This window comes from Seriola aureovittata, chromosome 8 (genome assembly GCF_021018895.1).
Source record: "Seriola aureovittata isolate HTS-2021-v1 ecotype China chromosome 8, ASM2101889v1, whole genome shotgun sequence".
Taxonomy (NCBI): Eukaryota; Metazoa; Chordata; class Actinopteri; order Carangiformes; family Carangidae; genus Seriola; species Seriola aureovittata.
Window position 1 is genome coordinate 9,553,279 of NC_079371.1, and position 144,179 is coordinate 9,697,457.

General features: G+C 37.5%; 4 protein-coding genes across 4 annotated transcripts in view; 1 reads left to right on the plus strand and 3 right to left on the minus strand.

Annotated features, from left to right (window-relative positions):
• Positions 1 to 1,357: 1,357 nt before the first annotated feature.
• ppid (peptidylprolyl isomerase D) lies at positions 1,358 to 8,508 on the plus strand. The gene is made up of 10 exons (XM_056382122.1): positions 1,358 to 1,541; positions 2,651 to 2,791; positions 3,280 to 3,386; positions 3,698 to 3,886; positions 4,149 to 4,271; positions 4,831 to 4,937; positions 5,974 to 6,115; positions 6,626 to 6,712; positions 7,073 to 7,115; positions 7,857 to 8,508. Exons 1-10 carry the CDS (start codon positions 1,457 to 1,459, stop codon positions 7,943 to 7,945), a joined length of 1,113 nt encoding a protein of 370 aa, XP_056238097.1. The 5' UTR covers positions 1,358 to 1,456; the 3' UTR covers positions 7,946 to 8,508.
• A 248-nt stretch (positions 8,509 to 8,756) lies between these two features.
• Positions 8,757 to 32,871, minus strand: etfdh (electron transfer flavoprotein dehydrogenase). Its single transcript, XM_056382121.1, has 13 exons — positions 32,668 to 32,871; positions 31,765 to 31,923; positions 30,792 to 31,021; positions 30,366 to 30,447; positions 29,659 to 29,777; positions 29,018 to 29,095; positions 27,894 to 28,040; positions 27,312 to 27,452; positions 26,607 to 26,750; positions 25,382 to 25,550; positions 24,193 to 24,375; positions 23,511 to 23,732; positions 8,757 to 9,088 (listed from the first exon to the last, which is right to left on the minus strand). Exons 1-13 carry the CDS (start codon positions 32,696 to 32,698, stop codon positions 8,925 to 8,927), a joined length of 1,869 nt encoding a protein of 622 aa, XP_056238096.1. The 5' UTR covers positions 32,699 to 32,871; the 3' UTR covers positions 8,757 to 8,924.
• Positions 32,872 to 33,193: 322 nt separating this feature from the next.
• On the minus strand, positions 33,194 to 99,727 carry rxfp1 (relaxin family peptide receptor 1). The gene is made up of 18 exons (XM_056383694.1): positions 99,378 to 99,727; positions 90,127 to 90,264; positions 66,886 to 66,969; positions 58,583 to 58,688; positions 55,866 to 55,937; positions 54,790 to 54,861; positions 53,145 to 53,216; positions 52,809 to 52,880; positions 52,545 to 52,613; positions 52,327 to 52,398; positions 52,062 to 52,133; positions 49,431 to 49,502; positions 48,357 to 48,428; positions 47,746 to 47,817; positions 46,492 to 46,721; positions 41,000 to 41,410; positions 40,568 to 40,786; positions 33,194 to 39,144 (listed from the first exon to the last, which is right to left on the minus strand). Exons 1-18 carry the CDS (start codon positions 99,418 to 99,420, stop codon positions 38,726 to 38,728), a joined length of 2,367 nt encoding a protein of 788 aa, XP_056239669.1. The 5' UTR covers positions 99,421 to 99,727; the 3' UTR covers positions 33,194 to 38,725.
• A 38,342-nt stretch (positions 99,728 to 138,069) lies between these two features.
• The window catches only part of tmem144b (transmembrane protein 144b), a 6,345-nt gene continuing 235 nt past the window's right edge, over positions 138,070 to 144,179 (minus strand). The window contains exons 2-12 of the mRNA XM_056383559.1: positions 144,116 to 144,179; positions 143,836 to 143,958; positions 142,924 to 143,023; positions 142,608 to 142,688; positions 142,385 to 142,463; positions 142,091 to 142,170; positions 141,470 to 141,588; positions 140,932 to 141,051; positions 139,874 to 139,971; positions 138,848 to 138,901; positions 138,070 to 138,623 (exon numbers count right to left, since the gene is read on the minus strand). The exon at positions 144,116 to 144,179 is cut by the window's right edge and continues 104 nt beyond it. Coding sequence (XP_056239534.1) covers positions 138,540 to 138,623; positions 138,848 to 138,901; positions 139,874 to 139,971; positions 140,932 to 141,051; positions 141,470 to 141,588; positions 142,091 to 142,170; positions 142,385 to 142,463; positions 142,608 to 142,688; positions 142,924 to 143,023; positions 143,836 to 143,958; positions 144,116 to 144,179 — 1,002 coding nt within the window. The 3' untranslated portion in view covers positions 138,070 to 138,539. The remainder of the gene's footprint in view (positions 138,624 to 138,847; positions 138,902 to 139,873; positions 139,972 to 140,931; positions 141,052 to 141,469; positions 141,589 to 142,090; positions 142,171 to 142,384; positions 142,464 to 142,607; positions 142,689 to 142,923; positions 143,024 to 143,835; positions 143,959 to 144,115) is intronic.

Genomic DNA, 144,179 nt, shown 5'->3' on the forward strand with positions numbered 1-144,179 from the left:
TGAGGTTTCTGTTTTCAAAAAATAAATTGACCATGTTTTATGAGACTAAACAGGGTCTCATAGGGTACTGAACTGTCTTTAAAACCAGGTAGGTGCAGAATTGTTTTTTTTTTTTTTTTTAAAAAAAGAGCAATTAGTGAGTGTACTGTGCATGATTCTAAATGAAAGTAAACTTGATAAATTTTATTCCGGATTATGCGAACTGCAAATATTCTATTCCCTCGCTTGGAGAAAAAACAATTTTTCCAGGTCGGGCAGCACTACAACTATGGTTGCTGTAATTCACAATGGAAGTCTAAACTAGTGTACAGCTTCGACAAAAAAATAGTTGAATAAGTCTTTGTAAACATTCTGAGAATGTCTCGAACAGCAAGAACCAAGTTGGTATTAGTCACAGAAGGTCCCTCCACTCTAACAGTGTCACAGACATGGACTTTTGATTCCTATATCAGAGACACCTGGTAATCCATCCCCACGGCCAAAGCAATCATATCCACTTATATATGGTGTAGATAAATGTACAGATTGTTTATCACAAGAGAAACTACGCATTTTCATAAATGAGCCACACCGACATCAATTTCGAGGGATCAATTTGCTGGTAATACCATCAATACAATATGGCTGCAGTCAATCTGACAGCCACCCTGAGGCGATGTTGTGGTTGAATTTTGTTGAGACAATGTGTGTGTGTGTGTTCTGTGTCAGCAAAGTTCAGTGGGGTCCAAAAGTTCACTTTAGACCACTAACACTTTCACAACATTTTGATATTGTTTATAATGAGATGTTTGTCCCTTTAATATCTCTGGAATACAAATATTGGGCCATTGGACAATGCTGCAAATCAAGCACAACTGCTGGTAATATTCGTTTTTTATATGTTTAAAACAATGTGATGAAGTGCCCTGATTTGCTGGATTAACCAAAAAAAAAATACGTATCCTTTCTGGCTATTTAATCTGGCAATTTCTCAATTGATTTCTCAGACAATTTATCACACAATATACTGTAGTGTGCTATAAATTTACATATACTGTGAGAATTGTGTCGACACTGTTCACTCCTACTTAAACTGGTAAATGTGTGTTGTGAAAAGAAAAATCACCCTAATTTAATTGAATTATCCTGTGATGACGTTCCTCAATGTAGATCTTATTTTGAAAATCATGACCGGAAGTTTGATTTAAGTCTCAGATTTATGATTACCCGCTAGAAAAGACGTAATTAGTGAAACGTGCTCTGTCTATTTCCTGTTTTTTGTGTCAACTAAACTATATGAATATTTATTTATTCATTCCCCCATTATTCATATGTGCATTATGATCTGCAGGGTTTTATTTTGAAGATTTCTGACCGGAGGTTATTGAGTCCATTCTTCTTCGCTTAACCCGCTCCAGTGCACCGGCCGGGGTTTTAGCTAGCTGAAACAAGTGTCTTATATCGCCTTGTCCTTAAAATGTCTCACCCAACACCGTCTGACAAGCCTTCCAACCCTGAGAACCCCCGTGTCTTCTTCGATGTAGAAATCGACGGAGAAAAAGGTCGGAACGTTTTCTATTTAATGTCGGCTAACAGTTCTCTGTGGTCAGTTTAACCGTTAGCCTTGTTAGCTTAGCGCCACCCTGGCTCGTTCCAGTGACTATTAGAAACGGATTAATTTACCAATACCTAGAAAAGTTACAATTTAGAAATTGGTTAGTTTGTGAAATATAGATGTTTGTATTTGGTAGAGCTTACTAATCTTTATTACGAGCAGGCCCATTTAGAGAGCTTGTCTCTTGAGTGCATGAACCACGTGTGGTTGTTTTGTCTTGTAAGACTTGTAAATGTAGCCAATTTTTAACTTTAACTTTGCTATACCACTGTAATCTAGTTGCTAAGTGCTTATAATATGTGTGGATTCCTTTGGTTAATTACTGATTATTTAACTTACTGTAGCTATGCCATTTAAATATTACTAAAAGATACTATATTTTACTGTAGCTTGGGAAGGCCTGTTCTGCAGATTATATTTGGCATCGTTAGGTTATTTGTAATGCCTCTTGAATACCTTAATATCCTGCTACACTTTCAAATCTGTAATGTAGGAAAGATATCAATAATGTAACAATCATAATTTGTTCTATGTGAAGGTGCAAGTTGAGTATAAATTAAAGGAAAAACTTGAATATATGCGAAGAAACATAACAAATGCAGATGCTTCCACACAGGTGCACTGCATGGTACAAATAAGCAGTCAATATCCAATCATGCTCTGAGGAAGGTATAGAAATGCTGAACACGCCCAGTTGATTCTGATTCAACTGGACACCCATGGGAGCTTGTTGGACAGTGCTCTCTCTACCACCATCATCAAAACACCAAATGAGGGGATATCCTTTGGAAGAAAGGTGTTCACCCCTCCAGTAGAGTTCCAGAGACTAGTATACTCAATGCCAAGGTGCATTAAAGATGTTCTGGCAGCACATGGTGGACCAACACCTTACAAAGACACTTTATGTTGGTTTCTCCATTAATTGTTAACTCATCTGTCTATGATAACTTAATCCAGATTATTTCCAGGTAGACTATAATGTACGTGATTTAGTTAGTCAGAGTCTGTGGCTAAACTTGTACAGTAACATTGCACTGAATGGTTTTCTGTCCACAGCTGGCCGAATAGTCTTGGAGCTGTTTGCTGATATCACTCCCAAGACTGCTGAGAACTTTCGGGCACTCTGCACTGGAGAGAAAGGCACTGGCAAATCAACCGGGAAACCGCTGCACTTCAAAGGATGCCCATTCCACAGAAGTAAAGAGCCTTCATATCTGCATATAATGTGACATTTGAGTTTGGAGGGACACCTTGAAGTTTTAGTTCACGCACATGAACTAACACCTGTGTAGAAGTGGCTGAAAGGACATCTAGTGCGCTGAGCTGTGTAGCTTCTTGGATCCTGAAGTCCTTTTTTAAAAAAAACATTGACAGATAAAACTATATGCATGGCAACATTTTACAAGGGGTGAGTGAGAAAATATTTAGGTGATGTGACCCTTTAATTTTAGGTCAAGGTTTCCTCATTAAATTTGTGACCCCAAAAGGCAGATAAGGATAGTTTCAGTTGTCATGACTCATGAGGAAGTATATTATATAAAATGAAAAGTAAGTGGATTTAAATAGACTAATTGAGCTTTTGTTTTCATATACTCCCTATATGAGTATAGGGAGCCTGAAGCACTGCAGACATTTAGTCCGTTTGATCTATAAAAATAATTTGGCTGTAAATTTGTTTTTGGCAGTCATCAAGAAATTCATGATCCAAGGAGGTGACTTCTCCAACCATAATGGCACCGGTGGAGAGAGCATCTACGGGGAGAAGTTTGAGGATGAAAACTTCCACTACATGGTAAAACTACTATCACTTTAATCCCCATTGTACGACTCCACTACAGGAGATTTTAAAGAGGTTCTGGGGTTTCTTCAATCATCATATAACCTATCGCTGTTTGTACTCTAAGCAGTTATTTTTCTCTAAATTAATCACTTGAAAAATAAAAGTCATACCTGAATTCTTGTTGACTAATTTTGCTTAAGAGTATACTAGAATTTTTGTTTTTGTCCTCTTCTTTTGGACTTGTGTTGAAATTTTCTTCACCAAGTGTTTATGATACGACTGTGTTTTCTATCGTGTAATGATGTATTTTCTTCTCCATGTAGCATGACAAAGTGGGTCTACTAAGCATGGCCAATGCTGGGCCAAACACCAACGGCTCACAATTTTTCATCACTACTGTCCCCACGCCACACTTAGATGGAAAGCATGTGGTCTTTGGACAAGTCTTGAAAGGGATTGGGATCATAAAAATGTTGGAGTCGATTGACACTCAAGATGATGCCCCTGTAAAGGTAATTATTTCCAGCGAAAAAAAAAGCTGTCGCCTAGCGGCACTTTTTACGGCCATGGTGATGATACTTTCAGTTGTTGTCTTCTTTATTTTATATTTTTCATATACAGACCAAAACATCTTTGCACAGTACATTAAAAATCTGCGGTCAACTGGATTGAATCATATTTATATGTAAGAGTAATGAAATGGCTCTGAGAACTTTCTGCTCTTTAAATTAAAATTTTTCTGTCTAAAATTTCTGCTCATATCTGTCTTTGCAGCCATGTATCGTAGCAGACTGTGGTGAGCATAAGGACGGGGACAGTTGGGGTGTTGCACCAAGCGATGGATCAGGGGACACCCATCCAGACTTCCCTGAGGACTCTGACATCGACTTTAAAGATGTAAGTATCAGTGAGGTCTTTGATCTTCAAGGACACAGGTGAACTTTGGCAGATAGCATCAGACTGTTCTGCAGGCCTGAGTTAAAGGGCCACGCTGGCATTTGGGGAAATGTGAAAATGTTTGTCAGATGAGAGGATCAATATAAATTTCAATATCAACATCCAGGACATGTTTAGCATAGAAAACACTGGAAGCAGAGGAAAACGGTTACTAAATAAACTCAAGGGCTTGGCCTCAAAATGAGAGATGATGGATCCCTACAAACATTTTTGGTGTGGTCACTTTCGATTTTATCTTGAAATTAAGTGGTTTAGACTGTCTGGCTAAATGTTTTGTTTACAAACTGTCTGAACGATTGAGTTTCTTGCCCTGTTGATGAAGCGATGTGTTTGTGTTCTCAGAACTCAGGCTGCACCCTGAACACACTGTTGTCATGACCAATAAAAATCATAGCCAACCCCACAACAAAAAGACTGAAATGTTTTTTTTATTTTTCATGACATCAGCCATGTTTTCAAAGTAAAGAATTTAAGTCTCCAGTTGTACTTTCACTTTCAGGTCGATAAAGTTCTGTCTGTCGCTGAGGACGTCAAGAACATTGGAAACAACCTTTTTAAGAATCAAAACTGGAAAGCTGCTGTCAACAAATACAGCAAAGCCCTCAGGTAATGTATACTGGCACTGTGTGTGGTTTACTTTCAGTCAAAATCAAAAATGAACAAGTAATGAACACATTTACAAGACAAGGATATCTTAATTATTATTAGAAATCCCATGAAAAGACCAAAACCAACAACACACTTGTCGATCTTCTCCAGCCTGTTTGTTGCTCCAAACCAGTTTGCTCCTATTGAAGACATGAATGAGTTACGCTTGCATAGTTTCATTTCTAAAAAAAAAAGAGAAAAAAAGGCAAAATTATTCCCTAAAAGAGTTAAGCAGAATTTAGTTAATCTTACTCAAATAGTAATAAGTGCATTTGTTGGCGGCTGTTTCCATCTATGGATTAAAATGCACTAGTGAGTATTTCTGGCAGCAGGATGGTATATGTGGGATTGACTCAAAATGAACTAGAGTTTCCATGTTCATTGAATGTCACCCAGTGCAACAGTGTGGCTCATTTATGTGTTTTTAATATTTTTTTAGACAATGATGGAGGTCTATGGTACAGAGGAATAAGATATATGAAGCTGCACAGACGAGACTTGTTAGTGGCTCAAATCACTGTTCTTTTTATGGGATTTGCCTTATCTTTTTAAAACTGAAATGGGAAACCACACTTGTTTTCACTGCTCGTTCTATTAGATGAAGTGTGTCTCTCAGGAAGAAGATGCATTTAAATATGGTCACCCTTTGAAAATTAAGTTCATAGAGAAGGAAGAAACTGGAGGAAGAGGGTGCAGAAATCATATTGTGACAGATTGCTGTTCAGCGAGAATGTTTGTGAATAGGGAATGACAACAAACTGCCGGTCATATACAGTATAACCATTAAATGTTGCAGATGACCTTCAGCGCCTTTAAAATACTTTGCTGCCTTTTAAAAAAAGGTAGCAGTAGTATATTCAGGCACCTTCCTTTCATCATCCCACTGCAGTTTCACCTGTTTGACAGTTGAGATTTAACAGTGCTCAACAACATTTTTTCTATTGACATCAGTCATTGCTGTCACCAACGAGGAGCCTGATTTTTACTTCTGCAGGTACTTGGAGGTGAGTGGAGATCAGCTGGAGGAGGATGCGCAGCTGAAACTGGAACCCACAGCCCTCAGCTGCTTCCTCAACACAGCAGCTTGCAAGCTGAAGATGCAGCTGTGGCAAGATGCCCTGGACAGCTGCAGTGAGGTAACATGGGCCAGAGCATATGATTAACATAACACGCTCATTAGTTTACAGCTCATGTGCCACTCAGGCTCCCCATGCTTAGAATCAATGCCTTCCTAATAGTAGATGAGAAGATCAATACCACTAAATATGAAGCTAGGCAGCAGCTGTAGCTTAGCATAAAGACAAGGAAAAGGGGGGAACAGCTAGCCCTTCCCTGACTCTGTCCAAAGGTAACAAAATTTTCCCACCAGCACCCTTTTAACTTTTTAAAAAACACTAATTGAGCAGTGACTTCCTGGAGTCTTGTCATCGCTGTCACTCCAGACATGACGTCAACTTCCCAGAAATCTCATTTATGTGCAAGTGCACTTAAATAAATCCTTGGTTGGACCCATCTTACCTAATCAGTGATTGAGGGAATCTAATAGCAAAAATAAATTCTTCAAATGATATTGCAAAATTGATAAAATTAACATACAAGGAAGAGGGACTTTATGTTCTGATGTGTATTTCATTTGTGTCTTACAGGCTCTAGAGCTGGACCAAGCGAACACTAAAGCGCTTTTCCGGAGGGCCCAGGCCTGGCAGGGCTTAAAGGAATACAGCAAAGCCATGGTAACATCCATAACAGCTCCTCCGTCTCTTAAGTGGCTTTTGAGAAATTATAATTTCAAAGACTGAGAGCCTTTTGTATTAGACACAGTTCAAAATGTACATATGTTATTGTCTGTATAGATAGACAATGTCCTCAGTTCATACAGCGTTAGAAGCACAGGACTCTTGTTTGTACCATATGTATGTTTGATTCAATAGTATCATTGGAAAACAAACAACCATTGTGTGCTGACAGAAAGCAGTAACTCCTCTTATTTAGTTCACCCTTAAATTTCTTGTTTAGACGAGACTGAATCCAGGTGCATTGAATCTGACGGCAGCTTGACGTAGACATTGTTTTCTGTGCTTCTCATTCGACAGACTGATCTGAAGAAAGCTCAGGAGAAAGCTCCAGAAGACAAAGGTGAGGAATTTTATCTTCAGCATTTTCTGTTTGTTCTGCCTTTTGTTGCAGAGCCTTACTGTGATTTGTTATCATGCCAAGAATGTAGCAAATACTGTATTTTCCCCCTCCTAGCTCATTTACACATTTTTGTTAATTTTACATTTCATGCATATTCACACATTAGTTACGTGGGCTTTAGTACAGAGAGCCAAGTGTAACCATAGTTCACATTTTGAAAGGAGACAATTTGACCATAACATTAAGAATGTGGTATATATCTAGGTTATAGAAAAGTCAAATACATGAGACATTTATTTATGAATAGTATAATATTATTGTCTAATTGTGTGCTTTTATTATACCTGCACTTGTTGTTTTAGGGAACAATTTAGGAGTATTACATCTTCCAATATGTAAAAGCTTAAGTGCACTGGGTGAAATAAAGCTCTCTGAAAATCTAGAGCACTGCTCTTTTGATATTTTAAGCTGCAGTTTATTGGCTGCTGGCAAGGAGATAAGCGCTATCAGTGCGCTTCATGCTCTCCCTGTGCCTTCAGGAGTAAGCTGTCTTTAAAGTGAAATTGACAGTGTGCAGAAAGACAGACAAAATGTGCCAAAGTGGACACACACGGGCTGAAAAACAATGTTGGAAACCTCAGCGTTCAAGGGGAAATATTTTTCCATTTTTTTTCCAGTTTTGATTCATTTGTTGAGTTTGGTGTTTGATAAACTAAGTGAATCCGATTTCTCTCTTGACAGCTATCAGCAACGAGATGAAGAGAGTTCAGTTTAAAATCCAGGAGGAGAAGGAGAAAGAGAAGAAAATCTATGCCAAAATGTTTGCTTGAAAATTTCACCTAATGATGCAATGAATTGTTCATATCGTTAATCAATATTTGAAGTCATCTCTACAGGGGAAGCTGCACTTAACACAGATAAAGTCTGTAACCAGGTACAGTGTTTTCAGTTGACAGGTTCTTTCATGTTTTCCACCCGGCACATTTTTCACTGTCTGTATTCTTACAAGGGAATAACTATTGTACGTTTTAAGCTGTCTTCATTTCGACAAGCGTGTTCACTGTAATGAATAGTTTGAACATTAGATTGATGTGTGGCTGACTCCACTGCTCTGAAAAAATAGGTTTACACTTGGCATTGTTCTGTAGTTTTGAAGCAGTTCAGCGTGTTGTATCATGTCCTAGAAGACATTTTGATACAGTGCCCTTTGCGACATACAGTACATCCATTTGTTTTTATTTATGTTTTTTACAGAGGTCAATAAATCAGAAAGGACAGCAGTCAAGTGTTCTTTATTCATTACTGTGATATATTATCAATGATATTATGTACAGTACTACGTGGATCAAAATGTACCTGCAATAATGCTAAAATAAACCTTAATTTAAGAAGAGCTTGTTTGGTGGTTCCATTATAGATTTTGATGCAACTATTACAGTTGGTCAAGTACTATTTTAAAAAAAAAAAAAAAAAAAAAAAAAAAAAAAAGCCACTTTACATTTAAAATGCCCATAATGTGGATATTAGTGATACTGCAAAACTACAAAAGTGCTGATTTTGACTTTCATTATGGTCCCGTATCTCAATGGTTTCCATAATCCCTGTAAGAATTTCTATGACAACACAGTTCTCTTTTCAATATCCTTTTTAGAGTTTTTATTTTTTAATATTCTCAAAAACAGCTACATGGTTATTTCAGTTCAATACTTAGGCACATTTGCCTGCTGGCAAGTACTGTCATCCTGAATGTCATTGTACTTTACAGTCATCTTTCAAGACAAAAATGGTTTTTAAAAAAAATCATGCGGTTCACATTCCATTGTAGGCTGGTCCGCCGCCACCCTCAGGAACAACCCAGTTGATGTTTTGGCTCGGGTCCTTGATATCACACGTCTTACAGTGGACACAGTTCTGAGCGTTTATCTGCAATCTCATACCATCTCCTGTTTCCATGGGAACGTACTCGTACACACCTAGGACAGTTGTTGGAGAGAGAAAGTAAACTTGTTAGAAAACAGACCAAGGAAAACAACAAACTTTACTATTATGGATGGAACAAATAATCAATGCAGCAATGCATCATCAAATGCTCTTGTATGTTGCCTTATCCAAAAACTGGTTTAGCACCAATAGCTAAGGGGCACAAGTGAGTCACTACATCACATTAACTCATTAGGTAGACACTAGAAACCAAAGCAACTTACAGGTGAGGGACATCACTAAAGCTTCAGTGCAGTAGTAGACCTAGGCGTAAGTACTATTCAATAAGTAAAACTACACATAACTTGCCAGCTGCATGAACAATATTGTTTATTAAAAAACATGCATGAACACCTCATGATGTAATATAATAGTAATGCCTCACTACACTGACTTTTTATGCCATAGTATACTATGACTTTTTTTTTTACTTTTTATGCCTTACTATACTATGACTTTTTTTAAAAATTTTTATGCCTTACTATACTATGACATTTTTTTGGCATTTTTATACCTTACTATACTATGACTTTTTTTTTATTTTTATGCCTTACTATACTATGACCTTTTTCTGAAATTTTATACCATAGTATACTATGACATTTTTTATGCCTTACTATACTATGACATTTTATACCATAGTATACTATGATGTTTTTATGACGTTTTATATCATACTATACTATGATGATTTTTGGCATTTTTATACCTTACTATACTATGACTTTTTATAACTTACTATACTATGACTTTTTTTTTAATTTTTATGCCTTACTATATATACTATGACCTTTTTCTGAAAATTTTATACCTTACTATACTATGACATTTTTTTTTGCATTTTTATACCTTACTATACTATGACATTTTTATGCCTTACTATACTATGAAATTGTTTTGCATTTTTATGCCTTACTATACTATGACTTTTTTATTTTATTTTTATGCCTTACTATACTATGGCATTTTTATACCTTACTATACTATGGCATTTTTATACCTTACTATACTATGACTTTTTTTTTAATTTTTATGCCTTACTATACTATGACATTTTTATACCTTATTATACTATGACTTTTTGAATTTTTATGCCTTACTATACTATGACTTTTTTTTGAATTTTTATGCCTTACTATATATACTATGACCTTTTTCTGAAATTTTTATACCTTACTATACTATGACATTTTTATGCCTTACTATACTATGACTTTTTTTTGAATTTTTATACCATAGTATACTATGACATTTTTTTGCATTTTTATGCCTTACTATACTATGACGTTTTTTGGTATTTTTATGCCTTACTATACTATGACTCTTTTTTGACATTTTATGCCATAGTATACTATGACATTTTTTTTTGCATTTTTATACCTTACTATACTACGACATTTTTATGCCTTACTATACTATGAAATTGTTTTGCATTTTTATGCCTTACTATACTATGACCTTTTTCTGAAATTTTTATACCTTACTATACTATGACTTTTTTTTGAATTTTTATGCCTTACTATACTATGACATTTTATACCATAGTATACTATGACGTTTTTTGGTATTTTTATGCCTTACTATACTATGACTCTTTTTTGACATTTTATGCCATAGTATACTATGACATTTTTATGCCTTACTATACTATGAAATTGTTTTGCATTTTTATGCCTTACTATACTATGACCTTTTTCTGAAATTTTATACCATAGTATACTATGACATTTTTTTGCATTTTTATGCCTTGCTATACAATGTTTTTATGACGTTTTATACCATACTATACTATATATTGATTTTTTAATTTCTTTTTTTTACACTTTATGCCATAGTATACGATGACATTTTTTGGCATTTTTATGCCTTACTATACTATGAAATTGTTTTGCATTTTTATGCCTTACTATACTATGACCTTTTTCTGAAATTTTATACCATAGTATACTATGCTGTTTTTTGGTATTTTAATGCCTTACTATACTATGATGTTTTTATGCCTTACTATACTGTGACATTTTTTTTTTTTTTTTTTTTTTTTTTTAACTTTTTATGCCTTACCATAGTATACTATGACGTTTTTTGGTATTTTTATGTCTTACTATACTATGACTTTTTATTTTATTTTTATGCCTTACTATACTATGACATTTTTTGGGCATTTTCATACCTTACTATACTATGACTTTTTTTGGTATTTTATGCCTTACTATACTATGACATTTTATACCATAGTATACTATGACGTTTTTTGGTATTTTTATTCCTTACTATACTATGACTCTTTTTATGACGTTTTATGCCATACTATACTACATATTGATGGGTTTTTTTTTTTACATTTTATGCCATAGTATACAATGACGTTTTTTGGCATTTTTATGGCTTACTATGCTATGATGTTTTTTGGCATTTTTATGCCTTACTATACTATGACATTTTTTTGCATTTTTATGCCTTACTATATATACTATGACTTTTTTCTGAAATTTTATACCATAGTATACTATGAAATTTTTTTGCATTTTTATGCCTTACTATACTATGACATTTTTTTTTGCATTTTTATACCTTACTATACTATGACATTTTTCGGAAATTTTATACCATAGTATAGTATGACGTTTTTTGGTGTTTTTATGCTTTGCTATACTATGATGTTTTTTTGCCTTGCTATACTATGACGTTTCATGCCTTACTTTACTATGACTTTTTTAAAAATTTTTATGCCATAGTATACTATGATGCTTTTTTGCATTTTAATGCCTTACTCTACTATGACTTTGTTTGGCATTTTCATGCTATACTATGATGGTTTTATGACGTTTTATGCCATACTATACTATATATTGATGTTTTTTTTGTTTTTTGTTTTTTTTTGCATTTTATGCCATAGTATACAATGACGTTTTTTGGCATTTTTATGGCTTACTATGCTATGATGTTTTTTGGCATTTCTATGCCTTACTATACTATGACTTTTTTTTCTTTTTACATTTTATGCCATAGTAAACTATGAGGTCTTTTTTTTTTTTACATTTTATGGATACTATACTATGATGTTTTTTTTGGCATTTTCATGCCTTACTATACTATGAAATTTATTGGCATTTTTATACCTTACTTTACTATGTTATTTTTTGGCATTTTTATACCTTACTATACTATGATGTTTTTATGACGTTTTATATCATACTATACTATGATGATTTTTGGCATTTTTATGCCTTACTATACTATGATGTTTTTTGGTATTTTTATGCCATAGTAAACTATGAGGTCTTTTTTTTTACATTTTATGGCTTACTATACTATGACGTTTTTTTTGGGGCATTTTTATACCTTACTTTACTATGTTATTTTTTGGCATTTTTATACCTTACTATACTATGATGTTTTTATGACGTTTTATATCATACTATACTATGATGATTTTTGACATTTTTTTGCCTTGCTATACTATGATGTTTTTTGGTATTTTTATGCCTTACTATACTATGATGTTTTTATGACGTTTTATGCTATAGTGTACTAAGATATTTTTATGCCTTACTACACTGTGACGTTTTGTGCCTTGGAGGGTTGTCACCAGAACCGATACTTCGGTACCAAGTCGATGCCACGTGGCGAAAAATGGGAAGGTACCCGTTTTTTCGTGGTATCAGAGCTACTGAGAAGTACCAACACATGACGAGATTGATAGTCACCCTCTTAGGAAGTAACATAAGATTGACATCCTATTGAGGGAGGCAGTTAAATGAGTGTTTGTCACGCCCCTCTCGTGCATCATGATATACATTTACATTTGAGCAGTTTCTCCGGCACATGCTCTGCCTCTGCCAAAGGGAGGATGAGGAACGTCCACTACTAGGCTGCAGTCTAGCCGCAATAACAAATGGAAGATGGCAACAAGTTCAGGCACACAACCTGGTCCAGCTGCAGCACCTCAGCTCGTCGAAAGAAAAAGCCTCAAGAGATGCATGTGGAAATATTTTGCTTTCATGATGGATGTTGAGGGGTTGATTCTAGACCCTAAAAAGCCCGTTTGTTAATGGTGCCTTCGCACTTTCCAAACCACAGCTGAAATGCTGTGCAATAAAAAGTTTACTGCTTATACTTTAGCAAAGTATTGTTTACTTTAAATACTTGAAGGCTACATGCCACTGTTCTTTTTTGATGTGTTTAATTTTATTATATCTATTAAATGTCCATTTTTTTTTATGTCCCAGAGTATTAAAATGCTCTGCAAATAAAAGTTGACTGACTGTATATTTTAGCATAATATTGTTTACTCTAATACTTGAAGGCTACATGCCACTGTTCTTTTTTTGCTTTGTCACATTATTTTTGTCTCAGGTCACGATAGTTGAAAATTTGTGCAATAAAAAGTTGATTGTTTATATTTTAGCACATTATTGTTTATTTTAAATTCTTGAAGGCTACATGCCACTTTTCATATTTTTCAATAAAGGAGTGAAAGAGAGTGTACATGGAATTTATTGTGTTTTTTTTCGTTTTTACCGTGGTATCGAAACAGGTATCAAGAATCGTGGCATTTCACTGGTATTGGTATCGACTACTAAATTATCTGGTATCATGACATCCCTAATGCCTTGCTATACTATGATGTTTTATGCCTTACTATACTATGATATTTTATGTCTTGATATACTATGCTGTTTTTATGACGTTTTATGCCTTTGTATACTATGATTTTATTTTTACATTTTTATGCCATTGTATACTATGACATTTTTTGGCATTTTTATGCCTTGTAGGGTTGTCACCAGAACCGATACTTCGGTACCAAGTCAGTGCCATGTGGCAAAAAACAGGAAAGTACCCTTTTTTTTCGTGGTATCGGAGGTACCGAAAAGTACCGACAAGTGACCAGATTGACATCCTATTGAGCGAGGCAGTTAAATGAGTGTTTTCTCACGCCTGCTCGTGCATCAGGTCTCATTGCGCACAAGCAGGATGTCATTAACTGTATGAGCAACTTATCTGTGCAAAAGGGTCTTACCTCAAAAGTGACAGTAATCTACCAAAAACTTGTGTAAAAGAACATTAACACTAATTACTGCATCACTGGCAACATCTGAGCAGTTTCTCTGGCACATACTCTGCCTCTGCCAAAGGGAGGCTGAGGAACATCCACTACTAGGCTGCAGTCTAGCTGCAATAACAAATGGAAGATGGCGACAAGTTAAGGCACACAACCTGGTCCAGCTGCAGCACCTCGGCTCATCGAAAGAAAAAGCCACAAGAGTCGGAAATATTTAGCTTTCAAGGCGGATGATGAGGGTTTGATTATAGACCCTAAAAAGCCCATTTGTAAATGGTGCCTTTGCATTTTCCAAACCACAGCTCAAATGCTCTGCAATAAAAAGTTTAGTGCTTATATTTTAGCAAAGTATTGTTTACTTTAATACTTGAAGGCTACATGCCACTGTTCTTTTTTGCTTTGTGAAAAGTTGTTTCATTTTACTATATATATTATTTCCACATTATTTTTGTCTCAGGGCACTATTGTTCAAAAGCTGTGCAATAAAAGTTGACTGTTTATATTTTAGCACATTATTGTTTATTTTAAATTCTTGAAGGCTACATGCCACTTTTCGTATTTTTCAATAAAGGAGTGAAAGAGAGAGTACATGGAATTTATTGTGTTTTTTTTTGTTTGTTTAGTTTTTACCGTGGTATCAAAACAGGTATCGAGAATCGTGGCATTTCACTGGTATAGGTATCGACTAATAAATTTCTGATATCGTGACATCCCTAATGCCTTGCTATACTGTGATGGTTTTTTGGCATTTTTATAACTTAATATACTATGATATTTTATGCCTTGCTATACTATGATGTTTTTTTTTGACATTTTATGCCATACTATACAATAACATTTTTTGGCATTTAATGCCTTACTATACTATGACGTTTTACACCTTACTATACTATGATGTTTTTTGGCATACTATACTATAATGTTTTTTTTTTGACATTTTATGCCATAGTATACTATAATGTTTTTTTTTTGTTTTTTTGTGTTTTTTTTTTAACATTTTATGCCATAGTATACTATGACGTTTTTTTTGCATTTTTAATCCATACTATACTATGACCTTTTATGCCTTGCTATACTGTGATGTTTTTTGGCATTTTTATGCCTTACTATACTATGACGTTTTTTGGCATTTTTATGCCATAGTATACTATGACGTTTTTTGGCATTTTTAAGGCTTACTATACTATGACGTTTTTTGGCATTTTTATGCCTTACTACACTATGACGTTTTTTGGCATTTTTATGCCATAGTATACTATGACGTTTTTTGGCATTTTTAAGGCTTACTATACTATGATGTTTTTTGGCATTTTTATGCCTTACTATACTATGACGTTTTTTGGCATTTTTATGCCAAAGTATACTATGACGTTTTTTGGCATTTTCATGCCTTACTGTACTATGATGTTTTATGCCATACTATACTATGATGTTTTTTGGCATTCTTATGCCTTACTATACTACCATGTTTTATGCCTTGCTATACTATGATGTTTTTTTTTTGACATTTTATGCCATAGTATACTATGACGTTTTTGGCATTTTTATGCCTTACTATACTATGACGTTTTATGCCTTACTATACTATGATGTTTTTATGATGTTTAATGCCATACTATACTATAATGTTTTTTTTTTTTTTTTTTTACATTTTATGCCATAGTATACTATGACGTTTTTTTGCATTTTTATTCCGTACTATACTATGACCTTTTATGCCTTGCTATACTGTGATGTTTTTTTTTTTTACATTTTATGCCATAGTATACTATGACGTTTTTTGGCATTTTTATGGCTTACTATACTATGACGTTTTTTGGCATTTTCATGCCTTACTGTACTATGAGGTTTTATGCCATACTATATTATGATGTTTTTTGGCATTCTTATGCCTTACTATACTACCATGTTTTATGCCTTGCTATACTATGATGTTTTATGCCTTACTATACTATGATGTTTTTATGACGTTTTATGCAATACTATATAATAATGTTTTCATGGCATTTTTATACCTTACTATACTATGACATTTTTTGGCATTTTTATACCTTACTATACTATGACTTTTTTTTTTTTAATTTTTATGCCATATTATACTATGACGTTTTATGCCTTGCTATGCTATGATGTTTTTATGACGTTTTATGCCATACTATATTTTGATGTTTTTTTTTTTTTTTTTTTTTTTTACATTTTATGCCATATTATACTATGACCTTTTTTTGGCATTTTTATGCCTTACTGTACTATGATGTTTTTATGACGTTTTATGGCATTTTTATGGCTTACTATACTATGATGTTTTTATGATGTTTTATGCCATACTATTCTATAATGTTTTTTTTTTTTTTACATTTTATGCCTTACTATTCTATGACCTTTTTTTGTCTTGCTATACTATGATGTTTTAATGATGTTTTATGCCATAGTATACTATGACGTTTTTTGGCATTTTTAAGGCTTACTATACTATGACGTTTTTTGGCATTTTTATGGCTTACTATACTATAACGTTTTTTTGGCATTTTCATGCCTTACTGTACTATGATGTTTTTATGATGTTTTATGCCATAGTATACTATGACGTTTTTTTTGCATTTTTATGCCTTACTATACCATGACATTTTATACCATAGTATACTATGACGTTTTTTGGTATTTTTATGCCTTACTATACTATGACTCTTTTTTGACATTTTATGCCATAGTATACTATGACGTTTTTTTTGCATTTTTATTCCGTACTATACTATGACCTTTTATGCCTTGCTATACTGTGATGTTTTTTGGCATTTTTATGCCTTACTATACTATGACGTTTTTTGGCATTTTTATGGCATAGTATACTATGACGTTTTTTGGCATTTTTATGCCTTACTATACTATGACGTTTTATGCCTTGCTATGCTATGATGTTTTTATGACGTTTTATGCCATACTATATTTTGATGTTTTTTTTTGTTTTTTTTTACATTTTATGCCATATTATACTATGACCTTTTTTTTGGCATTTTTATGCCTTACTATACTATGACGTTTTATGCCTTGCTATACTATGACTTTTTTTTTTTTAACATTTTATGCCATAGTATACTATGACGTTTTTTTGCATTTTTATTCCGTACTATACTATGACCTTTTATGCCTTGCTATACTGTGATGTTTTTTGGCATTTTTATGCCTTACTATACTATGACGTTTTTTGGCATTTTTATGGCTTACTATACTATAACGTTTTTTTGGCATTTTCATGCCTTACTGTACTATGATGTTTTTATGATGTTTTATGCCATAGTATACTATGACGTTTTTTTTGCATTTTTATGCCTTACTATACTATGACATTTTATACCATAGTATACTATGACGTTTTTTGGTATTTTTATGCCTTACTATACTATGACTCTTTTTTGACATTTTATGCCATAGTATACTATGACGTTTTTTGGCATTTTTATTCCGTACTATACTATGACCTTTTATGCCTTGCTATACTGTGATGTTTTTTGGCATTTTTATGCCTTACTATACTATGACGTTTTTTGGCATTTTTATGCCATAGTATACTATGACGTTTTTTGGCATTTTTATGCCTTACTATACTATGACGTTTTATGCCTTGCTATGCTATGATGTTTTTATGACGTTTTATGCCATACTATATTTTGATGTTTTTTTTTGTTTTTTTTTTACATTTTATGCCATATTATACTATGACCTTTTTTGGCATTTTTATGCCTTACTATACTATGACGTTTTATGCCTTGCTATACTATGACTTTTTTTTTTTTAACATTTTATGCCATAGTATACTATGACGTTTTTTTGCATTTTTATTCCGTACTATACTATGACCTTTTATGCCTTGCTATACTGTGATGTTTTTTGGCATTTTTATGCCTTACTATACTATGACGTTTTATGCCTTGCTATACTATGATGTTTTAATGATGTTTTATGCCATAGTATACTATGACGGTTTTTGGCATTTTCATGCCTTACTGTACTATGATGTTTTTATGACGTTTTTTGGCATTTTTATGGCTTACTATACTATGATGTTTTTATGATGTTTTATGCCATACTATTCTATAATGTTTTTTTTTTTTTTTACATTTTATGCCTTACTATTCTATGACCTTTTTTTGTCTTGCTATACTATGATGTTTTAATGATGTTTTATGCCATAGTATACTATGACGTTTTTTGGCATTTTTAAGGCTTACTATACTATAACGTTTTTTGGCATTTTTATGGCTTACTATACTATAACGTTTTTTTGGCATTTTCATGCCTTACTGTACTATGATGTTTTTATGATGTTTTATGCCATAGTATACTATGACGTTTTTTTTGCATTTTTATGCCTTACTATACTATGGCATTTTATACCATAGTATACTATGACGTTTTTTGGTATTTTTATGCCTTACTATACTATGACTCTTTTTTGACATTTTATGCCATAGTATACTATGACGTTTTTTTTGCATTTTTATTCCGTACTATACTATGACCTTTTATGCCTTGCTATACTGTGATGTTTTTTGGCATTTTTATGCCTTACTATACTATGACGTTTTTTGGCATTTTTATGCCATAGTATACTATGACGTTTTTTGGCATTTTTATGCCTTACTATACTATGACGTTTTTTGGCATTTTTATGCCTTACTATACTATGACGTTTTATGCCTTGCTATGCTATGATGTTTTTATGACGTTTTATGCCATACTATATTTTGATGTTTTTTCTTGTTTTTTTTTACATTTTATGCCATATTATACTATGACCTTTTTTTGGCATTTTTATGCCTTACTATACTATGACGTTTTATGCCTTGCTATACTATGACTTTTTTTTTTTAAACATTTTATGCCATAGTATACTATGACGTTTTTTTGCATTTTTATTCCGTACTATACTATGACCTTTTATGCCTTGCTATACTGTGATGTTTTTTGGCATTTTTATGCCTTACTATACTATGACGTTTTTTTGGCATTTTTATGCCATAGTATACTATGACGTTTTTTGGCATTTTTAAGGCTTACTATACTATGACGTTTTTTGGCATTTTTATGCCATAGTATACTATGACGTTTTTTGGCATTTTCATGCCTTACTGTACTATGATGTTTTATGCCATACTATACTATGATGTTTTTTGGCATTCTTATGCCTTACTATACTACCATGTTTTATGCCTTGCTATACTATGATGTTTTATGCCTTACTATACTATGATGTTTTTTTTTTTGACATTTTATGCCATAGTATACTATGACGTTTTTGGCATTTTTATGACTTACTATACTATGATGTTTTTATGATGTTTTATGCCATACTATACTATAATGTTTTTTTTTGTTTTTTTTTTACATTTTATGCCATATTATACTATGACCTTTTTTTGGCATTTTTATGCCTTACTGTACTATGATGTTTTATGCCATACTATACTATGATGTTTTTTGGCATTCTTATGCCTTACTATACTACCATGTTTTATGCCTTGCTATACTATGATGTTTTATGCCTTACTATACTATGATGTTTTTTTTTTTGACATTTTATGCCATAGTATACTATGACGTTTTTGGCATTTTTATGGCTTACTATACTATGATGTTTTTATGACGTTTTATGCCATACTATACTATAATGTTTTTTTTGGGGTTTTTTTTACATTTTATGCCTTACTATTCTATGACCTTTTTTTTGTCATTTTTATGCCTTACTGTACTATGATGTTTTATGCCATACTATACTATGATGTTTTTTGGCATTCTTATGCCTTACTATACTACCATGTTTTATGCCTTGCTATACTATGATGTTTTATGCCTTACTATACTATGATGTTTTTTTTTTTGACATTTTATGCCATAGTATACTATGACGTTTTTGGCATTTTTATGGCTTACTATACTATGATGTTTTTATGACGTTTTATGCCATACTATACTATAATGTTTTTTTTGGGGTTTTTTTTACATTTTATGCCTTACTATTCTATGACCTTTTTTTTGTCTTGCTATACTATGATGTTTTAATGATGTTTTATGCCATAGTATACTATGACGTTTTTTGGCATTTTTATGGCTTACTATACTATGACGTTTTATGCCATACTATACCATGATGTTTTTTGGCATTCTTATGCCTTACTATACTACCATGTTTTATGCCTTGCTATACTATGATGTTTCATGCCTTACTATACTATGATGTTTTTATGACGTTTTATGCAATACTATATAATAATGTTTTCATGGCATTTTTATACCTTACTATACTATGACATTTTTTGGCATTTTTATACCTTACTATACTATGACTTTTTTTTTTTTTAATTTTTATGCCATATTATACTATGACGTTTTTTGGCATTTTTATGCCTTACTATACTATGACGTTTTATGCCTTACTATACTTTGATGTTTTTTTTTTTTTTTTTTTACATTTTATGCCATATTATACTATGACCTTTTTTTTGGCATTTTTATGCCTTACTATACTATGACGTTTTATGCCTTGCTATACTATGATGTTTTTTTGGCATTTTCATGCCTTACTCAACAAGGTTTTTTTTTTGGCATTTTTATGCCTTACTATACTATGACGTTTTATGCCTTGCTATACTATGACATTTCATGCCTTACTATACTATGATGTTTTTATGACGTTTTATGCAATACTATATAATAATGTTTTCATGGCATTTTTATACCTTACTATACTACTACATTTTTTGGCATTTTTATACCTTACTATACTATGACTTTTTTTTTTAATTTTTATGCCATATTATACTATGACGTTTTTTGGCATTTTTATGCCTTGCTATGCTATGTTTTTATGACGTTTTATGCCATACTATATTTTGATGTTTTTTTTTTTTTTACATTTTATGCCATATTATACTATGACCTTTTTTTTGGCATTTTTATGACTTACTATACTTTGACGTTTTATGCCTTGCTATACTATGATGTTTTTATGACGTTTTATGCCATACTATACTATGATGTTTTTTTTGACATTTTATGCCATAGTATACTATGACTTTTTTTTTTTTTTTTTTTTTAACATTTTATGCCATAGTATACTATGACGTTTCTTGGCATTTTTATGGCTTACTATACTGTGATGTTTTTTTTTGACGTTTTATGTCTTGCTATACTATGATGTTTTTTGGCATTTTCATGCCTTACTATACTTTGATGTTTTTTGGCATTTTTATGCCTTACTATACTATGACTTTTTCTTTTTATGCTATATTATACTATGACATTTTTTTGGCATTTTTATGCCTTACTGTATTATGACTTTTTTTGTCTTGCTATACTATGATGTTTTTATGATGTTTTATGCCATAATATACTATGATGTTTTTTAAAATATATATATTTCATGCCATAGTATACTATGATGTTTTTTTGGCATTTTTATGCCTTACTATACTATGACGTTTTTTGGCATTTTCATGCCTTATTGTTTTATGATGTTTTATGACATACTATACTATGATGTTTTTTGGCATTCTTATGCCTTACTATACTATGACATTTTATGCCTTGCTATACTATGACGTTTCATGCCTTACTATACTCTGATGTTTTTATGACGTTTTATGCCATTCTATATAATAATGTTTTCATGGCATTTTTATTCCTTATTGTACTATGATGGGTAAGTTCTATCCTCCAACGCTTAGAGGATGCAACAGGTTCCAGCTGATATGACGCCTGCTGCTTCTTGCCACTATCACCATTTACAAATTCCTGTCACAGACTGTTGATTAAGCCACACAAGCCCACAACTTAAAAGCTGAAGTCTGAACAGAGTTTGTACTCTTTCAATTACTATCACGCTTTATTTAATCCCCACCACTCATTGTCATGGCTCGTCTCCGTGAAGAGCACAACTGTCTCACTGCATTTGGCATCTGTCCAGGTTAGCATTACCACTGACCACACATCACTAAGTTTCAACATTTCTAGAGAATTCAAAGAGTACCAGTGTCTGAGACAGATTAAGGAGTTTAACTTTTCAATCAACCGCTTCACTAGAAATGAGATAAACCAAACCAAAGTCAACACACAGTCTCTTATCCTATTGATAAAAATGCACATTTGATGCATGAAAAATATTTTAAACCAAACAAGTTTTCAGTCAAAGTTTTCTTGGTATTTTAAGAACTGAGTAAAAAAAATTCCAGCTGAGTAAATTCAGGGTATAGGTGACATAATGTTTTCTGTTCCTCACTTACTGAATCTGTCACAATGGAACACACTTCTCTAAACAATTACACTGGATTTAATTAGCCTGTCCTTCAGAAACATCAATCTCACAACAGTGAAGCATTTTTTCATCAAAATTGAGCAAGTTCACACAAGGATGTGTGGAGTTATTTACTCGGTTATTGTAGTTGGTCATTTGTGAAACATTTTAAAATCAAACTGTGGTTAACTTTGTTTGGGGAGAGAACACAGAAACATCTGTTGGAAATCTTTGATGATTTTAGCACAGACACTGACATCTGATAGCCAGCAGTTATTAATTCTTTGATCAAATAAAAATGCAAAATATTCACTGATACCAGCCTCTCACATGTGAGGATTTTTACAGTATATTGAAAACAGTTTGGTTTTAGACTGCTGGTTGGATGAAATAAGCAATACTTAGCTCTGGGAAACAGACATTTTTTCCTTTTTTATAGACCGGGCAGCTAATTGGAAAAATAATCGACAATAAAAAGTCATTATTGTTGATTGCAGTCCTACTTCACTGGTGTGAACACCAGAATGTGTTTTAGCAACTAGCACAGACAACACCATTAAGTGTATTTCATATAACCGGTACTAAGGCTTTCTTTTCCATTACCAATAAATCTGATAATTTTCTTGACTAATTGTTTGGTCTATTGGATAGCAGACAATAGTGAAAAACACCTTGCTGTTCCTATAATCCAAGTTGACATTCAAATGGCTTGGTTCTGTCTGACAATCTAAAGATAGACAGTTCACTATCACAGAAAACAAAAAATGCAGGAAATCTTCAAATTTGAGATGAATTGTTTTGCATTTTGCCTTGTAAAAAATTGCTGCAGATTAATTTTCTGTCCAGTTCAAAAAAGTTTACATTTAATTTCACTCTCCTGAAATTTTGAAAATTGCAGGATATAAACTCTCTCTCCCCTAAATATACCACCCCAGTTCATATGACCCATGTTTACAAGCCCAGGTGTGAAACCATATGCCACAAAACAGAAAAAAGAATAACTTATCTACACTCTGACAGATAGTATGGGTGAGACATTCAGAGGTCATGATGGTGTTACCTGCAGGGCAGAAGCGCTGTTCAGGCCCATCATATATGGCCAAGTTCCTGGCGACTGGAACGCTGTCATCCTTCAGAGTCAGATGCGGGGGCTGGTCTCCCTCATGATTTGTGCCACTCAGCGCCACAGAGGAGAGCAGGTCAAAGCTTATCTTGCCGTCAGGCTTGGGATACTCGATCGGTGTACAATCTTTAGCCGGTTTCAGCTGGTTTGCATCAAGGCCTGAGACAGATAGAGTACAGCCGGATACGAAATGTTGATTTTCTCTGCCGAGATAAGACTGCCTCATACCTTGCCTAAAGAGAACCCACTGGCACTCTGCTGATCTGCAGCAGCACAGTGAAACACAGATAATACTGCTCTTCACATGTAAAATGCTTTCCACATTCAGCCAGGGTTATGGACAAAACACTGATTACACCCAATGCTATATTCACAACTGCATAGCTATTTTTTGTTACAAATCAACATTGCAAGAAGGTGAAATAACAGAGGTTTTATAATGGCACATCACCATTTAGAGAGCCTTCGCTGTTCTGTTATTCTTTGTGTCTAAAATTGAACTTTTTGTCTATTGTTTCCCTCTGCTCTTGTTAGGTCTTGATAGAGCAGATACTGTAGATGCATAAAAATGTTCAAGTTGGCACCAAACCGTAAAAGGATTCTGCTCCATGATACTCACCACAGTGTTTAAGTGTCCATGGCTCTTTTCCTCTGAAGACCCAGTAGAAAATCCCAGTATAGACCATGCCACCGTACAGGCCAAAGTAATTGTGGAACGAAGGCCTGATGTTTCTCACTGCATACAGCTCTTTCCAAATCCACGAGTTCTTCAAGCTGTCAGCGTACTCAGGTACATGGAGTCCTGGCATGAAAAAAATTATTTAATTTCTGCTCTGCTGTTGTCATGTTTATTATTCTGCACAATTGTGGCACAATGCCTCATGTAATCCCAACCTCGCTAAATAAAAATGTATAAAAGAAAGACTGGGTTTCAACACATTTTCAGGAGCATAGAGGTTTAAAACTTTTGCTGGAAGAAACAATTCCTTTAAAAACATTTTACAGTCAGTTCTGTGGACTTTGCTCATCAACAAGGACATAGTTCCTGGTAAAACACTATACCATTACTTTTTTAAATGTAATTCTTCAATGTTTTGAGCACTACAAATTTAATTGCAATCATCTCCATCAAATTGGATCAGTGAACTAACTCTTTAAGAATGTAATATCTGTTTTTCTTTGACTTTTCCAAACCAGACAATTTGTATTAAAATAGTACATTATTTTGTTACTATGCTATAGAGGATTAACAGTTATGGAAAAACTTCATGAAAAAATTACTGTAACCATTAAGTAATTAAGTCACCAGTCTACAAAGATAGATCATACTCTGTTCACAAAGTACCAGTCAATACCCAATACTCTATCCATACACCATAATCCCTATTTGTTACGTTCAACCTTTGACTGAACTGAGCAAGACTGAACGATTCTGGAAACTGTTCCCTATCAGTTTTATTGACACAGCAGTTTTTTGATGGATGCATCTATAGTCTGAGTGCAAAGTATTTGTCCCTAATGGACAAGTTTTCTCATGTAACTTTAAAAACACATATTAAAAGAGTTTATTGACTGACCCTCCATAGCCGACAAATACTGCTACCTGAAAGCTCTGTAGCACTGTTTATGATTATGTAACTTGTGATTGTGTTAAAATCTTTTTCCATTGGGTGTTCAGTGACATTTCTGAATTTAACTGAGCAAGCTTGAATGAGCTCTCGCCCTTAATAGTGTAACTAAAATAAAATTAAACGTAAACAGCTACCACTGCCACAATCATGACTATTAGTGGGTCTTAAATTCCGTACCTGTCGTCTCTGAGTCCAGGCTCTCTGCTGTGACTTTGGGGAAAATTGCCTCAGCAGCCAGCATGCCACTTTTCATAGCCGTGTGAGTGCCTTTGATCTTTGGGACGTTCATGAAACCAGGGCTGCAGCCAATCAGCAGCCCTCCAGGGAAAGTCAGCTTTGGGAGAGACTGGAGAGGAATAAGAGAGAGTTTGAGCCCATTTACAACTTTCTTGTGTTCTACTTTCTCAGGCCTTAAACTTCTAACTGGATTTTAAGAATGTGGCAGCTGCTCAATGTGCCCTATCCTGAACGAATACACTCACAGAAGGCTGTATTAAGAACACTGTACCAATACTCTCAAAAACCTTGCTCTCAAAACGGTCTCAGTTCTTCGTGGTATGGGTTCCACAAGATGTTGGAAACTTTCCTTTGAGATTCTGCTCCATGTTGGCATGATTGCATCACATAATTTTTGCAGATCTGCACTCCATGTTTCTTGTTTTTTGCACCATACTGAGTAAAAACTCGAGAGACTGTTAAGTGTGAAACTTCTAGGAGATCACCAGTGTCAGAAATGCTCAAACCAGCCCATCTGGGTCTAACAGTCATGCCATGATCAATGTCACTGAGATCAAAATTTTTTCCCCCATTCTGATATGTGAACATTAACTGAAGCTCCTCAACTGTATCTACATGATGTGAAGTATTGCACTGCAGCCACAAGATTGGCTGATTGGATAACTGCAGGTATAAGCAGGTGCACTGGTGTTCCTAATAAAGAGCTTGGTGAGTGTGTCATCAGTATGTCCATAAGTTCACTATTTCTAGATATGATCAACTATAAAACCACATGTGAAAACATAGGGATATACATAGGGATATCAGTGTTTATCAGTTGGTATATATATATACACATACACGTGTGTGTGCATAGTAAAAATACCAAACACACTAATGTAACAATAGTAGTGAAAACATTTAAATCAAAAGAGTTTGCGGCTATACTTTAATATGAAAGTAGGAATAAATTTAAGCAACTGACTAGTTTCATGCCCTGCAGTCTTCCCTGTAGTAAACAAAAATAAACTGCAAGTACATCTTTGTTATTTCACCAGTGGCATAGCTGCACTCACTCAATCTTGTGACATTTACATTTGGTCAGTTTTATGGTGTTGTGTATTTTCTATAAGTTTGACAAACACACTCTATGCCATACAATTGTCCTCCTTCACATTGATAATACCTGTAATCCTCCCTCATTCAGGGCCCTGGCTCCATATGCAATCCTGTGGCCCCCCTCCAGAGTGGGTGCTACAAAGGGGTGGTGTTTCCAGCGCTGGAATTCTCTGAAGGGGCTCAGGTAAGGGTTGGTGTAGTCTAGTCCTACCTGGAGCAGGAAAAGATTTGCTGGTTTAATGTTTATTGTTTCAAACAACAACAAGTATAACAGACCAAGTGAACAAATACTTGGAAAGGCAAATATTTTTTTAAGTCACTGTAGCAAAGGAATTAATTCAAATACATTTATTTTTTTCATTTCTTCTCATGTTGTAGTGTTAAATTAAAACTAGTTACGAAGCTTAGAATGTGCAGTGTGTAAAAAAAACTGAAACACCTCATTTAAATATTTATTCAGACTCTCCGTTATGACATAACAAATTCAGCTTTTATCTTACTCTGTATCCAGTCTATGGTTTAGCGAGACAAAAAAAAAATTAATCTGGCCTGAATGCAAACTGCAATTTCTGGTGAAAACTGCATACTGCTCATCACCTGGATAATACTATACGTATGGTTAAATGATGGTGGCGACATAATGACGGATGGATGTTTTGGAGGCTTAAATAAATACACAAAAACACACCAAGCTCAGAGTGCATGTGCATAAAAACTGGGATCCAGCTGTCACATTTAGTAATATCACTTGAATGTATACAAAGTCACCCACCACAAAACCCAAGGCCACGAGCGGTTCTCCTTCATTCAGGTGATACAGGAAGGATCCTCCATATGTATTCCTGTTCAGGGGCCAACCCACAGAATGCTCCACTCTGCCTGGCCTCCACTTCTTCTCATCAATCGTCCACAGCTAAAATGAACAAAGAGGGGACAAAAGTTATTAATGGGCAGAAGATTTATTTAATTACACTCATTTATACCTTTTTCAGATCCACAATGACCATGTTTGCTATGTGTTATAGTAGATGTTGGTGGCAACTTTCATCCCATTAGCCATAAATCTTTTTTTTCCTGATCTCAAAGCTAAGAATGTGGAGAACAAGGTGTTGCATTTCTGCTTCCTACAGTGACTGAAAGTAAATTGTGACTTTACAGCAGATGGATTATACAGTGCTTAATCTCTAGTGCAGAAAGAACATTATGCAACCACTTTTTATCAGATTCTTCTGGACGGATATTACTCTTTAAGAACGATCAGATAAACCAAATTAAGGAGAAACACAATGTAGGGCATGAACAGAGTGAGTTTCTTTCCAGCATTAACTTGATGTGGGTTGTACATGTTATTTACCTCCTTCAGGCCGATGGCATAGGTCTGGGGTTCACAGTTCTCGCGCAGGTTGAACTGCTTGTAAAGCTGCTTGGCCAAGTGGCCATGACAGCCCTCTCCAAACAACGTGACTTTAGCATGGAGCTCCATTCCCCTCTCAAAAACATCCTAAAGCAAGAGAGGAACAGACACATAAAAATATTTCATGAGTGAGAAGTAACTGAATATAATATAGAGAATAATGCGTTCAATTGCTATATATACAGATATAGATAGATAGAACAACAAAACATTGTATAATCAGACAAAAAAGAAAAAAAAAAAATCAAATACCCTCTTACATCAGGCTCAGACTACACTATACTTTTGTCGGCCAGGAACTGATTTCCAGGAACATAAACATAAACATGATATTGCCCGCTTGTGTCTTGAGGACACCTAAAAAGAAGAAGGGGTGCTGTTGCCATAGTTACACAAACCCTGCAATCCTGTTTCACAGTTCCACTTTCTTCTTTCGCCTCTTTTCACTTTGCCTGACACACTAGTCTTTCTGTCGGGACGTCCTGAGGTGTCACAGTTGTGGCATCAGTTGTCATCTAACATGATATACTATACAAGGTAAAATGATCAACTGTCTCGTTCAACACCTATTTTTGGTCCCAACACCCTACGTCTGTTGGGGTGTGTTAAGGTTATTATTGGGTGTATATCGTGTAGTCTGAAATTGGCATTAAACCCATAGGAGAAGAAAAGAGTTTTCTAAATGGCCATAATGATGCTCTGAAAATATTCATGCATACAGTCGCTTCAGATTAGTATTAAGTAATAAGACTCATTCACTTTCTGCACATATTATTGTGCAGTACATTTAATTTCAAATTGATAAATTAATGCAAGATTTCAGTTTTTGATTTTTAATAATTTGCAAAAATTTCAAAAAAATATGTTTTCACTTTCACTGGGGCACATTTATCCATTCAAAGTTAAATTTACAGCACAATAAAGTGTGCCAAAATTCAGAGGTCTGAATAATTTCCAAAGCGATGTTATATTGTAAAGAATGGCCTGCATTTCTAACTTTCATGAAGCCATGAGGAGGGCTGAAGATCTCAGTGTTATTAAAGGAACGTTTTACTGTACAGTACCTTTGGTGAGCCATCCTTGGCCACGCCTACATCATTTGTGGCAATTCCTTTTACACTTCCGTCTTCGTGAAACAAAACCTTGACAAAAGTAAAACAGATAAAAATTTGAAGCTGAGAGGGGACTATAAACATGTTTAATTACAATGACGGAACAGGAATGAACAGGGGCACTGTACTTCTGATTATTGTATTATATCCACATTCCCACTGATAAAAGATTAACCTATAATCGGCCTACAGCAGCCAGTAATAATGGATCCAATGCATTGATTAGGCTGTAAAAATGAAAAATGTATCGGTACATTATGGTCTCTCTCTTTTTTTTTTTTAATCATTCTTTGAATCATAAAAATTAAAAAATGTTAAGTTTGCTCTCGATTTTAGCACCTAAATCAGGCCAAACAGTACAACTTTAATTAAATACAACTTCAATAACAACAGTAAAAAGTGCCAAAAAAATGATCTCACCTGGCTTTGTAAAAATCAGGCTAGTGGTGGCTGAGATACAGTGGTTCATGGACTAATGATCTACACAGCCACAGTCAACCTAACCAACTATAATACATTTTGAGAGAGATAAAGGAGGGGGGAACAAAAGAAAAAATATGCAGTACATCAGTGAAATCCAAAGGAGGTCTCACCTCAGCTGCAGCATAACCAGGGTACAGCTCTACTCCAAGCTCCTCAGCTTGCTCCCCCAGCCAGCGTACAAAGTTCCCCAGCCTCACTATGTAGTTACCATGGTTCCTCATTGGCAGACCTGCAGACAGCAGGAAAAATCATGCAGAAATAAAATAATTTCAATAATGTTATGGTGTTATAAGTTATAACAAGCTGACCCACAGGTTGAGAGTTGAGTTTATGTATGCAGCAGTTCTCGCTTATAAAATAAAACATATGCATACATCTGTTGCAAATCTGAAGTGCAAATATGAACAAATTTAAAGAATCAACTGTGATTGTTGACCATATAGATTACAGGTATGTTCCACATTGATTATCATTGAAAAAGTCAAGTGAAATTTGACAGTGTGACAACCCTTAGAGCGATGCATCTTTCTCTCATATCAGTTCAGATAAACAATATGTCTGTTCAATCTATGCACCACTCGATTCGCACTGAAATGCAGACACATCCTATCTTTTAGTTTTAAATCCCTTGTTTATGTGTTTGAAGCCACTTTACTCCCAATAGTAAACAACACATACTAATAGTTACAAATGCAACTCTGATCCCTGACTGAAACCATGAAACGGTTAAACACCCTCTCTGTGTGTCACACCAATAGCGTGGCTTAGATAGCATTAGATACCATTTTTATTCCAATACAATATCAGAGGATTTTACCTGGCAACATGGGGACAGGGATTCTGTGTTTCTCTGTTAAAATGCTGAACACATCTTCAGTCACTGGAGTGTTCAGAGGTGCCTGAATTAGGAACACAATGTGTGTTGTTAAGAGTTTGACTTCATAAGGATTTACATTCTAATATTAACTCAAATGCATGCATATTCCTACACATAGCCAGTGTAGGTGTATGCAAATGATGATGGATAAACTGTACTACATACCAGTATGTACAGTATATGTGGATATGTTATATAGCCTTGGTGATGTACAGTACAGTCACAAAATACAATATATAACACAACATACTATAACAACATGGATATATGTGCTGTAGCAATCCCTTATGCTTTAAAGGAAGAACAGCTTTGTTGACAGTCTATACACCAAACTCCCAAAGAAGAAATATTGAATAAAACACTCACCCCTCGTTCCTTCCAATCAGGAAAGAGCTCACTGAGTGCAGTGGGCTCCAGACAGGCACCTGACAGTGTGTGTGCTCCAATCTGAGAGGCCTTCTCCACAAGGCACACTCGCAGCTCCTTCTCATGTTCGTTAGCAAGCTGCTTCAGACGAATGGCTGCCGTAAGACCAGCAGGGCCTCCACCTACTATCACCACATCTGCCTCATCTGCAAACCTCTCCATTTCAATTCCTGGAAAAGATAAGAAAGAAATATTAAGGCAGAACTGCATCACCCATGAAAGACAGAGGCAGTGCATACAGACACAATTTGCAATATTTCAGGAGGATAGCTGCAGTCCTGTGTGGAACACTTGGCACAGTTTAAACCAAAACTGAATGGATTAGACAGCGGAGCTGCCCAAAGTAATAACTGAATATTTTATCCAAATAAACTGAATTTCAAATTTGAATTTAAAAAAGGCAAAGAAAACACTTTCTTGGATGTATTCACACTGCTGACTCATAATGTGGAACTTATATGGTCCTCACAAGTCGAACGAAGATAAGCATTAGAGCCATTCACTAAACAGCAAAGGAAGAACTAACTGAACTTTAAATCTAGAATAATGCTATAGACTGTATCAGATTTCACAGGACAAAAACTTTCCCTGATGTTCATGGGTTGTAGAGATTCGACCAGTCTGACCTTCTGTCTAACCATCCTTCCACACTGACTTTTCTCTTCCTAGTCTGTTATAAGTTGCACTGTAAACTTTACTATGTAGGGAAAAAGTAAACAAAAAGAGAATTAATATTCCTGTATAAACACATCAGAAACCTGGATAAGATTGAACTGACAAAAAAAGATCACTCCCCTCAAGAGTGCCAGTGCATGTCTGACTTTGATCATCCAAATGATGAGAACCATCTTGACTGTGGGTCCTTACAATAACATGTAATTTTAAAGTAATTCTACACAGTGTAGTGTCTTACCTTCCCATCTTGGATCTTTATCCCGGGGGTGGATGGTGTAGTGTGTTGTGACGCGGGGAGCTGTTCCTGAAGAACAAGTTCTTCTGTGTAGAGTTGTGTACAGCTGAGGAGCAGCATGCTCTGTCTGTACTGTTTTCCATGCCCTGATACACCTGTGGGCTGCAAAAGGAAGAACAGGTCCAAGTCAATACCAGTTCAGACTGGTGGGAATGTGGCAGTACACTCTCTTTAGTGTGCTCACTGGTTTAGTTGAGCCTGACCTGGATTTTAAATGATAAAACATTTATGAAATACAATAAAATGACAACAAATAGAAACTGACCAATTTAGACATAATATACTAATGGGACTTCTGGACATGGCTCCTCAACACACACATGACAGAGACAAACAAAAGTTTATTTTAGTACCTAATGTAGTGAACATGTCAAGCAGCTGTCAGACTGATCAGATGCGGCTGTAGCTCAATGCTAGCTAGCATTTTTTTTTATGTGACTACTGCTAAGCTAAATTCAAAGTCCAAGCTGCAAATTGACATCCTCTTTACATCACAAATATTTACAAAACAATGACAAGGTGGTAACAACATCAGTATTTTGCTGAAAAGGCATAAATGGCTCATATAATTCATGACAAGGACACTGTTCAAGTGACCCATATATTAGTTGAACTTTCACCTACTTTTTAGCATGATGCTAACACAAATGAGCATGCTAGTTTGGACTAGTGCTAAAACAGAAAGCCAAACAACAAAATTTAAACACGAGGAAAAAATATTCAGTACTTAACCCTTTGTAAAATGCTAAAGTAAGATGACAACACTGCTGGTAAAGTAAATTAGCAGCCGAGTCCAGCACAGACAAACTCACAATACCTTATCTAACTAGCTATTAGCTCACGTACCTTGACTTGAGTATCTGCTAGCTGGAAACATTATGTGTCAGCTAGAGTAAGCTCACTAGCGGTCCTTGGTTTTTCTTTTTAAATCAGCCCAAGTGAAGCTGGGGTGCCCTCACTTCGTTGCCAGTGCAGAGCTTGTGTAATCAGCCCACACTGCAAACAAATGTTGAGCCTTACAAAATACGTCTCATAACACAGACACATGAGAGCGTCACAAAGCTGCGCTGCTGCGGCGGCGTTCAGGTAACTGCGCAAGTGTAGATCTCCACACCTCACTCTACAGCACTGCTTTGGTAAATCCGGGAAGGTAAAGCTTAGGACTCAGCCATTGTGTTAAAGGAGATTACATACATGCATACATCTGGGATTTTCTAAAATTGTAAGCTTTCACTGAATGTAGAACTTTATGAGCTTACTAGAAATTATAGTTGACCTACCTCTGTGTTTACCAGTGGTGGAGTGTACTTAGTACAATTTTGAGGTGATAAGAAAAGTCAACAAACAGATAAGTAATTACATAACAATACAATACAATACATAAGTAATTTTATTATAGGGCACAGGTCAATACAACAAATGAACTCATATATTTTCCCATCAATATTAAATGTAAGTGTACATGTTGCTTGTATATCTCAAGCAAAGTGCTGGCTTCTCCGTGTTTTCAGCATGTATGGGAAGGTAATGTAAACACAAACTATCACATAATGTACTCAAAAATCATAGTAATAACATCTAATTTATTCTCCTCCGTGTCTGCTATACATTCACACATTTACAATGTCTGAAAAAATACATTTCCACAGGAATCAGTCCTTCACTGAACAAAGTATGCACAGACGAGCTTATGATTATTATACAAATGTCCTCACTGTATAGACCACAGTGTTAAAAATGTGTCGTTTGGTGCAGCTGTTGGTGAGGTGAGGGTGAGTCCATTTTCAGACCCACAGACCAGCTGGGGAATTTCTAAACTGGATTTATAAAAGACAATTTAAAATTGCTGCCTGTGAAGCTGCAACCCATGTATACCTTATACCAGGTTATACGTGCCCAAATTTCATACATTCTTTGCTGAACATACGGAATTTATCTCAGACATTACATTCAATATTTCACTAGAATCATTTTTGGTGTCAGAGACAACACAAAATGGACTAAAGACAAAATACAGAATAAAAAATGCATCATTTCCCTCACTAACAGACTGGATAATCCTAAAACTTAGAAAGTTACCATGAAATAAAAAAAAAAAGGTCTTTGCTGCAAGTATGCTGCATGTACAGTATTGTTAGAATTATGAGATTAAACAAGTGTACTGCATGAAATGTATTTTGATGTATTAGATGTTGAAAATGAAAAGGTACAAAAAGCAATTGATTCACCCACCAAAGTTTATCAGTAGAACTGCCCAGTGACCAACTGTACAAAAAAGGTTGGTCATAAAATGTTCAAAATACACAATTACATGAATTCTGAAGATTCAAAGCGTTTAGCTGCAAATTAAACATTAAGAACTACGGCAGACTTGCAAAGATGGTTATGAAGTTGCAGAGACACATGGAAGATGTGGTCCTTTTCACTGCTCTGCTGAAGGGTTGGACTATTGTTTGATGTAGTTTAGAGCAAACATGAGCACCACAATGAGCTACAAAAAGTCAATTTTTATTATTATTACTTTTTATTTTTCTGATGTTCTGCCTAAATTAGTAGTTCCCATTTTGACATTAACAGTGAAAATCTACAATTTTTAGAAATACATAGAAACATCTTTGGTGATAAATGGTCCTTGCCTTGGTGTTTTGGAATGTGCCCCCCATAAGATCATTTTGCATTAGTTTGATAAGTACCCTTTAATGTCACTGAACTTCATCTGCCATGCCAGCATGTGATGATTTACAGCTACAAATATTATGAGACCAGAATTTAGGCTGGTACATTATTGTCAACAGAGATGGGAATGTATGTGTGTTGAACACTTGCACCACTTGCAGGCAATGAGTGTTACACCTTCAGCAATATTATTTTTAGTAACTATGTTTTTGTGTGTGATGTTATACGTTTCACACTGTGCTAAATAAAATAAAAACATGAAGACAAAAATGTCAACCTGCTGGTGGCGCTAGAGGAAAAGTCATGGAATTACCAAAGTCAGTAGGCATCATCCTCTGGGCACCATGAATGTTTGCACAGAATTTCATGGCAATTCAAAGTAGTCCGGACCAAAGTGGTGAACTGACTTTCATTATCATTCCTAGAGCTATGCTGCTACTGTGGCTAAAAACTAACAATAAAGAAATGCAGCTGTTATACTTACTGGCTGCAAATGGTGCAAATGTCAAAAACTGCAGCAGTTACTGTTTTTATGCGGTTGGACGGGAGCTGCTGTGACTGCATCAGTGACATCGTGCATCCTTGTTCTGTAATTTATGCACTGATGTGATCTCAGCCTCTCTGTTCTATGTCTGTTAGTAAATGGTGGCTGCTTCTGCTTGTATTTACTAACCCAGTTCTACCTCTCTCCCACAAGCAGAGTTTGCACCTGCTGAAACCACGAACCACCCTGTTCCAAGAGGATTTTTCACACAATTCAGGCAATTCTTCATCAGTAATTGCAACAACTATGCCAAAAGAAATTGGGTCTATAGGCAGAATCATTCCTGCAAAGTGAGGGCAGGAAACTGTATGAAAAATGCATCACAAACTCTATTTCGTTGTTGCATGAATAAAACTTTTGAAATAAAAACCTTGGCACATACTTGGAATAATCATCTTTGTTGCCTCAAAGCAAACAAGGACATGTTTATATGCTTCTCACATTCTCTTCAGTCCAACAGGCCCTCAACACTGCCACCAGGAAAAGTCTCTATATGTGTGTCTGACATACAATCAAACACTCATATCAATCATTCATTCCACTACATTCCATCAACTTGGATCCAAGATGTAGGAGTGTATTCTTGCAGTGCCCCCAGTGCTAACAACTCCCCAGAATACTAAAATAATGTGAATTCTGGTGGGATCATTTTCACTTCAAAGCCTGAAAATGTTTTCACTCGCTGCATTGGTTTGTTACAAATATGAAATACAGTATTCACCATTTGCATTTACACTCAACCCCCATCAGGAATTAGTAAGCTTAATGGTTTTTACACATACTATGTACAGTAAACATGTTTAATAGTGAAACAGCAAATGATCTTGGTTGATTAAATTACAACATTACCAACAGATTTCCTTGTTTCTAGAGACTCTTAGAACTGAGCTGATTAGTAGAAATGTTATGAATAATTTAATCAGAGAGTCATTTCATTTGATTACAGTGGGACGGTCACGAAAACACAAAGACAGACAGAACTCCCACAGAGTTTGTCCATCCACAAACTGGGGCAATGTCACATCTCTCACCCAATGTTTAACCAATTACATAACTGCTTCTGTCTTAATTGGTTGATGATTTTTGGTTCACTTGGAAATTGTTACATCAATTATATTTCTCAGATAAGATGGATTACATCCTAGAGTCAGATCTTAAGTTACAGACAGGGAAAACAGTGTGGAGAAGATAATCACGCTGCTACACAAGAGCCATACTGTGTCTACTCAGAGCGGTCTCATTGCTGAGCACTGCCATTGCAAACGGTGACAGCTGCTACCAGAACAAGAGGTGGCAGCAGGGACAGTGTAAATATTTGGTGTAGGTAGATAATTGTCAATTATGGTGTTCGGCTTTGTTTTGAGATTCTCCCTTTAGTTTCAAGTTTGGAGGGTACCAGTATTGTATGAAATATACTTATTTTCCTCAACCCATCAGTATTCTGTGTGTTTATTATATCTAGAGCGTTTTGAAAGGGAAACTTTCTGCAAAAGAACCAAACTCTGCTTGAATCACTTGTCTATTTTTAACACAAAAACCCACCCATATAAATGTAGACATAAACACCTCTGTGAAGTGTTAGCAGTTGGAAAATACACATCTCCACTGTGTTTTAGAGGCACCAGAACCAAAAGTTTTAGGTCAGTAATTTAGTTGCGAAACATTAAGCCGGGCAGACACTTCATAAATTGGTCACCACAGACTATTTTCATAAATCAGGTCGAATTTCTGCCAAATTGGTTGTCGTTTGATGTGCGGTTTGAGGGGGTCACAATCCCTGATTAATTGCCTCAAAGATCAATAAATAGGACAAGCTTGGATGAAATTTCATATCACTGGAATAGTATTCTACATGTTGTAGCTAAAAGTCTAAAAAAAGAGACTGCTTTAATATAAAATGAAATTGGCTTCAGAGCAGACTCCATATTACCTTCTGCAGCTCCATATTTTTCATGTTTTCTTCTTACTTTCTCATTAATAGGTGAAGTAATGCTGCCATTGCTGCTCTTGTGGATGTGGTCGTACTGTTTAAAAAAAAAAAAAACTTTACTGGATTTGGAAATGGACAAACCAGCTGGTGCTTCTGTGCTTCAGTGTGAGAAACATGCTGTGGTTGGCCACCTGATCTGTATCAGATCTGTATCTGACTCTAGTGTTAGTATAAATGTTGCAAGTTCATGACGTGCAGGAAGGCCAATTAAAATGTATAGTGTGAACTAACAAAACAAACAAAACCAATAAAAATGGCTGTGCAGCTTTAGTATCAGGAAAATGCTAACCTCAAACAGTTAACAGGGGGCTGAGTAAACTGTGGCTGGGGGGCATTTTAGAGTCATCTTCACTTCATCTTTAGGCAAGAAAATCCCAATTTGGTTTTATGGGAGTCATTTTGTATAGAGTTAATGGATACAGACACAGCTGGTGATTTTCTATGCTTTTGCAATTATCAAAAAAACAAAACAAAAATGTATTCAATCGTTTCTTAATATATTTCTAACCTTCTCTGGTGATTCAAAAAACCTGCTTGATGCGCAATTTGAAATTGCGAACTTAAAAACGAGTATTCGACACGTGAATTTTTGAAAAAAAAATATGCACTTGTCTGAGATGTTTCTTCAGACCTTTTGACAAAGCAACATTTTGCAAAATTGAAATGCACTTTTTTCACATTTAAGTAGTGCTGCCTGCTGTATCCTGCCACAGGAAGCCAGATCCAACCGAGAGGCAGACTGCTGGAAATCTGTCATCATGTTTAATTGGAATAATATCGCAAAAGGAAAAAACAGGTTTATTCGCATCACATCACTCAATGGAAACAGACTGTTCGCAATTCTGTTTTGTCGATTTTTCTAAAAAAATTGCTTCTATGTTGCACAAAACTGCAATGGGTTACTTTCTTGTCCACAAATTTGAGCATCCCATCATTTTAACAAAGATAACACTGATTATTTTTTTGAGTAAACTCCATTTGCTGAGGAAGACTGCGAGATGCAAGCTGAAAGTTCTGGCAAAAGCTGGTAAGTGAATCTTGAGATTTTTTTTGTGTCAAACTACTGTCTGCAAGGTCAAAAACACTCACAAATGATTTTGTTAGAATTCAACAACAACACGTTTAATGAATCTTAGCCACCAGAGAAATGGTTGTTGGGAGCTGTAGCCGTAGTCTCTTCTCATTGTTAGAAATGACAAACTGACCAAATATTACTTGCAAATGTGGTAGTAGATTAATATTCAGCTCAGAGCTTGGACAAAATGCTCCACTATCATGTTTTAGCTTTGATGAAAGAAGCCCTGTGTGAGAAATAAAACTCAGCAATAAAAGCTAGTGGAACAAAAGCTCAACCAGAAGTGGGGCAGGACTTCTGTTCTGTATTGATAGAGATTTTCTTTGGAGCCAGAAGGTGGTCTTCATTAGGGGAACTGCTCTGCTGTAGAAAGGCTTTCTGCACTGACTTCACCAATATGCTGTTATGGCTGCTGCTTGGGCAACACAGGCACACACTGGGATTTCCAAAAAAAATAAACGAATGAATACTAATGATTTTCAACAACAAAGGAGAAATCTGTCCACAAATCAAGGAGTATCCCTTTAAAGAGTGTATTTTCAAACAGGTTGAACGCTCTTAATTACGCAGATAAATGAACCTGAATCACATTTAATTGGTGTTAGACACCTAGGTGAGTTCATTTGATTGTATGTGTGTCTGAGTGTGTGTGTGTGTGTGTGTGTGGCACTGTTTGTTTCTGTGAGAGCACAGACAGTGCTGTACATTGCTTCTGTTGTAGCTGTGTGCAAACAGTAATGTCACTGTAACCCTCGTTGGTATTTTCCACAGGGGTGAGCTTGGCTAGCGTGCTTGTCATTTCCAGAGGGTGCCCCGGGGTGAGGCCGTGGCTGTTCTCCTGCAGGGGCCACATTTCCTGCCAGGTGAGCGACGGATGATGAGCTGGGTGACCGCTGAGCAGGGGCCTCCTCTGCCTGTAGTTAGCCCACACCTGCAGAATTGTCTCTTTGAAAGGCCGTGTGGTCAGCGTGTATAGGATGGGGTTAAGAGCGCTGTTGATGGGGAGAATGAATATGACCACCCAGGAGCAGATGGTACCTGCCGGTGGAGAGAGAAAAGACAGAGAGAACGAAATAAAACAACAGAACTAATATACAGTCTTTGTTTAGAGAAGTGTAACATGGTTATATGAGTATTTCAACATGACAACCTTTAAAAAAAAAGAAAGAAAAAAAAGCCATTTATATAATAAATGAAAATCCCCTTTGTGTCTACAGGGGGCAGAATTAGGGAGCTATTAGGGATTCTGTACAACACTCAATGGTGATCAGAGTATACAGTATAGACTTCAACAAGGCGGCTACAGTTAAATACTCTTTCTAGACTATCTGAGGTCTACTGAAAAACATTTTAATGCTTGCTTCCTGCACTTAGCAGAGCTCTTACAGAGACTACTGTAAGAATAAATGATACACAGTCAATAAAAGGGTTCAAGGAATACTCCACAGAAAATATAGCTTTTGAGTTCTTTCCTCTATGTTTTCAGCTCTGATTCACAGCAGATATAGTGTCAGATAGAGTCCAATGGCAGCTCAAGGCTGCAAACATCCTTAGAAACCAATCATGACCCACTTCTATGTATATCATTAAAATTCTCACAATCTTCCAAACAATCACAGTTTCTTCTGAACAAGTTTGCTCTCCTTCATTGCCATCCTAGCATTTCTTCAAAGCTTCAAAGCTCTGCCAGAAGTCTCCAGTTTAACAATTTATTAGTAAAGCAATAATTGTTTGAAACATACTGAGGATATGAACAATAATGAAGGAATGGATTATGCTATATGAAAGTAGATTCAGACATTTCTATAGACAATTTTTGCTGTGACTGCATGGCTATTGGAACAGTAATAATGATTTGGTTTATTGTATAGCAGTCTCAAAACCAGTGTTGCAAAGTTCTTTACACTAAAATAACCAATACTAACAAAGATACAGGAATAAACTAAACAATGCAAAAACCAGTAAAACTGAAAGTAAACCTAAGATAATTTAAGATGCACAGTCCATAAAACATAATGAGTTATCACAAATAAAAAGAAAGTTTTTAAAATGGGTTTTAAAGGAAGATGATGATTTTGTGACCTCTTAGCTCAGTGGCTCTGCAAAGGCATGATCTACATGTAGACATAAGAACTGGCAGCAGCTTTTTGTCTGAGAACGGCAGGTTGCACCAGATGGAGCCTGGCCACAGTGAATGATAAAAGTAAAATCAATAAAATCTTAAAATCAGCACTTAAACAAATAGGTAACCAGTGTGGTGAAGCTAAAGGCTAAATAATATGACCTCTTTTCCTGCTTTCTACTTTACCCCTGTTTACCCCCAACTTCTGCATCTTTCAATCAACTGCTGTGAATCCATGCTGACTACTGCTGCAGGCTTACAGAGGGAGTGCAGTTGATACTCTAAATGTAAACTTTCAGTGGAGTATTCCTTTAAACGGTTATAGCACTTCCACTTTACCGGGAATCTCCAACTGCAGCAGTGACAGGATCTTGAGGATGAAAATGGGGATCCAGCAGAGGGAGTCAGTGATGACGATAGAGAAGAACCTTTTGGCGATGGTCACCTCTTTCTTGATATGGTTGCTGTATTTTGTGGTCTGAGTGCCGGTTCTCTGGATGTTATAGAACATGCTTGCATAGGATAGGACAATGATGAGGAATGCCACCAGGTTCAGACCTACAGAGAGATATTTGGTTAGTTTCTGGATTGCCAAACAACTGCAAAAGTGTGTATTTGCACTGTGGATGTCCACATGCAAAGAAATACAAATGCACTCGCTAAATAATGAGACTGAGCATTTGCAATAAGCTTTAAAAGTAACTGAATAAAAAAAGAAAAAAGAAACACAACAAAAAAGCTCAGTTCACTATTGAAAGTACAAATCCCCACCCAGGAAAATAACGATGGAGTAAACATGAGCACATAGCGTCTCTGGCTGCTCCGAGTGCAGCGGGAAGCAAACACCATTGGTCCCGTAGAAGTTGCGAAATAGCCCCTTGCAGGCCAGCGGCAGGAAGGCAATAATAAAGCCAAACACCCAAATCCCAAGAAGGATGGTGACAGTTCGTCGCCAGCCAGGTGTCAAGTACTGGAAAGGGTAGACGATGCAGATGTATTTCTCCAGAGTGAGATAGGTGAGGAGCAGGACGGATACCTCAGTGGACAGCATGGCCAAAGAGCCGATGACCTGACACTGACTGCTGTCCATCCAGGCCTGAGCGTGCCGGTTGTACTCGCCGCGAAACTTCAGGTCATACGCACCAATCATGAAGAGGTAGATGCCCATCAGCCCATCTGCACCTGCAAGTAAGGAGGGATGCATTACACAGCTAATTTACAGGATTCATAGACGTCTGCGCAGTAAGGGTAAATGCCTGACTTCACAGCTGCATTCAGACCCAGTGTGCTATAAAAGGTTTAAACAAACTTGGGAGTGTTTTCTCCTTGAGATTGGCTCATTCAGAGACGTGAGCACAGAAACTCATTTGAACACCACAAACTGCCTGATAAAGCAATCTTTTTAAAGCAGTCCTCATTCAAAGGAACCGCAGTGTGATTTCTTGGAAGTGAGCACAGAATCAAACCAAGTAGAGACTCAACATGAAAAGCCTTCCGTGTATGATGTGGAGATCGATGATGACAAGCAGACAGACAGCAGCCACTCAACCTAGGAAATCATGCATACTAAAAAGAAACAAGGAAAAATGATTCATCTGCTCCTTCATGTGTTCTGTATTATGATCAATAGAAAAAGCAAATACAGCAAAGAGTGCACAGACCATCATGCTTTGTCGTCAAGAAAGAATAACGGAAACAAACATTGCATAAGATACAACTAGAATTACTGCCAGGTGGTTGTATGCCTCTGTCACATGTACATCCATGTTTGTCCAGAGTCATTTAATATACAGTATGCAGTGAAGACTTTGAAGGAATTGAATAAAAGGTAAAGTGTAGCATATGATTTTTTAGGTCAGACCAAGAAAATATTTTGTGAGTTATCAGTTCCGAGTGAACGTTTGTGTCAAATTTGAAGAAATTCCCTCATGGTTTTCCTGAGACATTGTGTTCACAATAATGGGATGGATGGATAGACGCAGCGGTTGTTGTCGGCAAAGTGGCATGAAAATAATTCTGTATGAAGTTGCCTTTTTTACAAGTTGAATATATAGAATATAGATGTATGCAAACTGCATAGCATTTATTCTGAGATCAACATCGATATCTTTGTCACACTGCAGTGTTTGAAAACAGTGGGTGGCACTTGATCTCAATCCTGCAAAACAGCTAAACCATAATCATAATACGAAGCCTTGCTGGTAATATACAGTACTGCACAAGTAGTAATATAAGCATTAAGCTTTAACTGCTAGTCATTCCTGATTACACAACAGGGGTCAGTTCTATGAATGATGGATACGTACAGAAAGATTGCATGTGCAGCTTTGCAGACAAATGTGGTGTGTATCTATAAAAGTAGACACAGGAGCTAGATTGACTGTTTAATAGTATCAATCTGCCTGCCAGCATCTCTAAAACTCATGAAGTAATACATATCTTGTTCTTTTAAAGGGGCAATTTGTAAGTTCGCTCTGCTGCCGAACGTGGTTTCTTGCTGGGAGCGGGTGGTGCGGACAGTCGCTTGCCAAGAGGTTCAGTCATCAATATGTTTCCAATACAGTAGGTTAAAATACACCCTCTGAGCAGTGTTACTTTTTCAGGGCAGACTGGACGCTACAGTGACTCACTATCAGACAGTGATGAGACGGGCTGGCCAGGCCGGAGATATCTGGTTAGCACATTAACTTCAGTAGAAGAAAAGAGGTGATAACATAACTTAATGATTTGTAATGACAAGGAACAATAATTATATACAGTAGGGCTTTATATTGGAGTTGTAGGGGAGAGACTGCATATGCATTTTTCTGCTTTAATGCTTAGACTGTTGTTCTTTTAATCAACATCTGGACCCACGCTCTACCTCAAGTAAAAGTTTTCATACTCAAAACTCAACAGAACAAAAAAACAACAGCAAAATGATAAATAAATCCCAACCCCACATGTTGTTTTCTCTATGCCTGCCTCCTGGCTGGAGGCATTATATTTTCAGGTTGCCCCAATCTTTTTCAAATTTGGCAAAAATGTTCACTTGAACTTGGGAATAAACTTTTTTTAGCTTAACTTTTCAAAATAAAAATTTGCTGGTCAAAGGTAAAGGTCAGTGTCCCATTTTTGTGAATGCGATAATATCAGGAACGCTTGGAGGGAATTCATTACATTTGGCACATAAGTCCAGTTAGATTCAAGGATGGACTGATAGAATTTGGTGGTCAAAGATCATTGTGACCTCACAAAACAAGTTTTTTGAGCATAACTTAAGAATTCATGCGCTACACTTAATACCTTTCATTAATTTCCTTTACTTCACTACATACAGTATATTATGAGTCCTGACAGACATGGATCTGAGGTGCGACTTTACTGGTGGTAATTCTACTTTCTCCGCCCTCTGCAAATTCATCACAATGTTTTGCTGAAGAACAAATTTAATTCACAGCATATATCTTCTGAAGCATTTAACTGCTGCTTTATCAGTAACTGCTTGATGTTTAGTTCTTTGATAATATAGTAAGTTCATTAAAATCCTCAAACCCTCCTGACAGTCATTCCTATCATATGTAAACATTTTACACAGCATATGTCATCATTAAAGACTCCCTGTATGTTTTCATGTTGGTATATATCATGTGAAAACTGTGACACCTGAAATGAAGCTTTGTTCTCAGACAACATGTACAGGTGAAACATAACTCTAAATGCCACTCTGCCATAATATTTTTTCAAGTTTAGTAGGTCTTTTAATTCTCATTTATTTACTTGTATATTAGATATACATGTAATGATACTGCATAAATTGTATGTGAATTACACATCAACACATAAAAGATTAAAGCTGACTGCTGACTGATTCATCTAGGCTCACAGTCCTCTCTAATACAGGGCAGAGAGGACACGGGGTTTTAATGGTTACTGAGAAAAGAACCGATAAAAAAGTGATAAAAAGTTAAAGATGTGAGGAAAGAAATTGTTAGAGACAGAGAAGCAGAGAATAACGGGGGATAAATATGAGAAATGATACTGGAAACTCAAGGTAACCCTAAGTGATAAAAACATATTGAATGACCACATTCTTTCAATTTAACTCCTGTTCAAGCTCTAAACTGCAATATTCGTGATTCCAACTCGGTCTGTCTATCTAACTACTTTGTTAATGACTCGTATGTCTTTCCAGGCTCCGTTCCACCCCTTTAATAACAGGTTTAAAAGCCACATGCAAACACCACCTGCTTTCATGAGGGGATCTAATCCGTTATTGTTGTTATAAAGAAGCAAAGAATGAAGAATATCTTGGTTATTTTGCTTGTGTTAATTACCCTAAGCTCTGTTTTTGTCTGTGCCACAGAAGATAGTCCACACTGACATTCTAGTAATAAACTTTTAAAGGTTGATGTATTAAGCAAGTGAGCCCTAAAGATAAAATGCATAATGAAAAATGAGATGATGAGTAACAACTGACACCCTCCACCTGGCTTTCATTGTGGATCTAGCAGGAATAAGAGCATAGCATATAAATATATAGAATTTCCTTTGCATATTCCGATATGTCATCATAAGCGTATGGTGATGTGTTATTGAGAGCATGTTTTGTGCTTTCATGTTGCAGTTACTATAGTCAAATTAAATCCTCTCTTTGTAATCATAAGCGTAAACTTTTACCTTCACCTTCAATGACTTCCTACACTAATTGAGTTTGTCTGCTTTATATTCTCTCAATCATGAATTAATTTTCCTCCTGTAACTTATAATATCATCATGGGACCCACAGTGTATGTCAATGAGAAGCCAACATGCCACATGCGAGAATGTGAAAGCAAATGCATTACATGTTTGTTTTTTCAGCCACAGTGGCTCCATCTCATATCAAACCTTTACCTGTTCAGCATCAGTGCCTAAATAATTTCCTGTCTTTCCATGAGAATACACACATCATATTTATCAACTGTCCTTTTTAACCTGACAAACTCCAGAGCCTCTTTCATGCTCCTCTATTTACTCACAGCCAATGAAGTCTATTTGCTGTAGACGGAAGGAGCTTTTCAACCAACTCTCATAGCTCTTTCTGACTGACATCTTATATCGAAGTGGTAGATAAAGTTTTCATATCCAAACACCATGCTGATATATTTACGCTATAAGCTTATACATTAGTATGGAGGAGCTTTTGAAACATGGTTTTGCGCATATGGCACAAAAATATGATAAATGGAAGAAGCTACATTCCTAAAGTATATATAAACTTCAGGTATATACTGTATTTTCTTAGTTTGAGTTTAGTTTACTTTTCTTATTTTGTTGGCCCACACTAGTACAGATCATAAAGACTATGTTCAGGTTTAAGTAACTAATAGCCTTCACACAGTTAGATAAATTCACTTGTTGACCCTGTAATGTTCATCTTTTTCTCCTTGTACATCAAGCTTTCAATAAATACTTCTGCCTGAGACATCTGAAATATGAAATGTATGAAATGTTCTGGTAACCCTCTTTTCTTCAGCTCACACTGAATATAAGTCAAAGTGATATAAAGATGTTGTAAGTTTTATCTGAAGGATATTTTCTATTATGTTGGTAGATGAGTCATTGAAAACGCAACTATCTAATCAACCATCGACCTCACTGGAATATAATCTTTGAGCAGTTACTGTAATTTGTGTCAATTTTGTTTTGTGAACAATTTCTTGTAGGATGTGAATCCTTGTATTCAGATGGCAGATATTACATTTTGGAAAGAGAAGTTGTTAGTTTTACATTTAGTATTTATGAGGGTGTCTAAAAGTGTGTGTAATGTGAAACCAGTCTTGATGAAACACACTGATAAGCACACTGGGCACTAGTTTCAAATTTCCTACTGAGTTATGAGGCTTGTTTACTTCTCAATTGTGGAAATTAAGTATTTTGCATAATTTGTCATTTCCACTTCTGCAGTTGTATCTGGCATAATTCAAGAGATCATAATCAGTCCTATAAACACAATGAAGTGGTAAATATAAATGTGGGTAAACTGTGAACCAGTGTTCATTAGGCAACCAGCCATCGATTCCTAATCTTTTTAAATTTTTTGGGAAAATGTGTTATTGGGCAGTAAATACTAAACCCTCTACCCCTGTGTGACTTGCAGAAATGAGATAATACTTGCTATGCACACACTATAAGTAACGTGCTTTGACGGTAAGGTAGTTTTACAAATGAAAAGCTAGTTACACTGACATTATGTGTGTTTCCCTTCCACCCACCTCCTCCCTTTAAAGGCAGTAACTTACAGCAGAGGGAAATGATGCACATAGCGTGTAGTTTGTTCTCCGAGCGGATGTACGAGCGCATGCAGATGACAAAGATGTTGCCGAAGCAGGTGGTGGCAGACACCACCCAGACAAAGACCCTCAGCACGATGTTGGCCAGCAGATCCTCAAAGGATGAGATGCCGTCAGTGTTCGGCTTGCAGCTGCGCACATGTGGAGCATAGCCGCAGTACTGGAACTTCTTGAAGTAGCTGTGACAGTAGTGGTAGCAAAAGAGAAGGGAGTCTATGAGTTTTTGTGTTTTTACAGCCCAGCGGTTAGTCCACACACAATGTAGGATTTATAAAGTGAGAGAGTTGCAAAGCACAAACAGTTAGAGAAAAACAAAGACACAGAAGAAAAGTTCTGGTGTTTCCGAGGCAGGATTTGATTTGGATTTGAACTTTGGGGAGCATCAGGTCTTTAGGGGAAATTAAAGATCAAAACTGTTTATTGCACCAGGTTGTAAACATGTTTATTTCTGCTGTAAAGGCATTTTAACATGGAGTCTATGAGAATTGACTCGCTTTTGAAACCAGCCTCAAGTGGCCATTTGATGAACTGCAGTTTTTGCTGCTTCCTTCATATTTGTCCATGTTGGTTTAATTTCTCAGCCTCGGAGGTTGCCGCTGAAGTTATCCACACATTTCAATGTCAACAGTTTTAATGGAGCTGCTTTTTACCAAAGAAATAGTCCCTGTGAAATAAATCATATTTGCGTAGTATCTGGAGTAACGAGGACCCTGTTTCTCTAAAGAAATGTTGCTTTTGAAAATTTTAAATGTTAAAAATATTTTATTGTTGTAAGCAAAACAAATGAAATTCAGTTAATCTCTAATGCGTTGAGGCAGAGGCAGATATGTCAAAACCTGGAAGAATAACTGCTGAACGGGTGAACAGTATTTCCATTTATTTAAATCTTATTGGAACTTGAACTAAGTGCCTTAGAATAGAAAGCCTTGAAGAGCTTCTCTGATTGTATCCAAGACTGAGAAGGAATTTCTTTTCCCTCTGTTGCTTCCTATCCAGGAACGGCATGGGTGTATCTCCAGCTGCACATAGTAAATGGATTACACTAAGCCTGACTTACTCATCTCCCAGCTGGAAGAGAAGCCTGACAGTCCTGATAAGACTGGCTTGGGACTCACCATTATAAATACGTGTGAAAGCCCAATGGTATACATGAGAGTCCAGACCAAATGGTGAGCATTAACAGTATAAACATTGAGCACTTACATGTGAGTCAGGTATTTCAGAGGTTCAAACATCCGCCGTTGTATGTTTCCGATTTCTATCCCCTCTATGCTCCTGGAGAACATAAAGACATACTGATTTTGCCTTTTGTTTCAGATGATGCACACAGAGACACATTACAGTAAGATTTATAATTGCACATTATTACAAGAGTATTCAAAAGCGCACAAACTGTCTTCACCAAAGGTTTTCTTCATCAAACAGCCTTTCAACAGACGAACACTTTTACAAATCCAAATACATTTTCTTTCATTCTTTCAGAAAAGAAAAGAGTCTTTCAGATTCTGACTTTTGTGTGAACTCCTGCTTGTGCCTCAAAAGAAACAGCACATTTACCACATCATAACCAAATAACACGGAAGCTATGATCAGTGCTGACAGAGTAATGGCCTCCTTCTAGCTTGTCAAGGCCATTTTTCATTTTCATTATCATCATACACACTGTATGTTTGCTCCTCTTCGGGACCTTTAAACATGACAGGAGAGCTCTCCAAATGCCTCCTAGCACAAATGAGACCTAGTTTTTAAACATGCAACACTGTGGTTTTTAATTTAATTAATGTGTCATTCAGTATGAAGAAAGACATACTTACAACGACTTCAGTTTATGCAACTTGTCAAAGTGGTCGACTTGGAGCTCCTCGATGGGATTGTATGATATATTCCTAGAAAATAAAGATAGAAAACCAAGTAGTGAAAATCAAGAACCTAGTAAAACAACTTTCAACACTGCACGTCTTTATAAATAGATGTAACATTGGAGAGATTTCTGTCAATACACATATTTTTATGCATGTGGCCTGGTTCTCTCAATTAGTTTAACCTTCCTGTCACATACCGCCTCCTGTATGTTATGAAGCTGTGTCCTTGCATTATTCTTCTTTAAAGAACACCCTGTTATGGGGGCGCCTCGGTGACTCACCTGGTAGAGCGTGTCTCACTTCACTATTTGAATAAAGGCAAAAATGCCCCAAAAAATAACTTTAAAAAAAAGAACATCCCGTTATCCTCCCACCTAAGTGTTTGTTTACTGTTAGAGACTGAATGCCTGCTACTCAAAGTTCAAATCCTTAAGATCTTAATGAAATCACAACTCCATTTTAAATACTGTTTATGGTTGGCATTATTTCTGTAATCACCATCCAATATATTTACAATCGGTAATTATCTAAACTTTTTTTTATTGGAAATGGCTGAGTCCACTAGGGTTAGGGTCAGGGTTCACATTGAAAGTGTTCAACCGTGGACACACAGGATGACTTTTATTGTGAGGCAGCCAAAGGGAATGTAATATAATTAGTCAACAAGGTTAGCGCTGAGATCAAAAGTGTACCTACAAAACAGGACAGGGTTGATCTTTGCTGTGCCTTGCTGGTGTGTGACTAAAAACTCAAGGTTTATAACTTTGAAGGATATTTATTGATATATAAATCATCAAAAGTGCCTTTCCAGCTTAATGCACAAGGCAGTTTAAACAAAGTTCATCCAAAATCTAGGGGAGTGTGTTGGATGCTGTGCAGTAAGAATAGCTCGTTTTTTTCAAAATGGTTAAATCTATTGTCATTCCATGATAGCATCAAAAGATACACCCTATTAAACATTCATAGAATAAACATGTGCGAACACAGAACCATATATCTCAGTGTATTAGTGTAAACAGAACTCACAGTTGTAGCAAATCCCCCAGTAAAACAAAAAGATTGGGAGGAATCGCCACCAGTCTGTTGTTGGATAGATCCCTGCATGCCAACACATATCCACATCGGTTCCCCAAAAAGATGAAAGAACAAACAAATATTGATGTACAACGCTCAGTATCTGACAAATGCACAAATCCCCCTTATGTGACCTGTGCAATGCACACTGAAGTAAGCCCTGCAATTAGTACTTCCTATATGTTTATAATGCAATTCACTTCTTTGGTGCACCCATGGTTTTCATTAGTCCCAATAGCCTGAGCATAAACTTAATTCATACAGCTGCTGGTTTTATGTGTAAAGGAAGAAAGCTATGGTGATAATGATCATAGCTCCAGCAAAGTGTCAATTTCAACAGTCGATAAAAAATGAGAGTGAGAGTCTGAGCTCTAATGAAATATGCTGTGGGTTCACGGCATCAAGGTCTACTGAGGATACATGCAGTCCATCCCCTCGGAGACAAAGGGTAAAAGGGATACGGATCACTTCACTGTGCGAGCCCCATTCCCCTTCTGCTCTTTGTGATCATCCTCCTCTCCTGAGTGAAGGTGCTTAAATGTTGAAAAACACAACAATCAGAAGCTACAGTTTTGAAAAAGAGATCCTTTAACCCTTAATATTTGAGCCGTGACTTTGCTTCAATTCAAGCTTCTTGGGGTAAAGTCAGTAATGGAGCCACTTCATCTGTATCGACCACAGATTAATATGATGCTCAGTTCTGTTCACTTCTGTCCATATCTCTCTAATGACTTTCCTCTCCTTGTTTCCTTCCAATTATATCCTGGTTTAGAGACAACCACTGCAGCGGTATGGTAATTCAATATTGTCATTTACCAACTATACTGTTTACATAATAATATATTTGTCATATTTCATGATATATATCAAAAAAATGTTCTTAATAATTTATATATTGAATTCAACCATATTTCCCAGCCCTAGACAGAAGAGAAAATGAGTAGGAAATACAAACATATGGTCTTAGTGTTACATGTGTTTGTACAAAGTGTTATTTCCATTGAGTCAATTTCTCAATACTCAATAAGAAATTACAGAATATTGCAGCCTTGTCCTTTAATAAAGTTGCAATATTTTTTCCTACAATTATTTGTAGGAAAAAAGTTTGTAAATTACAAAACATGATGAGCTTCTTGAGAACTGAAGCATTCACAGTCTAGGTGAAATATGTGAACCATTAAGATACTGACTGGTGCTAAAAAAGGATCTTAAAAGAAAAATCCACTGAGCCAAAGAGGTTAAATATAGTATATAGATTCCGGAGGCCTGAACAGAAGAGACACACAAGGCATTTAACAGCTACAAAAGTGTTTGGTAAGACTTCGAGGAGCTCTTTCGGCCAACAGTAAAGGACATGAAACTAAAAGAAGTACAGACTGGTTATTAAGACCACAGCAAGAGTGTGCTATACTCAAGAGTATATGAAAGACATCAAAGGTAAAAAGTAAAGATCTGTAGGTATCTCCTGCAGTTCCTTAAGTGTCAGTAATATGAAAAATACTGATCCACACTTCTACGCTAACAATATTATGACATTATACGATAAAGATAAAAACAAAAAGCACAAAATAACAATGATGGAAATTTTTTCTTTCGGCATTTCAAACAATGGTTTGGGAATAGTGATTAATATTGTACAGGTCTAGTTGGGAGCTATCAATGATTCAGGCTTTTCGTCATCTTCTTCCTCATCCTGACAGAATTCATAAGAGAAGTACTCAATATCAATCAGCATTAATAAAAAAACTGCCACAGTTCATGAACTCATTGTGCTATTGTACCTCAAATATGCAGACTGTGATTAAAATCTTGAAAATTAACACAGGAAAAAGTTTTGGACCTGTCAATTATTTTTTATGAGGTGCTTGTGTTCAACTGGAAATTTTTAATGATGATGATGCCACGAGTGGAAAAGTAAAAAAAATGGAATTTATCCTCTGAAGACCAGACAATCATATCAGATGTAGCAAATCTGAACCATAGTTTTTGAGAAACTTTATCACAGACCAGAGTTGTTCGAGGGAACATTTTGACCTGACTGTGAACAAAAGGTAAGGAGGTCACCAAAATATCGATCACCCTCTCTTTGAAATATGGACATGAGTTCTGTAAAAAAGGTTGCTCTGTAAAAAAGTGTTGGAAGAACAGAACAACTAGCTCACACATCAACAAACCAACAGACCCAAATGACCATCCCCAGGCTCAAAAGAACAACGAATGCTCTCCATTTACAAAATTACATGTATTTGTCCACTGAAGCTTTCGTCCTAAATGTGGATCATTACACACATGTCCTTAAATATCCTGTCAATTGTTGCTTGCAGCTACAGTAGAAGACTTTACTTCTTTATCAGGAAGTAACTCCATCTTAAGGTTCACATACTTTTTCAAGCAAAGACTGTGAATGTTACAATTAAAGCTGAAATCAGGATGTGCAAACTTTCTCACAACAGTGCATTTAATGTATTTTTCTATGGTGTTTGTTGCATCACATCAGCTTCTTATATATAATATATATACTGTATAGATATTTACACATTTTCGCCTACAGTTTATTTGCTCAATCAAACAAAATGGACTTACAATTCTCCAAGTTTCTGGAGGACTGAGAAAGATTGTTCATGTATATGGCTGATCCTGTTTCGCTGTAAAACCCTGGAGAAATACAACAAAAAAAATCATATTACTACTTTTTGATACTTTTTGACCTTCTTAATCCTATTTAACAAACTGCCGCTACTGATTCCACGCACAGACTTGTAGCAGCAAATCAGATTTTGAGAAACTGAAGAACATTTCAAAAAGCAGAAAGTTTGCCTTTACACAGATTATGATAAGTTATACTTACAGAACTGTCAGCATACTGCACGAGCAGAATGAGACATTTCCAATCGCTTCTATGTGATTTCCCTCTAAATCCCTGCAAGAACATGTTATAAAATGTAAGCACACAGACCAAATTTACAGTCACACACCCACACACAGAGAGACGGACAGAATAAAATAATAAAGAATAAATTCATCAAAAAACATGTCAATTTTATGACAGTTTCACATCCTACTTACAGCCAGTTCAATCTTGGCATTTCCTGACAGATGTCATCCAGCTTTGTCAAAGAGTTGTTCAGCAGAACTCTGCCAACCGCAGGGAGAGACAAGAGAGGGACACAACTGTGATGTAGGAAGGTGGAGTGCGTTTTCATTCAGTGTTCAAGGGAGCAACATTCATTCAGTCTAAACAGATCGACAAAGGCTGTTAATTGCAGGGTTTTTGATGATTTGAGAGGAGATCACAGCAAAGCAAAATAGATGTAGGAAATAACAACTTACAGTAAAACAAGGGAGTTCAGTCCTGAAAAGGTCATGGAGGATATTTGATGGATATTGTTATTTTCTAGGATCCTACAACAACAACGACAACAACAACAAAAAAACATACAGTTTCAGCCTCATTAGCATTGATTCAGAGGAAACAGCATCAATAGGTGATGCACAACCTGTATTGAATAATAATAAGAACGATAAAAGACAATTTATCAGTTGGAATTATTTCTCATTACTTCTCACCACACTGGACCTCTCTGCCTATGGCAAAACAAAAACTATGCATGAAATATTTGATATTCTTTTGCTGCAGAACTTTCCTTCAGTAGAAAATAAACATACAGCCACTCCAGCTTGTGTAAGTCCTGGAACACCCCCGGCATCAGGACAGATATCTTGTTGTAGCTCAGGTATCTAAGAGAGGAAAGACAAGTTTGGAAGATCACCTGAAGATGATGCTCTCTGAAAACTTCCTGTTGAATTTAACACATACGGTAGCTAATGACTGCAGTTTTAACGGAGCATTTTGTAATTCCTACTTATCTCTCTGATCTTTACTGATTACTATATAAAGTTCACCCTCTTATAATAATGTATGTGTGTCTAATCAAGCTTTCATTATGTCACTAACAAGGTTTGCCAGAAGTATGACGACACTGAAAAATTACATCTGTCTGTGATTGCTTAACTTTTAACTCCTAAACCACAGCCTTCATTTCTTTGGGCACACGTTCAATTAAATTTTTCTGCCTGGCTGCAGGGATTTGATTGTATTCGGCCACAAGAGCATTTATGACGGCACTGATGCTGGGAGATAAAGCCTGGCTCACAGGCTGCATTTCAAGTTATTCCAAAGGTGTTGAATGGGTCAGAGGTAGCACTGAATGACTAATGTGTTAATTTTCATATCTCAAAAGAGATTTGAAAGAGTGCAACTTTTAATCACAAATTAAAAATCAACAGAGAGACAGTTTCAAAGTATGTCCACATACTTTTGATGAGATGTTGTAACGTAACTGTCTATCTCTGAGTTCTTCATCTGCTACGTTTTTATTGTTGAATTAGCTGCAATTTAGTCAGAGCTACAGTAACATGGAGATGTATTTACAATATAGCTGTATCTACACACAGTTGCCAGTTCATAGGTACACTTGGCTAAAGCTAATACAGTCTAATAATATACTAATACTGACAGGGGTTTCTATTATTTTGTCCATTCTTTTTATACAATGGGCATAGGTAAAATAACAGAAACACCTCTCTGTATAACGCAATACAGCTCGACAGCTCAACAGTTCAACAGCACCACAAACTCTCTAAAACAATTTCAGCACAAACTGAGCATTATAACCTTTATGATTTATTGCAGGACTGTTGTATTAGACTGTTTTAGTCAACTGAGTGTATAAATCCTTCAGTAATCACTACAATCTTTTAAAAATAATTTGAAGACAAGACCTATTGGAGTAGTACAGAGGGAGGGTCAGTTTTTTCTTTGGTAAATACTTAAGTTGTTCCACAGCCTTAGCACTCTGGCCTCTCTCTTTACTTTCTTTTCGTTTTAATGCACTATACACAACATTTCAGTTAGAGACACAAATTGACTATTTATAACAAATAGTTACACAGTTAGATATAAATAAAAGACTCTCAGAGAGGCTCAAGATTCTGCAGAGAGAGCTAATGCTCTTTAATAATCACATTAAATTGGAATCAAATCAACAAAATCAAAAATTATAGTAGTCAAGGTGGAGGTTACATTTGGCGTATCAGCAGACTAATTGTTAAAGTGTTAGCTTATCATGGCCGTGGTACATGAATGTGTTTGGACAACTGAGCCGATCACTGAGTTGTGAATGAGCCTGTGATTTTGAAGCATGAATGAAGCAGCTGATTCATTTGCATCATTTTATGTACATAGAGCTACAGCCACACAACTGTTTGCTTTATTACTGAAAGGTATGTGAATGAAAATGAACAAACTCACAGTCTTGTTAGGTTATGCAGTCCCCTGAATGCGTCAGGACTCACATCTCGAATTCTGTTGTGCTGAAGGTATCTACGTAAAAAAAAGAAGCACAAAACAGTTTGTGAATCTTTTGAATTACCAAAGAGCGAGGAGAGAAAAATTCTATAACCCCTTATCCTGTTGATTTAATGAAAAAACAAAACACACACACACACACACACACACACACACACACACACACACACACACACACACACACACACACTGGCAAAACTTGGCTGTTTACATGAAAACAGAAGATATTGTTCCAGCTGAGAGAAATTAGGTTCTGATATCTGTTTAATGCCAGGCATCAACTTTGGTATCACACACTGTGTGCTCGACAGACCTCGGCTGAAAGCTGTGTTTTGTCTCTTTGTGTATTTTACACACCTGGTAATTAATTTGGATGTTTGTTTATGCATATTTCAGGGAGGTTTTCAGTCCAATTGAACTGTCAGAGCAGCGACTGAAGGCTGACACTATGACGCAGCCAAATGGTTCCTGGCAGAGGATCAGACCTTCTGCCCTGCCGACACAGTCAGGGGCACTGTGTGAGACTGATAAACAATGTAAGTCGGGAATGAAAGGATCTGTATGCAGAACAAATCAATCACTTCTGTCAGCGTTCCCAGATGTCCTCTTAGCTTATACATATTAGCTTTGTAGTCGTGAAAGTCGTTTGTTGTACTTGTCACTAAGAGGCTGCTGTTTTTCTCTGTTCTTTGGTATCAGGAAGGAATTATGCTTTATTGAATGAATAGCTTAGACCCTAATACGCCATATGCATCACACATTATTGTATGTGTTGCTTAGACTGAAATCAATTCAATTCAATTCAATTCAAATCAATTCAATTCAATTCAATTCAATTCAATTCAATTCCAGTTTTACAGCCGTGAATCATAACAGAATAAAGGACAAATCACTGAAACAGAACAACCAGGAAATACAATAATAAAAATGGCTTAATATCATAATGTAAAATAAAATAAAATAAAATAGTGGGCTATATATTTGAATAACATGCAATCCATAATTTATGGGAAACTCACAGTTTCTGTAGGCTCTGGTATTTAAAGAACGTGTTTGCTCTCAGTTTCTGAAGCCGATTCCTTTGTAGAGACCTGAGGGAGAAGAAAGAAAGAAGAAGAAGCTCAAAATCAGAATAAATTATCAAGCGTGCACCAAGAACAATGCTCATCATGATTCAGTATATTCAGTATTTAAACATCTGACTCGTTGATCTGACATGATGGGTTAACGTGGGTTTAAGAGAGGTGTTCAGGCCTGGGGATAACAAGACCTATTGAACATTACAAACATTCAAATGATAAAAAATAACACCAATACAGCCATATACTCTGCCACTCTTCCAGTAGTGAATATTATTTATAAACTATAAAAACATTTTAAAAAAGACAAATAACAGACAATGAATTGTATTCTATTTTCAGATCTCATTGTATTTTTCACTGGGGCTCTCGTTTTCTGTCGGTTCAAAGGTTTAAAATATCAACAACCCATACTTTTTTTTTTTAAGGTTATTCTTGGGCATTAATGCCTTTAATGGGAGAGGCACAGAGAGATGGACAGGAAAGTTGGTGTGAGCCTATATTGAATGCACTCTACCAGATGACCCGCCGGGGCACCCCCAACAATCTATACTTTTTCATCTGTGATTACATTTCAATAGACCATAGTGGCACAAGACAAACTCCTTTAGGTCTTATTTCAGTTTTTATGTAAAGGCGTAAAAGGTAAAAATACTTAATAAAAACACAGCAATGAACTAAAATCAAATTAGTCTATTACCAGGACATTAAATCCATAAACATAAACTGTGGCTTGTAAATTTTGTTATCATCTCGATTCAGATGTTGACTCCAAAGCTTTTAATGGATTAACAGGTGATTAAAAGCTCATCCACTCACTCTCACACTGTCATGTCAAGCTGTAGGAAGTGGTCAGTTTTGGGACTACGCAAGATTATCTTACTGTTGACACTGTCTCTTTGGGCTCGCTGTTCTCAAACACAAACACTCTATGACACTGTATTTCTCGGCCCACTAACACTGAAGACACACTCTGGAGCATTCCTGCAAACAAACAAGCTTTCTTACTAAAAACCCACTGGAGCTCATGAACATTTTTCTTTTCTGATCCTAAGTCTTTCTTACTTTTTTGTTTGTGGTATGCTTGTAGTACTATCCACGCTGGAGTCATAACTGCACCAACCTGCCTGTTCATGAGGAGCTGCATGCTGAGAGATTTGATCATTACATAGGAGATGCAATGATTAGTTGATTGATAGACCATCGGCAGCTATTTTGATAGTTAGATTATGATTTTAGTCGTATTTTCAAGGCAAAAAAGCCAAATATGTGAAGATGCTATGCTCCTCCTCGTCGTCTCACATGATTGAAAACTGAATATCTTCAGCTTTTGGACAATTGGCTGGACAAAACAAGCTATTTGTGATCTGTCAGAAATTTAAACAGCCATTTTCACTATTTTCTGACATGTTAGACACAAAACAATTAATTGATTGATCAAGAAAAGCAATTGGCAGATTAAGAAATAATGAAAATAACAGTTGCAGTTGCCTAATAAGCATCATCAACTCACCTAACCCTGGCACTGCCATATAAGGCTACCTGTTGCCATTCACATTTTTGTGAATAAAACCATGTGGAGTCGCTGCATGGTTTCATTCACAAAAATTTTATTCAAGTGTAAAAAGATTTTCACGCTACAAGCGTGAGAATCCTGCTTTTGGAAATCAGCAGACAAAAACAGTTTGCGGTGTCAGTAGTCATAATAGGAGGATCTGAAACAATTTTAATAGTAGAGCTACCAACGATGTGCCGTCAGAGCAGCACAAACACCTGCTTTATTTACCTGCCTGGAGTCCTCTGATAGCAAACGGGGACAGCGGGCCAGTTGTAGAGCAGATTAAGAGATGTCTGGGAACAGGTAGTCATAACTAAACACCCACTAAATGTTTGTTATTATTTTTAGTTGTATTTTTAAATTGATGTAATACAGTAAACCAACTCATTAATTTCACTTTGGTTGTTCTAAACACCCACTTGTTCTAAACCTTTCCTCAAGAAAATCCTCTAATGGAAAAATAAAGTTTATACCATTTCAGCCCCACCACAAACAGGAGAAAAGCACAATGGTTACAGTACCATGAACAGTAATAGCTACTATAGCTGAACTGGCCATGCTTCACTAACAACAAATTGAAAAACATATCAAAACAAAACAAAAAAACCCCACAGCACTAAGTGTTTGTAGCAGAAACAATATTTCTCCTAACCCCAAACCTCCCAAAATAAAATATGTATATGTAATGTAACTTGCTGGTTTTGGATGGACAATGTGTCTGATCACATGACTTCCTTCCTTCATCTACAGACCAGTCCTGTAATAATATGTTTTGTGTTCTGAAAAAATAAAAATGACTAATAAGAAAATATATATATAAATACATATAACAAAATGTGTGATGCTGGCTCCTACAAGACGTTCAACGACATATGCTGCTCACCAGCTCAGTGTGAAGGGGTTGCATCATCATCACCAAAGAGTCATCTTTAGTTCTGGCAGCATGTAATGACAGTTACTCACAGTGGTTGGGTGGGGTTTTGGAGAGGGGGGGATGTTTGCTACAACACTTATTGCATGCTGTGACAGTCGCAGCCAGGTATGGAGGGCTCCTGGGGCTTTAAATTATTGAAAAAATAAATGGTTATTTTCTACTCACATCATGGTGACATTCATCGCCACCACTGGGATATCTTGAAGCTGTGTGCTGTCACAGTCCAGCTCCAGGTCTCGGCACTGGCAGAGCTCAGGAACGACACCCAGCACTGGAGAGATGGAGGGGAGAGGGAGTGGACATCAGAGGATACATCAATCAACTGGTCATCCTACCAAGTGCCAAAGTGACAAGACTGGAGCTGTTTGTACGAATGGAAACCTTGTCCTGTTGGCGGGCAATATAAGCAGAGATGAAAATGAAAGCAGAATTGATTTGGAAAACAAACACAGATTGGCAATAGTTAAAAACAGGCCCTGGCTTTTCAATACTGCTTATTGAACATTCCTGGGTTAATCTACCTTTGATTACCTTTGATTAAATCCTAGTTTGATATGCGAGCTATGATGAAAAGGTGCACATAAGATTGTTTAATTGGGCTTTCCTGGCTCCAATAAAAGCAAATTATAGTTGAGGACACATCAGACTTAGCCACAAGGGGAAGTTAATGAAAGGCCCCCCCCCCCCCTCGTCAGACTAACACATTTTCATTTACGGAGATAATTGCACATTTGTGACAAGTCATATTAACTCCCATTTCAACCGACTGAATGCTTTCACAGTCATTATTGATTGAAGCAAGTAAGGAACAAAAAAACATATGATTAGACTGAATACTCTCCGCAGGTCCACCAGTTTTCAGCAGGATTGATTCAAGTATCTTTCAGTATTTATAAAGGTAGTGGCCATATAAAGCACAATTCATTACTGACCCTGTTTATTTGCCCACTGTCAAATACTACACATTTTTTCATTTCTACAATGGAATTACTGAAACCACCTCCTGACCTGTAAGAGGATAATCAGAAAGTGAACTGCAGAGTTGTTGGCAGTCATAAAGTATGTCACCGTGTGGCAGTGACAATAGCAGATAAACAAAAAAGGCAGTAAAAAAGAAGCCGACTTTACTTTTACTTCTGTTGTGATTTGCAGGTGCACCACACCTCTAAAGCTGATGCTGATGACGCACAAAAAAATCGATTTGAACTTCAGTATTATGTTTTGTTCACATTGGAGATGAAGAGAAGAGAAGAGAACAGGTCAAAAAACAAAAACAACTTCCCTAATCACATCTCTGTGTAGCTTACCATCATGACACTTCCCATTAAACAGCTCCATTGTTATGATTCAAGGACGGGATCCTTTGAACTAACTGAAAAGTCTTTTAATTTCGGGGGCTTTGAGCTCAACAAGAATTAGACACAAAGTCAAACAACATCTGTGTGTCTATGCTGCTGGTCTGAATACTGCCCTGCTAGAGTAAATCTGAATGAGTGTATGAAGATAAAATATGACATTTAGTAGACTTTACTTTTATTTTATGGGAAAACCCTGAAGAAATAAATCTCACTGGCAGTTATGCAGTAATGCAGAGCAACACAAAAGCTCCAACATCAACATTCAGATAACCATAATATATGAGTCCCTGGAAATAGTAATGAAAAGGTGGGTGTCCCTGTAAATAAATAATGTTGCGGTTGTCAGTTTGATGCCATTTGAAATGCAGCAAATAACTCCCAATTAAACTAAATCACAGCAATACATTTAATTGCCAGAAGGAAATTTTTGCATTTTATAATTATTACTTTCAGGCTTATGTGTTGGCTTTCATGCAGTTATCAAGCGTTGCACTGACATCTCATTGCACAAAAATACCAAAAACATGGGGAAAGTATTTCATGGTCTAGAAAATAGCAACATGCCTTTTGTAGAACTCTGTATTGCCATGAAAATATAGCTGTGTAGTATGTATGTGACATACTTATGGAGCCTAAGGCTTTGAGGCTGATAAACATGGAGAACTGTTGCTATGATTCCCACATCGACCAGTTTAGTTATAGACAATCCTAAAAAGTGACTGTAACAATGGTGTTTTAAAAGATTGCTTTGTTGTAAATGGTGATCATTGTGACTGCGCTCTGAACACACAAGGTTTATTTCTATTAAGTGACCGACTGGGCCTTCTTTTGATTTTAAATGAAGTAAACACTGGCTATGGCGGTAGAATCCTGTATGCTCAACAACAGGCTGCAGTCACATCAATATGGCCAGTAGGCGATTTGAGAGGGTATCAGGGGGGAAGCCATCCCCCTTGTTAACCCCCCCCCCCCCCCCCCCCCTTCTCCATCCCCTAGTAGCAGAGAGGGTGCTGGAGCAGAGAGCATGATGATATCCCAGAGTTTAATTTAAAAAAAAAGAAAAGCAAGTTAAGGTGAAAAACAGCCACATCCATGGCTCCAAAAAACAAACACATTGCAGAGGAGTTGATCAAGGCTGAGGTGGTTGCATCATTGATAACAAAACGTGCACAACAACAGTCGCTCCATAAGAAAGTACATCGCTTCAGAACCTCAGACTTTCACAACACAGCTGAGAAAACAGTAGAAACCCTGACTGCTGAGATGGTGAGGGATCAGTTTCTAACCACTGACAGGATGTTTAGGACTGTTTATAAAACTGCAAAATCTGGAGGGAATACACTGACTTAGAAACAGACAGTCCAAGTCCTGAACGGACTGGACGTGGGAAGGACTTTCCATTCAGAAAAAATATTCTGCAAATATTGGCCAGCACATAGCAACAGAAATGAGAAAGCAAGTAATTGCAAGGGTTCTAAAATTAAAAGTCGTTCATTCTGGTTGATGAGTCATCAACCGTCACCAAAAAATCAGTACAAATTATTTATGAAGAGCATGTAGAGGCAACAGTGAACAGCCACTGACATTATTTTTGGATATAGTACAGCTCCCTGCCACCATTGCAGAGAAAATTCATACAGTGTTGCTCAATAACATATCTCACCATGACTTTACTGAAGACAAAGGAGCAGCTTGTGTGTTTTGAATGTGATGGTGTCTCAGTCATGCTTGGAAGCAGTCAACTAGTTTCCTGACATTTTCATCTGACACTGTATGAACCACTGTGTAGCGCTGAGAGCAGGAAGGAATTTAGATGGTAAAAAATTCCAAGAGGTCATGTGGGAAAAAAAGCCCTGCTTGTAGTGTACTGTAAGAGAGAGAATAAAGCCCTGCATAAAACTTGAAGGTGTATTTATTTATTCAGCAGTCCCTGATCACGCCAGCATGATCAAACCAATGGTCAAAATAGCACTTAGACTACTAAGAGCTAAAGATTTGTAAGGTTTTATAGCCTCCTGTGTTATTTTTCTGACAGCTTTATGCACTACACAAAAGGATCCAGAGTTTGAGACCATGCATGTGCAGTACGAACAGTAGAAAACATCAACCCTGACTCCAGAGGGCTTTAATACACAGTTGTAAAAAGATGAGTGTAGTAGGGCGAGAAGGAAGATGACTGGACAAAATGTAATTGTAGAACTAGAAATGTCACAGTTATGGTTATGGTGTCCTGTAACAACGGCCGTTGGGAGGTGTACATAGGTGTGTTTATTGTTGGTAGGGGGTGTTCCCACTGGGCCATGCCTGTTGTTAAAAAACAACAAATCACCCTCTGTTTACAGCCCAGAATGAGACTGGTTGCCACATCAAATCTCACACAACGGAAAAGACTTCTTAAAAAATACTGGTCTGTTTGGAAAGTGAGCATCAGAGAAGAGGAAAATGACAGACCCAAAAATAGACACCTGAGGATATTTCTTTATTTTCAATCTGTAAGTTATTGAATACAGAAAAGCGACCGCTGAAGAAAAGATTTTCTCAGGATGAGGATAGAGGATATTTGGCTTTAAATTCAAACAAAAGAACTCAAGGTTGATATTAAATAGAGTGCAGAGGTCTACGCTGAGGTCCACAACTGCAGTTTAACTTATTGCCATTTTCAGTGTAAAGAGACAGGAAATGGAGGAAATCATTATTTAGAAACCCTCCATGAATAGATAAATTATTGTTGTGGAGGGATTTGCATGCCTCTGTGACCCTGAGAGCTGCGTGGGAAAAACTCTTCTCCCAGAATGCCACATGGACTCAGTGCAACTGAAAGACCACCATCAAGCTTTGATACTGGTTTCCTTGGAAAAGGCAGGAGAAGACCCTTTTCTTGAAATCGGAACTACAGACGAGCCCGTCCTGCCATTCCTGTGGATGTTACTCTGACATGTACCACCTACCTGAACACTGTTGCAGACCAGGTACACTCCCTAATCGAAACGGTATTCCCTGATGGCAGTGGCCTCGTTCAGGAGGATAATACTTCCTGCCACACATGGTTCAGGAATGGTTTGAGGAAGACAACAACGAATTCAAGGTGTTGAGTTGGCTGTACAAACAAGTCCGATCCATGGAGGCCCCACCTCGCAACTTACAGGACCTAAAGGATCTGCGGCAGACGTCCCTGCGCAGGATACCACAGCACACCTTCAGAGGTCTTGAAGAGCTGATTTGGTGGCAAAACGGTGACCTACACAATGTTAGGCAGGCGGTCATAATGTTATTGCTGATCCGTGTATGTAGAGTATTTCACGTTTTAAGTGTTTTTACCAAGAAAGACCTCCTAGACAGTTGTCCAGGATCTATGCTAAGTGTTGTTAATTGCTGAAAATATGGTGGTCAAATACCATTAAAATGGGTCTGAGCAGCGTGCTGCCAAATTACCAACCAGAGATCACTAAAAATCTGAACACACTTGCTACTCTCTTACGTTTCCTGACTGAATTAGGATGCATCTCCTCTGCTTACAATGCAGGAAATAATTGGGTTTTATGATCTAACCTATGGATCTAACCCAAGCAGCTAATTCCTGTTGGGTTTAATTAGTCGCACCACACAGCACTTTGACAGTCAGACTACTTGCAAAGCAATATACTTACAGGGGATGAGCTCACATGGTAGGTACTTTTTCCCAAGCCTGTGTCATAATCAATTTCATACTGGCACTTTGAAACTGAACAACTTCCATATTCTACTACTACTACCTTCATCTGTCAGAAGGTTAGAACAAACGACATGGAGCTGCTGCTATGTGAAGTCACGAACTGCAAGGATCAATGTAGATGTATGATGCGTTACAAGTAGGGGCAGCAAGGCAAAGAAATGCCTTGATGGACTGATCCCTGGCTTTGTTGCTGGCTAGTGGGAGGTATTTCCAGGGACTTGTGAGGATATTCACAAATCCTTATTTGACACTGCTCATGGTCCTGGAACAGTACTAAGTCGGATCAGATGGCAAGGGAAGCGGAGGACATACATTATATTTGGGTTTTGTTCATTAGCAAGGGGTCGGAGGCATAGTGGGTTTGAAACTGCTTTAGCATCTGCAGTGATGTGGGTGTTGTACTGGACTGTCACAGTGAAGAGGGAGCTAACAATGATGACAAAGCTCTTCGTAATGACAAAGTGATTGATCTGCACTTTTCAGTTTGTTACCATAAAAAAGACCACTTGAAACTGAGTTCACTTTCTGTTTAGGGTGAACCTCCATCTTTAAAGGTCTAGTCAAGGGACTTGGTCACTTACACTTTTACACAGTCCAGTTTTCCATTTGTTTTAGTGATCATTTGCGATGACTGCAAATAATGTTAATAACTTTAATAACCTGCATCGTTGTATTGATAAGATAGCGTTAACAGATAGAGTTATTGACATTTTTTCACCATAGAAACATCAGGTTATTATTGCACCCTGATTTGTACTATGCCAAGAAAGGGATTAAGAGACAAAAGCGGAGGTGGAACAGAAGAAGAAATAAGCAAGCAGCATAAGGTATAATAGTAACGCTTTATACAATGCAAATATAAGAAATGAGATTGATAGAAATAAGTAAATGTATTGAATCTACCTAGAAATCATTCCTACAGCATTACTATAATATAATGTGGACAATTCAAAGTCCACATCAAACATAATTTCAATCCCACTGCTCCTTAGTATTCTACAACTGCTTTCATGGAAACTAGAGTGAATGTGAAGTGTAAGCAATTATACTTTGCTTTGAATAATGTAGGACTTTCTGATGACACAGGATTCTTGAAAAGCTTGTGGAGGCTTCATGAAAACATAAAGAGAACGCAATATCAAAGGAGAAAATATTGTTTCCCAAGCCAAAGTGTCTTTAGCTGTCATGTTACCCTCCTCCAGATGAATGCAATCCTCTGATCCTTCTTCTTAGACTAGCACATCAGGAAAAACCCGCTGTAATTATTTTTGGAAATACAAAACTTAAACGTATTTTTTTTTTGTTATTGTTCACATTAGGAACATGGCATGGATTCTCAATGAACAGAGCTTGGATGTCAGCGGTCAAATCTACTTCCACATGAGCGGAAGAGTCAAGAGCGGAACATTTTAAACTTTACTGTGAGGAGATAAATTAGCAAAAGTTGATGGAATAACTAAAAACAAAACCTGACACATTTGATTTCCTCTGACTTGTTTTGACTTTCATGTCTGTGATTTTCTAATTTAGTACAGATGGCAAATCAAAAGTATAATTATGTCAACAATCAGGCTGTGGAACAGATCAAGTCTGACAAACCAATAGCCAGATGAATTTACAGCTGTCCAAATAAAATGCCTTTGATTAAGAGTAGCTGACAAACATCTGAGTGAAAGTAAATTAATCATAATGGTAGTACTAATATTTTATTAAATTTGCAGGATACATTTAATGAGAAGAGACCTGGTCAAGTTAATGAGAAATTAAATTGATTTTTTTACATGCAGTAGTAAGAAAGGTAAAGAAAGTAAACTCACTCTTAATTTGTAGTGTAGATACATGTTGGGATGGTTATGACATATAAATTTGGCATTACTACTGTTAAAAATTGATTTCTTCAGTTTACTTAGTACAAACTGTCTCAGTCTTTTCTTTTTTGGAAACAATAATGGGCTTGTTGTTCATGAAGGCACGATTTATTATACTTAAGTACTTCTGTGCTTTTAAAGCTGCAGAATTGAGCTTGTTTCTGCCTCTTTTTTGCTCTGTTGTGCAAAGGACTATGGTTGCACAGCACGTAAACATCAGTATGACATCATGATGGAAGGTTTTATTATTTTCTCTCTCTCTCTGTAATATCACTGTTTTCTTTGCAAGGCACACGCTATTTCTCCTCTGTCTTGGTTATACAGTTGCTGCTGTTAGTGTCTGATGGTTTATATGATGATTGACTGGGCTGTAATTTCTAAAGAGTGGGTCCTAATGGATAACACTTCCTATGACTTTTGAGTTTTTATTTGCAGAGGGAAGTAACTTGCATAGAACAGGAAGTGAAGAGATTGTGATTCTTGGCTCCTCAGTCAGTGATTAATAATCTTTACGCTGCACGGCTGTAGCTTCTGGGATTGCTCAACAATCAAATGCATACTCTGCTGGCTGCCAGTCTTGATCTACATTCATTTCGATAGCAAGAAAAATATTATGAATACCCACAGTGAATGATTAGTATTCAAGAAACTAAAAATATAGTTGGCTTTATTACTTTTTTGTGGCTTTTTCATATTTCACTAGGAGGCCCTAGAACACATGCTAGAAAATCAAGACCTCACCCCACCTCCACAGAGGGCATCCCAACCAACCAGTCATAGCCACTTGGACAGGATCCCTCACTGGCTTCCCATCCGCAACTCATTATGCAGTCGGCTGAACTTCAGCTGCAGATGGTAATTTAAACCAGGTTGGTGTGTGGAGTGTTTTCACACATTTTACACAGTTCTGCACCCTAGTTTCTTTTAATAGAGACATTCTGAAATGCAGCAGTGATTCAACCTTAGCCTTATTCACGAAGAGCTGTCTATTTGCCGGCCTACAGGACAACAGAGAAAAAAGGAGAAAATCCTGGAAAATGATGTCACTGCCGATGCAATAACAGCCTGCTCTGTTTGAAATGGCCTTAAGATAACTTCTGTTGTGATTTGGTGCTATATGAATAAAAATTGACTTGATAAGTTATTTTCAGTAGGAAGTAGTAAAGATTTAGACATTGTTTTATTTATAGGACTTTAGGTTAGGATATGATTCTCCACAGGTCACATACAAGCCATTACTGTAAACAGTGGTTCATTGTTTATTTCTGCGACATGTGAGTCTGTGCTGTGTGAGGATATTCGGGCTTAAATACGTCCTGGCAAAGGACAGCTTCAGATTTGGGTTGGTATCACACTGGTAAACCTGTTAAGTTCTGCAGTTGCCCATCATCATTCTCCTTGATGCATCAAGCTGCTTCAGACATCTGAAGTCTCTTGAGAACCATTCCCTTCAGCTCATACATAAGAGCAACAACCAGGCCAAAGAACATCTTTAAAAGTACAGTTTAGAAACAAAATAACAGTACTTACAGCACACATTGGACTTTGTCCTGGTGTTATGGCTTGGCATGCCAAAATATTTGTCAAAAAGATGGGGCCATCCATTATTGTCTCCTGGAGAAGAAAATAAGACGGAGAAAGACAGAGATTACACAAGATTTGTACTTGACAACCAGACATCTCTTATTAGGTATAATTTGAGGTAGCTCAAATGTTCCTTTCTGTCGGACAATGGTGCAGGACACATTTCCTCATGCTCCATGCTATTTCAGCATACACAGATCTCAGCGACATGTTGTTGTAGGCGAGACCAAGGTCATTCCTGTTGATTTCTGATGGCTACAATTATTTAATAAAAAATGCCAGGCATTGGCCTGGTAGATAATATAAGCAGTTGCGAATGGCTTTATTTATTTGAATCACAATATAATCTTATAAGGCACAGAATTTGTTTTGCTTTGAAATCTGTATCTAATGTCCATGTAAATATGTACAGGATCAAAACTGTATCAATGTGAAATAGCAACCAAATACAATAAGTTCATCTTTGCACTTGTATCTGCAATAATAAGAAAAAAAATTGCAAGTGAAAGTGGCCACTGTGTTTGCTGTACCAGTAGCTTTGCAGAGGTATGAAATCAGAGGCTGACAATATCCATCTTCAATTACTTGCTCACCGCTCTCCCTCTCCACTTTACGAGTTAACCATGGACAAGGTCATATCATAGCGAAAAATGTTTGTGCTGGCATTACAATAACTGTTGGTGTATCATTTAATGTGTAACCTAGAACATCTTAGTTAATTGCTTGCCTGCCCGCTGTGACTCTGGAAACATTAACTCATCATTTGCTGTGACACCCTCTTGTGCAAAAGTAAGTGCCAGGTCAACTGGAACAAACACAAATGGAAAATAATAACAGTGTTGCTCACAAGCGTAAGTGATGTACACAGCTGCCAAGTCATTGTTAGAGAATGGAGCAAAATGACCTTCATTTTCCAACAAGGACAAATAACAAGAAGACTTTCTGGAAAACAGAGGACCGCACTGATAGAACCACTACCAGAAAGAGTTAGTTTGCTACCATTAACATCGCATTAAGAGCTGCATCTAATACGTAAAGTCATTATTAATCTGCTAGTTATTTTCTCAATTAATCTATTCATAATTTGGTTTATAAAATGTCAGAAAATGGATAAAAATTGAGGAGTTCTGGAAGCAGATGACCAAGCCTGCACTGTTTATATACCGCGACTTTTGAGTTTAAAGGGCCAGAATAGGAGGAGAAAAAAGGGGAGATATTGGGTGAGATCCTGGATGGAAACTGTATAGCCTAGAGGGGGAATTGGAAGTGAGTGAACTTTGTGACAGAAAGCTAACTGCAGGTAAAGCAGTTTATATTTCTTTAAGTCTCCATTGGTTAACACACAACTGACGTCATCAGTCGCCAAATATCAAACACGTTAAAAAAAAATCTTCTCTGACTCTGCAGTGGTGGGATGTATTAGAGACGGGCAGGAGTCAGAGTACAGGGAACTGGTGCCTAACTTTGTGGACTGGAGCAGTAGGATTCATCTTTTCCTAAATGTCGACAAAACCAAATGAGATGCCAGTAGACCTTAGGACACAGAGAACTGCGACCAAGCCCATTATCATGATGAATGAGGAGGTTGAAGTTGTGGAGCAATTCAAGTACTTGGGTGTCTACTTGAATGAAAGACTGGACTGGAGGACTGACACTGACACTGTGCACAAGAAGGGGATGAGAAGTCTCTGCTTTCTGAGGAAGCTCAGATCTTCAATGCATGTAACAAGATCTTGGAGATCTTCTACCAGTTTGCGTTAGCGAGTGCCATCTACTGTGTTGTCGTCTGCTGGGGGAGCAGAGATGCCAGCAGGATTAATAAACTAATCCCCGCTGCTTCTGATGTATATATTGCATATATTTCTAATATTTTTATTCAGAGGAACAAAGGCCATGCTTTAACTAGAAATTCCTTGCTATAGGCACCACCTGCTTTTAGGGGAAATTGATTAATCAAATTAACCAAATGAATCAAATGAATCAGTCTTTAATCAGAAGTAATTAAACTCTCAGTTCAGAAATCTCCTGTTTCTGTCTATGAGGACACAGTAATGAGGTCAGAATGATGAATGAAATATATCTTTGAGGATAAAATGAAAAAAAATAGTGAAAAAAAATGTGTGCTTTGGGATTATCAGAGAAGGTACATGGCAATGAATAACTTCTCAAGGACCAATAATATTAATAGTTTAGAAATCTATCAGCTTTTATCACAGACAACAGAAGTTCACTTAGTTAGGTTAACTTAATTTAGTATTGATTTGAAAACTGAGGCTGATTTCAGCTGAAATTGAAAATATGCATGAATGAAAGGAATAAAATAAAAAAAGATGTAGGAATGCAAGTCTAGATGAGGTAAAATGACTGGCGATGAGGCTTGGTGAATAGAACAACAGACAAAGAGGAAAAACTGAAGACGAACCAAAAGTAAAACAAAGGTAGATAATAACCAATCATAGCTTCTGACACGTTGGACACATCATGCAGTGGAAAAGATCACAAACAGCTTTCAGCTTCATTGTGAAACTGCCACGTGCAAAAATTGTATATTTATTTACTTTATATTCAGTGGTGAGTTGTTTAAAAATGGCTATTATCAGCAGTCAGTGGGGTTCATTAGGATGGGACTTATTCTCAGCTAGCAATAATACATGGTTGTTTAGGTTTCAGTTTGTTCTGCTGTCCAGCACGGTTCAGTGTTTGCTATATATTGGTGTCTATAGCACACAGTTAATATTCTTAACCTGAATAAAAAATGGTGACCCAGTTGAAGAGCACATTTTTTACTTTCATGTACAGTCCTACAAACATAATTTGCCATTCACATCAGTGTCTATAGCAGCATAGTCACAGGATTGGTTGCATGGTTCTATCTAAAGACAGATTTGCACTGAAGTAGAATTACCTGAATTCCTCAGCTGATTTTGGGATTTACCCCCTGAATCTGTGCCATGTGCTGCATTTGTGTGAAATAAACTAAGTCTGTTTCTGTGAAATTTACTGACTTACTAATTGGAACTTGGTCCTTCTCCAAATGGGTCTCCATGCTGAATAGCTGGAGGAGCTTCTTGAAATTTCAGCCAAAAATCCTATTGAAGCTCTTAAATATTTGCACTGGACCAATTTATCAAATGTCCTGTCATTTCCCTTGATATTTGTATTTAACATTGGACAAAGAGCCAACAAAGGAAAGGATTAACATCACTGACCTCCTTGATTATTACAAATCACAGTCGGACCCAAGGCTGTAGTAGCCCATGTGATTAGGGCAAAAAGCAGGCTGAGTTACACTGAGCAACATTTTGATGCATGGATCCCTGCATTGTTTGTACACACAAGGATGTACATTGGGGTGGCTATGGCTCAGGAGGTATAATGGGTTGTCTATCATCTATCAGAAGGGTTGCTAAGCACCTTTAACATTAGCACACATCAGGTCCAATGTTCTGTCTCCTCTGGTTGTGCGAACCATAAACGGATGGTACCCAGAGGATGAATTGAATTAAATTTGATCCTTTGATAACAGCAAAACTAATGGCATTCCCATTAGCCTCAGCTGCACTTTTGTATTTAGTGCTAATTAGCACTGGTATTTGAATTTTTCTCAAAGCACAGATGTGCCTAAGCGCAGCCTTCCAGAGCCACTAGTGTGGCTGTAGACTGGCTGTTTTTACACTGATAAAACCTGCTTCTACCGACAGAATTACCCTTTGTCCTGTAAAACCCCTTCTCTTGTGATTTACTTTCTTCAAAGATGAAGTCCTTTTTTCACATGGTGTCTCGAGATTTACATATATTTATATTTTGGACGTTGAAAACAGGTAGAGATCACTGAAACTGTTTGGTGCTACAGTGAATATTGTATACGAACACTTTGCTGAGGTTGATCAAAGCTGCAGTTAGAGTGTTGGGGCAGTGAAACCTTGCCCTCCCTCTCTCATTTAGATTTATGTTTAGCATTTTACCATTCAGTGGGTAGCAGTACTTCAAAGGTAGCGGCAGATCTCACACATTCGCTGCAGTATGGCTGCGAAATACAAATCTCACAAAGTGCCGTTGCTGTGATTTCATTAGTTGCGATAAAAGCAGCTATGAAAAAAAAAAAAGACAGCACTCCCAACACTAATCGATAAGATTCCCCTGAATGTGAGTGTGTATGGACATGGGACACACACGTTTCAAACACTGAGCAACATGACAGATATTGAGAACACTTTCTAGTTAACCACGCAGAATGAAAACTATAAACGCCTAAACTTCATTTGCAGATACAGGTCTATTATCTGCTAAGAGACACTGTCCAAAACCGTGAAAAAATTATAAGGCAACAGTTATATATAATGCTGTCAATGACTGCATCGTTGATGTCGGTCTACATGCTGGGACTGTACTCTGCCTTTTTCTGTGGATTTCTCTGTTGTCACTCCTTATCACTATTAGAAACATCACGTTACGCGGTGGTTGAAAATTAAGTAATGGTGATTTGGTTGTATATAGTTCCGTTTTTCTATTGCTAAGCTAAGACAGCATTTTGTTTACCATGTGAAATCTACATTAGCACACAGAAGAGCAAAACCAGAGACTGTGGCAGCTACTTAACACATTCCTCTGTGTTGTCTGCATCAAATTAAGTAAACTGAATCAAAATTAGGCAAAATGTGGTCTGTACACATTTCTTTAATCCTTAATCAATATGTGCCAATAGATTCTCCTGTCAACATGAATACAAAGTGATGAACCCACAGATTACATGAAGCCAGAAATAAGTCAAATACTAATTTCAAAAGTGCCTATTGAAATTTGGACAAAGAATCAAAAGAGACTCTAACAGAGATATATCCAAAAGCCAAGAGAGACAAGGGTTGAATTAAATTCCTCTCCATTGTATAGCATGTAATTATTTATGAGTACCACAAAATAAAAGTATGCACACAAATACACAAAAACATCTACTGGAGCTGTGCAGAGAAAATGTTAAGCCAAAAAACATTCAGTAGGGAACTTCTGATGACTGGACATGTGCACTCTCTTCTAAAACTGACCACTTACAATCCCTCACGGTGTTGAAATTCAACCTAATCTGATGGTTTAAAGACACTTTGACAAAACACGGAGCTGCTGACGGTCAAACATGGGCTGATGCAGGAATCAAACACGAGACCTTCTGATTCTGCTTACAGGGGTTTTGGGCCTCTTTGGATCTGTAGGCCTTTGGGCCTTTTCGCATTTTCTTATCAAAGGAATCGGTCAAATATACAATTTATTTATTGCTGACAAAATTGGTTGTTTAATCAAGCAACAATTTGATATATTTGTGGCGACCTATTGCCTCTCATCTCTTGTCATCTTGTGTCCAGCCCTACAATGTATTTAATGAAGAAAACAAAACATTTTATATAAGTGATGTGTCATTAATATCAATTATCAAGTAAAAATTCCAAAAAGTTGCAGATGCCCACATCTCAAATGTGAGAGCTTGCTGCTTTTAAAGGTTTTATACCCTGTTAAATGGAATACGTTTGAATTTTAGACATAAATTGTGAGGGACATTCTTTCATTATTTTCTGATATTCCATTGACTAAACAATTAATCATTTAATTGAAAAAAATACTCCAGTTTAATTGAAACAACTGTCTGTTGCTGTCCCAATGGTTTTTATCACTGACTATATTTTGTCTACTCTACAATGGATCAATTATAGAATAATAGATTATGCCCTGGTGGGTGATTATCACGGGCCAGATTTGGCCTTTTGGTTAATTTTATTCAAGAATTCTTTATGCTAAGCTACTTTGCTGTTAGGGGTAGTTTCATATTTTGTGCAAAAATGGGAGAGTGGCATTGATCCTTACGTTTTTTCACAAAAATGTAAATCTATTCCTTTAAAAAAGATGAAACATTACCTGTAAAAACAAAAATCACCTTTTTCCCTCACAGACAGTCAATTCTCCTTCTATTTAAAAGCTATGAACAACTTTCCCACAATGATTTATAATTCTCTGTGTAAGTAAAGAAGTTCTCAACAAGCAGTGTGGCCCTGTGGATGGGTATCCGACTTGAAATTAAATTAAATTGCCACTGGAGCTGAAGCTCTGCACTCCACACTATGTAGATGTGACACCAGCGTAATCAGTAGCTTGTCTGTCGGCTAAAAAACACTAATTCAAAAGAGTAAAGGCAGACAGCATGCGGTACTCACAGGCTTGGCTCACGGATTCATGGTGCACATTGAAATTATTTAAATAGTCAGTTCCTGTTTGATAGTGATACAAAAGGCTCCCTGGATCTCCTAATTATTTCTATATTGATTGATATTGTCATTAACGGCTCTTGTGTATTGATTTTAAAGTTATATTGATGAAAGCTATGATGGAAACTGCTACGATCAATGGATCCTCGTGCTGCATGAAAAACTATCTAAGCGTTACTTTATGACTATGGTGAAAGCAGGATCACCTGACAACGATGCTCATGTATTTCAAAAGCTGATTTCATTTATGGATTCTGTTGGTCTTGCTCTGACTGAAGCAGCAGCACGGTTGCGTTTATTTTATCCATAAAACATAAAACACCTTGCTATATGACGCAATCCAATGTAGCACCTCCACAAAGTACAGCAACTGTTGTATGAAAGACATCAAACAGTATCACAAGAGGCATAGAGACATAAGTGTTTTCAGGCTGCTCAGTAGCGTGAATCAGTTTTTGATTTTTATCATATAAAAAAATTGTTTTGCATATTCATGCAGCATGCCATGATTAGATACACACTATTACTTTGTGTCAATAAATCAAATGCTTAAGCAAAATGAAACAAACAATGGAAATAATACTGTATACTGTGAGTGTATTCAGTGAGAAGTGTAGATGTTTGTCTGATACAACTGACATTATGTGAAAACAGTGTGGAGAATTAGCACCCAAAACGATAGCTGCTCTCAGCTCTATGAAACTATATAGCCAGTTTCAGCTATGGTTCACTCTCACTGCTCTCAAAGCAGCGTCTTTAGCCGCTGAAGGCAGCTGTTCAGAAAAAGAAAAAAAACAATTGTAAAAACACACTGTACACGAACTATTCAGCACCACACAGCAGACAGACAAAGTTAGCTGGTGAACATGGTTTAGCATTTAGCAGCTAAAGAGGCAGATATTTCCCCTCAGGAGCTGACAGAGAGCAAAAACAGAGCTAAAAGAGGGTGAATATTGACTTGGACACCCGACAGGTGAATGATAATGTTTGTAATGGTAATGTTATATCTGTTTGATGTGTTAATGAGCAACTGCTTGCCAACAAGTTCAACATATCAACTTAACAGGTGATGATATGTCAGTGTTGCATTCACGACTTGCCTCTGAAAATCTGTCATACATGTTTAATATACTGGTACAATTTTTTTTCTATTTAGAATTTTTTTCAAAATATATTAACTCACCTCTAATTTTATTAATGTTTAAATATGGGAGTTGTTGATGTTGGTATACACACTTGTTGCTGGGCAGGAGTAAAGAGTAGCAGATACACGACGGATCAGTTTCCCCTTGTTGTCTCTTTTGAGAAACCCATTAGTCACAGCCTTTTTGTCTCATCTCAATTATCCTGCTTCTGTCAGAAGCTGAATTTTTTTCTTTCAATACATTAAATCCATTACAGATCCTCTGTCGTCCAGGTCATGTTTAGACATAAATCAGTACATAAGAGACTGCCAGAGAGGTTCCATTTAATCCTGACTGAGTTGTTTACACTTTGATGTCACATAAGAGTCATTGAGCAGACGATTAAAGCCGCTACATCTACCTTGAGCAGGCATCATTACTTCATTAGTGACCAGTATTTCCTGTGGATAATGCTTGACAGACCTGCTGTACCTAGTTGCAGTTGCTAAGCTGTGATTGGATGATTGCTGTTTGGTAGAGGGATTCAGCTAATAAAAATGCACCAGAAAAAAGCAAAGGACAAAATATGCTCAGTCTTTTCTTTGGTGTCCATCTGTTTGTGGATTTTCAAAGTTGTATAATCTGCTTTTATGATAGCCAGGCTTGAGTAAGAGACCACACTTCTTACAACTAGCCACATCCAAGAGGAAATTTATCTTTTACAATTAGTCATTGCTGACACCCCATCCACTGCAATATTATATTTCATTTATATTATTTTCAGTCAACAGTCTAATTAGAGGAGAATAAAGTCGTAGACGTGATTCCACGGTTTGATTAAGCCATGAAAGTCAAATTATAAGAATTCACTTTGAACTTTGGCTTCAAAGGCAGATTAATTTGTGACTCATTATATTATTGTGATGATAGACATAAGTTAAATAGCACAAACAGAGTGATGTGCAATCAAACCAGTAATTGCAAAAATGATGGAATTAACGTGGTTCAGAAATCAACAGCCACACTGACACAAAAGAAGAAGGAGAGAGATAGACAACCAATGACGTGATGTAGCCTGCACACTATTTAAAGTCAAATACAAAGAGATTCGCCTGCAGATATAGGACAGAGAAAAAGAAATGTATTCAATTTATTTCTGTTAACAAAGTGCCCACGACCATCTGTCAGTGCACTTTGTTGTGAATATGTTAAAACGAAATCCATTCCATCCATCAAAAGAATACTGAAATATGATTTCAAACAATAAGTCTGCCCTAAATTTCACTTGGCAGCTTTTTACAAACAGACATCAGACCTGCATTACATATTATCTTCAATTCAGGTTCTCGCGACCTGGAGCCCCCGCTGGTTTTCCTTTTAGTCATCTGATCAGGTGCTACCTAGGATGCCATGTAAATGTAATTAGGTAGTTGGAAGGGCAGAGGAGCGGCAACACTATGTGTCCCAGGACTTGGTCTGATAACTGCTACTGCAGAGGATATCTCTGACTACTTCTTATCATAAATGCATGTCCTGAAAATTTCCAGCATCCAGAGAAGAGATGTGGTTAGCTAAAGAGATGCAGCCATAACACAAACAGATGATACTTCTGGTTTTAAAGAATAGAAATATGTTAAGGTAAATTGGGCAGAGGGTTATTGAGAGAATGTGAGAGTGCAGGGGATGTGAACAACTCTTCTCCCAGGGGCGAGTGGAAGATACTTCCACCCTTATCTGAGAAGAGACTTTGCTTCTTCATGCTCTATTGTATGAACATGTATTCTATTACATGCAAACAGTTATTACAGCAGGAGAAAACATGTGGAACAAAGTGACCTGAAACAGTTGGATGGATCAATTCTCACAAAATGTCATCCACTTAGAAGTCCTTTGATTTTTATTTCAAAATTATCACAGCTGCAAAATGGGCTTGAGATGATGCAACTGTGTTCAGGCATGGCACTGGTAAACAATGTGCAATCAACTCTGTATGGTTTTCCTTATACTTCACTGAGCCTGGTCTTCTACAGGAGGATTAACCTGCCATGACCGCTGTCAAAGTTTAGCACAAAGAACAGTGAAATTCATTTTGGGTCTGGAGCAAATGAACAGCAGGCGTCTGGAAAGATTGTCTTAAAGAGCTCAGGTTTTGCACTTAAGCCCTTTTCACACCTACAGCTTAATTCTGAAATTATCCTCAAATTATCCATGTCGGGGGGATGTTTACACGAGAGCTGATGTGCCACAAAATGCTCCATCATCTCTCACTCTTTCTATGAGATAAATTGGAGTGGCAAAAGCCATTCTGCACTACATTTGTCTGGAGCAGAACAAGTGAAAGTTTGAAAATTGAACTTTTCTTCCCTACGCGAACAGACTCAAAGACAAGGAAACTGATGGCCATCCAAGCAGAGAATGAAGGGGAAAAAAAAGAACTAAAAACATCACAAAAATATCAGTTGGAAATTTTGAACATTCAAGATGGGGGGGGAGGGGGGGGGCAGATAATTGAGGACTAAGCCTGTTGGTAGCCTGGATTTGTAGAAGACTTGTTAGCTTTTACAGTTGTACAGCTTTATCAGTGGGGATAGCCTTTGTCTATGTGCATTTCATGGCTGACTTATGCTTGGTGAGAGCAGTATACACCATTATCCTTCTCTGTCTTAATATTTACAGTCGGCCCAGTAGTTATTTAATGCTGGGTAAATTAATGCTGTCTTGCACTGTTGCTCTGAATGCATTTTAGAGGCTTATTATTGCACCAGTCAGCATTTGGGTTTTTTTGTGCTTTTGAGTTTCTCCTTCTCCGAATTAAGAAGAGGCTGCTGTTTGTTGTAAAGCTTGAATAGAGACAAATTTGTGCTTTTGGGAAATGAAAATATTGAATAAACTTGATTTAACTTGAGTATGTGTGTGAGAGTCAGAGAGAAAGAAAAAAGAGTGTGGAGAGTGGGGAGACAGAATTTTGACATTTTGGCATACACACACTTTTAAAGCATAGTTTGGACCAAATATTTGTGTAGCTATAAGGCCAGTGCCACTATATGTGCTCAGAAAAAACTTTAAAGAAAAAAAAAATGAAACGGGCTCAAGTGCAAATAATACTTTTCAATACTGTTTTACAGAATATCTAAACTCGATGAAAATGTTGGACAAGGTCATTTACAGGTCTAAAATTGAGTAAATAAATGCAGCAAGGCAGAAAAGCTGGTGAACATGGACAAATACTTTCTTTCCACTCCCACATTAATAACATCACTCGGTCTGCATATTTCCATCTACGCAACATTAATCGTCTCCGCCCCTCTCTCACCCCTCACACCACTGCCATTCTAGTTCACACCCTCGTCACCTCGCGCATTGATTATTGTAATTCACTCCTCTTCGGTGTCCCCCACAAATCCCTCCATAAGATCCAACTGGTCCAAAACTCTGCAGCCCGTATCATCACCCGAACCCCCTCCTTTCACCACATCACCTCCGTCCTCCAGCAGCTCTAAAATGTATTATTATTATAAATACAATGCTGGATTTAAATTATTACTTTAAAAATAGCCTTACAAATGTTTTATAAAGAAGGAAATGCATTCAAAACATTTGCTCCAACAAACTAACCTTTAAATAACTCACGACAGTAACAGGCACCCACAGTTACACTTTGTTTCGTCCTTTATTTTTTCAGGATAGTCTATTTTGGAATTCAATCAGTGCACATTTCATTTGGCACTACAATAACATCTCATATCGACACAACATTAGATCATACTGAGCCACCAGTCATTATTCAGAGACTGTCTGTACAAGCGTCCCATCAAATTACAGACAGCACATTCTTAGCATGGGGTAATGAATCTTTTATGAAAATCAAACACCAAATTCAGAGGCTGTTTTTGTTTACATCATTTGTTTTTCATTGTTTTACAATGTTAGAGAAAAAGCACAGTTAATTAAGCAACAACATAAGTGTCTTCAATTAGAATATTTTTTTGCCTTTGTGATGTTTGACTCCATGGGGAATGCCACTCTGGGGCTCTAACATGAAACAAACACATGCTACTGAAAATAAACAGGGCCCTTCAACTAATCAGTGGCTTCACAAGTAGCATTTATTTCATTAAAAAAAATTAGCACCTGCACTTCTGACATGGAAATGTGTTTCTGATTATATCCTCTTGAGTGATGTTGTCAGTGATGGAGAGGCTGTACTCTGGATCTAATCTGTGAACAGAATGGCCTCTTGACAGCGGTGGTGAGTGGACAGGGGTTCCTTTCTCAGTGACACAAGGAACAGTGTTTGCTACAACTGAACCTGGAGTCTTTCTGTGGCAAAAACGTTCTGTTACACTATTACATCATCCAACCAGCTCTTTTTTTTTTTAACAATTCTTAACTCTCTGCGTCAAAGTGTAAAAACCAACAGTGTAACCTTATTTAAACCTCCTTACTGGATGTGAAATACACTTAGCTCAGCAATTCTCTGGATAAAAATAACATTGCATCTTTCAGATCTGAATCTTTTGGCTTTGATATCCCCCAAAACTTGCTAAAGAGCTGATGCTGATACAGTGCAGAAAATCTCTTCAAATGCACGGTCAAAATGGAAAGTAGGAGTATGTTGTCAACCACAACATGTTTGGTGAAAATGGGAGCGATGTATCTATCCTGTTTCTGATGAGAAACATTTAAAAACCTCCTGTATTTTTACACAGCCGTAGTTCATACATTGACATCCAGAGCACATTCAAACAAACCTAAATGTCATGTAAGCCCCCAGGACTGGAAATGGTCGCCTCATACATGGTGCTGTCATTCAGTGTTTGTCGTGCTTCTATGATTAATTCAAGTTTTCTAAAACCTTAATAACTTTTTCTAAATCAATGTGTTTGGGGCCTACATGGTTATTTACTATTTTTCTTTGTTTTGGGGCTTGTGCAATATTTCTTGCAAAAAAACCCCAGATATCTCATTAAAAACCACACAAACTCACAGCTAACATTAATCATATGTACGAGAATATTTTAGTAACAGCACCAATGAATGAGGAGAAATAAAAAAAAAAAATTAAAAGGTCTGTGGAAATAGAACCCATTAATCAAAATTAGTTATATGTACAGTTATATAAGTTACACATGTAAGAGTTGTGATAGTGGTAACAAAACTAGTAGTCGTATTAAGAGGCGTGATAAGAACACAGAATGCTGTCCTTTAGAAAAACAGCTTTCACAAAACTTTTCTAAGCTGCTCCGAGGCCACACTGAAAGGATGAGTCAGTAACAGCTTCAGTGCAAAACCTCAGCTCGCCAGAAACAAATGACTCTACAGATATTCTTGGAAATGTCACTAAATTGCTCAGACAGTCCGCGCTGCTTGCATCAGTTTATCATAGGAAAATGCAAAGCTCAGCTTGGGGTTTTATTCAAAAGAATTTAAGTAATAACAGCCAGCACTCAGTAAATTTGCACAGGAGAGTGGAATTAAATACTGAAAATAACCTCCCTTGTGGGTGTTTGACAAGGTACTTAGACAATTGGTGGACGCTAAAAATATGTCTTGAGAATGGATGAACCTACAGGATTCACATCTTGTCTTCTGAATGTCTTACACTACAGGATAACACTGACATTACTAACAAGCACCTTGAAAAAACTAGCAAGTATTGCAACTGCATTGCTTCACCCTGATAAAGCTTCATATTGTTGTATTGAACTGACATATTCCTTCATAATCATGAACACAGGCGGCGCAGTTTAATGCTACTTTGCAGCTGTATTTATGATCTTGTTGGGTTGACGTCAGTGAGCAAGTTTGGACATGCGGTACAGGAAATGGTGTAGAGAGTGATAAACTACACTTCTCATGTGGATCTTAATTAAAAGGTACTCTGTGGAGATTTCTTGTAATCAAACAGTTCTGTTTACATCCAGTGTTTCACAGCAAAACAATAAGTTGAATGCATTTCCATCTACATAAAACATTTGCAAAGACAATTGTTTTGGAATATTTTAAATCTGCATTGTTGGCTGGAGCGGCCACGGTCTGGCGATACATCACCAAATATCCGTGAGTGAGTGAGTGAGTGAGTGAAGTTACACAATTGTTCGAGCATTTACAACAGATCACCCCTTTGGTGACTTTTTTTCAAAAAAGCTCAGAGCAACAAATCTGGCGACTATTTGGACAAACGTTCGTTACTTTCCGTGGAAGAGAGTCGCCAGAACTGCCCCACGAGTGAGAGGAACCCCTCCAGATAAAAGGGCAAATAAGTGAAAAACAGCAGAATGGGATAGAACCAAAAGGCAATGTGCAAAGTGAGCCTAGTAGTTTTAGTTCCCTGGGGGCTGGTGCACTTTTTTGGGGCAGTACCCGTCTTCTCCCATTATTTACAACTGGAGAAGAGAGGGATTTTCTATAGGACTTTTGAATTGTTTAATCCGGTGTTTACTCACAAAAATCACACATCCGCCTTCCACCATGAGCCATCAAACATTGAATTAAACATATAAACCTAATGGCGCTTTTAATGACAGAAAGGAACAATACATAGTGGATTTCATATTACATCCTTCAAAAACCTTAAATCAAGCATAATACAAGTGGTTTAACGCATTAAAAAACAAAATGAATGTTTCTTAAAATGTATAATAAATTTTACTTTGATCATATTAATAATAAAGACATGGTGAATGTTTAATTCTGTTACTTTGTGTGGAGGATGCTGGCAGTATGATCACATGGAAGATATTGCCTATCTTTATTTTACATATCCCTTCATTCTACAGAAATCTGGAGATTGAACTGAATCATAAAAACACTACATGGGTTAGAGAATAGTAGGTGAGTTCATATTATATAACAGAGTTATATAACAGAGATATGTGTCCGTGTTTTTGACTTTGTTATCTAAGGAGGGACAGAGTGTGTATGCATGTGTGAGACAGAGTCCAGGGTTCAAACCGTAGTGATAATCACAGTGTTTTCTGTGTTCAAATACCAATGCAGAGATAAAGTCTTATTGTTACAAAATAAAGATTGTGGTTGTTTACTCCACAATTTACAATTTTGCCTCGTGTCCATTTAGATGATCCTCTGGTGCTGTCAATTTGACCCATGGTGTGGTCATACATCTCCCTGACGTGCTAAAAGCTGGTCTGTTTGTAAAAGAAGAATCCTTCCGTTTCCTATCCCTTTGATAGTTCTGTGGTTGGAGGAGTAAGGAGGGCGACATTTCTGGGTCCATAACTCTACATTTCCTACAACTGTGAACTTCTGACTAGCGTGTGACTGATGCCAGGCCACGGATGTCTGCTACAGCTACTGATCAACATCACAGAATTTCTACACATTACTTGAGTTTCTCTGAAAAAGGGCAAAGAAGTACCACTGCAATGAACAGTACAGACTGATTCTAGGATCAATGATAACACAGTTAAGCAGCTGTAGTTATCCTGTAATTTACAAACTCAGAATATGGATTTAGTTATATGTTACTTTGTAAGGAAATCTTGGAGGTCTTAATAGGGCCACAGCTCTGTAGCTTACCGAAATCCTGCAGGAGGTGGGCCGACTTCTCTGGTTTTAGTCTGATTTCCTACTCTGAGCTGCTTGATAAATTCGGCTGTGGCTCTGTATATTTCTGTCTTAGTTAAAATTGTGATATTTATTCTCACATTATTAGCAAAAACACTGTGTTACAGCCACTTGTGTGGGAATTGTGCCAATTAAAATACTGCTGACAGTCTCAGAATAAGCCTGTCATTATAGAAGTGTTGCATTTTTTCAGATCACATTTTCCCAATCATTGTCTTAAGCTATTCACACAAACCAGCTTACACTGCTCTGATGCAGATGCGAACTGCTGAAGTGGAAATTAAACCAGTAACAACAGCAATCGCTACCTACTAGTCACCATGGGAACATGATTATGTTGGACAAGCACAGGGAGGAAAGATAAAAGGTTTGTAGTTGGAAAAGTTGACCTCTATTCAATTATGGTATTTCCTGAGGAATACTGTCAGTTCAAACAATTTGTCAGTAATGGGTATTATATAGCCACGGTCTGTGCGGACCCCTATGCTGACGTCCATGTGTAGCCCAAAATTTGTGAGTGCGTGGACGGCACGGTTGTGCGAGGAGATCTGGTGTTACTCACAATAATATGATTCTTCTTTCAAACAATACAAAGAGCCACACTGAACTCCTGGCCTTATTCTGCTATTATTGTTATGCAGTCGCACATAATATTTTCTGTTTTTGCCTTCCTGTTGTTATCTTCGTCTACTTCTTGATTTTTATAGGTTGGCAAACAACATTGTCGTGCATTACCGGCACCAACTGGGATGGAGGTTGTGAGGTTCGGGAGATGCCCATGCGTGGAAGACCAGACGGACACGGACCCTCAGTTGTAGTATGACTAGAACAGAGTGTGTGCACATCTGGAGAAAAATCTGCAGCTGCCCGCTGACACGGAAAGCATGCCTGTGCCTTTAACCAGTCAATGGGAGAATACACAGTGACAACAAAAGAAAATGCTGCTAGCAACATACTGTAAATAGCAGACTGAGTATGATCACACCTCAGCTCAACTGAAACTGCACTGATGCTAAAGGCAACAGCTGGAGCTTGAAAGTAGCAGGGCTGATCTTTAATCTTCTAAAACTTTTTATTTATATATATACACACACACACACACACACACACACACACACACACACACACACACACACACACACACATGTAAAGCCAGGAGTAATCTCTGAGATGAAGAGTGGGGAATGTTTCAGCATTATGATGGAAAGAAAGAGGTTCAGACAAATTATTAATTCTCCAGGCCTGCAGTTAACCAAAGCTCTGCGCTGATGTTCATCGTATGGGGATAAAAAAAAAAAAAATTCCTCCAACCAACATGATGTGAACATCAGAGTGACTGAGCAGCTGCAACCTGCTGATTTTGAATGAAGTTTTTTGGCTGGCAGCAGAGGAAGAGACCAAGGCCAATCCTGTGACAGATGACACCAACCTACTGCCAACAACACATGAGAGAGTGTCAGTATGTTTGATGAAGCCTTGGATGGCAGGAAGAAAAATGTAACAAATGACAACTTTTTCACCTCTCTTCACCTTGATAACAAGCATCTTGAGAGAAATACTATCTGGTAGGGGATGTATAAAAGAAAAAAAAAGAAAAATAGAAAACAGAAACTTGTGCATGGAGCCGTTCAGCACCGAGATATTTTCTGTCAGTGTGGCTCTCACTTCCCACAGTGCAGTGAAAGCCACAGACGGAGAGCCAAATGATGGGCCGTCAGTCTGTGCACAGATTGTGAGCCTGTGGTGGTCCCGTCGGCAGAGAGGAGGAGTAAGCCAGAGACAGTCACATATTAAAGTTCCACAGCACATTGTGGGGAGGCTGCACAGGTCGGGAGGTGTTCTGTGAGGGTGATAGACGGGTGCAGTATCTGGCAGCCATCTATGCATGTTTTGTGTGTAACATTTTCACTTGTGTGTCTTGGTATTTATTGCTCCTCCAAACGCTGAACTCAGTGGAAACAGTTAAGTCAGGCTTATATAATCTAATCAGAGAAATGTTCTTTTATGAATAGCAAGTTCAAATAAACTTGGGCTAAGTAACTATGGAAACCTACGGAGCCAGAGGGATCACATGGAAGAAAACACTATGTGTAGGTTCAATGTAGCGTTGACCTAAATGCTAAGTTCAGCTTCCCGACATGCTTCCAAATACAATGCTAACAAGCTGATGTTTAGTGGCAATGTTGTTTTCCAAGTTCACAAACTTATTTTAGCGTGTTAGCTTACTAACATTTGCTAATTAGCATTAAATGCATTTTCACCAATTTTGTATTCCCTTAGCAATTTGTTTCTTTAAACGATTATCTTAACACAAACAGAAACACGTGAATCTCCCTGATAACGTAACAACCCTATAGATTTCAGCTTTGTTTCTGAAAAATCTTGTCCATCATCCTGGCACGGCAGATGGATCTAAATACTATAGCATCCATGAATCTCAGGTGCCGTTGCTATGGGGGAAGAGACCAGTCGGAGGCATGAATTTCAGAGTAGGGGATTCACCTTAAGACTCCAGGTTTAAAATATCAAAATAATCTGACAAAACTAAAACACAGTATCTACACCAAAGCTCTGGGCCAGCAGTCCCTCATCGCTGTTCTATTATTCACAAAGATTCAGGAAAAGACAGAATAAATACGACAATTTTAATGAATTTCTTGAGCAACACATTTGAAATTCTGTTTAATTGTTGCAGGTTTCTCTGAATCCTGGGGGTGGATTCGTTAGTGGATTGGTTACTGAAGTCATAGAGGAAGGATCTTCCCAACACATCACTATTTATATTTCGTGAGGTTTCAAATTTTTCTGTCATTCAACTGCACTGGAACAACAAAACTACCACACAACAAAGTGGGATATGAAAGGTACTCTGATGATAATAGACTTTGCTGTAGTGAAAAATGGAAATCCTCCAACATTATTGGGGAAACAGCTAATACTACAAACTTTGCAACGTCATACACAAAATGCAGGGCGACAAACTGCTGTGTCTCTCACACACTTAAATTTCCATTAATAATCATCAAGCTGCACTGACTGTGTCCCAAGCACAAGTTTTAATTAGTGATCCCTCTGAATTCATGAAAGCACTGAGAGCATTTCCCTACCTCACCTTGTGAAACTTCATCCGCTTTCATACTCTTCATCAAAGCAAGGAAATTATCATCCTCCTACATCCCTTCACACACGTGCATGCACAGACACCCACCACTTACACACACTCACAAAGCTCACACACACACACACACACACACACACCTTCTGTTCAAGTGACATACACCCCTCTAGCGTCCTGCTGCTTTGACGTTCTCTTAAGTGCTTATGAAAATCTTGACAGGGAAAGCCAGACCAGCACGCGGTATTGCTGATGAGAATCTGCTTGATTTATTTTTCCTCTGACATTGGTTCAAAGGAAAATGTTAAAAAGTTGGTCAACACTTGCTGCAAAACATCAGCGTATGGTGTTCAAACCTGCAACCCAGCAGGCCCGCAACTGACAATGAACATTGTTGATATTTGGATGAATGTAGGTTGTTACATCTATGACCGAAATTAAAAATTAACACCCAATGACAATTTGATGTACAATACTGATGAAAACTGACATTGATATTTTGTTGGTTTTAAGTTGTGTTGCCAAGTAACCAAAACGTCCAAACGTCTCACGCCAACGTCATACTGACATAAAATACCAACATTGTAGTCATGACCGAATGTTTGCTAAACGTCACAATGTCAATCAGCCAACGTTGGGTTTTGACGTCAACCTGATCATTATTTCCAACTAAAATTTTACTGATGTCCGAACTCGGAGTCGTTCTTTGTCTTTCTGACGTTACAGTGACGACCAGCTGGGAAGTTATATATAACCTCAACCTCAACCACAATCGCTATTCATCAGTTGGAGTCCTGCTATAACAGTACGGTGAAGCTCTGTGTTGAATCATTTTCTTGTTACAGGTCAAAATTGTCGTACAGCACAAGCTACAGTAATATCAACACACGATTACTTATTTTTTCACTAACCTTTTCTCAAAAGGTAAGAATAAATGTACTTCTTTTATGTTTAGTAATTGTTTTTCAGCGTGTCTTCTGCCCTATGCATGTAGGGGCAGAGCTCTGTAGCTAGTGATATACACACACACACACACACACACACACACACACACACACACACACACACACACCACTAAACTTCAACAGCAAATACATTTCATAGGAAACGCAATTGTGACTCGGTTAGTTGCAAATACACTGATACTGAATTGGCAGTTAAAATGTTCATAGAGAATGTACTTGTTTAGTGCAAAACATTATTAAACTTTTTTTATGGTTATTTTGTTTAATACAAAAAAAAAAAGTTCACAATGACACAAGATGTTGATTTACATTTAACCAAAACCACAATCTTTCCCTAAGCTTTCCTAGGGTGCTTTTGTTGCCTAAACCTAACCACAGACAGGACTGTGGATGTGAACTCAACTTTAAATTGAATCCTTGAAAACTTGAACACTACAACTCTTTAAGTCAGAGTTCACACTGAAGGCGAGCCTCTGAATGCAGCATAATGAGGATGCGCTGTCATTTCTATCCATATGAGCTTCCAACCTTAGTGCAGTTCACTTGTCTAGACAGGTATAAACGTTATGGGATGAGTTAAAGTGAGGCCATACGGCAGGTTACTGCACCATGATGATTAGACAGTGGAAATTACGACAAAAGATTGTGATGACGTACATAAGCTCTGCAGCTAGTGTAACTTCATAGGAGCTGTAGATTTTTGAATGATAACAAATCAATCATTATCTAAATTTAAAGGGTTCAAATTCAAATGGTAAACACTGTAGTAGACACTATTTAACATAGATAATAAACCTCAGGAGAAAAGCTGCAATTCTGAGCTGATTAACTAATTAGCCGATCAACAGAAATGTAATGGAAACTATCTTGATAACTTTTTAATAATTTTTTCTTTTCCAGATCAGATAACAAACATTAATTCCAGCTTCTTGGTGCTGCTTTTCTTTGTTTCTTTGGGCTGCAGGAAATTGCAACAGGCGATTTTCACTATAGATGATTAATAATCATTAGCTGAAGCATTAGAAGAAACTCTCAATGAGTTTGGGCAATTTGCAAAAGAACTGCTGTTCTCCATAAACTTTGCTCTTCACCAACACTCATCCCCAGCATTGCCCTGATGAATATCAAACCCTCCACCCAGAAAACGGCTGGCAAGAGGGCACCGTCAGACTGGATACTGGAGGGGTAACCAAATAGCGATTCAATCTGAATATCTGGCTCTCCCGTTGTGCCCATGGTATTTGTGCTTGTTCTGTCTAAACTATTCACCAGATGCATGCAGCTGATCACACATTATTCGAGTGCTTCTCACACCCTTGGGGCAGGCTGCTATTTTCAGCAGGACGTTAGAAGCAGTTGGAGAAATTTGCACTGTTTAAACCACATGTCTTGCTCAGGGCTGCTTGAAAAGAGAGCGACAGCCAAACTGCCCCAAGAGGATTTAATCAGTCACCCTCAAAGTCTGAGGTGAGCAATGTGTTCTTCCTGACAAGAGCAATATCCAAAAGGTCTGGGAGTTAGCAGCTGTGGATGTAAATAGCCTCTTTGCAAATGCAGTAAAACATTTCAAAGTTGACTGTGTTGTCCAATCACTTATTTCAAGAAATGTTTATTGACGTTTCATCTACCATGTCCTCAGATACAAATCATTACATTTTCATTAAATTTTAAAAAACAAACTGCAATCTAGTGAAGTAAGGTCATCATTTTATGAAACAACCTTCATCTCTACTGATGAAAGAAATAAATGATGAAAAGTGAGTCATGAAATGAATCCAACTAAAACAAAAGCTTAACTCTAATTCTCAGAAGTGTTGAGTGGTGAAGGACAACAAATACAAATGAAAAGGCCTATTCTCAAACTAAAAACTACCCAAACAGCATTCATATTTTTATTCAAGTATTTTGACTTGCAATATATTACACCTTTCCTGGATATTTTAGTCAAATCTCCTTTACAAGAGTTTGGTCACAAGCATCTTATGAACATGTGACTTTTTTAACCTACATTAATTTGTTACCCCTGGGGGGCAGGGCAAAAAAATGCAAACAAAAGACTAACAGTTTATCACCTTGTACTGTAAAGTCGATATAGCAAATGTGTTAGCAAACAATTATTTATTTACTCATCCAGCAGATGCAGAGCTCCACTATCATGAATTTACAGTTGCGTTTCTGGCAACCTGACAAATGTGATGGAAGTCCAATATTCATTTTAGCTAGGTTTCAGTCTTAATCAACTCATGACAAAAACAACCGACTCTGTAGCTGCTAAACTATAATATAAAAATATGAAGTAATGCTGCTTTAAAGAAGTGCGAGGTTTGTGAGAGCGGGCGAAGTGGGCAAAGGCTGCCACTAACTGCTACCTGGCCAGCATCTAGCCTGGCTGTCTTATGGGCATCCTGCCCAGAATATACCAGCGGGGCAGCTGAACACCAGCTGATAGAGAAGATTAATAATATTTATGCTGTACTTGTCCACCAATGTGAACCACAACCAAGTTACTATGCTGCTGTGATGTTCGCTGTGCTGTGTGTGATTGGATTGTGCTGCTGAAACCAGGAAAGTGGGGGTGCTGGTGCGTGTAAAACGGGGGTTTGAAACTTTATTCGATAAAACGGCAACAAGTGTGAGCCATCAATGCACTAATGTCACATTTGTGGTGGCACACTACTGAATATGGCTGGATACAGGAAAGTGCTTCTTTTTTCCTGTTACCATGACAGGCAGGGAAATGATTCTAACTTTAAACCTCCAAAACGTGCTGGAAAAAAAGCCGACATCAGAAAATAATACTTCCTGTGGGATGACTAAACTGATCCTGGGGAATGGACGGATGTCAGGGGGATTTTATGAACTTCATTTATTATGATATGACAACTACTTTACAAGCTGCACCTTGGGGTCTAATAAATTTAGGAAATCAGTCATGCATCCTGTCTTCACAAACTGGAGCTGCAGATCAACAGAGATGAGAAGGCTCAGACATTAAAAGGTTACCATTTCAAAGTGCTACCATACTGTAACCATATTCAATATTTTCTACCATCATTTTATGAGTTCTTTGTATTGAAATTGCATTTTATTTTGTTAAAATTTTGTGATTGCATACTGATGATATGATGTTTGGACACTTACAGAATAAGTTCTTTCCACAACTGAGTCTTGCACCTGGTTGGGTTCTTGGGCAACTTGTAAAGAGTTTTTATATCTGGTAAAAAATATATTTTATTTTGCATATGAGTAAAAATTAATTTGTCGTGGTTGGGAGAGACAAAAGAAAAGGAAACCTAGAAATGAAAATAATGTACAGTGTTGCATTCATTTATTCCTCTTTACCAATATATTTGGATTTTTTAAACAGATGTAAGAACCTCTCACCACAGTGTAGAAAACTACAGGTGGTCAGTTTCCGGTAAATCCTTGTTTCTTGGCAGGTGAGTTAAAGAATGAATGAAGGTATTCACACTGTACCAGTTGTGCACAAAATACACAGAGATTTGGAGATGGAGTTGCACTGACACGGCACAAAACACAAGGGAATGTAATCCAAAAAATGAAAAAAATGGATCATGCAATTTTCATCTTCTTACAAATTTATTTTAGCATTTGTTTATTTCCCTGCACAGTTATGTGTCCCTGCAATACCCGGATGCCCCGTAGTTTTATCCATACTGCCTACGGCAGCAACAGAGCTCTGATTTGATTATGAGTATAGATCAAGTTAGGCTCAGTGCTGTGCTCTGCAGAAGTCTGAGGCGCACGACAGAAGCAAATTTCAGAAGCAGATTTCAAAAGCAACAGCTGCGTTTGTTAGGGTAACTATTTATGTACGGTTTTGCATTTTTTAAACATATAATACATATTTTTAAAGTCTATCGTGACCTCAAACTGACTTAAAGAGCAACTTCACACCCTGTTGTGGCTTGAACAAGTGATTGTATAATAAAGTAAAAGCGAATATAACTCACTTATTTAAAAAAGTGGATTTAGTGTAAAGTTACTCTTTAAAAAACAGTCCATTTGGTATTTCCTCATTGTACATGTCCACTATTATCTAGGTGCCCCACAGAGCTGGTACATTGCAGGTGTGAGCATGAAGTTGTACATTAACATTTGTTCAAGGAGATACAATAACTCACCACAGTTCTCCTCGTCCGCTTGATTTCCACAGTCATCAATGCCGTTGCAGTGCAGGAGCTGAGGGAGGCACATGGTCAAGTTGCCACAGGGAAAATATCCAAGGGGGCATGTTGCCTTCTCCTCCGTGACATTGAGTGCTGTAAACAAAGCAGAAATATGATTATGATATGTAAAATTTTAATCCACTCGTCTTTGTAAGAGACGTGTTGAGAGCCCTTGCTAAAGATTTGAGTAAGTATGTGGAGTCTGTGCATCTCATTATGGAAGCTTTTATATGCTTGTGTCCAAACCCACGTCAGTCCTACAGGGAGCTGTTCTTTGTGAATGTTGAGTTGCTGTGTTTCTTTAATCAACAGACTTGTGTGACTGCTGTTGTTCTTTACTTCAGAGTCTAAATAATGCAGAGACATAGAGCAAACAGAACAGTCTGACAAATGTGGTGAATGTAAAACAAGCTTCATGTGCTATGCAAGCTGGAAGAGAAAATTACTCATTCCCTCATCTCGTCCTGCCTTGATTAGTCAAACTGCTTATTCATGTGCCATAGGGAAGCTGCCTTATTGTGCCGCTGCTTCAAAATAAAGCAAACAGGCTAATGACGGTGCCGGCTGTAGCTTACGTATTAGACCTGTACTGGCATTCAATTAAGAACAGATTAGAATTTATGATTCTATTTAGCAGGCTGGCTTCATGTTAAATCCGTGATCATGTTTTGTCCCACTGAGAATTGTGCTTAACTGCCTGTGTCTGTTTAAGTAATGCTTTCTGCATCTTTGCGATATACTTTGTGACTGTAATGTTTACTTTTCAAAATACAAGTCCCCACTGAGGTCACACTACTGCATACTGTAACCACACTGTAGAATAGTGCAAAGTAAATAATTACTATATTATTTTGTGGGAGATAAACCAAACATACACACACATATTCACATACACACGTTCAGCTTTTAAACACAAAAAACTGGGCTCAACAAGTTTTCTTCATTAAATGCAGAGCAAGTTACTGACACTGACATGAGTTAATAATATTGCAGCATTAATTTGAATAAACCACCTTGTAATATTATATAGAGTATCAGAAGGTTTACATTTTCTGTCTATAGTAAAACACTGTAAAAGTGCTTGCAGTTTTAATATTTTTTAATTTGACTCTGTAAGGCAATAATGTCAGTGAGGTACACTACGTAATGATACAACTCAAAATGTCTCAGTCACGATATAAATATTTTCTGAATTTTTGATGAATTCTCAAAACACGAGAGTCTTTACATATCATATATCTCTTCAACTATGTGTAGCCAGTTCCCTTCAGTTAGAGGGTCTTCTTAACATCTCCTCAATTGCTGCTAACAGACCTTTTACATGATATCGGTCCTCATGCTGTACTTTTTTGTGTGTCACCTTATCTAAACATAACTCCACGAAGGTCTTGAGTAATACATCACCCAATGAAGACATGAATGTGATCTCCATTTTATTAACCACACATCCTCCAGCATGACAGTTGTGTAGTGAATATCTACTTCAGGTCTTAGCCTGGAGCTGGTGGTTTTTCTTTTTTATCTTACATACATTGTATCTTTAGATATTTGTATTTTGAGCTCTATTTCTAACTTATCTCTAATGTACAGTGTAGCGGTTCCTCTACTCAACAACAAACGTTGGTGAAACACAGAAATCGCTCTGCCAACGATGTTCTTGTATGTGTTGTTCAGTGACACAATCACTATTTGGCTCACAAAGGAAAATGTATCATAAAACTGAAATAATCTGCAGGTATGCTACCTAAAAAAAAAATCTTTGACACAGATTGACAGTAATTTACGCATAAGTACGGTCTATCGACAAAGTTTAAAGTTCAATTTTTGACTACTCTACATGCCCTGATTATTCTCCAAATTTTTTTTATTAGTATAATATCAGTATTCATGTTGAAGATCTAACCAAGAAGCTTAAATGAAAAATAAGTGCCTCTCTTTTATCAGCACAATACAGATTGGCAGATTTTATCAGTGCTTGACCATGAAGATGTAATTTACATGCATGGTGCTGTGTACACCCACAAGCCACTTGATGCTGTGTATCACAGCGCCCTTTGATTTATTACAGGTACATTGTATCCTCTATGAGAAGGTGGGGTGGACATCACTTACCACACTATGGGAAAAAACACTGTCTTCTTTAATTTCATAGAGCCATCCTAAATAAACCACCATCTTATTTATTATCATTTTTAAGACTCAGGAATATGGGATATCATACCTGTTAACAGCAAAAAACTAATCTTAAAAGATTTAGTAGTGCCACACCTGTCCTATCTTTGGGGAACTGAAGGGTTGTGCACTTCTTTCCTCTCCAAAGGATTGCCACTGGGAGAGATTGGAACAATCTCCCAAAGCAATTCTTGACCTAAAGTCTAATGTAAGTGTTGATTTAGGGGTATATCATTTTCCTCATACAACTTTGATTATTTACTTGTAATGGTTACTCAATATTGCAATGTTTTCCCATCAATCTGAGATCAAGGCCTGTTGGACTGCTTGTGTTTGGAAATTTATCAACAAAATCTGTGTTCTTGCTACATTAAGCTTGTCAGGTAATGAAAGATTCTAAGAACTTCATTAGCTTTGTCAGGCAATTGCAATTATTTTAAGTAGATCAAGATATCATCTGCGAACAACCCAATTTAAAATTCTGCTCCTCTCACCTTTATCCCTGTAATCTCCTCATCACAATGAAAATCACAAAGAGGGTCATGGACAGACAGCAACTGATCTCTTAAACCGATTTGTACAATTTTAATGCAGATGACTGAATCCACATTGTAGCCACATTTGCCCAGAGATCTAAAATTTTGAAAGCCTTTTCTGTGTCTAAGTTAATTAGCACTTTCTAGCTCTTTTTGTACTTCCTTGGTTATATGTACTAGTGTCTTTCTAATGTGAATCATGTGTTCAGTGTTTCCCTAAATAAAACCTGATTGGTCCTTATTAATTAAGTGTGAAGCAGATTTTCATTCATTAATTGCTTTTTCCTATTCTTTTTCAGTGATATTTGAGTCTACAATGGGATTCTGTCTTTCCCCTATTGCTGGTAATGAATTGAAAAAAGTATTTTTATTATTCATCCACAACTGAATAAATATATTAAAGTGTAGCATCTCTACATTTATGAAGTGCATTAAGCAGCTGTTCCTTCCTAATAAACCTAGCTAATATTTTTATTGCTTTGGGTTGCCCTTCATAATAGGTTTGTTTCAGAAATCTCACATTTTGTTGTATTTGAGATTGAAACAGCAACTCCTCTTTTATAACCCCATCTAAATGAGCTATAAAATGTATTTTTAAATCCTAACTTTTTGAATTTTTTATGTTCTGCAGAGTATGTCTCTTACGATTTTTTTCTTCTTCTTTTCATTTTATTTTATTTGGCTGTTACTGTTTCCCGCTTTTCACTGGATTTTTCACATTTAAAAGAGATCATTTTAAGATAGTTAAATTGTATCCTGCCATTTCCTCAAATGGTCCTCCATCCTCCTACACTTCTAACGCTCTGACATTAGAACTCAAGAAGACTTCAGATAACAAAGGGCTCCATCTGTTGGTCGCTTTTGGAATAAGAGGAGCAAATCCTCCTTTGTAGGAAGGGCTCCTCCCTCGAGGCAGCTAGAGCGCCTATTATGGATCTTCCTTTCCTTCTAGATGTGCCCATCCTTCCTCTGTAGTTTAGCCTACAAGCAGTTGGGTTACATCTGAAGAGAAGCCTTTGACTTGGTAGGGAAGCTGTGGCTTTGTATCCAGCCTCTTAGCCTAGGTTAACCAATACCTGAAAGTAAATACAGCCCCATAAAGTGTTGTATTTTCATAACAAATATCTGCTTCTCCCCCTGCTCAAAACATCAGTGTATTGTGGGTGTTGAACTTCGGCGCATGGTTTCTTTTTCTGTCCTGCCCTCAGCTTTACCTCCCATTCCTCTCACTTGTTTCCTTCATCTCTGAAACTCCTGCAGTTTCTGCGTTGCACGTTGAGTCATCTCACTTTGTGCTCCTGGGTCCCCAATGCGTTGTCATAGAAACACTATCTGTATCCCTTCCTCCATCGCATATCCTCGTTGGTTTCCTTCACCTGGATGTCCAGACCCCTCCTCCTTCTCAAATCCCTTTCTACTTCTGTTGCGTTATTATAGTCGACGTCCTTCGCTCCAGTGAATTCTAATCCTTGTGAAAAGGTGTCTGAAATTTAAACCCCCTTTTCTTTTAGTGCTTTCTTAATTTCCGTGAATGCTGTTGGGCGGTTATGTTCAAAAACTGTTGAACTGGAAGAAATTAGCCACTATGGATCACAGCTCTTCTCTGGAGTCTCCCTCTGCACCCTTTGGTCCCCCTCAGATATGCACATTGTTTCACTGCGATCTTGTGTCCAGCTAAACTAATTTCTCTTGTAGTTGTCTCTGCTCAATGTGTTTTGTCATCAGGCCTTCTTTACTTTCCAATTTGCAGTTGATGTCATCCCTAAGGTTCATGAGTTCTTGTCTTTAGTCTATATTGATTGTTTTTCATTCATTGTTTGAGATTGTTTATTTCCTTGGTAATGTCAGCTAGGCCCTTCTGCAATGCTTCAGCATGTCTAACCGCACCACGATTTTCTTCCCCCTCGAATTTCTCTTCTATGTTGAATTCTTCCTGCTTTTCCTCTTTCGTCCTCTGTCTGTTCCCCCAACTAATTCTTCATTCAACTCAGGAGTGTATTCATCGTGTTTGTTTAGGGGTACATTTACTGTCGACTTGTAGGAGCTCTGAAGTGCTCATCTGATCCATTGTCAACCACAACATCCTGCTGGGCCCTCAAAGATTGCATTGCCTTCTTCTGAATAGAACAGTGAATTTTTACCTCTGAGCTCTTTCCAGTGAAGATGTAGGTTAAATTCTGTTGGAAATTGAAGAGTTCAGGGTCCCATTACATCAAAAAAAAAATGTTCTGTGTTGTTTACTTGTGTCTCCAGGCATATTGTTATACTATGTACAAATATATGATGTACTATATGTGTACAAAACATGCATTTTCATATCAAAATCCCACGCTTTCATTTCCTGTAAAATGATCAAATTTCCTCAGCGACATATCGTGTTCTTGGGGGCATACATACAGATTCAATCCAATAAAATCACAGATTTTCAGGGAATCAAACAGCTGCTTCCATCATAAAAAAAACCTGCATGTCTACCTTAGTATTTCAAATGAAGTCTTCCGGTCTTGACATTCTGTTTACCACAAAAGCACATCAAACACCACAAAATAATTTCACTCTCATGGTTCTTTTAAAGAAAATTTTGGGGATGTGCCTCATGTTCCAGGGTGCATTTTGTTATTCCTGATAAAAACATGTCAAACATCAGTGATGGGATCAGTTTGGGATATTTCCAGCATCAGCCATCATTTAAGCATTATTAGTGAGTTGTCAGGGAAGAGATGACAGAAAATGAGGGAAGAGATGGGGAAAGACACACAACAGACATGCAGAGTTCCCTGACTGGACTGACTGAGGATGATATGGTTCAGGATCAGCAACCGCTTCCCACCAGAGGGTGAACAATGGATCTTGAATGAACAATGAAATTTAAAAACAAAACAGAACACACAAAAAAACAATAGAAAATCTGATGTCGAAACTGGATTTTGGAGGCATTCCCCCAAGGTCTATATGCTTGAACCACTATTTTGAAAAACAGTCATTTACGTAAATAGAATCCAATCACAGAAGGGGGAACCCTCGGCAGCATTAATAATCTGTGTTGGCCCACAGTCATTTGGGATGATTCATCATGTTACCATGTGGTGAACAGCAGTGTAATCACCGCAGGTAATATTGACCCTGGAGACAGCTCATGAAAATCAAAGTGCTGTTGAGGTATGACATAACTAACACACAGTATGATAAGCAATGCCTCGAAGCACAATAGTTCACAATCTTAAGAAAGCAGTGCCATTTTTATGACGTTATCTAATGCATTTTTTTATTGACCAAGGTGACAAAGGACTGACCTTAGATTTAGGACCTATATTTACTTTGCCTGTTATTAGTGGGGCCAATACTAAATTTCAACTGCAGCCTGCCTAAAGTAAATGGTACAGTATTTATGAGTGGGTGTGATGTGCAAGCAGCAGATCTCACTAACAGTTCTGAGATTCTTGCTTCTTTTCATGAAGACTCGCAGCAAAAGTGAAAACTGTTGCTACTAATGTCTCAGCCTACACTTAAAACTTAAGTGAACGATACAATACGATGTGTGAAACATGTTAAATCTCTTAACATTTGTCTCAAAGGTCATAATTCACCTGTAAAGTTTACTACTGTAGGTCTTTTCTGAAGGAAAGTTGCATTCCTCTAAAGTAACATGGTTTCAAATAAAACACAGGAGATCACTGTCCATTACTGGCTTTGCTTTGCTTTAGATGTGCATCTTATTTATAATGGTGAGGTTACAGTTAAGTGCTGCCACTTAACTATCAGGGGGATTAATAGGGGCTGGCACTTAACTGGTAAATACCCACCTGACAGGAACCAAACTAATGAATAACACCACGGTCATTTTGCCTCCAAGACGGATGGAGGGATGATTTAAGGCGCCTACTTTCGAACACAGGTGCCAGATAAATCCCCATCCCCTGGAGTTTTAACTTGATTTCTTGGCCAATATGAAATTCTTTCAGAAGTAGTCATTCTCCAATTTGGGTGAATGTACGACGCCTGGCCCTACATCTCCATGCTAAATTATTTCAGTCAAAGGATCTTCATTGCTGCAAATGCTAGGTCTTTGATTACATTGGAAGAGCTCAAGGAGACACCCCATATATTTATGATTAAGAAAAGCGAAAACCAATCACTATGACATACAAAATCTGCGCAAGTATTTAACCAATAAGCAACAATGAAGACCGGCCAACTTTTGGGTACATCACGCGGAAGTAAACAGGTGACATTACTGGTTACTTTTCTCTTGAGTTAAGACAGCACACGTGTTATGAATCATTTCCGTAGCTGTGGTTGTCTTCATTGTTGCATGTCCCTAATAAAGCTTGCCAGTCAAAGTATCCCCTTTTTCAGCAGGAAAGTCAGCTGTGGATTGTCAGTGTTTAGGGGGACTGAAGAGACATTAACGTGGACATTTCACTGCCCCTTTTTTACAGCATGTTCTATAAAAACACAAACATGACAAATTAAAGACGTATTACTACTGCAGCACAGATTACACCAATATCACATTTGACCACTCTCGGGCGACTGGCTTCATGTTTCAGTAGGGTCTACGCTGACTAATGCTGAAACAGGCAGACTAATCCAATGCTCTGCATGCTCTGTTAAAAGTTGCACTTGAACACACTTCAAAGACCACAGCTAATGGCCAGCTGCCGACATGCATGTATGTTGTGCACCCGCATGAGATGAAATAACCAATCATTATCCAAAAAACATCACGAAAAGACAAACAAAAAAATCTATTCTGAGACACTTGATTATAACCATGGGAAAACGATTCTGGACTTCATTGCACTGAGGACTATAAACCCTAACTATTCAATGTTTTTATGCCACTTGTTATCAGTCTTGCTTGGAATATAAAATAAAAATACAGTAAGTCTGATAAAAACTTTAAAAAAGCCTGAACTGGCACTGTCAAGTTTTCTTGCATTGCCAGTCCATGGTCCTTTACTTGAGGAGAGAAAAGGAAAATGCATGAGAAAGTGTATTAAATGAGTGGAAACAATGATTCACTAGGTTGTCAGTCACTCAGATCTCTCTCTCTCTCTCTCTCTCTCTCTCTCTCTCTCTCTCTCTCTCTCTCTCTCTCTCTCTCTCTCTCTCTCTCTCTCTGATTTCCTCCACCCCTGATTTAATATGCTGAGACAGCCAAACAGAAGCTGATAAGGGGCGACTACAGCCAGCAGTGCCCAGCGCTGACTGTGAATTCACTGTGAGTCCAAGAGATCTTTTGAGGCATTTCACTGTGAGCGTGGTTTTGAATAGTTTTTTTCCACCTCCGATCTTGGATTCATGGTTGTAGTTAGATTGCAAGCAGACACAGTTATGCAACAGCATATATACACCATGAGTGTATGAATGAACGTGTCGACGAGAAAAGCCCCATCTCATACCACGGTCTAAAGTGTGAAAAATGGTCTCCGGCCAAACTAAAGAAAACATTTTTCATTTAAGATGTCCAAACTACACGTCAGCTTCCACATCTCAATGCTCCAAATGTTTTCTAGGCTATTGTAATTTCATCTTTGTGGAGCATGTGATTAGGATTTGACACCAGGTTCTTCATATTACATCTTGGAGAGTTGTGCACAAATTTGTGTCCCAGCTGACACTGACTTAAATTTGATTTGTGTGGACAAAAAATACATGCGCACACGCGCACACACACACACACACACACACACACACACACACACACACACACACACACACAGAATTAAATCTCCTACTCTCCATGAACTACATGCAATATGTTGTCAGTTTAAGTCCACACATCAGTGCCAGACTGAATGCAGTGTTTGGATAACACTCCTTCAGGCTTCACGCAGACCTTTTACCCTGCACTTGCCCTCAGGACAGGATGCAACAGAACAACTGGACAGTTGCTGGCAACAGCTGGCACATTTACTATTGCAGCAGTGATTGAGGTAACACTGCCATGGATCTTAAAAAAAGCTTTGAAGGAAGAAATCTACAACTGACATAAAACAGCACTGCTGAACAACTTCACACACAATGTAAAATACATCCAGCTGCACATTAGTGTGAAACAGATGAACAGAAATGCATTCTGTGTTTAAATCAGATTGTCACAGTTAGTCCATAACTTTTCCACTTCCAGATAATTTAACAATATTCAGGCTGTCAACACATAGTGGATGGCGTAAGTATAGTGCCTTGAAAACGTTCATGTGGCTCCCTGGTGTTTCTATACCAATACACTGGATTTAGAGAGATATCCTCCTGATGCAGTGACACCCCTTCTGCACAAACAAATTTCCATTGTCTCTCAGTCTCTGAATTGCCGTCCTCTCTTTCTCCTTCTTTATCTTCAGTACAGATTTGAGAGATACTGACTTGGAATAATCTCAAGGCTACTTCTTAGATCTTGGGAATTCAACATAAATTTGATACCGCCAGAAAATGGCTAAGATTGAGCCGCAAGGAGTCCATAATTTGGTCAAAAAGAGAAGTTCCCGAACTTACCCGACACTCCATAAGCGAATATCACAGCCACATAAACTTGCATGGCACCTTTTCAAGTTTTTCCGGGAAACGTGCGGGTGGTGATGGTGGTGAAAAGCGAGCAGAGATATTCTCGGCTGTTTGTCCAGACTGGAGAACTGTGCGTAAAAATATCACCAAAAGTTTATTCGCCTCTCGCCTGACCGCGTGGACCGCACAAAGAAAACAAGTGGGTCGAGCGGAGGCAGAAGGAGTCTAGTCTCTTCGCAGGGTCGACTCGGACTGCAGCCAGTTCGACGGAGAGAAAGGTTTAAAGAATCAGTTGCCATCATCTGACGCACGAGCAGCGGCGGCGGCAGCAGCACAGGTGCAGCGCGAGTACAGGGGTGGGAGTGAGAGAGAGAAAGGAGAGAGAGGGGAGGGGAAAGGGGGTGGGGAGGGGAAGGGGAGGGGAAGGGGGGGGGGGGGTATCTGTCCGGGGCTCCGACGAAGAGGAAAATCCAGAGTATAACGGAAAATGTGGGAACTGACCTGACCGATGCACCTCATCAAATGTTCTGCTGATTTGCATTCATTAGGCTGAGCGGATCAACTCTGCGTAATGACATATAAAAGCACAAAAAAACATATTAAACCTCACCATGTGTGTTATTCATGGAGTGCGAGATCTGATATATTTAAGGGCATTGCAAAGCTTTCATGTTTCACTTTTCTAGAAAATAAAACAATCCTGCCATGATTAACTCCGTTATAAATCCTCAAACTAATCAGCAGCGGAATAACCCCAGAGGTTGTTGTCAGTTTCTGTTCATGTGTTCACATATAAAGACTTGTACTCAGGCAGCAGGTTGGGTCTGACAGGCAGGATGATCTATGCCTGAAATCTTATTCTAGGTGTTAATTGACTCATTTTACCCCCCCCCCCCCCCCCCCCACACACACACACACACAATCTCTCCCCTCAGTCTATTTCCCTGTAACCGAGTTTCTTTCGTCTATCAGCCCTGTTTAAGAAGTACTTTCATCACAAGTCTTTTAAAGGACCTGTGTATAGGATTTAGTGGCATCTAGCGGTGAGGTTGCACATTGCATCCAACTATACCCTCCTTTTAAAAGCCTGTAGGAGAACTTAGAGTAGAAGTAAAAACCCAAAAGCCTGTCTCTAGTGCCTTTGTTTGGTTTGTCCATTTTGGGCTAATGCAGAAGCATGGCGGTGCAACAAAGGCAAGCTCTGTGGAAGAACACTCACTCCCTATGTAGCTAACAAAAACACGATTCTTAGTTTCAGGTGATGATACCGTAATATAAACATAAACAAATAAACATAATTATAAATATTATTATTCCATTTTTGACAGTAGATTCTTCCTAAATCCTACACACTGCACCTTTAAAGCAAGTGGAAGTGGTTTTAACAATGGACCGTATGATCACTTCATAGTATTCATCCATTCATAGTAAAAAGCATTATGACCCAATTCCACAATAACCCTCAGCACTGTGAAACATTTTACTGTCTTTCGGCTCATTGTTTTGGTTTCATGTGTCGTAACTTCACTATTTCTTTTGCTCAGTCTCATTTTCAGCTAAATCAGGTAATTTATTTCAGCGAAAAAGCTCAGACAAACCCACTGTATAGTAACTGCTCAGAACCAAACAGCAGATGGACAAAGTTAGCGAGATGTTAGTGATCACTGGAGCATTTAGCAGCTAAAGAGCCAGATATTATTCATGAGTTATTGGAGACACCTACCAACATAACTTCAAATAAATGCTAATGTTGCTCCATGTCTGCTGGGTGTGTAAACTGTGTGCTAACAAGTTCATTTGGTAATAAAATGTGTTCACCGCTTATTCCACTGCCCTCAAGTGTCTAAAAAACATCAATTATTGCTGCTTTAAAGAACTTTGTTTATGCAGTACACCCACCCACACAAACACCAGCTAATTCAAAAGAAAATGCCCACAAAGGTCTTCCTTTTTTATAGTTGCTGTTTACAATGAAAAGATTGGATGCACAAAAATGTACAGCACGTCCTCCAGGGAATCAGACTGTAAACATAAATTGTGTTTACTTTTTCCAATGACTGGCAAATTTATTATTTTAGGTTTTTCTCATTAAATGGCATGTCTTACTTGCTATGTAAATCATAAAGAATATAGGCATGTCGTTTTTTTATATTCATATATGAAATATATGCAGTGAACTGGAAAAAAGCTTCACCAACTAACACTTTTTCTCCACAAAAAAACATTTGTCTGGATATAGTGGGCCTTTTGACAGTTATCTGAAAAGCAGGCTGAAACAGTTTCAAGGGCTTGTTTGAGGTTGTGTTAGAAATTTCCACAACACTTGGCTTTAAATTCATTACATGTGTTTGTCTCTGACAAGCCTCAGATTGTCAGATCATTAGATACAAACAAGCCCTGTGGGTGCAATAAGCTACAGTAGCTTGTAATGTTTTGGCAGTCAATGAATTACTTGAATTACACCACTGAAGGCATCCTCAAACACATCTTCAAATCTTTTCTTTGTTCTTGGAAAATGGGATTACTTACTTCATTTTAGGCTTTGCTGCTTTAGTAGGCCTATGCTAAATTTCCTTCTAGTAGCTGCGTGTTAGAACTTGAGCCACATTCACTGAGCCATGGCTGCCCCTTTAGTTGAAGCCACATTCTCATTCTGCAGAGGAGACAACAAGTATGTTGAAGTATGTTGATGTAGCAGAGGCTTTAGCTGTGTTGGAGGCCTACTTTCCTCAGCCCTGGCCTTGACTGTGTCAATGTATTCCCCCATGCCTTGCTGTCCCTCTCAACTCTCAAGCTGCAGAGCTCCAGCACTTCTGCTTCAGCATATCTCACCCTACACTCCTCTGGCCAATCGGAAGGCTGCAGCATTTTGATATGGCCAAGGAACTGACGATATATGTCTTTGTCGTGCAGCCTGCTTGGTTGCTTGGTAGACATCCCTTTCTTTGCTCAAGACTTCCAGCCAGGGTATTAGAAACAACCCCTGGATAAGTGCATGGTCTCACATTGTTTGTTCTAATGCAACTGTTTAAAGATGTTTAACTCCACTGCCTTCTGTGCCTCCTGTGTGTTCAGACCCGGGGAGGCAGCCAAGGATTTCAGCACCCAAATAAGTTGACCGAGTGACACATCTGCCCTGTGAAGCGTAATACTTCTGTCTTGCAGGGAGAGGGAGAAATCAGACTTATCTTTCAAGGCATTAAACACGAGTCTGAGCACAAAGATTGGACCACAGAGCCGACGGGCATAAACCACCAAACATGACCCTTTCTGTAGAGTTTCTGTTTGGGTCCATAGATGCTTCTGAAAAGTTATTGTAAAGGGCAGGGTTACTGTTGCTATGCAGCTTTCACAGTTCTGCAGCTGGAAGTTACCCGTCATGTGCTCAAAATTCACCCTAAGTTTTAACACTGAATTGAAAGTGTCTTACAACACCCAGTCAACTCTTATTAACACTTTATCAAATAAAGGTTGAAAGTGATTGAGACCTGCAGCCTCCTCAACAGCATCTCCTGCACTCAACTCCAAGCGGTGGTTCATACAGTGCCAGATAAACATGTAGGGAAACTGGGTGACCCACCTGACTTGCTTCTAAGCATGACTGAGTCCCCATCACATTCAGAAAAAACAAGCTGTTCCCTTGTCTTCTGTGAAGCCATGGTGAGGTAGGTCATTGAGCAACACTTCCCTCTACAGTGGTGGCAGGAAGCTCTACTATTATATAAAATTATATAACGTCAGTGAGTGTTTGCTGTTGCCTACACATCCTCTCACAGATCTCTCCTACTCAGCACGGATTTTTTCCTGATGGTGGGTGACTCATCAACCAGAATGGAGTCAGAATGGCCAATATTTGCATATATTTATATTTATAATATTTTTCTGAATGGAAAATACTTCCGAGTTCCAGTCCATACAGGACTTGGATGGTTATGTCCGTTTCTAAGTCAGTGTATTCCCTCCAGATTTTGCAGTTTTATAAACAGTCCTAAACACCCTGCAGTGGTCAGAAACTGATCCCTCACCATCTCAGCAGTCACGGTTTCTACTGTTTTCTCAGCTGTGTTGTGAAAGTCTGAGGTTCTGAGGCGATGTACTTTCTTATGGAGCGACTGTTGCTGTGCACATTTTGATATCAATGATGCAACCACCTCTGCCTTGATCTCTGCAACATGCTTCTCTTTTCCACCCATCTCTGGTCAAGCAGCATTCACCTTGTTGCAGGTTGAACAACCAAGAGCTTTACCTTGATCCTTCTTCAACTTAACTTGCTTTTTCTGTCCAGCATTCTGGGATAGCATCATTTCTTCTGTTGTCCTGATCATTTTCAGAATCCGAACTGCCTGAACTTCCTGATGCACCATGTCTTACTGGCTTGCACCTATTAAACTACCCTCCTCCACCTTGTCGCCCTGCTGCTGCTCCCTCTCATCCAACTTGTTGCTGCCGTCTGACTGTTCATTCATGAACTTCAGTGAAACTGCATTTTTTCTACAACACTTCTGTGTGAAGAGTACCAGTTTATTTTGTGTCCACATGCTTAGTTCAACTCAAAGATGAGCTTTAACAAACGTGTCCTCTCTGACTTCTCCTGCCTGCTCTCTCTCTTTCTCCTTCACTTCTGTCTTTGTGGGAAACAAAGCATTACATTTCTTTAAGTTTGTGCCATTGCTTTTGTAGAGAATGAACAGAGCTACTTTGTAAATAATGCTGCTGGTGGAGTGTAAAGTACAAGTTGGCTAGCTTTCTTACATATGCACCATGCCTATTTAATTGTCTCATCAAAATTCTAGATCATTTCTCAACGGATTCTTTTTGAAGAATAAATGACGGTCATGCTGTCCTCCTGGTGTCTCTGATGCCGCTCTGGCCAAAAAAATCTGATGATACTGCTTGCGTTCCTTTGTGCTTCCGTCTTCCCGCCACTTTCCCCTTCTGAAGTCCCCTCCACCTTATCCGCACATGCAGGAGAGTAGCCTATTTTTTGCCCCTTGAACTGTCCTTGAGGGGCATTTCCTGAACTTTACAGTATATTGTCAAAGAAAAACACTCAATTTGTGGCACAAAAGTTTGTCTCATTCCAACACTTAGAAGAGCAAAAAAAAAAAAAAAAAAGTTTAAGAGTATTCAAGGGCATTTGTGCTCCATGCTGTAGTTCTTCTGACCGGGCGCCTGTCGTGCTGCTGTCCTTTATTCCTGGCACTGTGCTGAGGACTTTGGAACAGTAAATAGACCTTCCTGTTGGGAAATGAAATGAAATGAATTTGAATGAATAAAATATGAAAAATATATGGATTAGGGACTTGCTCTCATGACCTCCGTATCGCTTAAGCCCTGGCTATACATTGTTTTCTATTGCTCCTTGATAATTGTCTTTAGCTCAAGGTTGTTTGAATATAGAAAATAATGTAATTATTTGCTACACAATTACATTCACTACATAAAAAAAAAAAATACACATACCGTTTTTACAATACTGAATTAAAAGCATGTTCTTAGCTGAAGAAAAAAAAGCGCTTTACAACTTGACTTGCGTATTATCTAAGCTTTTATTAACACAGAGAATATTCAAAGGCTGACAAAATGTGTATGAAAATGAGTTTGGATCCTGTAGTTGAAGATAAAAAAATATTAGTTATTAAAGAGCACGAGCATCTTACACGTAATGACTTTAAAACATATATTAGAGAATTGGAATTAAAGCAGTTTTTATTCTCAGGGGACATTTGACAGGTTAGAGTTTTTGCTGTAAATTTAGTGACTGAAGTTGTTTTTCCAGTTCACTGCATTTATATGCTGCAGGAGAAAAGAGGTGCTGCTCAGGCCTGAAACAGAATTACTGATTGGAGAGGGAATAGTTAGTAAATAGTAAACCCCAACAGTACGATTGGATCAAGTTTGTCTGTTGTCAGTGTTGCTCATAAATAATACATTTTGTGTTTTCACTTCCTGAAACCCCATGAATGAAACACGTAAAGATTAAATTGATGCAGAATGAAAATAAAAATGAATTGCACTAGTTTTTAAGTGTTGAGGGAGAGCAGCAGTGTGTCGCTATCAGGATATATTGTGCACGTCTTGGGAGTAGCACAGCTTGTCGCTATCATTATTATGCTGAACATTTTCTCATCACATTTTTAATTGTGGTCATGAACTGTACCTCTTTGTCATCAGAGGTTTATGAGGTTATCTGAATTAATTTCTCTTTGTTTCTTCTCTCTCTGTGTTGTTTATAGAAATAGCGAGGGCGAGCCACAGAGAATATCTGATTCATGGAAGGTTTATTCATTCAAGCTGAAATGCATAGTTCTTTGCATTTTAATATGTTGCAGCATTCGCTCGGGTTCTTTGTCTTCTTGTTGCATTTGTTTAATCTGCAGCACAATCTGCAGCAAAAATAGCTTTTGCTAGTGAATGTACTGAATAGAAAAAGGTTGAAAAAAATAGCTGGAAATATAATTTTGGTTCTCCTGCTTTGTTGTTGACTAAAAGAATATCTTGAAATAGGGAAACATAAGGCATGGCACCCACAGCCCTAAATTGTACTAGAGCTGCAGATAGCTTCTCTGCATAGCAGCATAGTTTTGGCTTTGTATAACAGAAGAGTTAGCCAACTGATTTTATATTATTACCTACTATGCTTCTTGGTGACTCATCGAGTTCATTCATATTACACACATTACAGGAGCTTGGAATTTTCAACTGAAAGTAAGTTAGACATTTAATGAATAGTGTTTAACTTGCATGTAGGAGCATAATTCAGTTCATGCATTCATCTTATACTGAAATGCTCGAGCTTAAGAGACAGAGACAGCTTAAGTGCAAGAGAAAAGTCTCAATATAAAAAGAGTTCTACCAACCTACGTTAGCTGAAACGGGGTTACCACTAACTGCCATGGGATACCACTGTGGCTCTGCTCTCCAGGAGCTGGCAGGTTTTCTGTTACATAAAAATGTAATACTGGAGCACACATTCACATTATATAATACAACAAAACAAAATACAAAAGTCTTAGTCTGAAAAAAACAAATGGCTGCTGAGATGAGCCTGGACAGGGCTCCAGTTGGCTGCCACACCTAATAATTTGACCAGTGATAACCTGCTGAAAAAAAACAAAACGTTACAGGTAGTGATCAAGACCTGCTGCGGCTCAGTAACACTTATCCTTGCTAAATGATCTTGTATGGATTAATATTGACATTAACAGTACCCACAGTTTGGAGTTTGACTCTTCTGGAGACCAACCATGAGCAGATACAGACAAAAGCAATGAAAGTCACTGAAAAAGACAGAAGTTTAAGTCCCTTTCTTGGTATTTAGCCAAAAGTCTCACATAGGGAAACTCACAATAAATGAGCAGGTGGCGGCTCAGGGATGTTTTCTCTGAGAACTTGGGGTGGCACTAATGAATAAAACTGCAGATTCTTATGTACTAATGTGTGAGCTCTTCCCCTGAGCACTTTGTAATATGATTCGTGGCTGGATACTAATAGCATCTTTTGCCTAACTAATACAGTGCATACTGACGAATGGAAACATTAACGTGCAAAAGCAGATTATTGCCTTTAAGCAGTGGTTCAATTTGTATTCACACCATTTATTTCAGACAAAACAAGTTATAAGAACTGACAGTTAAAATAATTTACCGCAGAGTTTTGGTCGTCATCACCAGTGGTACATGGCTACACTTTACTGCACCTTATGTGTTTATCTTTCTGTTAAACATAATGTTATAGACTGCAACTTGATCTCATATATCATAACTTGGGACAAATGCTAATTCAAAACAAATGCTACAAACTGCTCAACACTCCTCCCTTTACTCTTAATGTTTTGGGCATTTCTCACGTACAAGACAACACTACACAATTCAAAATGATATCTTTAAATCTCCAACTAGAGGCACACCTACCTTTGAAGTGTTCATAGGATTTGGAAAGATAAGTCATAGGTTTTCCGCTAAAACACTGAGACTCAGCATCAACATGTCAAGTGCTGTTTAAAATCCAAGAGGGGGTCTTTGATGTGCAAACCTCTCTTGTTTTCACTTTTGCCATCACTTTCCCCTCTGTCTCTGCCTGCCTGCGCTCCTTTATTGTAATCTCTGACACCTGCTTTTCCATCTGACTTCACACGTTGACACTCGAACAGAATGATCAAAGTGAGTGGATTGGTCTGTGTAAGACACTTCAAAAAAAGAAACATAGCAGAAAATAATCAGTCACAAAAGGGAGATACACGTGATGGACAAGACAGCAATGACAGATAAGCTGAAAGCAAAGACATCTCCTGCAGCCAACCTCAATATCAGGCTGTCACGGCAGCATGTCATCTGGTCTGACGTAACTGACAGCACTGTTTACTTGCCATCAAAACTTATAACTTTTTAATTTTTTCACATTTCTGGTAAAAATCATTATCATTTTTGGTGTCCCCACTTCCTCTTCAATTCCATAACTTCTACATTAAGTTATTGTTTGTTATTTTGCACAACCCCAGCAGATGTGAACTTGTTACATTCAGATGAATCTGGAGTTTGAAAAGACGTGATTTATCTTTCACTCAGACTGCAATGTGCGGTGCTGCATTGCTTTCTAGGTCACAAAGGCTATTGCTAGGGCAACTGTCTTCTACTATTAATTTACCCCTGTATCCTCATTATCAATGGACACTAAAGCTGATCTTTAGTCTTTTGGGAATATCTTAATGTATTGTCATATTTTGAGATATGCACAGGAGTAAGAAAAAATACAGCAGACATTAAATTGGCCTCAGACAGAGAACAAGCAGCTGTTCGGAAGCAGTGTTATTGTTATTATACAGTGGGATTTTTCCTGTAAGGCTGTTGTTGTTGATAATGCATATAGGTCATGAAGGTATTCCTTCTTTTATAATAGGTTTTCATCGTCCTCGCACAGAGAGACCTATTAACCACCCACCAATTTCAAAGCAAATATGTCAATGTATTCAAACACACACACACACACACACACACACACACACACACACACACACACACACACACACACACAACACACACACACACACACACACACACACACACACACACACACAACACACACACACACACACACACACAACACACACACACACACACACACACACACACACACACACACCAAAGTCAAGAGACAAGGCTGTCTCTCAGCTGCGCATTTCTCATTTGAAGAAAAGTTTTTCACCCACATGAAAACTGGTAAATAATTACATTTTGCGAATGCCTGTGCTGGACTTACGCATCAGTAACCCTTCTCGTAAGATTGTAGTTTTTGTGACATAAACATTCCTCAGAGGGGAGGCAGCTCTGTTGGCTCTGAAATAATCTCATTATGTTAAATCTCAACCAAAGAACTTCAGGTTTGGTTTCATAAATTACAGAAACAGAAACTTTGAAATTCATGATTGCTTAAAGAGGATATGGATGCAAATTGCCAACACACATCAAGTGTGTTCATAACATCTCCAAAATTAAAAATTTAGAAATGTCTTCAAACGAGAAATTGATGCAGTGAAGCAGAAGCTTTGGCCAATAAAGCAACATCGTGTGAAACAATGCAGAGTGGGAACAAACAGCGGGTGCCATGAAGGGTCAAAAGTCATCTGTCACCTGGAGGATGCTTGTTTTTTTAGCTCTGGACAGGAGCTCTACGGCGCTGAAGAATAAGCTACAGTACACTGACAATACTCATATCCGGACTAATTAATTGCTGGTGTTGGTCTTTATACAGGATTTGTTAATAGAAAAATGAGAATATCACCTCACACAGCTTTCTGTCAGATTTAGTAGACAAGAAAGTCGCTTTCTCTAATGAAGTTTTTAGACAAGAGAAACCTGCTTAACACAAACGAAATTCCTGCTTTAGAAACCAGATTTCTTCGGTCATGTATACATGAAACCTGGTTTTACAATAGTGTATATGCATGACAGACTTAATAAGAATAATATAAAAATAATTTTACATAAAATGTAATAAAAACTGAAAATGACACAAAAATAAGAAAAAGTAGAATCTATACAATTATACATAAGTAATTATGCTCACTTTTTTGCAAAAGCAGGACATATTTTGGCACTAAAAGAAAAAAAAGTGCATTCTCTCACTACAGAGACTTAAAATAATTACAATTAGAAAATGATTGAATTGCGGGGAAAAGACAATGAAATCAGATTAATGTGAAAACCAACCAGATGCATGAAAATGGCTATAGTGTATGTAATACCAGGATATTACAGTGCATGTAAACTTCCGTCCTTATTCTTTTATTTTACACACTGTTCAAGTATCCTGGATGTTGGATGACATGGAATTGGCAAACATTTCAGCCCTGATCAACCTGACGCATGTGTAGAATAAAGAGGTATAATGTGGAAATGAAAGCATTTTCCTTTATAGCTTTGACGCTATTCCAACAACACAGGGAATGTTCAAGCCTGGAAGAATGGAAATACATCCAAAAACATGCAAAAGTATGAATTGTGATGTGCAGATAAGAGGCCTAGTTTCTGCCACTGATGATAACAGCTAATGTTTCGATGAATATTAAGATAGAGCTGCAGAGTAATGAGGGCATGCTATTTCCATTGGTTCCAGTACTTAATGTGCTGAAAAGCTGTGGTTATCTGAACATAATAGACCTAATATCTGGGACAGCACTAATCTGTCATGATTTGTGGGAATCTGAAACCGAAGTCAGCTGCCTTTTGTGTCTCTCTTTTTTTTTTTTTTTGAATGATGTGAATTCTTGACCATCACACAGCAGGTAAAATGAAAAGGTAGTCATTTAAATAACATGAAGATATAAAGCAGGGGGAATGAGTGCTGTTGATATTGCACTTTAACTTGTCCAGTTCATTTCTTATGGGAACCTTTTGTGAAACTGTGTAGAGCACTTAAGGGAAACAATCACAACTGGAGGAAGTCATCACATGCTTTTGCCTTCCTTTATTGGAAATATAACATCTATTTCTATTCGTCTTGGAAAGCTGAATCGTGTTCGCAGAACAGCAGAAGATAGTTAGCAAAATAAAGTATTGTACATTAAATCTCGCCCTGGCTCATATTTCTTCCCTTCTATAGGTCACATGATTACTTTCAGGTCAAAGATTAATCACAATTTAATGTGAGGTTGTTTTTCTTCTAGCACCTACTAAATCAAGCTAAGGTTGAAAAATCTTCTCAGGGTGTTGTGTAGTGGGAGCTTCGAACAATGGCCAAGCAGGTGGTGTGGAAATGGAACATTTTACAAGCCAATACATCAGTTTTAGCAAAAAATAAAGCCTACAGATACACATGCAGCTCACACCTCAAGCAGTACTGAGGTTCACTTGTATGATTGTCAAAACCTTTATTTAGAGTCTCCTGTCTCTAAGAAATGATGTTTACATCTAAACTGCAACAGCAAATACATTTGGTAGGAAACATAATTAGTCTGGTTTTATACAGAACAAGTTTACAGTGACTTTGGACAAAACATATTTACTTACATTTCACAAAAATCACAATCTTTCCATAACATTTACCAAAGCACTTTTGTCCACTAAATGTAACTACAGGCAGGTCTGTGGAGGCGAACACCAGTTTATGGTGTCACAGTCATGTGTGCTGTATATCCACCATCCACCCCAACTACCTACTTGTACCGTTAATAAATGTAGCACTTCAAAAAGAAGGTACCAGGGAACATAATCCAGCCAGCAATTACATTTCCTACAAAACTCATTTGCTGTTGCAATTTAGTTGCATGTAAAGCTAATTTCTAGGAGACAGGGTTGGAAATGAAAATGAATTATAGATTATTTCACTAAATGTTGAAAGGGTCTACTCGTAAGTTTTGTATGCCACTGAGCGTAGCTTCTTGCTGGAAGAGGGTGGTCGTGATTGCCGCTCACAAGAGCTTCAGCCGTCGTTGTCTTTATAATACAAGAAGTTATAATACGCCCTCTGAGCAGCGCTACGGTCATGTTAAAGTGTGACTGTTAAACATACAGTGCTTCTGTGCACTCATTGTGCTGTACGGACACTTAAAATAAACCTCTAGGTTTTGATTATGTGCTTTCACAATGAAAAGGTGACTGTTGAGTTAGCTGTTGGTGGTCTCTGTTATCCCATCGTGCAATGCACAACAGAGATAGAGGAACCTTTGACAGCTTGAAGAAATGAAAACATGTTATTCATGGGGTGAAACAGCTCCAGGAACATCTCGGAAAACAAAAGAAAAAAAAATGTATAGAATAAATTAAAAAATCATTTCCAAGGTTGAAATTGACAGTATCTAGTGTCCTAGTGTGATTGTTGTCCCTTTGTGCACATCTTTTAGCATTCTCTGTTAATACAATGGGTGAAGTACATTTGTTGTCAAGATTGGCACATTGTACATACTGTATAGTCTTATAGAGGATTGGGTCAAAGCAATTCTGTGCTTTTTATGCATCAGAAATGGGAAGGTGTGCGTCTACTCTGAAACAATGTATGTAGTTCTGAGGGGCAAATATAAGTCGACATTATTATATCGTGGCTGCAGTTTTCAGGTCACAAATGCATTTTAAATCTCTTTTTGTGGAGCAAATCCATCCACAGATTGCCAAGAGCTCTTGCTCTTTGCCAGATCGAAGGAGCGGAATGGCATTCATCACCCTCACGATGTTATTACATTTCTAAAGGATAGATTTTTCTGTGCGCCTTACATGGACTCAAATGCATATACTATAAATATCCCATCATTGTCCAGTGAACCATGCATCTCCAAATGTGGTGATTTTGAATTCCTCAGATAAAATGAAGGATTGAGTGAGAAAATTCTTCCACCTTTTAATCCAAATAAACCATTAAAAACTCTTTTCATTATCTGAAAAATGCATTGTCATAAAGTTGAAAACAAAAATGTTCTTCTTAGCTTGAATGATCAATTGATTGACTTAATTTAATAAATTAAAATACAGTATAGAATTGTGCTGACAAGTTGACAATTTGGAGATACATAAATGACAATGACCAGAAAACAAAGTACCAAAAAAGGACCCCCTTATTTAATAGTTGTTATATGTAATGAAATCTTGACAAAAAACAAAAAAAACACAAACAATTTAGCCAGACACTGTACATGTATTCTTTGTTTGTTAGATGTAATTTGAAGTCAAACATATATACTTGAAATGACTGGGAACCTGAGATAGACAGGGTTAAAATTAGATAAGGAGGGGCCACGTTTATTATATTTTTACAAGCTGATTTTGCAGTTATGTTTCCTTTCACCTTGCCCCTTACACACCACAGTTTTTCTGTTTTCCCTGTTTCAGAAGCTCAGTCTGTGAATCAGACATGTGAGCTTACCACTTCCTAGAAGACTGCATAGCTTTCTGTGCATGACAATTCTGAAAGAAGGTGATTATCTTTGTCAATTACTTTGTCAATTACTTAAAGAACGCCCCCGTCCCCTTGCATGGCAAAACAGATTCCAAAATGTGTAACATTTCTACAGCAAAGAAGTGATAAAACAGTCCTGTTTTTTACGTAATGGCAGAAAGTGTTTTCATTAACTTTTCATCATTTTGCTTTCTTCTTCATTTAAGCTCTGTGAGAGATTGTGAGTAATGTGTGCAATTCAAGGGCATTATGACAAGAGCGCGATGCACAAAAAACATAGGCACCTGCATGATGTAACAGTCCTGCAACATACGCTGCCCGTTTCAAGCTTTTCAGTTCTTGTTTCAGGGATGTGCTGTTTTGGTTCTGTGGTACATTTTACTTTCAGGTGGCATTATATTAAAAGGCAACTTAAGAGGTGAATCAAAACGTCTCATTGTGACATCCACATCATCCTCCTCTTAACGCTCTTCAGCCTCTGATTGAGAATCATCCTACCCTCGGTTATTTGCCCTCCAGCCAATGACCCAGATATCAATCAAATGGACCTCAGAGAAGCATGTGGAGGATCTTAGAGAGAGGAAACACATGTGTATCGAATCTATTGTCTTTTACTGGAAGGCAAAACCTCTTCAGTGGGTATCTTTGTATATTGAGACTGTACAAGCATCTGGCTTCTCTAAATAGCAGTCCTGTAAAATTAGTAATTGTATCATTATTGCAATGCTGTAACTTGGCACAGTTATTCCTGGGAATGGGAATAACGCTACACAACAGTGGCTGTAATATTAGTGCTGTTCTGTTATAAAGTCATTAAAAAACCATTAAAAAAATGTTTGCAACATTGTCTACTGCTTCTTTATTAAGGCCTATGGTGTAATATCTAACTTGAAGAGTACAGATTTGTTTTACTTAGCCTTTCACAAACTTAAAATAAATGTATTTAGAACATTTATTGTTGATTATTTCTGGCTCATTTGTTCTTTCTGTAATGAAACAATTTTTATTGACTCTCTGTCATTTCTATCCACAGCCTATGATGATAGTAATAGATTCATAATTGTATTGCAGCAGTAGACCTTATCAGTCAGCGCGTGTCAGGCAGTAAAGCCTTAACTGTGATATATTTCTCTGTTTAACAGGTGTTTTTCTTTGAAACTGATCATTTCTATTTACATTTGCAGATGGTTTTACCCAAGCGACAAAGTGAGGGACATCACTAAAGCTTCAGTGCAGTAGCAGACCTTGATGCAAGTACTAAGCACTACATCTATTCAGTGAATACAAGGAGACCAGGAAAAGAAGTTCACCGAAAGTGCAAGGGGATATGAATTACTAGGTTTCTTGGTATCCATGCAAACCACATACCTGAATATGGGATATGTCCTGCAGCTTTCTTTCAATCCCTCCTCAATCATCTGGTATGAAAGGTAAGCAGGTGCAGCAGTGGTAAACATGCTGCACAGCTTGATGCATATCTGCAGCTGCCATTATGCATCCACAGAAAAAGACAAAATATTGAAAATGCTGTTAAAAATGTGTTCTTGTACAATCATCTACATAACTAATTTAGCAAGTAGTCACAAGTTTTTACACACTATTGAAAGACAAGAAAGGCCACCTTAGGCACTGCTTTCTTAGGGGCTGTGCAGTGTTAACTACAAGCACATGGTCTTTTGTCTGAAATGTATCTCTCTTTTATCTTTCATTTTTCAATTTTATGACCTATTGGCCTGTAAAGTAGCAGCATTACTTACTGCAAAGGCTCATTAGCAGGAGATTTTCACCTTTCAGGGCATGGTAAGATGCTAAGGTAAAATGCCTTTACCCCCTTTACTTCTTAATTTCAAAGCCTTTAAAAGAGCTTTATGAAGGCAGGTCTTTGGTGTGCATTATGCAAAGTGAAAATTGAAGGTACATGCTGGCCAATTAACAATTCAATGCATCAAGGTAACTACTAGTCAGCTGACATGTTTTATCTGTTGTAGTTTTGCATATCTGTTCCTGTGCACTGATCATTTTTAAGCACACATTAACATACGACTAAAGTCAGTTCTTACAGTGGAGCACAAGAATATTTAGAAGATGAATGTTTTACCAGAATCTCTGCAAATGCAGCAGAGAAAGGAGAGATACTGAATACTGAAATTGAACTCGGGGGATAGCGAGTAGGCACCGGGGTCATGATGAGTGAAACAACCTCAACCTTTTCAATCACACATTTATCTTTACGCAGTGATCTGTAGCATTGCGACAGGGCTGACTGACAGATTACATTAACATAATGAAGCGCTCTGATTCTGGAAGCTCATAAGGCTGAGACAGGATGTACTGTTTAATCAAGACTGCTGGATTTTTTAAAAATGTATCATTATTTAATGGATTTGGGAAGAAACTTTAAAGACTCAGCTTCCGTACATGTATTAATTTGGCAACCCTGTCTCCTAGGAAGTACATTTAAAGACAGCAAAGATGCCACAGCATATACTGGCGAACAAAATGCACGATTGTTACATGAGAGTCTGGGTTTCCCATCCAGAATCCTGTCTGAGGTTAGGTTTAGGCAACAAAACCACTTTGATTAGGGAAAGATTGTGGTTTTGGATAAATATAAATAAAGACATTGTGTCTGAAGTCACTATGAACTTTTTTCTTTACTAAACCACACAACAATCATTCCTGAATGAAACACCCACAGTTTGGAGAGAATACTGTTACTGTGTGGAGCAAAAAATATTAAATAAAAATGTGTCTTCAATTTTAATTAATCTATTATTAATTAACTAATCGATTATTTTACATGTCATTTTGAAACAAAAACAATTCAAATACAAACATCAAATAATTTTTTTTTTTACTGAATCTAAAGTTAAATTATTGACTAAATGACTACAGGTGATTTATAAACAGAAAGGATAGTAAAGTCCCATCTATGCAATGCATCTTCATAGTTAACGCGACACATTCACAGGTGCAAACAGGCAGATAATGATGATGAATTGTGGAGACGTTTCCTTTCAGCTGCTGTCTGAATCATGTTCCAAACCACCTTGAATAAATCTAATGGTAATTAAGATTTACAGTGTGAAAAAAACAAAACAAGATTAACTATGCCGTTCTCTTTTTGTGTGTCTTTGGTTGACAACCTGCATCAAGGTATGAACTAAAGCATTTGGGTTTAAAGTCTGACAAGAAATGAGATTTCATGTCAGATCCAGGTTGGTACTTGGTAATGTGGTTAATGTGGTAGTGTTAGCATCCAAACCAATCCAATCTTTATATATAAAGCACATTTTAAAAACAACACAGTTGACCAAAGTGCTATACAATAACAATAAAATACAAAAAAGACAAGGAACACAAGCAAAAAATCTCACATTAAAATTACAAAAAGACATAAAACACGTGTAAAAACAACAACAGTTAAGCAATAAAAAGGCAACATCTCACACTGTGTAAAAAGCCAAGGGAAAGAGGTGAAGAAGGGATTTAAAGACAGGCCTGCCTAATGTGTAAAGTCAACTCATTCCAGAGTTTGGGAGCCGCAACTGCAAATGCCTGATTCCCTCTGAGTTTCAACCTAGTTTTCTGGACCACTAAGAGCAGCTGATCAGCAGACCTGAGAGACCACAGAGGTTCATAAGGATGAAGCAGGTCAGAGAGATCGGATGGAGCGAGACCATTTCAGGGATTTATAAGCAAACAGAGGGATTTTGAAATTGATTCTGAAGCGCACAGGGAGTCAATGGAGGGAGTTAACATAATAGTTAACATCCAGAACTAGTTTTCTGATGGTGATTAATCATAACATAAGCAGGATAAAGAGAAATAGATGATATAAAAATAAACAGTCATCTTATATTATTCTCTCTGTCACTCTCAGTTAATGTGAACAAAATGTTGGTTTGTGTTTCTACCAATCCAACACAAAATTTTTATTTTTAAATTTTAACTTTAATTACTTTAAGTAATTGTGACACTAAGCTGAAAGCAAGTCAGCTCCAATTTCCGAACAGGCCTCACTCATTTTTCCAAGTTATTAGCTACGAGTAAACTCAATCTACCTACTGTATGTTTCTATGTTTTATGTTTATATTACTAATTTTCTTTGGCAAATATTATTTGTTGGAAACTTAATTGCTGTTTCGATTCTGTGCTTGGATCCCTGGCAATGGAAGAAATGTCCTTATAATGCTCAAATCAAGAAGAGTCTACAAGTCTCAGGACTTTAGCATTTAGTTTAAGTTAGGGAGATATTGTGGTTTTGGCTTAATATTGAAAATGTCAACTTGTTCAAAATAAAAGTTTCCTCATTATGTCAATTTAAAAAAGCCATTTGATCAATATTACATTTCCCAAAAAGTTATTCACTAATGCAATAGTTGTATACATATTATTAGGAGACAGGGATGCATGAAATAAAAAAATAAATAAAAAAAATAATAAAATTAATTATGTAAATCATTGATGAAATGTCTATTTCCATTTGAAAGTAATACAGGATTGAAGTAGTGTACACCAAAGAAGAGAAGCTTCCTATGAAACTCAAGTTGATCAGAGAGACACAGAAAAAGCCCACAGTGGTGACGGACCCAGTAAGCTTTGCTTTGGAGATACACAGTAACAGGTTTAATAAAGCTCCCTTTGATGTTAGCTACTTCTTCTTAATGTCTGGAAATGGTGTGGCCCTCAGATCCATGGGTGTAGTGATCGACTGTTGCTCAACACTCTCTCCACTGCATCAAACTAGTTTAATTTCATCTGTATGAACTGAACTTCGAACTAGTTCCTTTTAAGTGTTCACCCGAAGGAGATGGGATCAACCCTTAAACACCATTAAAGCTGAAAGTTGGGACTTGCACTGTATAGTAACTATTTCACTGAGGTCCAGCATACTTAAGTAGAGCCACTGAGTGCACTGAATGTCCACTGATACAACCTTTGACGGTTTATTTTGTCAAATTCAAGTAAAATCTAATTTTCTTGTTGGTTTAAATATAATTTGTGGAGCTCATTCAACTTTGTCATACAGTGTAGTGAACCCTTTCAGAGAGGTAGAAATGCACTGCATGGGCGCTTGTGCTGATGCAGCTACACACAACACTAATGTTGTAGAGGTATAATAAAAAAAAAGGCCAAAGGTTAAATGCTTAGAAAAAGAATCAGCTGATCAAATTTGGTCTTTATGTTGTTTTCCTTTTGTCTTTGTATTGTCTGCAAAAACTTAATTTCCAAAACAAAAAGCACATTTTTTATCTGAACTATAATCTCTTCCTGCAGTCAGACTCAATCCTGTCTCCTAGGAATTACTATTATACAAAGCTTATACGTATTTTGAAGGAAATGTAATGTCAACCAGATTATATTTTCTATGGACATAAAAAGGAAATATTGTTAATTAATATATTTGGCATGTTGGCTCAGATTAGGAAAAGATCGTGGTCTGGTTTAATATAGAAAAAGTTCATTATCTTTTCCTAATATAGAAATACTCAAAATCGGCACATAGATTAATAAATGCATATTTAGAACATCACTATTACACATGCATCAAAAGCCACTTGGTCCTAGGTAGCAGTTGTTCGACTGGCCTGATGTTACTTAGAAGTGGAGCGCACTCAGAGACCTTAGACACTGCATTAGTTGGGGTAAATGAAGCAGAAGTTTGTGAATACAAACCACACTTTGTCCTCTCTGGTAACTGTGTTTTCAGACTTGAAAAGGAGGGGACAACCCCAAACAATTTTCAAATGCACCTCAAGTGCCTAAATAAAGTAAGATTCTGCTCTGATAATATAATGGATCTCCAAAAAAATAAAATAAATAAAAAACCTGACAACGTAAGCCTGTTGCTGTTCTTAAATAAAGCCAGCAGGTGAAAAGGGATGATGGAGCGCTGGTGACATTGTTTATGAAAACACTTATACACTTATACTGTATATTATAGGAAGTAAAACTTATCTGACAAAGTAAAAATAAAATAGCTTCGATTTGTTTTCCACATACACATCAGTTTCTCCTCAGAGAAATACTAAGTGTGGGGAGTATTAGATTAAGGACTCAGTATAGCCAAAGCAAATTACAGAGCAAATTAAACATTGTGAAATCTCTATTGTAGAAAGAGATTATCAGAGATTAACCTAGAGGTGCAAGTTAGACAATGACTTCTATTTTTATAATGTGTCTGAGCATCTACAGTTTGCATACAGGCAATCACAGTCTTTGTCATTGTTTGAGCATACGTTGTCAGCAATTTACAGATTTCTACTGAAAAATAACTGATGCAATCAGGACATTTCATTGTGACTGCTCTCATGTTTAGGTGCTGTGTTGTTCTATATGCATTTCTAGGCCAAGCACATGTTAAACCTGCACATTGGGCACTATTTCATGCTGTATGCAGGCAGAAATGCATTGGAGCAAATGTAGTTTGAAGCATAAGGAACATTTTCCAAGTGAAAACTACAAAAGAATTTGTGCTGCAAACTTTCTACTTTCTTGGGCATGTCAATTTGAGTCATAAATATATTTAGATAATTAAAATCAAACCAGAAAAACTCGAATTCTTCATGTTTAAATGTGCCAATTTCTTTTCACAGCCTGACGGAAAAAAATCCTCTTACTTTGTAATTTGCCAAATTAGGCCTCAGTGGGGCTGTGCCATAACTTTTTACGTTTGATATCAAGGGAAAGTAGAACAACGTGTCTCAACATCAATCTCTAAATGGAAATTTATCCAATGTCTCATTTCACCACATATTCAAGCTCAATGGAAGTTATTTTGTCAAAGAGAAGTTATGCTCACTGTTTCAGCCCACCACACAGTTTTGAAAAATGCCTGTTGTGGGGAGTGAGTGACGGAGGAGGACATCAGGGATTGGGATGGGAACAGATTTAAAGGGCACACAAGTTAAATTTTCAGCAGCTGATGGCAGTAGATGGCATTAGATTGAGAGGCACGGTGATTGGACATTTCACCCTGACAGAAATGACAGATATGTTGTCTCTGATCTGATACTGGAGACTTGTTATTTACTTTATTTCAGTTCATTTATATAATGCTGAATCATAAAAAGATAGCTCATTGCACTTTTCATATAGAGCAGGTCTAGACAGTATACTCTTCACAATATGTTTTACAGGGACCCAATATTCCCCCATGAGCCAGCACTTGGCGAGGCAAGTGGCGGGGAAAAACTGCCCTTTAACAGGCAGACACTGCGAACAGAGCCTGGCTTTTGATGGGCAGCTGTCTGCCTGGACGGGTTGGGTCCTGGGTAAATGAACCATTCACATTTTAGAAGAGAACCTTGTTAGAAAGAAAAGTAAAGAAGTAAAAATAAAAGTTTTTATCTCATAAGTTAGTTTTTTTTTTTTTGGCATTAGTGGAGGTGGTTTTCGTTTTAGTCAAGGTGGCACATCTCTTAGGATTTCAGAATGCCCAATAATTTGCATTTTCAACAGACTACAGACAAACCAGTTTGTTTTAATTATGTATATTCTTCTATGAAAACACAGAAACACTGATTATTAAAATACACTTGGGTCTGGTATTCCAATGTCAACTATTTGGTCAATCACAACTTTAACCCAACCTACAATTATAAGTCTATGTTTTATTTTGAGTGGATTAGTCTTTAGCCTGAACCTTAGTTTTGAGTTGAGGTCAGGTCCAGCAAACTACCTGCTCAGACGTTCTTTAGATGTTCCATTAAAAGGACATTCAAAGATAAATGGGAGCAGTTATGCCTCCTCTTATTGTGCATTATCTCTTTGTTTGTGGCTTTAACATAAATAAAATACAGACAGGAACTGCCTCCGAGCGCCTGGTGCCAAGTCTATCGCACAGCAAAAGATCAAATGTTTTGAACTTTGTGTCTGTCAAAACAGATGAAAATCTGATGGAGACACTCCACATCATCACTGCTGTCAGACAATAGAAACTGAATTGAAATTAACAGTAAGAGACAGGCACAATACATCACTGTAACTACCTATTCGCACGCACGCACGCACGCACGCACGCACGCACGCACGCACGCACGCACGCACGCACGCACACACACACACACACACACACACACACACACACACACACACACACACAGGACCTGTAGAATACTGAGCTTTACAGTGTCTATAAAAAGTATTCTCCCTCCAGTAATTGTAAAACAAATAAAATGGGAGTGAATAGTTCTCCTCTTAAAAAGGTGCTTTACACCACTGTCTATCACAAGTGGGGAAAATAACGCATTGTGGCTGCTAAAATTAAAAATGATTATGTTAATGTTTGCCAAAAGGCATGTAATTAATAACTTCAGTTGGACCTCACAGCTCAATTCTGGTGAATAAGAAGGTAATGGAAATGTATTTAAATCCTGTTCTTCCCATAAAGCAACAGATAACTCTTGTAACTTGTCTTGTCTGATCTAAACATTGTTACATAATACATGAAACCTCTAAACTCACGGTGTCTGTAGCCGCAGGATGAAAAGCATTCAGCTGAATGTATAATAAATTAGGCGAATCAAACACGTGCCCGGTACATTAATATGTGATCAGCTGTCTGCTGTACATTCTGCTTCCATATCTAATAGATTATAGGTTTCTGTATAAAGGATGATCCTGTGGAACCGAATATGCAAATCTAACTCTGAGCCGTCAAGGGGCTGACAGCAGTTGGTGATTATTTTATACAGAGTAAGGGTTAAATTTATTTAAACTGAAGGGGACCGATCGCTTATTCCTTCGAAGACTTTCCAGCCATCTCTGTGATTAGTTGTATTGGGCAGGTCGTCCAGCTTTGTGTCTGCTTGACATGAGGGAGCCTTCAGGAGTGTTTCCCTCCTGGGAGCTGAGCTGACTTCAGACTAAAGCGGAACTTGCTGTCTCTTTGTTGAGGCTCAAGGATAAAATAATGGTGAAAATGTGTGAAATAAGCTGTTGATGTGACTGGGGAAGTGATAGTGATGGTGGGCTGGTAGAATGGATGGCAAGTAGTTATAAAATAGAGTTGAATATATGGAAATTAAATGAAAATGTTATCATAATACACTGATATGAATATTTATCACAATACTCATGACATAAATCTGCTTTAATGTTTGAACAGTATCTAAATAAAGATAGAGGCCTAAAGAAAATGTTATTATTTAAACTTATTTAAATAAAACTTATCGAACAAAGATTTGCAGACTGTACAGACTTGAAAAATATTTCCTTTGTGGAGGTTTGTATCTTTATTTTCTGAACTCTGTCTTGCTCCTTTTAAAATAGTGTTTTTCCAAGTGTAGTAATAACCAAAAATGATTCCTCGTTTTGGTTGAACCTTAATTCTGCTGATGACAGTAATAGAACAGGTGTGTGTGTGTCTGTATGTGTGTGTGTGTGTGTGTGTGTGTGTGTGTGTGTGTGTGTGCACGCTAATCTGTACAAACAAAATAGTTGGTGGAAAGAGGTTCCATTTACTTAAATGGTACAACCCATTCTAAACACTTACTGTGTGAGTATAACACAGTTAGAAAACTTTTGTTCTTTTAAGAGAACATGTTGTTTTGTGTAAACTTGTATTTTACTAATTTAACCCAACTAGGTCAATTATTTATTTGAAAATGTCATGCTGCTGTCATTTGCACTGGAGACCTGATTTATATGATGAGTGTATGATGCAAATTACTTGCAGCGGCTGACTGCAAACATTTGCTGATATTATGCCTGAACATCATGAATATTCCCTTAAATCTGATTGTGTAGCCTTTGATGGAACTTCTTCGAGGACTGAGATGGATTGATTTGATGTATATTTTACAGTTTTGGTCAAGGACAGCTGGGTTTATCCTCTGTTTACATCTTCTTCACATCTGTTTAACTGTACTACAGAGGAAATGCCGTTATGTACTGTTGTTATATTGCACATAATGAAGGAATGACAAAGTACTTGTGCATATTTTTCCAGCACTTTCTTAAAAGGTGAGTGCAAGCTAGAGGGCAAAACTACTGAAGAGATGTTTAACAAATGTAACAATATTCCATAAAACATGAGTATAGCTCACGGCAACGATTTTTAACGACGCAGAGGTATTTAAACATTATGGGCGTGCATATAAATGATGAAGTGAAAATAGTTTTCTGCAACGGTAAATGAGATATGAGCCTCTAATGACAGCATTAATGATATATTATTATTCTTGGCAGTATTCGTGATGTTTTTTTATTTTCTTCACCTTGCCGCTGTGTTGTTACTTTATTTATTTGGTGCAATATCTTAAAACCTTGCTGTTTGTTAATATATATATATTTTTTAAAATCTTTTCATAGCACTCTGACATTGTTAACAAGTAGCAGCAGCACTAGCAGAATGCAACTGGAAGTCGTTATTATTTTGGTTTTGCTGCATTTGAGTTTTGGAAGGTACAAACTAAAATTAAAGTTGTGACAAAAGGGATTTACTTTCTGTTGAGGTCATAAATCCTCAGAGGAAAGAAGAAACATTCTGTCTTCCCAGAGCACATCTTCAAGGATTATTAACTGTTCTTCTTTGGTGATAAATAATATAGTTGATCCCATCATATGTTGTGTGCTTCACTATATACAACCTATATATTGTCAAAATGCCAGACACTGATTCGCTGTTTTGAAGGACTAACGTCTTCTGTCACTTTCATTGAAGAGAAAATTGCCTTTAAACTTGCTATAGAAGTGAATTATATGTCAGGTAGTAGTTTGCCCTATGTCAAATTAAAGGGATGTCTGTAACTTCACAGTAGTGTACTGATGGATAGAAACTACATATAGGTGTCAAACAAATGTCAAAAACCTTTCACTGCAGCTACACAATGGAGGCTTGAATGTCAGTGTAGAAAACAGACAAAAACTAGACGAAAGAAAACGTCTTTAAAGGCAATAATATTAATCAAAAAAGTTGCAGAGATTGAAGACATAAATAAAGACTAAACATAAAAATGATGCATGCCAACTGGTCTCCATTTCATTTGTAATCTTAAGAGAAAATCAACTTTCTCCGTCACTTTCAAACACACACAAATACTGACCAGTATCTGGACCTTTCCAATAGAGTAGGAGAATGCAAAAATACTGAGAATGGCAATGAGCCACTTTGATGTCACAGTCAGAGTTGAGGATTGGATTTTGGTGTTAAACTGAGAGAGAGAAATGTGCCACCATCACAACTCATTTTTTTGGACTGCCTGTTCCCAAATGAGGACAGAAAAACAATTTACATATGTACCGTAAATGAATATAAATTTTAAATTAAAGTTTGTTTATAGCCTTGAATAAGGATTACAGGCCTGAACCGTGGGTCCAAGAAGTGGGACTTTAAATGTGTTGTTGTCCCGCTTTATGTTGTGTTTTCATTGTCTTAGTTTTTCTGTGTTATTTGGCTGTTGGCCGTTGTCACTGATAGGGAGCCCACATGTTGCTCTGGAGGTAATGAACTAAAACTTGAGAGTCTAATAGAAAACTCATAGAAGCATGCGAGTGCTACGGTGAGAAAAAACAGCTTTTCACCGACTCCACCAGCACGCTATTACAGATCCAACCAATGCACAGTTTACGGCTTTGCTTTACAGGATTTCTACGTAATGCAGTCGTTAAAATTCAAACATTTCATACTTTCTGCCTTTTGAAGCCGCCAACGTGTGAAATTACTCAGAGCAGCTTTAAAACCAAATTACATTGGATCTTTTGAAATTCAAATAAATGAATGAAAAAATACAACAAGATGTCAGAAACAAAAGACCATGCAGCAGATGAAACCTTCTCAAAGCACTGGTGCTATCTGCCTTGGATTTTTTATTTTATATTAGATCCCCTGCATTCACCATCATCCATCACCACTATCAGCTCCTGTGGTGGCTTTTCAGATGTGGTTTGTCTCACCCTCAGGCTACATGGTGTTTCAGGGCAGTCAGGCTGTTTGGGCTCGAGTTGGACCAGCTAAGTTGCAAAAGGGCTGGGCTAACAAGACAACTGCTACCAGGGTGAATAGATGCATATTGAGTAAAAATCAGAAGAAAAACAAATACATAAAAACATTTAATTACATTTTCCAACGTGTGTGGTACCCTGAAGGAGTTCAGGAGGAAGGTAAGGTCACTCCTTGTACAATAAACTAATCTCATGAGGAAGAACACCTCCTTATGAACTGGCATGTGTGCTTTGCATACCGGCACATCCTGTTTATCTTCTCTTTTTTTTTTGAGGAGAAGGACATGCATGCATGTGTTGGCCACTAGTTTTTCAATACAACACTAACACTGCAATAAAGCAAGGCTGTGTTAGTAAAAGGAGTTTTTATAGTAAGCCTGGGGAGAATGCACAGCAGGTATTGTAAAACAATGCACATACACTGCGCACGTAAATATACTGTCTTACAATTCCTCTCTGCTTTATACGGAAAACACAGCTTGTAGCATTTCACTTAGGGACATTACAGCGGGTCAAATAAATGCTGATATTAGGCTTGAACCAGTTATTCATCTGCAAGGTCATGTTCCTACTGAAACAGCTGATCCAGCCCGTGGATTATGTCTAAATGTCACCCTTTACTTTTGTGAGTGTGAGACAGAGCCAGCATGACTGATATGGTTTAGACAAAGCTACATTTTAGGAATCACATAAAAAGAGGGGACAAATAAAGAGGTGACAAATAATCTGACAGACTCTCCTCTTCTTCAGCAATTATATTTTATATTAATGAATTCTGATTAGCAATACAAGCTTATATCACAACCTGACTGGAAGCAGAATTATTGCAGACTCGGCCAGATACAAAACAGTGGCCATCTGTATATTTTGCAGACAGAAGAGAAATTGTACTTTTTTTTTTTACAGCTACGTGTATCCAACACAAAGCATTTAAATCCTGATGTTAATCCAAATTGGGAAAGAGACGGTCAAATGCAATTTTTCTAAACTTACTTTATCTTCTAAATCCAGAGAAGTGCTGTATTCCCATATTACCAATTAGATTAAATCGCTTATTTTCAAACTCTGTGGACCTGCTCCTGATAAGTACTGTAGAAAAAGTAAAAGACAAATATAAAAGGATGTCTGACTTCTGAAAGTGTTGCTGTTTTATTGTAACTTCCTACTTTTCCTTCCTACTTCTTAAAATCTAGCTTTTTCTTGTGAATAATATTTGTGAAATTTACTTTGGACAAACACCCTTCATAGTATTTTATATATATTTTCAATCTGTGTGATGTTCATTTGCATTGCAAAGATATGCACCATGGCTGTAGCTCAGTATATATACATGCAGACCACATAGTGTGTGCATGTCTCATTGGAGGTATGACACCTGATACTATGACACAGAGAGGAGAGCGCTTTAATGGAGAGTGCTGAATTTCAATAACATCAAAGTACAATATCCCTATGAAATAGAGGAGTCAGAGATAAAAAAAGTTCAATACAGGCCTTGTTCTCAAACTGGATATCCATTGTTCTCTACAATTTTATGCATGATACAAAAATTGCAATTTTAAAACCTATTTCAGCATTTCTTAACTGCCTTTGTCCAACTGTCTGAATTGAAATTCTAATACCCAGGTGTATGGCTTCAGAAAAGGTCACTCTTGCTTTTAGGACACTGATGAAAAAAAACAAATCTTTCTCAAAAGAGAAGGCACAGAGTATAAAGATAAGGAGCCTGTGAGCTCCTATCTGCCTTTGAATAACTGAGTCAATTAAGGTTATGCTGTTACGGCAGTGTCTGATACCACTCACAAGTCACATAACTATGTATTCTGGAGGAGGCTGCAAAGCTGTTCGGTGTAAAGAGGAGGAGGATCACATGATAAGGAAAGAGAATATTGTGCTCCCTCACTCCCTGAAGCAGAAAGTTCTGATATGTCATGACTTTTCTTATCTGGTTTTTCCATCTTTTTATTTTAATAATCAGATTAGGGCTGCAAGTAACAATTATTTTCATTTTAAATCTATCTGACAATTATTTTCTTAATTCATTTATGAATCTGCTTAGCCTTTGAAGTGTCTGTGACAAAAGTGAAAAATGCCAAATCACAAAAAAAAGTGATAGATTACTTGTTTTGTTCAACCAACACTCCAAAACTTAATGATATATAATTTACAATAACATAATATGAGGAAAAGATGCAAATCCAAATGGAAAGCTGGAAATAGAGTGTGTGAAATTTTTGCTTCAAAATTCATTTAATGGTTATCAATAAATCAAAGTAGTTGGCAGTAGTTTTCTGTCAACCTGTTTAATCTATTCTTTAGTAATTTCAGCTAAATAATTTGAATGAAACACCTCGTGTAAAGATCTTAAACAGCATTAACTTGCTCATTCTCTATAAAGCCCTTCAGCAGAACTCTTATCATGATTACATTCTATTTTCGTACGTGCAGAGGATGCGATAGCCCTTTTCCACTACATGGTACCGGCTCTACTTGGCTCAACTCTACTCGTCTTTTTTGCGTTTCCACTGGGCATAAGTTTTGGATAGTACCTGGTATTTTTACTTTTTACTTTTGGCATCACCTCCGCTCAGGTTCCAAGTGAGCTGAGGTGATACCAAAAGGTGATGTGAAGACACAGCGGACTACGGATTGGTCAGAGAGAGTTGCATCATCATTGAGCGAGATAGAAAGTTTTTGAACAAACCTGCCATTTTTAAACAGCCAAGTGAATGTACACCTCTCACTGTAGCCTGTTACATTTCTGTTAGTTACTGTACTATACTTTTAATATGGCAACCTCTTAAAAACATACCATGGTCGACTGAGGAGGTGCAGACGTTTTGTTATCCTTTTTGATATTCTCCATTGTTCATGTGTGTGTCGTGTTGAGATGACGTCACGATAGCTTTGGACACTGCACTGAGGGGGAACTAAGCGCAGTAGAAAAAGAAATACCTGGAGCCAAAAGCAAGCAGAGCTGAACAGTCAAGTTAAAAAATGCTATGAGAGGGTCAGGGGCCCAAATTTATAAAAGGCAGTTTTTTAGCTTCTATTCCCATGCATCAGAATACTGAACTGACTTATTATATTGTAGAATGTATTATTAGTAGAGGGAGGGTGGCCTGTCTGTAGGCTGTCACTGATGATCTATGAGCAATCCCTACAACAACCCACTAGAATGAATGGTTAAGTTAGAACCCTACAATCAAAATTATGTTACCTTGACAACATTAAAACTGCTATGGTGTGATGGGACCATTCTTTTACCTTCAGTGGATGGGGCACAAGAACTTCACCATATTCCACTTATCTCCACATTACAAGCAACAGGTATCGACGCTAACAACAGTTAGCACATTTACAGCTGCTAAATTCTTCAAGCATAGATAGACTGGACCTACTTGCCAAATAGTGTCAAATTCGGGCATCAATATCAATATAAAATGAAACTGAACAGTATATTTATATATTTTGTCACCATATCTTTTGTCTGCCTCAAAGTAACCCATCACACTGACTGACACACTAATCGTCTGTGTCGTCCACACTGTGCTCGCTGCTGCAACAGGGAACCAAGAGGGAAGGACGGTAGAACGCATTGCCTGGAAACACCGAATTTTCTGACCTGATATTTTTATTTTTTTTATATTTATTGTCAGCCAGGGCAGAATGTGTGCAAACAGGAGTGTATTTATTCATTAAAAAAAAAAAAAACACCCCAGATAAACAACACTTTCTCTGTAGGAGGCAAAACGGCAGGTGCTCGACCACCTTTTGAGGCACATGAAAGCCGTCCTTACTATGAAAATAATGTTGGATGCAATCAGTGGCAGGCTTTCTCTCGGGTAACTGAGAACTGAAGGTACATTATTACTGCAAATGCAATAAAACAATGTATTAGCAGAGAGCACAGCGGTAAAGCAATAACAGTACCAAACACTGGATGCAGCTCCATCTTTGTCTTTGTTTGCTCATCTATTAAAGTGCTGGATAAAAGAACTCCTGCTGCTCTTCACCGAGTGTGAAGGATATGTATTGGAAATCTTAAATGATCTTTTACTTAGTGATCACGCACTTTTATGTAATGGTCACATAACAATAGTCATTATGCAAAGTGTTGCGACATTTTTTTCCAAGATCTCTCTGGTAGTGTTACATTTAAGATCTTTTTTCCCCGGAAAGACCTGTCTGACACATACAAGTGGCAGACACTGTAACAGCCTTGTGGGTTGTTAGCTGGGAGACAGGTTCGAGGTTTACAGACTGGGAGACTGACGGCTTGCTTGCGGACTAGAGGCTAACCGGCTGAGAGACTGGCTGGGAATCAGTGGTGTTAACAAAGTCCTTCAGGCGGTCAGGCAACAAACTCTTCAACCATGGCTTTTTTGACTCTTCCCTGTGTGCCCTGCTGACAGCAGCCTGTTGGTATTTCCCATTAAATATCTCTTAACCACTCACTATGCAGGAGCATGAGAGTGTATGACAGTCCACAGTTCACCCATCAGGTGTCTGTTGTGTCCATAATTGGTCAGTTCGTACTGTTACGGCTGATGGAAGCAGCACAGGCAAAGGTGGACCCCGCCCGCGGGCACACGGGCAGCCTGAAGGAGTGAAGCAGCTTTTAATGAAGAATAAAACAGGCTTACTGGCAGATGTGATGACAAGATGGTAGGTAGGTAATCCAGGAACAAACGACATGGAAATAAACGTAGGTTGCAGGTGCGCAGCAAACCTTAGGAACTAACATAGCATATATAACATATATGAGGAACATGAGGAGTCATACACAGATGACCTGACAAGGACTGAGGGGGAACACAGAGACTTAACACAGAAGGAATGCAAAGGTAGTTGGGAATGCAATTAGAAAGGCAGGAAACACGCAAGGGCAGGAAGTAAAACAACCAACACACACACAAGGCAAAGTCACACAGAGGGGCAGATCGTGACATTACCTGCTTTTGATTTATAAAGAAACATATTGCCTCTATTTTGGTGATGTTTGTCTGGACAAAGAGATTGTTGGATTCTTTTTGGATCTTCCCGAGTTAATACACATAAGACATTTGATATCTGAACTGAGGTAACTCGACTGTTCAGCTCTGACTCACTATGCAGTGGAAAGCTTCGGGACTTGTAGCTTCAGGGTCTGGACTCACAGCCAGAGGCCACAGCAACAGAACACAATTTCCAGATAGATGTCTAACCCTTCCAGGCACCTCCAGACTGTGTCAATCACTGTGACTAGACTAATCAACCTCACAGTGCAGAGGACACTCAGGAGAACATGTAAGCATCTTACTATCGTAGGGCTCCAGACTAACTTTAACATTAATGCCACAATGTATTTCAGTTATTCGTTTGACCCGAAATGACCGTTAATGCTCCTCTTTGATGGCACAGACCTGAATCAGGGCATTCATAATAGGTGCGCAGGTGCTGGATTGCTATACAAGTGAACAATATATTTCTTGCATGCAGTGTTTATTAAGTTCCTTCACAAGATTGAAAACAATGTGAGTTTCAGACAGGTGTTAACAGACAACATGAATTTAGCTTCTGATTTGCAGCTTCTGATTTGGCAGTTAAGAGAAAGTAATAGGAAACTTTACTTACAATACTAGGACACTGAATCTGTTTGTTGCACCTCTTACTGTTGTGAAAGGATGTTAGACATTGTAGTTTAAGCCTTAATGCTGTCTGATAAATTTGTGACGACTTTATTGAATCTCTTTTGCTACGTTTATGCCTGGCGTTTACACTACTCCAGAGTTTTTGAATGCCTAAAACTGGGACCTTTGGAAACAGTGACGTAGACACCCACAGTCACTCTCTGATTGGGTCTCATCAGTGGTGAAAGCAACATGGATTAATAATTACAAGCATTACTGGCCAGACTGTGTTGTCTTTGCCATCAGCTGTTGTGCAGTTAAATTCTGGATTTTAACACTACAACTGCCTTTGCTGTTCCTCGTTCATAGTATTTCATGCAACTAATCAAGTACAGAGTAAGCTATCTGCTTCCTGTTTACACTGGCTCAAGTTTGCTCAGTGTAAATGAATGGTCATGTATGTATTTGCGTTTTCAGGTGGGATAGTATGGATGAAGATCGTTACAGATACAGAACTAAAATGACCATCTGGATGGAGATCGTTTTCGCTTTAAAATGAAACTGTATCAGTGTGGACATGGCCACAGTCATGTCTCCACGACTTCAGAGGACATTACATTGACTTGCACTCACTTCCCGGAGACTTACTCTAATCTTAATTACTACTTGCCTAACCTTTACCCTAACCTAAACCAAAACCTAAGCTAACACTATCCTTAAAGCATGTCTTCACCTTAAAATGTAATGGTTTATGTTAAGGGGACTTGCTTTTTGTCCAAATCAGGAAGACTATGTGCAAACACATTAAGGTGCCCAAAAAAATCCAGGACGACTTAATTCAGTTGTCTTGTTTCTCCTTCAGATTTTATCCTTCACTTTCCGTTCCTTTTTGTTTGCTTTTTGTTACAGATAATTCCTCTTTTTTGGCTCATTTACTGTTTGGTTTTATATTTATAGTTGGATTTTATCATTAATGGGTTTCGTTTTACATTCAGGGTTTGTTATTTTTTTGCTTTCAAACATTCTGGCCCTAAATTACCTTCACAGTTATCAAGCATATCAAGCAGTACAAACTTCCACACTTGTTAAAGTAGAAAAACTAAAGCAAAACTTACAGGCTCAATAAATGACCTCCGGGAATCCTCAGCGGTGGGTCTGAACACCTTTCCTCCTCTCTTGTAGATGGATGGAGATTGATGGAGAAGCAGAGTTGGCAGGACCTTCAGAGTTCTCTCACCTTTAGCAACTAATCAATTTGAACATAATACATCTTATTGCATTAACATTCAAATAGTATGTTATATATGTGATAATTGATACTTCTGAAGCAGTACTTCTGACTGTTCTGCCCTGGTGTTGATAGTTGCCTAAAAATTGTGTAGCCAATTATAATAACAGTAAGTGTTGGAACATATTACAATTGACTAAATTCTGTTTAAAAAAGATAAAGGTCTAAAAGGTAAAATATTTTATGCTGAGTAAGACAACAAGGAACAGAGACATTTGAGCTTTTTTTTTATTCTATCATTGTAAAATGACTGACAATGAATATCCATGTGCGAGGTTTTTGAAGGACTTAAGTGAAAGTAGACAGAACTATTTATTTATTTAATTAAAACGTTTCTATCAGTTTGAAAATCCCTGTGCATCAGGTACAAAGATCTTTTTTCACATGAGATATTTACATATTTCCACTCTCAGTAAACCATATAAATTAAAAATAATTTAGCTCCTGAGATTCGTCTATTCCTGCTTGCTGTATTATTGCTGGACAAGTTGGGTGTCCATTGCAGGCCAAAACACCCCAGGCTGCCAGTGCTCCTGACAGGCTGTCTGCCACTGTGCACAAGTGAATGTAAATAAACCAGTGTTCTCTAGAGTTGAACTTTCAATAACACATCTGAGTAAAGGCACCATTTCAATTGCATCATACCACAACTCCATATGCTCTTCATACATAACTGACTTCCTGAGCGCTAATGTATTCATCCCCTGTCTAACTGCAATCAGCTTGTCTGGGTGTTATGTGCCCCACTGCTTCCACACTTAAGAAGTTTAACATCCACTCAAGAAAGCACAAAGGTGTGACAACGCGTTAAGGAATGTCAGACTTTTATTCAAAGGGTTTTTAAAAGCAGTTAAGACCCCAACTTTACAAAAAGGTACTGGCACAGGCTGTTACAAGGCTGTGCCAGGCTGATACAAGCTGGTGCTGTTGTCTACAGGGCTACTACTTGATCTATTGATTTTAGGCAAATATCACCTCTCTCATTCTCTATCGTCTAAACAGAGATTCGATAAGGTCTAATCTTGACTGAAAATACCACAGCCTTATCGTCTTTTTTTTATTTTTCATTTTTAACATAAGCACTTTGGAAGGACTGCACTTTACAATTACTGTCCAATTATAGCATTTAGCGATGGCATGTTGCCCTCGTTCTGCAGGTCCATTGTCCCTGCTTAAGTAAAAGTACAACAGTAGTACTAGCAAGATGTACTAAGTATTAAAGATAAAAATGCTCATAGGTGACATGACCATTTCATAGTGTTATATAATTGGATTATTGTTATTGCAATATAGCATTACCACCAGGGCATTTTACACAAAGCACCCACCTCTTTTCATACAAAAAATGGTGCACTTAGTAAAATAGGGCCACTGTTACTTTTACAATCATTCTCATTACAAAAACTGACCCAAATGATGATAGGCCTTGAAAAAAAGAGTTTACATGGATTCACATACTAGGGCTCTAGCATTATAAATAAAGTCCTGCGCATTTGAAGGGACTGATTTGAAGTGTGCCCTAGGTTAAGAATCTCTGCAGGACCTCAGCAGGGGACTAGATTCTGGTCTCATCTGAGACATTACAGAAAAGAGCATGAGATGAGGGGAGAGAAATATAACCATAACCATTTTAATGAAACCCGGGGTACAATAGCAGTTTCTACTGAGACACATGCAGCTGCAAATTTAGCAGCAGCTTGAAGTCCCATGGTGACTTAAAAAGAATGGCTATGGTTCCCCATTAAATCAATGAAGGAGAACAAAGCTGGTCCCACTCTGTGTTAAAATTAACTGCTGTATATTAGTATAAAAGTGCTGTTAAATCACTTAAGTCATGATATAGTGAATATCAAAAGCTTGGAGGTAATACTGGGGCAGGAAATTAGCTTTTTAATTAAGACTCTGAAAACATCAGCAGAACTAATTGCATTGTTCCTCTAAACTGCACCTTTTTGAAGTTTGCCAAAAGGTGACCTACAAAAAGACCTTTTGCAGACTTGCTCCGATGTGCTATTTACACAGCGCAGAGGAGAACTGGCCTTCCATGCCAAATGAGTTTCACAAGTTCACAATGCAAAACAATTCCGGCCTCCTTGCCCAGCAGAGGCCATGGTAAAGTTGATCGTCCAATCACAGCTTTGTTTGTTTTAAAGGAGGAGATGATGCGAGAGAGAAGAAGAAAGAGACAATGTAACGGGAATGTCAACAAAAAAACTTTGCCAGTTGATAAGGGAAGCCTTAGCGGCCTGTTAAAACTGCAACTACCTCACCAATGATGTAAAAGTGGTTGTCAAAGGAAAAACACTTGCTCATCACTTACAATAAATTGAGACACTGAAATGAATGGACAGTGTCAAGTCAGAGTCGTGGTTACTTATGACTGTTAATACGATCAAAATGACAATACCTTTAAAATTAAACATGGCTTCTCGCCTTAATTTTGATTGCATGAGTCATGTAATACTGTTCTATTGAGTTTGTGTACAGAAGATGGGGCGGTTGATTGGTTTGAAGGGTTACACGGTGCAGCCTTTCATAATAATGAAACTCCTTTCATCTTTCAAAATGACCATCTAAATCAATCCTTGGTCTTATATGGGCTTTAATCTGCCCCTGAATACATCTTACAGTGAGACAAGAGGTTTATTGACAGAAGTATGGAGATGGAGGGCAATAAAGCTTAACTGAATGACATCTATCTTGAGCTCGTTTTTCATTTCTCTTGCCTGTCACTTTGCTGGATTCCTGAATGTGAACTTGACTTTTTATCCAATACAGTAATCTGTATGATAGGATGACAGGTGTGGAAAACTTAGTCAGAACTTGTTTGTGTAAGGTATAAATTATAGCTGACAGTTTATGTTAAAAACGTTCCTATACATGCAGCAGCTAGAGTGCGTAATCCTCCCATTAATCATTAATTACACAGTGACACTGATGCAAGCATAAGATCCCCATTCCTTATGCATATTGTTGAGACAGCTGCTTCACCTCTTCATTTTATTCATCTGTTTTATTCATACAAACTTCCCCTGTTATTCCACACCTGTCCAGCAGCTGCCACTACTGATCTTTTCACTTCATCTCATTACCTGACCTCCTCCACTGCCTGTCCCAGCTTCTCCTCTTTTGTGGCTAGCTCCTGTGTACATATAGAGGACAGCTATCAGTCTCTTTCTCCCAGGCTGTCTGTCCACCCATCATTCAGTTACCTGCCAGCATCTGCCCTGATGACTGTCTGTTTGCCTAGCCTGTAAGACTGTAAGCTGCCTTTTCTAACATCTAAAGGCAATTTTTTTTTGTAACCACAGAGTGATCAATTATTACAATTTAACCCATTAACTATGTGGCATGTCTATAGCTAAAAACATCAAATCATACCTGCTTTTATTCTCTGTTTTCACATTACAAAGAAAGATAAAAAAAAACACAATCTTAGTACCCGTTACATGCAGTGCCCTATTTAGAATTGTGATTGTGACTGTGATTTCTCTGGCTCCTAATTGTGCAAAGACACCAACAATCTGGCTGACTGATATTCACTGGAATTGGAAAGATAATAAGACTCTAAGGGAGAAAATGCACAAGTACTTTGTACTACCACACATCAAGGTATAAATTAGATTGTTTGCTTTCATGGCGAAAGTAGATGAGAAGATCAATATCACCCTCATATCTGTCTGTTAGATATAAACATGTCTTGTTTAACAGGTATAAACACCCCAAAAAAAGTACTTTTCTTTCATCATTATAATAATATTCTCAATATTTTGAGACTATGTGGATTGCAGTTTTGCAAGTATATGTTTAAATAGGACCCAACTGATGTTTCAAATAGATTAAAGCCATTATGGGTATGTTTGTACCTATTTAACAGCTCTTTCCTCTATGGTGTCTAAAAAAACATCTGATCCTCTTGCATCATGTGTACATATGCTGCACACTCTAATTGTGTGTGTGTGTGTGTGTGTGTGTGTGTGTGTGTGTGTGTGTGTGTGTGTGTGTAAATGAAGGTGCCTTAACAAGCTGACAAAGCATTTTACTGCCACTGTGTGTATCCAAGATTTACATCACAAAAGGGATAGGATTCTCCCTGTGTGATAATCCTGTTTAAGAGCATAACAGCATGATGACAAATTTTCTTTTCAACCTAAAGCTCCTCACTAAGTGTGGCAGACACTGCTCCAGTTTCAACAACAGTCATGCTAATTTTCATGCCTGACAGGAGGAGCAGAATGTGGTTTTAAAGTCAAATGCGCATACCAAGCTGTTTGTGTACCGTGAGCCCTCAAGTGTTCACACTTCATGACCAAATTTTAAATTTCCTCTTAGACTATATTGATCTTAAGTTGTGTTGGAGTAGAGGACACAGCTGGAAACAGCAGATAAATTACTTCAATTAAGAAAGAATCTCTTAGTCAAGTCCAATTTCCCACTTCGTGTTTTAGCTTTTCACTTCACTTGTAAACTTCAATGATACACTGAAACAGTTGAGGATAGTCAAGTCAGCCACTCAATTTTGGAGATTAAGTATGTTTTGCAATGAATTACACACGCTGCTCAGATCCTCGTAATGGGTTCATTTGGATTCTGGATTAACTTTGATGAATGAAACTGAAGATAACAGCTGAGAACTCAGTCCCTGTCTGCAAAAATTCAACTCTTCAAAAGAAAGCTTCGTGCATCTCTGAACTTGTCAGCTCACATCACCTTGTGCGTTAGAAACAAACTGGAGTTGAGGGGGCTGTTGCTTTGAGTTAGCGTTTGATTTGCTTAGCTGTATTGCGGAGCAGGTTGTTAAGTGATGCTTTCAATGGGTTTAGAGCACAGCTGTGTGCCAAGTTCACCATAGTGTGAAAAAAAGAACAGGTTCCAGCTCAACTGGCTATTAAAATGTATTGAACATGAAAGATTTAAATCGGTGACATCACAATAGTTCACAGATTGTAAAAACTTGTAATTGTAATTTTCTGATTTTAATTTGAACAGGTTTAGTTCAGATGATCCCATTTTCTCTTCTCTACAACCTTCTGATTGAACAGTGGATTGAAAATTAAAGATACACAAAAAATAGCACTGAATATTTTATTTCATTAGGAACTTTGTGGAACTCAAGGTGGAGGTAGACTGCTGCTCACCCCGAGCCTAGCTGTGTTGGAGGTTTCTTCCTGTTTAATGGAGGTTATCCTCTACGCTGTTGTCACGTGCTGCTCATTGGGTTGAGCAGCACGTCATTGGGTGGGTTTCTCTCTATAATATTAACCATTCTGTAAAGTGCCTTGAGATAATGCATGTTGTGACTTGGTGCTATACAGATAAAATTGAACTGAATTTAATGGAAATGTGTACACATTTCCTCTTTGTGGAGCCTTAGAAAAACACAGCTGTGGAGTTCAGTATTTTACCCATTTTAAGCATCAGGAACTAAGCAGAACTTGCGAGCCAATCACAAGCATCTTAGACATTTTATCACATTTTAGATTGTCTGTTTGACAATTAAAAATCATGACAAAAGAAAGGCAATAGTTGGGTAAAATGTTCCTGCCAAATGTCATCTTTTTCTATGAAAACCCGTTTATGCAAGCGTCATCTCTCATTTCTCTCATCAATGTCATCCGTCTACTGAAGCATAAATGCCAAAACATTGTCGATATAAAGTGCACTTCCTCAGAAATGGTAAGTCTGGGGGCTTGGCGCTGTAAAAAGTTCTCTTACAGATATAAACATGATTGAAATGTCCTCTCAATTAACTTGATTGTGCAAAGTAGTTCCATTATTATAGATTTTCATTCCCGGTTATAAAAGTCCATACGTAATCAGTCACATTATTTGTGTGTGTTTTCACAAAAACACAGTTGTAAACTTTCAAATTCTAAAGAGACTTGGCTTTAAGGTCGTTAAAGACTTCTTTAACTGTAGTAAATCAAAAATGAACCTGAGTTATAATGAAAAAACAAGAAATAAATTCTGTGCTACCTTTTAATTCAAAACCAAAAGTTTTTTTCTTCATTTATATTTAGTTGCACCTTTAATTGACTAACTGCATTTACTTGGCTAAACACGTATCACAACATCACTAACACATCCACCTCTTGTATGATTTAGGATCACATTCATTAGTATCAGATATTTATTTACACTCCTGCCAACTTTGTGATCTCATCCATGTTGCCCCAACTATCCAAATCAACCACAGCACACTGCTTTAATATTACAACAGTACCAACACACTGGCTGAGCTCTATGGAGAGAAGACAGGCATGAAGCCATAAATAGAGTAATATAAATACAGCATGCCAGGCACATTTCTAAAATCTTGTTTGTAGGAGCAAAGTACATCGTTATGTGCTGGTATATCAGTGTTTTGAGAGCAGGATTTGGGAAAAATATTAAGTTACTGTCACTTGTTTAGTCACCATGCCCACAGACTAAAACAGTGACAACTGGGGACAATATTATCAAATATTTTTATTCGCTTAATCTTGCAAAAATACAAATAAATGTTAAGTGTTGACACACAATCACCACATCTGTACAGTATAAATAGAAATGTTCGGTATCTCAGTAAGACATTTAAACATGTTGTATGGGCATTTTGGTGCTAAAACCTGAACAAAGCACAGGTGACAAAGCATGTTTTCAATAACTAGTACAACAACCAACCAGACAGCACGGTGAGGGGTTCCTGTGAGACACTGCCACCCAATGTTAGCTCAGAGTATAATAAACCCTGTTGGCTCAAAACGACATTTTGGAGCTCTAAGAAAGACTTACACTGAGCTCATCTGTCATGTATTTGGATTTAATCTCATGGCATCAAAGAGTTTTATAAAACCGAGGACATTATTTTAAGTCATTTGGAGAGCTGGAGGAAAACGACAATCAATAGATATTTTCAGTCAACAGACTTGTACATTATTAGAGCTTTGAGATGGCAGTCAGCAAGGAGCCAGTCAGGACGACACAGGAGGCCAAGAAGAAGATAAAGCAGTTGGTTAACCCCTGAGGGAAAAACAGGTGTTTAATATTAGCATTAAATATGTTCAGTTTCTAAAATGCTGTTTTAGTCTAATGAAATTCTCTAGAAACACTCTGCAGACACGCTCTCCTTGTTAAGCTATGGCTGCACACTTACTGAGTACAGCCCGTGTTACAGCCACTGTAATATACAACCATTGACTGAGAAGATCTAGAATACTGAACGTGATCAGTGTTGTGATCCTTACTTTAATCTCTCTAAACACCAAGGATCCCCACAGTGCTGCAACCAGACCGTATCCCTGCAGAGGAGAAACCAAACAACAACAAGCCGTTTATTGAGCACAGACCGGTGATTAAAATCACTCACCTTGAGACTGTGTCTACTTTGTAGAAAATTTGAAGGTTTTCACCAGGGAAAGGTTTTTGAATTACACACATCCTAGGCAGACCTATCATCTCAAGGAGCCGAATAAGTAAATCTGAGTAAATCAGTGTGTGAATAGCAGTGTAGCACAGCTGGTTATTTGACCTCAAGGGAGAAGGAGAAGAGGGATAAAAAAGTTGAGGCCATTTGGCTCTCTTTATTTCTGTTATGCTTTACATACACATAAATTCTACAATCACCAATATACTTTAGGCTGCCTGTACTATCTTAACAAGCATAAACAAGCACCCTTTTCTTTAAGCCTATTTTAACAAATGCATTTAATTGGTCCCGTTTCAACATTTCTGACTAATTACAGTTTTTTTGTGGGGATTTAGAATAATGAGACAAACATCTCAATCCTTGACAGGAAGTCTCAACAGCTACTGGCTAAATTGCCATTAAAAGTAGCTCCAGAGAATAACTATTGATGATTTTGATGACACTGTCACTTTTCGTTTACTCCTTAACCAATACTTTTCTCAATAAAAGCTTTTTGTGATTGTGTGACATTTTATTTACGTCACCATCAGGCCAAAAAAATGTAAAGATTGGCATGGCATTACTGAGCAGTCTGAGAAATGAACGTTGCATTCTCGATACACTTTAAGCTCTCCTTTAGTATCATCACCACCCCATGAGAAAAAAAAAAAAAAAAAAAAAATCACAATCAGAGGCAGACATCAAAATCTCAACAGAAACATCCAATACCACTAGCAACTGCATGGAAAACCTGATTCATTTGTCATGCTGGTGTGTTTATTGGTGGAAGTCTGAGTTCAAGTGGTGGTAAACAGACTGTATTTACTTCCATTACCACTCAACTGTCAGGATTTGATTTACTTACTGCGGTGACAATAGGATAGGTAATGACTGCACTCAGGTAGTTGTTAGCCAGGAACCAGCAGTATGTAGCTAATGCCCACATTAGTCCAGACAAAAGACCTGAGGAGAAATGCTCGAGTCAAAATAGTGCCAATACACAGCAGAGTTCACAATACAGTTGGGTCCATTCAAGTAGGAAAAAAAACTTCAGACAGCTACAGGAGCTAGTAACTGGTTTAAAACAGTTAGAAGCTGCACAGCAAATGAGGACACTGCATGGTGCCATGAAATTAAGGTCCACTGGGAAAGGCCCATCCACCCAGCTGTAAACCAAAGGACAGATCTAAACTCACAAGCCACACTGCATGCTAGGTTTTGGGCCAGAGTGGACATGTTTAGCCCTGGCAGTTCCCCCTGAATCATCACATTCAACCATTCCCCGAGTGGATGTGTTTGCACATGCAGCTTAGCAAAGGAAGCTGCTGCAGTTCCTCTACAACAGCTGATGCTTCCTGCCTTGGTGAGAGTCAAACTGAAGCTATTATTAGACACTCTGGTTGCCCCTAGTGCATGGCAGCTCAGCGGTTCACAGGCGTAATCAGCTGGTGGAAAATAGTGTTACAGCCAGCCCTGAGTTTTTAGAAATCTCAGTCTGAGCAGAGCAGTGTTATAGACCAGATGCAAGTTCTGAGGCAGCAGCTTGCAGTTTCTGCACTGATGGCACAGGGTGCACCAGTTTTCATAACTTTAGAAACCTGAGGAGGTGAAGATATCCAGCATTTGACAAGGAAAACAAAGAATTTAGAGAAATGCCAGGAATAAAAATAAACATAATTTAGCATTTTTCTTGTCAGAAAAAAAATATAATAAATTAAAAGCCAGGCTTTTAATTACAGCAACAGCCAAACTCTGTCACAAAATTAACTAAAATAAAAACTATCAAGTCACAGTCAATGCCTACAGGGGGAAATGGCTGAAGGTTGAATCAAGACTTTACTGCCAGTGTCACTAAAAACTGAATGCTATCAGATTGTGGTCGTGCCACAAGCTTGAACAAAACTTGTTATGTGAGACTGTTACCTGGTAGGATGGCTCTGGAGTAAACCCTGGGCCTGTTATTCATAGCAGCACAGTAGATGGCAAAATACACGGTGCTCGCAACAAAAATGCCAGAGCACTGCGCATAAACATAGTCCAGGTCTGTAAGAAGTTGACACAAGAATTGATAGTTTTACATCATTTGTGTTTCTCTGTGGGTTTACAGCAAAAAAAAGCTAAGATCAGTTGCACTGCTTTTTTTTTTTTTTAAGTGGTCGGTCAATATAAATTCACAAAGTTAGAGCTGAAGTGATAAAAAAAAGAAAAAGAAAAGAGCAGTATCATGCTTTATTGTCAAATAATTTCTTGAGCTACCCCACTTGGCGACTTTAGAGAGACACTGAAGAAGCTGGATATTAAATCTAATCCTCTGGAGGGTCCAGTGCTATTTATAGACCAACACTGGACCACATTCTTCACACTGAGACAGCCTTTTAATCATTTTTAGATTTTTGTTCCGTCTTTTCTTCAAGTTGGGTATAACAATAATAATAGTAGTTATTGAACACTGAATCCATACCATAGACACTGGCTCCATGGAATATGCTGTCACGACATGATGAATGGCTCTTAATGTAGAGGATGGGTGCAAAGGAGGAACCGTACAGCAGGCCCGACATGACAGCAAGCAGGCAGCCTCTAAGGAAGAGAATGAGTTACAGAACTGCATAACAGAGGATTTTAAAATCTCTATTCACACATTGTTCAGTTTCTAAAGCCAATTTCTGCATTGTTTACAAAAGATGATAAAAATTGATTGTCAAGATCGAATTTGTATTTTACAGTTTGATTGCTTCATTTATGTTGTATTTGAGTGCTTATATTTCCCCCTGCTTTGTGTATTCTATTGCTGCTACTTATTGTATTAGTGAGTTCCTTTAATCTAAATATAAATAGTTTTAGTAAGTCGAAAAATGTCACACTTGCTAAGAGATGGTTATATTTAAATCAAACCAACCAGCAGCTTTAGATTGAATAACTAAAAGGTGTCTGGTGAAAGTCTGGTGCTTAACGTAAAAATATGTAACTTTATTCCATCCTTGAGGAATATAATCAATTTGATCAGAATCAAAGTTTCATTATCTTTGGTTTTAGAATATTTGTGCACACAGCCCACGGACTGCTAATGATCTGAACTCACATGAACCGCCTGGTCTTTGGTCCGATGACGTCTATCCAGAACTCAGAAGAACTTGGTCCATAACTCCCTGAATTTGTTCTCTGCAGAAAGACATATCGTCCTAATATTGAGCCATGTTGTCTTTTACAACAATGACACCAACAGAGTACACGAGACAGAAGAAAGTCATCACAACTTCCTTTGAGAAAAATCAAGAGGCGAGCATCGACTCTCATTTTACTTGAGAAAATTGGCAAATTTAAATCACTGAAAAGAGGTGAGAAAAATAAACTAGCATCCAATCAATGCGCTCACCCTGTCAATAAGTAATGGAATGGATTCTGAATTTGGATGCAGCTCCACGTCCGTTTTCACAAAGAAAAAGATCAGCCCGCTGGAACACACAGAAAATTCACATCCATTATCCAAAACAAGACAAAGCAAGCAGTTATGACCAAATGTGTTGCTCATGTAACAGCTATTAGGCAACTGCACTGGCAATACTGTGGGAGACTTTACTTCCAGATTCACAGTTTACCTCAACAGACATAACCCAGCTCCACAGTAATTTAATATTGGCCTGGAAACATCCTGAGCAGCAATCCCAAACCAGCCGAATCTGTGAAAGACAGTGACAGTGTTTCTTTTGAATAAATTAGCTAATTAAGAAAAAAATTAACTAAAACAATGCTCATGATACTGGGTGACATCTCTACAACAGGACCAAAAAATTGACTTCACGCTTTTAATGTCCCAGAATAACCTTTTCAAAGTTCCAGTTAACCTAAAACTCGCCAAAAGAAAGACTTTATTTTTCCATTCTGGGTGGAAGACCATACATTACTCTGACTCACCTTGAAGTGGCCCAGCCCATCAACAAGCTAGAGGATCCCCAAATTAAAATCCCAAGGCCGAGGCCAATCGCTTTGATAACTGGAACAACTGTTAAATTTCCTGTGGACGACACGAATGGAGAGTTAAGCAACATTCATATCGTGACAGTGTAAACTTCCCATGCACTTTTACCCTCCCGATGGAGTGATGACTCACAGTATGACGACCTACACTAGAGACAGCAGTGACATGCAATGCACAATGTTTTGGGTATTTCAAACTGGGGAAATGTTACATGTTTTAACATTAAGCACAAATTTGCCTCATGATTAGCACCCCTGTGTATTAAGAGTTTTCTGATCAGGCGCCAGTGAGCTCAAGATATCCACAGTATTACAGGTTTTAAGGCAACAGAGGAGAAATAGACACTTGGTTTTTTCCAGTTACATACACTAAAGACTGTAGAGCCTGCTTTTCTTTCACAGGATGAGGTTGCTGATGGTTGAAATGTTGCTTTATTAAACATTTGGGAGCTAATTGCATTATCCTTTGTGTTTTCTCACAATGACACAATCTACTCACAGATGGAGAAAATGAGCATAAAATGTGAAAAAGCAGAACAAGTCATTTACGCAGACAGCAGCACATGAAGTGCGCTCCGTCGCAGCAGTAAATAGTATGAAATTGGGACAGACTGTCAGTGTCCTCAAAGTTGGTCGTCTCATCTCTCACAGAAGTGTACCAACATCATCACTTTAAGGCGGACTGCAGCAGATGGGCTCTTTATGTTGGATGCTTTAAGTCCATCTGCTGCTGCCCAATGTCCAGCTGGACACTTGAAGGAGAGATCCTGTGGGATCAAGCGGCACTCAGCCACACCAACCGCATAAAGAATGATTAGAGCTTGAGATTTTGCTTTGATGGTACAATACCTGTTGCCCAGATCACACCACCAAGCATCGCAATCGGGTGGAATTTGGGCGACTGCAGCAACAAGTCTCCAACCATAGATACGACCCATATGGATGCACAGTTTACCCACTGAAAAAACATCCCTGTCAACAGAGCACAGGCAAATTCTTATGTAGGCCATCAAGGTTTTAATAGCATATAACGATTTTCCCTCTAGAAAATTCTTAAAAATATATTTAAATCTAATTTCTTGAGTAAAATATTCAATGATATTAAGTCTTTGGAAAGCTGTGTGCTTACCGTCTCCTGTTTCTATCCTCTTGACAGGAACAAAATTGCTGCCATACAACAACACAGCAACTAC

Bases quoted from the DNA above. Each gene is read 5' to 3' on its own strand.
- ppid (XM_056382122.1), top strand. From the start codon at position 1,457: ATGTCTCACCCAACACCGTCTGACAAGCCTTCCAACCCTGAGAACCCC. The intron at 3,387-3,697 runs GTAAAACTACTA...TTCTCCATGTAG, and splicing joins ATGAAAACTTCCACTACATG to CATGACAAAGTGGGTCTACT. The intron at 3,887-4,148 runs GTAATTATTTCC...CTGTCTTTGCAG, and splicing joins AAGATGATGCCCCTGTAAAG to CCATGTATCGTAGCAGACTG.
- etfdh (XM_056382121.1), bottom strand. From the start codon at position 32,698: ATGTTTCCAGCTAGCAGATACTCAAGTCAAG. The intron at 29,096-29,658 runs GTGAGACCTCCT...ACTTTTGTCAAG, and splicing joins CTGGTTATGCTGCAGCTGAG to GTTTTGTTTCACGAAGACGG. The intron at 24,376-25,381 runs GTACGGAATTTA...TTTTCATGCCAG, and splicing joins CCTGGACTCAGAGACGACAG to GACTCCATGTACCTGAGTAC.
- rxfp1 (XM_056383694.1), bottom strand. From the start codon at position 99,420: ATGCAAGTTTATGTGGCTGTGATATTCGCTTATGGAGTGTCGG. The intron at 90,265-99,377 runs GTAAGTTCGGGA...CTTTGTTTACAG, and splicing joins ATTCGCTTATGGAGTGTCGG to CACTCAATGTCACGGAGGAG. The intron at 49,503-52,061 runs GTAAGTCCATTT...GTTGGCATGCAG, and splicing joins CTCCAGAAACTTGGAGAATT to GGATCTATCCAACAACAGAC.